Source organism: Eublepharis macularius, chromosome 8 (genome assembly GCF_028583425.1).
Source record: "Eublepharis macularius isolate TG4126 chromosome 8, MPM_Emac_v1.0, whole genome shotgun sequence".
Taxonomy (NCBI): Eukaryota; Metazoa; Chordata; class Lepidosauria; order Squamata; family Eublepharidae; genus Eublepharis; species Eublepharis macularius.
The window spans coordinates 121,834,162-121,978,340 of record NC_072797.1 but is presented as its reverse complement, the minus strand read 5'-3'; the positions used below and the strand labels follow the sequence as shown (position 1 = coordinate 121,978,340).

The following is a 144,179-nucleotide window of genomic DNA, read 5'->3' as shown; positions in this document are numbered from 1 at the left end:
TTGCAGCCTAAACCATCCACCACCCCTTTTGCCCGCTGCGCTGCAGCCTTCCCGCAGCCAAGCCGTCCTCGCGACGGATCGCTGTAACGCTCCGACAGCGGAGTATGGACAGAGGCGCGGATAGCGCCGGGGGAAAGGAAGCCACTCACCGCCGCCTGCTGGAAGGCGCCCTTGGTGTAGGTGCCGCCCCCTCGGTAGCCGATGGCCGGGATCTCGCGGCTGAGCAGGGCGCACTTGTGCTGCTGCGGCCGCCCGGGGGGCGAGATGTAGTCCACGCGCGGCCCCACGTTGCTCTTGGAGGAGAAGGTGACGATGGCCACGCGCGTGGCCGCGGGCACCACCGGGAAGTCGGAGAGCAGCTTCTTGACGAAGCGCAGCTCGCTGAGGAAGTTGGCCTGGCCCACGCTCGACGACTCGTCCACCAGGAAGACCAGCTCCAGCCGGCCGCTCCGCTCCCGCAGCCGCCTCACCTGCGCCTTGAACGCGCGGCCCAGCCGCTCCACTCGGCTCTCCGGCGCAACGGCGGCGGCCGGCGGCGGAGGCTGCAGCAGCGCCGCCCCGGCGGGCAGGGACGAAGACGCCGCCAGCGCCGCCAAGGAGCTGAAGTTGAGCGGCCGGTGGAGCGCGGCGGGCTGGAAGGGCGCCCAGCCGCACACGCCGCCCCACCACAGCACGCCCAGCAGGGGCCACATGCCGCCCTAGCCGCCCCGCGCCGGGCTTTTTGGCGCGCACGTGGAGAGGGCTGCGGCGGGGCGCTTCACGCGCTCTCGGGGCGGCCGCCTCAGACGCCGAGGCAAAAAGGCGCCTCCGCCCCTGGAGTGCTTGAAGGCGGGCTGAGGGGGACTCGGGCGAGCTGCGGAGGCCTCTCCGCCCCCCTGTCTCTCGCGCTTTCCCTGGCTCTGCCGAAGTTGTTGCTGTCACCAGAGCCCCTCCGGTGTCTGCCGGCCTGTCAACATTCCCGAGGCAAACACATCGGCACCGAGGCTTCAGCTCTGATTGATCCCATATGTCTGGCAGGGAGCACCGGACGGAGGGAGGGAGGGAGGGGACCGGAGGGGAAGGGGCGGGGAGGGCTCGGAGGGGAAAAAACGGAGATAGATTTTAGAAAAGAAAGCGAGAGGCGATGGATGGATGGATGGGTCTAGATACCAGGAGTGCCACAGTAATTGGAAACATGCAACAATAGAGGGGGGCGGGATTTCCACCTTCCACTTTCTATAAATCCTCTATTCCCATAGTTCTCAGTGTCCCAGAAAGCTTGTTTTGTTTCCCCAGAAAAATCACAACTCTGCAATATACCAGATTTCCCACTGGTTTATAACCAAGGCTGCAATCGCAACTCTACAATATACCAAATTTCCCACTTTTTAAAGAATCTGATTTATAACCAAGGCTACAATCCTAAAAACGCTTTCCTGGTCATAAGCCCCACGGAATAAAATGGGATTTACTTCAGAGCAGGACAACTTGCTGTTCAGGTGAGTGTTGGTCTACAGCAAAAGAGTAGGATTGGGATCAAGTAGCACTTTACTGGACCTGGTTCTTGCTCTTAGTATGAACCTCTGGGTCCAGAATTCCTGTATCTAAGCTAACGATTAGTGGCTTCTTTCTTTGCTTGGTACCTGGGTGCAATGCCAGCACTTAGTCCTGGCAAAGGAACAGATCGTCTCTAAGGGCTTGCAAAGTGCGTTCCTCACACAACCAACTTGCTCATATTTGGGGACTGGAGGGCAGAGTTTCCAGTTCAGGTTTTACTTCTCGAACCCTAAAATGTCTCTCTTAAGAAAACCTTAACTTCAGTTTCATTAGAAATCTGGGCTTAGTTTATACTTTTTATAGCAACTGTTTGTAGTGTCAAGTTGAGAGGGGGGGGTTAGTTAGATATTAGTGTGATGTTTTAGCCCTATGGATCAGTATCATATAATAATATAATAATAATAACAACAACATTCGATTTCTATACCACCCTTCAGGATGGCTTAACACTAGGGGTGTGCAAAGGCACCCTGATTCGTATTTTCTGAATCTGCTAAACCCGAATCGAGAGGCTGATTTGGGTTTAGCAGAAACCCGAATCGCCCAGCCGATTCGGGTTTACCGATTCGGATTGATTCGGGTTGATTCGGGGTTTTTTTCAATGGGAAAAAGCCTCCCCCAGGCTTCTCTGAAGCCTGGGGGAGGCATTTTCCCACCGAATCACCCCAAATTTGGTGGGGGCCTTCCGCTAACTCCCCTCTAACGACCCCCCAAGTTTCAGAACGATTGGACTTGAGGGGGGCATGTTATGGCCCCCCAAACCAGGTCCCCCTATCCTCGCCTAAAAAAAAGCCATAGCTTTAGGTTGCTGCTGCTCATCTTCATTCATTTTTTCCTATGGGGAAAAAATGAAGAGGAAGGCTTCCTTTGCCAGGGGTGGCATTTTGCATGCAAAATGCCCCCCTACCCTCAGGGGCCCTTCTCCCACCTTTCCTCCCACTCCCCACCAAGGCTCAGCCTGCTCCCCAAGTAGGTGCTCTTTTCTCTACCACTTACAGCTGGGGAGGCTTGTCTTGCCAGGGGTGGCATTTTGCATGCAAAATGCCCCCCTACCCTCAGGGGCCCTTCTCCCAACTTTCCTCCCACCCCCCACCAAGGCTCAGCCTGCTCCCACTTGGGGGGGCATTTCATGGCCTCCCCAAGTAGGTGCTCTCAGCCCCCAAAGTCCACCCCTTACAGCCCCACACAAACCCAGTTCCCCCCCAGCTGCCACACACAGACCCAAATCCCCACATTAGCCCCTCACAGACCCAAATCCACCCCCAGCAGCCCCACACCCATAACCCCAGGAACAGGCTGGCAAAGGCCAGCCCTCTCCCTTTGTTCCCTATGCTGGGAACTTCTAAACTCTCTTTCCCTGGGCAATTCTGCACAGCCCAGGGGTGCCACAATGGTGGGCACACTTCTGAGTGCCAGCTGGTCCCTGTGAAAGAGCACCTGAACCACAGACACCCTCCCTCAAATTCCCCCACCACCTACAGAGATGGCTGGCCAGCCAGCCCCATTGTTCCCTATGATGGGAACCAACTGCACAACAAAGAATAAAACACGAACAACACAAAATAAAGTTTTTAAAAAATTATTTTCTCCCTTTCAAAGTTCAAGTAGGCAAAGCATTATGACACATTACACCAGCAGTCCCCCACACAGAAAAATAACACAACTCACTTAACATCAGAGAATCACAAAAGCACAATTCCTGTCAAAAACACTTTATTTCTTGAACAGCTTTAGGTTACACAGCAGGGGGGCACACCAAAGGGCATTCCAGCATTCCACCTCACAAAAATAACACAACTTACTTCACATCAGAGAATCACCCAAACACAATTGCTGTCAAAAACGGTAAAGTGGGTTGTATTATTTTGTGTAGTACACTGCTATCATGCCCTGTTGTGCCCTCCTACGGTGTAAACTAAAGGGAGAAAATAATTTTTTAAAAACTTTATTTTGTGTTGTTCGGGTTTTATTCTTTGTTGTGCATTTGGTTCCCATCATAGGGAACAATGGGGCTGGCTGGCACACTGAGTCAAGGAGCTGGGAGGAGGGAAAGGATGAGCTCTGCTCAGTCTCTTAGGAGGTTGGTGCGGTCTCAGCTGGAACTTCAAGGCCATGTTCACAGGCTGGCCAGGAAATGGTAACCAAAACACCTGCAAAATAAGCAGCTAGCAACCAGTCAGCAAAACAGGTTCCCTCTGCATGTTCTCAGAGGTACACTACTCACGGCAGAAAGAAATTCATCACACATGGCAGATATGCTGGAGACGTATCTGACAACTGTTCAACCATGTTCAGCTGAATTAGCAGTGAACCTTATGAACCTACCACTGTCCCAGTGTGGTTTTCCATTGTTTGCAAGCCTCCCACTCTCAAAACCAAAGTGGAAGTCATTTATGGAGATACCTTTGTGAACGAAATCTCTGACATGTTCACACTGGAAAGGTAGATGTTAAAGAATTCTTTGTCTGGAGCCTGGGACATGGAAGTGTGTCAATAAACCGAGGGAATGTTTTAATCCCTACTCAGTTCAAAACATGACTCTTATTAAAAATTAGTTGCCAGCTAAGTTCCTAAGGGTCTGGACAAGGATCAACTTGTTGGGTTTATCAGGAGTACAATGAAAGCACACACATCAGAGTTTTCAGCCCAGTCTTATGTTGATTAAGAAGGAAGTGATATGTATTGCAATGGGCTTGACTTGAAAGTTTTCTTAGGGTTGTAATCTTACATTGATTTGAACCTGAGCCATATGAATTTATTCGGGACACAATTTACCATGAACTGCTGTGCAAACCTTGGCTGCTTCCATATACGTGGGATAATCCACTTTGAATACTCTTTAGTGAACATTTGGAACTGCTTTTCCATGTGCAGAACAAAAAATCCACTTCCAAAGGATTGCTAAAGTGCATTGAAAGTGCATTATTCAATGTGTGTGGAAATGGCCCTTATTTAAAAGAATTCTGTAAGAGACTATCCAGAAGTCACAAGTAGGGGTGTGCAAAGGCACAGTGGTTCGGCTTTCCTGATTCGGGTATACCCGAATCGAGAAGCCGATTCGGGAACAGCTGTACCCGAATCGGCAAGCCAATTCGGGTATAGCGATTCAGGTATTGATTCGGCTTGATTCGGGGGTTCGGGAAAGCTTTTCAATGGGAAAAAGCCTCCCCCAGGCTTCTCTGAAGCCTGGGGGAGGCATTTTCCCACTGAATCAAGCCAAAATTTGTGGGGGCCTTCCTCTAACTCCCCTCTAACAACCCCCAAGTTTCAGACCGATTGGACTTTGGGGGGCCATGTTATGGCCCCCCAAACCAGGTCCCCCTATCCTCGCCTATAAAAGGGCATAGCTTTAGATTGCTGCTGCTAATCTCCTATTTTGTGCTTGCTGCTGCTGATCTCCATTATTTCCTATAGGGAAAAAATGAAGAGGCAGGCTTCCTTTGCCAGGGGTGGCATTTTGCATGCAAAATGCCCCCCCAACCCTCAGGAGCCCCTTTCCCACCTTTCCTCCCACCCCCCACCAAGGCTCCACCTGCTCCCACTTGGGGAGGGCATTTCATTGCCTCCCCAAGTAGGTGACCTTTTCTCTACAACCTACAGCTGGGGGAGGCTTGTCTTGCCAGAGGTGGCATTTTGCATGCAAAATGCGCCCCAACCCTCGGGGGCCCTTCTCCCACCTTTCCTCCCATCCCATCCCCCCCAATGATCCTATTTCCTTGGCTCAATCATCAACCAACAGGGAGACTGCAATGAAGAAATCAGAAGAAGATTAAGACTTGGAAGAGCAGGTTTGAGGGAGCTAGATAAGATCCTTAAAGATAAAGATGTCTCTCTGGGAACCAAGATCAAGATAATCCAAACTATGGTATTCCCCACTGCCATGTATGGATGTGAAAGTTGGACGGTAAAGAAAGCTGACAGGAAAAAAATTGATTCATTTGAAATGTGGTGCTGAAGGAGAGTTTTGCAGATACCATGGACAGCCAAAAAGACAAATAAGTGGGTACTAGATCAAATCAAGCCGGAATTCTCCTTAGAAGCTAAAATGGCAAGACTAAAGCTATTGTACTTTGGTCACATCATGAGAAGACAAGATTCTCTGGAAAAGTCAATAATGCTAGGAAAAGTGGAAAGCAGCAGGAAAAGAGGAAGACCTAAAACGAGGTGGCTTGACTCAATAAAAGAAACCACGTCCTCCAGTTTGCAGGATCTGAGTAGGTCTGTTAGAGAGAGAACGTTTTGGAGGTCTTTCATTCATATGGTCGCCATAGGTCGGAAACGACTTGACAGCACATAACACACATATACTACCTGTACTTTACGTTGTTTAATGTAAGTCCTAGAATTATGTTCTGTTTCAGCAATTCTTCAACTCCATACTGGATCCTTGCTAATACTGTCTTTGTAAACTTATATTCATTTACCCCATGACATTGTTTATGGAACTTTTCTTGACACTGTATGGAAATGCCTGTGCATGTCCTTGCCACTGATTGTACTAATCTTACACTATATAATCCGCCTTGAGTCTCAGTGAGAAAGGCAGAATATAAATGACATAAATAAAATAAAATATTAAAGCCTTGCGTGATTTGAATGTCAGCTCCTAACTGACCCGTTCCTCAGATCTATTAGATCCACTATAGCTGAATTTTAGTCATTTTCAGCTGTGACACCAGCCTCTCTGAAATGGCTTCCTGAGAAACAGATAAGGGCCCCCACATTGACTTGTTTTGGGAGACTGTGTAAGGCTGCCCTGTTTAAAAGGGCTTTCGAAACTGTAAATTCAGTGATGAACTGTACATTGTTTTGTTTTGTTGTGGTGTGTGTTTTAATTGTTACAGAGCTGATGCATGCTGGGTTTTTATTATTATTGAATATCTGTTTACAGTGGGACTATGTTTTTGTTATTTATAGAGCAGTTTTCTCACTGAGACTCAAGGCTGATTACACAATTTAAGTCAATGCAGTCGAGATTTTTAGCCACCCATTTAGACATATGCACCTATCTTCTTATACCAAAAATATATACCAAACACTTTCAGCGGTTCCATTCTCATGTATCAATTGTTTTAGTCATGACTCCGGCAGTTTTTCAGCCTGATAAATTATGAATCCCAACAAAACTACTTTTATAATGGTGGAATACACATACTCCCCAACAACAGCTCAACAATACAGCTTTTTGGTCTTTGAAATGCTATCATTTGTACATAGCTTTATTATAATTATGCACAAATATCATTCATTTCTATGGAGCTTGCACAGGAGAAATTCCCAATTGATTAGGCTGTTTATTAGACAGATGAAACACATGTCTTACGACATTACTAAAACAGTTTAGCTGATTATAACGCCACATTTTGCAATTCCCTGTTGTCAGAACATGACGAGTTAATGCTGAAAATCACTAACTGTGAAAATGCAGCAGTTTTATTTTAATCTCAGCAACCTCCTGTCTGAAGCTGAAAATCTAGGAGACAATTATACATTAATCCCCATCACACAGAGATTAATAAAAATTCATATTTTGCTGGGTGACAGAATTCCTATCCCGCTGATCATTATACATTCAGTTGTTCCCTATTCGACCCAACCGAACTGTGTGTCAAAAGGCTGATAGCTCAGTAGGTCATGAGACAAAATTATAATTTATATGTATAGAATGATTAGTTAGGCTACAGGAAATTTTATTCTTTAAAAAAGATTAAATTTTGAAGCAGCACACATGATTTAGAAGGATTAGGAAATGAGAAACTTCTCAAAGATTGATAAATTCAGTGTCCTGAAGGCATTCTCAAACAATGAAAATGCCAAGATAGTTAAAAGAGATGACATGAATATTTTTTCCGTTCTAATTGCCATGTATGTTAGGACTAGCCCTTTTTTTTGATCCCTGCTATTTTGGAGAAACTACTTTTTGTGATTTGGTCAAGTTCAAACTGCAAACGATAACTGCTGATCCGTGCATTGAAACCCGGATCAGCTCTCCGATCACATAAGAAATGAAGGGGAGGGGAGTTTAAAGAGCAAATGATATGCATGGGTGGAAAGTGCTAAACCTGCTTTCCTCCCCACCTCTCAAGTCTTACCTCCCCGCAGTTTGTCCCCCGCAAAGCTAGGCTCTAATACCATGGGTCGAAGAAAGGATCTCGAGGAGACGGGCTGTAGAGAAGTTAACAGACAAAAGAAAAGAGTTCTGTTCTTAGCTCTGGACTCTCCCGTCGCAGCCATCGCCCGGTGTGTAATTAGGTCAGATGCAGGTTTAAACATAGGGGTTTATTTATTTTGTTTGCTGATTAAAATATTTTTAAATTGTCTTTCCTCCAAAACATGCACTCATGTTTGGCTCGCAAACCATGAAATCAGATGATAAAAACAAAACACATATAAATCTATATACTAATTTAATAACAATTTGGCTGCCCAGAGAAATCCCTCATAATGGTGGTCGAAAACCCGCAGCACAGAAAGGTTGATGCAGAAGCTTTACCAAAGAAGCTTCTCTCAAGGGCCTTATGAAAAAGGTCTAATAAGCCTTTTGAAAAACAAACAGGGACGAGACGGTTCTCACTTCCATTTGTTGTCTATTTCAGAGCCCTGGGGAACCACCAAGAATACCCTGGGATGCGTTGCCATTGTCCAGACACGGGAGTTAGCCGTGAGCGGAACTACAAGTGACAAAAGGCACAGGTTGGACACTTGTCAGCTTCCCTCAAGTTTTGATGGGAAATGTAGGCATCCTGGTCTTGCAGCTTGGCTCTCTGACTGCTGTCCAATGGACTTTTCAACTGTCACTTGTCCAACATTCCGCCAAGCTGCCTGCATTTCCCATCAAAACTTGAGGGAAGCTGACAAGTGTCCAACCTGTGCCTTTTGTCACTTGTAGTTCCGCTCCGTGTTAGTCTGTAGTAGCAAAATAGAAAAGAGTCCAGTAGCACCTTTAAGACTAACCAACTTTACTGTAGCATAAGCTTTCGAGAATCGCAGTTCCCTTCATCAGATGCAAAGTAAAGTTGGTTAGTCTTAAAGGTGCTACTGGACTCTTTTCTATTGTCCAGACAGTTCCTACAGGGCTCTAATGCCATCACGTGCAGTTTGAATTTCTAGTGTGGTAAGGAGAAGGCACTTCCAACTTTTTCTCATGCCACTTTCCAGATCTGACATGCTCCCAAAGAGCCATTGTTTACCCCAATGGGGAAACTTACAGTGCATATCAGGCTTCCCTAATAAGCAAATAACATCTCTCCAAGGCTGCCAAAGCCCCACTGGGAGCCCCAGCCCCTGTCCCCTGCCTCTGCTCACCTGGCCAGTGCGGGGAGGGGGTGTACAGGCACTGCTTATTTTCCAGTGTGATGCAGAAGCTTCAGTTTTCACTAAATGGGAGGATTTGCTAAAATTCACCCTCAACTTAACAAATCTGCCCCCCCCAGCATGGCTTATCGCTTCTGCATCACACCAGAAACTGTCATTTTCCTGTGCAATATGGAATCGTAAGAGTGCATGCTTCATGTGCAGGAAGTACATACCTGCTGTCCCCCACTTCCCCCAGCTTGGCCCCAGGGGACCGGGCAACCTTACATCTTGCCAGGCCAGCCATTTCTTGTTGGGAAAATGAAAGGAGGGGAGGCTGGAGCCACACATCTCCATGCAACATGGTCCTAATCCAAATGGGGGATTCCCAGAATACTTCTACAGAAAGACCTTGTGTGGGGACTGGTGGGTGTGCAGTGTGTGAGTGGCTTGTAAATAACAGATCTTGAACTCTTGGCAACTCTTTCAGAAAGCTTAATGTTGGAGAAGCAGGTAGCAACTGTGGCTAGGGGTGCTCTTCATGGGGCTGCCCACTTTAGAAGTGTTCAGAAACTTCAGTCCTTGCTCATTTACACTTGTATTCATTTTAAGCGCTGGTTTTGCATTGTTTTAATTATGTATTTGTGTATTGGTTTTAATGGTTTTTAAGATGAGATTTTAATTTGTTAGCCACCTTCGTGGCCCTGTGAGGGCAGAAAGGTGGAGTAAATAAAATAAAATAAAAATAAATACAAATAAATAATAATGATACTACTTACATTAAAAATTGACATTTGGAGGCTCTCAACATGCTCACCAATTACAGTGGCCGATTCCAGATGACTAACCTTAAGTCGCTTCATGCTGCCCTCTTCCGGATCGCGACGGGGAAAATGCGAAATATCGTGTTTCCTCGCGCGAGTTTTGCGCGACGACGACGCGCAAAACTCGCGCGAGGAAACGCGATATTTCGCATTTTCCCCGTCGCGATCCGGAAGAGGGCGGCATGAAGCGACTTAAGGTTAGTCATCTGGAATCGGCCAGTGTTTGTGGATGTTTACTACATTCCATATTCTCTTGAATGTATGGAAAGAATGATTAAAAAACATAAAAAGCTTGAGACCTAGTAACATCAGCTACACAGAGTCACAAAAACGTTGGCACATATACAAGAACCAAGTCACAAAATTGATTGCACATATACAGAGACCAAATGCATTTCTGCCCTCTGGGCCTTCCTCAGTGGTCTAATTTGTTATTACACACATATATAAATTATGGCTTATAAATATAAAATGTTGCTAGATTAAATATGGAACCTGTCCTGAGCCAGAGTTGTGTGTTCTGAGCCAAGTGTGTGTTCTTATGCTAGTCAGCAACTTTGGCTCGAGAAAGGTTCCATATTTAAACTACCTGGCCAACATTTTTGTGGCTCTGTATAACTGATGTTACTAGATCTGAAGGTTTTTTGCTCTATGGTTTTTAATTGTTTACGCACTGTGCAATAAATAATTGTATTTCTTTTATAACTTTTATTTTCTTAGCTGCTCAGCCTTGTTGGTTCCTTGTCGGTTGTTTTTCAGTTTGGGTCTTTTTCCCCCTCTTATTTTTGTCTTGTATGGGAAGAACTCCAGTATGCGTTCCTTCCCCGTGATTCAAGTCTGTAGAGAAACAAGACCACAGATTTATTGATTGCAGCCATTGGAGCACTGGCACAGCATGGAGCATGGATCCAAGCATCAGACAATCCACCTACTATCCAATGGCACCTTCCCCAGCCCACCTGCTGGGAGACAATTGTGGGATGGCAGGTGATGTGATCCTACCTGGGCGCAAGCCACACTCTTGTTTCCCTGTCACCTGGGAGTGAATCTGAATGATGGCCCCTGAGGTGGGCACATCCCCAAGTGGCTCTGTGGACCCCCAAAATGGAGTGAGTTGGCACTCAGGCACAGATGGATCCTGACCAATGCCCCCAACTATCCCCTGGAAAGTTGTGACAAAGCAAACCAGTCCACCATGTCCTCCAGTAGATATAGGGAGAGAGGGTAGGGAAGCCAGACTGGACTGGGTCCCAGACTTGTCTATTGGCCCATCTCAGCATCAGCCAGTTCTGCCCACTGCCTCTCCATGGCAGCCTGGGAATGGGCATTTGGCAAAAAAAACCAACTGGAAGCCCCTTGTACACTGCTGCTGTAGCACTGGACATAGGCAGAAAAGCCTGCCCCCAGGTTCTAGCATGTCACCAGGTGGCAAGAATGGCAGCAAAGATGGGGACAGGGAGTGATCCCCTTCCATTGTTCCATCAGTGCCCCACCCTGCAAACTGGATCCCAGGAAGTACTGGAGCTATGCTTGTGGTACCCTGGGAGCATAAAAAGGTAAGAAAGCTGTAAGTGTAATGGTTTTTAGGCAGGAATAATGTAAGAACCAGGCCTAAAATAATTCTAGTAGGGAGTGGATAACCCCACATAATGGATGGGAACTGGACTGGTGATTTCAATTCTTTGCAAATTTAAATCATTCTTTTTTAATGTTTAGAATTTTATTTGAAAGGAAAAATACAAATAACAATAGAAAGTGCATTGAACCTTATACAAAATACAAAATACTAAATTTAAACTTCAATAGACAAGAATATTTAGAATATGTATAACACAACTAACATGAAATGTTTCTCCTCTCCCTCTCCTTAATTACTTGTATCTAAAATTTCATATCAATAATCTTTAATTAGTCATCTATTTCATATTTTATACTCAACATTTTTAAGGTCTCTGTTTTGTAATTAATCTGTTTCCACATTAACTGTGCTTAATTTCCATTTTTTTCCATTTTCCATTTTTTTCTGGAATTCCAATATTTGCCTGTTATGCACGTAAGAAGTTAATTTAGCCATTGATGCATATTTGTACACTTCATCCATCCATTCATATCTGAGCAAATTTCTGTCTTCCATTTTGCTGCATATAGTACTCCTGTAACTGTCACCATACACTTGAAAAGTTCACCATGTTCTTTTGTAATACTGCTTGGTAGAATATTTAAATGCATATTTTTGAGATTTAACTCAAACTGTTATCTAGAAAATCGTCTGCATCTCTTCATATATTTTTATCCAATATCTTCATGCCTTACATGTCCACCACATATGATAAAATGTTGTGTCCATGCAATGGCATTTCCAACACTGTCCACTGTAAACCTTATTGATTCTTGCAGTGTCTTTGAGCTTGATATCCATCTGAAGAACATTTTATACCAATTCTCTCTTAACAGTTGGCAGTCTATACATTTGATTTCTTTACTAAGTGATTCTTTTTAACAGAGCAATAGCAGCTTTGGAACATGCTGGAAGATACTGCAGCATTGTCTGAGATCCAAACTTGTAAGAACCATTATTAGGATATCTCGCACCATGGTATGTGGGTAAGTGTGTTTAAATCATCCAGCAACTCCATGTGGCTGTTTTGAAGACTGGGGAGGTAATACCGTGGTATGCATAGTTTATCTTTTTCCTCCCATACTGTTTTACCAGTATGAATCACCATTTACCCCAAGGCTGCAGTTAGCTCTTCTGCTGTGGGTAAAGAGGCTATTTAGTTTGGCCTTGCTCGTTTTATTTACCCTTTGCTCTGTAATTGTTTTTTGTTCAACTGCATGCTTTTCCTTTTTGTGGCCATTTAATTAACAAGAGAAGTTCCACTTTTTCCTTTTAATTAATGTGTAGTTATGACAGTCCATTGGTACCCATATAAAATCATAGCTTGGCCTGCATATGCATATGCATAGGTATAAAGAGAAGGTGGGGGAATTCTCCATGGATTAACTACAACAGGCAAAATGCCAAGAGTTTCCTCTATATCCATGATAATTTGGAGTAGGTGGCCAGGAAAAAGCCTGGATTTCTTAAACTAAGCAAAAGTTTTTAACAGAGCTCATTAGAGATGGAAGTGACACATCTCTAAAATTTTCTGTGAATGTCAGCTGAGTAAAAGGGTAGTTCTATTTGTTATTGGGAGAATAAAGGTGGAGAGAGGAGCTTTTCATTAAGAGCTAGCAACTTGGAATCTAGCTGGCTGGTTACATTCCACATGCCCTGTAGAAAAACAAGGGCCTCAGCACGCCCATTCTGCCATACATCCATTTGAAATATTAGGATAATAATAATTCTGTTCCTTACAGTGTTGTTGTAAGGCTTACACTATGTGAAGAGTTTTGAATAGAGGTGGGCACAGTCCAAAAAAAATTACCGATCAAGCTGATCGGGGATCGGTGCCGGTGACAACCCCAAATCACCGATCCACACCGATCATCTCCCGTTTCCGATCCGGGGATCGGAGATTGGGGAGGCCAAAGCGGAGGGGCACCCCACTGTTCCCAGCTATGTGGGAAGGTGGTTGGTGGCAGCGACTGCCGGGCCTGGTGGGCACGGGGAGGCAACGCTCACACACACACACACTTAGAGCAGAGGGGAAAAAAGTTTTTAACCCGGTGACAAGCCACCTCCCCTCAGGGAGGGGACGTTCACACACACTTAGAGCAGAGGGGGGGAGTTTTTAACCCGGCGACAAGCCACCTTCCCTCAGGGAGGGGACATTCACACACACTTAGAGCAGAGGGGGGAAGTTTTTAACCCGGTGACGAGCCACCTCCCCTCAGGGAGGGGATGTTCACACACGCACATGCACACGTGCACACACACACACATAGAGCAGGCGGGGAGTTTTTAACCCAGTGACGAGCCGCCTCCTCTCAGGGAGGGGACGTTCACACACACACACACACACACACACACACACACACACACACACACTTAGAGCAGAGGGGGGGGAAAGTTTTTAACCCGTCCCTGCCTCTCCAAATAGAGAGAGAGAGACACCCCATCAACATGTTTCAGCCAGCTTTTAAAAAAAAGCAGGGACAGAATCCTCCATTCCTCCCCATCCAATTTTAAAAGCAAGGAGTCAGTCTTCCAAAAGCATATTTTAAACTCACACACAGAGCCGTGAATGACGTTTTCCCACAAAACACAGTGTTTTAAAAGCAGGTTAAAAACAGAGAGTGACAGACAGAAAAATAGCCATTCCTCCTACAAAGCCCCATTTTTTTAAAAGCAAAAAACGTTTGGAGTGCCCATGGCTACAGAACACCCCTTCCCCCTCCCTCCCCTGGCTGTCTTCTCCCAACTGGTGAGTGCGTTGCTGCTCTGTGGTTGGAAGGAAGCCCTGCCAATCAAGGAAAGCTGGGCTTCCATTTGGGTTTCTAGGGCAACAGAAGGAGGGCAAACACAGCTCAGGCATTCCCCTGGCTCCGTTGCCCCGGGAATAGATTACTGGCGCCTGATTGTCTGGATCCCCGATTAGATCCCGATGGCCCCGATCAAGCCCCCCCCCCCCAAACACTGGATTGGTCGCGTGGACGGCACCGATCCACCGGGTCCCAATCGCGCGAACGCCATTATCATGGGTATTTTTCTATCGTAATGCCGATCATGCCCATCTCTAGTTTTGAACACTGCAAAATTTTTAAAATTGTTGTTATAATGATGGTATATCTGTGTGTTGCTTCTAAGGCCCCTTTCACATTTCCATTTTAACCTGGTTGTTATCCGTAGTTGGCCTGATTTCCTGTAAAGTGAAGTGGGGGCTGCAGTTTCAAACAGTATTCATATCCATTTATGAATAGTTGTGGCCATTTTAAACAGTGCTGCTCTTTATGGTGTGAAGTGGCTACCCTTGCCCTCCCCTAGCCTATCAGAGTTTTGCAATTATAAAAAAATCTACCCCAAAATATCACTATAGTACTATAGCGTTGTAAAAATGGGTGTAGCTGGTTCTCTGAATTCCCAGTTGTTGTTTTTAACTAAGCCTTTAACCCCTTCACTTGCGGAGATATAAGGAAAAAGGCATATCTCTGCAATGGAAGGATCTAGAGACTTAATTTTTTTTTAACAAAAGCTGTAAATTCAGAAAACTTACTATACCTTTCATACAGCACAATAGTGCTATAGTGCCACTCTATATATGTTCAAAAAAGAACACCCTGGAATTGTGCAGAAAAATTAAAAGGTGGCACTGCTGGAAGTGCTATCACATTTCAAACAGTACTCCGCATCGAATGAGAAGTATGTTGAAAACCTGAGAACAGGAAAAACAGTTTTTTAAAAAAAGGCTCAACCCCACATTACAAATGGGACATAAGGCAGCTTTGTCTGAAAAAGTAAAAAAAATCAGTTAGTAACCTGCAGCAAAACTGGATGTGTCTGAAATGGCACAAAAAATTCACTAGCAGCCAGCAGACAATATATAAGTTGTCATGAAAAGGACCTATGTTTGGCACCTATAATCCATGGCTGAGTGGATAAAAGATACTTCAGGATTAGGATGCTTAAATTCTATATTCTCTGGGTATATGGGTTAGGGAGAAGTGGTGGGAGAGACCACATTAGGGCTACCATTTGAGAAATTTGTGCCATAAAAACTTTAAACCATTTAACTATTTAACTAAATTAGCCATTGAATATTCATTTAAATCAACTGTAAATGACAAAATTGCAAACTTTTCCTTGCTTGTGATGGTCAAGTTATTATTTCAGGCCCTCCATTTAAGTTTAAATTTATTTGAAGCTCAATTAATTGTAGAGGAAAATATGAAATGTTTTTGCATTCTACATTGCCAATGATACTGATTTTTGAAACTGTATGCCAGAGAAATTACATAGCATAATTCCTGAGATACAAATGAGCTTGTGACTCATTTCTCCTACCATAATTTGCAAGGGGTTGCTTTTCACATCCTCATACTTAGCGTCCGCTCATGGCAATTCCCATTAAAATTGCGCCATATGGCTTTTATTAACTGGGAAAAAAAGGAATTCGTAAGAATCTTGTTGAAACCACAAAAAGACTGTTGTGAAGAATTTAAATCTACTGTGAATTCAGACATTTCTGAAACTTTTCAGGGCTCTTAAAAAAATAAGGTTACTTCTGCCACATTGACCTCTTTGCTACCTTGGTTGTCAGAAGCAGAGTGACATAATCCAGCCACCCTCAAATCGGATAAGGAGGGACTGGAGAACTCAGGCAAATAGATTTCCATGATGATTCTTACTTTTTCTGATTGCCACTATGGAGGTCCACATGAAACTGAGTTTCTCAGTTTCTTAACAGTTTCAAATATTATTTTAAACTTTCTGAAGGCTTTGAGAAAAAAAGCACAACTGAATTTATATTTGAGATGAGGCCGTTATTTAATTTATTCCATTCAGTTCACTAACTACAGCTCCGAAGAGCTTGGAATGGTTGCGGTGCTGAGCTCCCTTTTTCTATGTGGAGAGGGCCCTCAAGTCATAGCTGACTTATGGCAACCCCTGGTGGGGTTTTCATGACAAGAGACTAACAGAGGTGATTTGCCATTGCCTGCCTCTTATGAGAAATAATGGAGGGGAAAATAAAGGAAAAGCGGGACAAAAATGTGTGCCCTCAGGAATAGATAAATACAAGCTTCTATTTCCTAGCCAATTTTTAAAACTATTTAGAACAGGGGTGGGCAATTGTTTTGGCTCGGGGGCCACTTTGTGGGAGCAGAGGTTAGCGGAGGGCTGCACCTTTTAAAATGATTGCATTCATTAGTTAACTTTGCATTTCAGAAAAGGTATAAATTGTATCATAAAAATCAATAAATATAAATTAAATAAAATAGTGGTAGTTTTATTCAATTTATTGTGCTAATTTCATATCATCTATAGCTCGGTTCAAGGCGGATTTTTCTGACTGTCTTGGCGGGCCACAAAAAACTCTGTAGCGGGCCGCATGTGGCCCGCGGGCCGCAATTTGCCCACCCCTGATTTAGAAGAACATCACAGGACATTAACTAGCCAATGGATTAGTGTATTTCGTTAGCCGAATGCAGTTACAGTACTGAGGGACTTCCATGGGTGTTGGGTTGATAATGCCCCAGAAGACTTTCTGCCACCCTATGGCTCAAAAAAAAAGAAAAGAAAAAGTGAGACATAGAGTGCAATCCTAAGCAGAGTTGCACCCTTCCAAGCCAACTGATGCTAATGAACTAGGTAGGGTGTAATTCTGCTCAGGATTTCACTAGTAATTCCTTGGCGGGGGGTGCTACTGATTTAGCTAACAGAAGTGAGAGACAGCTTTGAGGTTCAAGGCAGGGTTTTGAAAGCAGAATGTGGCAATAAAGAAATATATTTACTAGAGTGCCGCTTCGCCCTTGGTTATCTCTGCCTGATCCGCATCCTGGGCAGGGCCAGCCCTGCTCCCAAGCAGCAAATGTGCGATATGATGAATGGGGCCTGTTGTATTAATGTATCTTTAAGCATCAGTACCTTTCTTATGGATATGCACTCCATGCATCCGATGAAGTAAACTCACTGGATCATGAAAGCTTCTGCATGTAAGAAAAAATAATATTGTGTATTGGGTTTTAAGGGGGCACTGGACTTGTATTTAATTTTTATGCAGCAGAGTAACACAGCTACCACTCTGTATGTGACTAGTGGTCATGATATAAACGTGATGTTTTGGGGGTGCTGCCATGCATTACTGAAACTATGCAGATACTTCTATCCATAAACAAGAGACTGGAGGCGCCCTGTAGGCCCAAGAGTCCCCTTCCATCCCTCTTTCTTTCTCATGCATAAATTCCCCTCTCCCTTTCATAGATAACTATGGTTACTGTTACATCTGCACCAGTGGTTTTACTTAACATGGTTAGTTTCAAACCACATTTTGCATCCATGATCAGGAATGGGGTTGCAAATTCTAGCCTGAGCTCACCATGTCTAGCAAAAATGCCATGCAAATTTAATTGTGCTCTATATAGGGACCTCCTGAGCTCCCTCTTTGTTGTCCACAGGTCCGCCAAGGGAAAAATAGTTTAAAAAGTGGCATTGCATGGATGGCGCAACATTATCAGCATGATATCAATGTGATGCTCTAGGGTCCAAGCAAAACTCCGTGGTTTCTCCCTAGTTCTGTAGTTAGCTTTGCAAATGATTCCTAGCTCTATATTTCACTCTGCAAATGGAAGTGAGGAGGAACTTGAATGTGATAGGGAGGGGGAAGAGTGAATACAATTTATGGTTGTGCAATTTTTTTTGCCTACTGGCCTGTCCTGCAACCCAGTCCATCTTCTGGACCCAACCCAAAAAGCTAAAACATGTAACAAAATATCAGCTTGCCACCATCTGCTTCTTCAGGGCACCAGAACACATTTATGCAATCCTCCTACACAACAAGCATGCCCAAAATTAAGTGAGTTTTATCCTAAACCAAAGGCAAAACATGAGTAGAAAAACACCAGGTACAGAATTGTAAAAAATCTATACAAAAATTATCTATACCATTCCCTTATATGTCTGCAATGAAAAGGGCTAAAGACTTAATTTTGAAAATAAAAGCTGAGGATTCAGAGGAAGTAGTAAATTGAAGCAGTAGATCATTATATAACATTATGTTGCTATAGCGAAATAGCAATTTGTGATTTTTTTAAAAAGCCCTCTGCTGGTGTAGCAGGGAAGACAGCAGACGAAATGGGTCGACAGAAAGAAAATGGTGCTGATGTGAGTGGGACCTTCAGAAATGTACATATTCCTGTCCACGCAGCATGCAAGCACAAATATTTTCTTTCGCAAAAGACTGGAGCAAAGCCAGGGTAAATCTGTAAAACCGATGATTAGAAGATGTGTGGTTGCTCCAGTCTGGAAGCAAAGGCACAGTAATGTCTGTGTAAAAGCAACCCAGATCAGAATGTACATAGTTTTAAAAGATATGCAGAAAATCACAAAAATGTACAAGAAGTAAAACACAGGACTGCCTAATGCCAGGTCTAGACAGGACACAACGCTTACTTGAGTTACAGCATTTGTCCAGGACATTTCAAAATGAAGTTGGCCACACAGCCTCTCAGATCAAAGAGACCACCAAGAAACAGAAAGTTCAAGCCATATTTGGTTAAACTGAACTGAAGCACTCTCCTTAAGAGTAAAAAGCTTAGAAAGAAAAAGCTTCAGGTAACAAAATCAAACTTTATTTCAATTTTCCCATGTGATTAAAACTAGCTAGTGGGAACAGGCAGACTGCACATTTGTTTATTAACTAAGGAAGACATAAAATGAACCAAAGTCCATTATGCTGTTAAAAGGAAACAAATTGCTAATAACCAGGGGTCATTTTGTAGAAAAAGAGCTGGAGGAACTCATTAGCATAACTCATCAGCATATGCCACACCCCTTGCCATCACCAGAAATGTGTCATTAGCATAACTGAGTTGCATATCCCACACCCCCTGACATCACCTATCCTGGCTGTTTTGGACCAATCCTGGCCATTCAGGGCCAAAATTGGGCCCAAAATGGTAAAAGGGGCTGAAAATGGCTGAAAAGGGGCCCAACATGGTCAGGATCGGGCTGCTGCTGAGTGGGAGAGTGATCCACCACCCGTCAGAGGCCCAATCTGGGCCGTTTTGGCCCCAACCCAGGCTGAAACGGCCCAAAATGGCCAAGAGTCAGGTTGGCAGGGCCACCTGACATGCAACCCCTTTGGGGAACTGCTGAAACTGCATTCCTGCATGTTCCCCCTTGAAATGAGCCCTGCTAATAACCATTCTATCAACATTCCATCTTTAGCTGCATCCCAAATTAAATATCCACACATCAGTTGATATTGCATCACATTGAAATAATTCATCTCCCGTATTTTCCAGTTCACAAAGGGAGGGGCAACTTATGTTATGATCATGAGTCAGCTTCTTTTTTGTTCCTCAACATTGGCACTTGATCAGTGGTCCGTTTCTTTTCGGTTTGGGCTGATTAGCCATAACACTTATCACAGCATATCATCATTCCACTGTAGAATTTTCTTCTCGCCCCCCATGTCAAGGAGATTCAAAACCTCCTCATGTCACCAGGATACACCTCGCTCAGGGTTCCTTGCACACAGGAAGGTCAGCTCTAGAGATGGGCATGGCCTGGGGAAAAAAATGAACCATGTGGTTCGTGGTTTGTCAAATTTCACGAACCACGAACTTTTCTCGAACCTGCCCCTGGTTCATGAACTGGTTCATTTGATTCATGAAAACATCACATCCGGGTCAGAAAATCATCACTTCCAGGCCAGCAGACGGTCACTTCCAGGCCAGCAGACAGTCACTTCCGGGTCAGCAGAAGGTCTGCAGGAAGTCCATCCCCTATTGCCTAGGAAACTGATTGATTGGCACCAGGCTGTCTGCAGTCACGGACCAAAAAATGAACCAAACGAACCAGCCTAAAGTTTGTGGCGGTTTGTCAGAAATGGGATCTGACGAACCGTGGTTCGCAAACTACAAACTAGCCTGGTTCGTGCTTAATTTTGGTTCGTATTTTGGTTCGTGCCCATCTCTAGTCAGCTCATAGCTGAAATAGCAGCAATTCAGAAAAGTGGAATAGCAGTAATAGTAAAAATATTTTTTAAGACAGCTGCAGTACTAAGGATGACTATTTTCTGATTCACCAAAATACACATAACCCTGAGAACATGGGGAAACAGTAGTACAAAGACTATTCATACGCTGCAGAGATTGCACTCCTATTCCATGCCAAAGCAAATAAAATAAAATGCAGCAAAGCAGCTCCTAGAAAAAAATGGGACCATACTGGAGAAAGAACAGAAGAATGCCAGATTGTTGACCATGCCAATTGAAACCCCTGTTATAATTACATGTGCAAATGACAGTAATTGTACTACATCTGTTTATTGTGGAACCATCCTGGCGGTCTGTTGAATATGAGGGGTGGGGGAAGAGAAAAGAATCTAAAAATTTAATCCCAGTGAGGTAGAAAATCAAGGAGTTTCAGCACAACAGTGTGTGTATCTCAATGAAACAGATGAAAAAAAAAGAATCACAAACAACTGCAATAATGAATGAAATGAAAATGAATAACATTTTTGAAACCTGCCCCAAAATTGCACATCCATAGAGAATGGCCACTTAGTCTGTAAACTAGCCAGTTACAGAGATTATCAGAACAATCCTAAACAGAGTTACTCAACTCTAAGCCCATTTATTTCAGTGCGGAGACTTTTAGCATAACATACAAAATTTGGAGCTCCCCTCTGTAAGTCACAGACATAAAGGAAATGCCTTTTTCATATATCAGCAAACATGCAACTTGCACATGGTGGGGTGGGGGGATAAAAGGGTAAGGGTTGTTCCAAGGTGCACGGAGCTGGTCTAGTTTGCTGACCAAACTTTTAAATCCAACCGATGAAGGCAAATTTTTGTTACAGCAAATTACTAAGATCCCACTCATCTCTTAAACATGGTTATGAGATCTGGCAGTGTTATGTCTACTACTCCATACAATAGCTATGCTAGGCTTCAAAGGAATCGTGCCTTTGCTTCAGTGAGAAGCACAGCATAAATAGAAATAAGACAAGGAAGGGAGTGCAGGAGGAAGGCTTTATGTGCCCTGCCACAGGAGTTAGTGGAAGCCAATTGTAAGATCATGAAAATGTGGCTGGATCATGGTTGACATGGAAGCCATGTCAGATCAGCTTTATAGCTTGATCATGTAAAGGCAGTTTCCATTGTGGGCTGTTTGTTGTGGAATGAGCTCTGTGTGCCGGGGGACTTTTAAGTTTCTAGAAAGTGGCACACAAGAGCCAGTTTGGTGTTGTGGTCAAAAGTGGCAGGACTTTAATCTGGAGAGCCAGGTATGATTCCCCACTCCTCTGCTCGAAGCCAGCTGGATGACCTTGGGTCAGTCATAGCTCTTCCAGAGCTCTCTCAGCCTCACTCATCTCACAGGGTGATTGTCCTGAGGATAATAATAACATACTTTGTAAACTGCTCTGAGTGGATGTTAAGTTATCCCAAAGTGTTCCTTTTCTAAGGCTTAGTGGTTTTATCTACGTTTGAGTGGTTGTATAAAAAGAAAAGACAGAAAGGTGAGAGAAGAGGGCGTGACATGGTCCCCTGCATATGGTATGACCAGAGACATTACATTTACAGCGTGTCTCCCTCTCTAATCATCAAGTAGGGTTGCCAGTTCCAGGTTGGGAAATTCCTAGAGATTTTGGAGAGGAACGTGGGGAGGGCAGAGTTTTGGGAGGGGAAGGAGTATATCAGGCATGTGATGCACCCACAAAAACTTCCATTTCCTCCAGGGGAACAGATAATCTGTAGATCACTTGTAGTTCCAGGAAAAGACATAGAGCTTCAAGGCTCAATGCCTACTGTTTGCAAAATTCTAAAACTCAGATTCTAGGATTTTGCCAAGCACACATGGGTGAGTAAGTAATAAGGTGCTCGGCGTAGTGGAACCAAACAGCAAACAAGAACCTACTGTGGTGGAGGTCTAATAGACAAAACCTTGTCACCCATGTGTATAAAGCACGCATGGGTGACAAGTTATATAAATGCATAGTTTCCCTTGTGTATATGACATTTGTATGCATCTTAAGAAAAGCAACCTCAGAAGCAGCCTGCAGTCATGCTGTGGCCACAAATGGATTTTAACAGTACGGTCTTGTTACCAGATTCTTAAAATGGAACAAGAGCACTGCCTGCAAATTGTCTGACATAGGTTAGAAATCCTTCATGCAAAATGTGGGGCTTTGGTTTTTGTACTTTAAAGTCTCTCATATGTTTGCAGTTTGATTTCCCTGCTCCTGGTTTTATAATTTGTATCAAAATAATGTTTTTTTTTCAGTGTACGTGTCTCGTTTTTTAGGGAGCTTTTCTGAGGTGGGTGGGTAATGCATATATTAAGCTCCTCCATTTCCTCCTCATCAGTATAAAAAAAAAATGGATACCAATGTGGTATAGTGGTTAGAGTGACAAACTAGAAAGGAGCGTCTTGAGTTCAAATCCTTACACAGCCACTTATTTTATGACTTTGGGCAAGTTATGCTTTGTCAAGTCTACTTGTCATACAGACTTTGGGGGAAAGGGAAATAACGTGTGTGTACGTGGGGGGGGGGAGAATATGTTGCTCCCAGCTGGGTAGCCTTACAGCTCTCTCAGAGCTCTCTTAGAGCTCTCTCAGCCTCACAGGGTGATTGTTGTGGGAATAATAATAACATACTTTGTAAACCACTCTGAGTAGGCGTTGTTGTCCTGAAGGGCAGTATATAAGCACAAGGTTGTTGTTCTTGTTGTTATTATTATCCCCACACTTCACACAAAGGGAAGATGAGGATGAAGAGGTCCATTTGAACAAAGATATATCCCCCACGCCATTTGAGCAGCACACCCCAGAGGCATAGGGCTTGCAGCTCTTATGTTGTATACCTCTATGTGGCCTGACATTTTCATTTATAGCATCTTCTGCAATATTGAAAAGGATCTGTGGCACACTGTTCAGATCCTCTTAAAGACCAACTAGATTTCCAGAATATAACAACAACAACAACAACATTTGATTTATATACTGCCCTTCAGGACAACTTAACACCCACTCAGAGCAGTTTACAAAGTATGATATTATTATCCCCACAACAATCACCCTGTGAGGTGGGTGGGGCTGGGAGAGCTCTGGAAGAGTGACTCAAGGTCACCCAGCTGGCTTCAAGTGGAAAAGTGGGGAATCAAACTCAGTTCTCTAGATTAGAGTCCTGCCGCTCTTAACCACTCCCTTCATTAAATATGAGGAGTGGGAAAAGGTAGAGAGTCCTTATAATCCAGGCAGAGGGTAGGAGGGGTATTGTAAATTAAAATGTTAGGAAGCGAGCTATGATACATGTTGTAATTAGCTTGATAGAGCCTGGGTGCAAAGTGCAGAAAATTAGCATCTGTAATGCGAGAAAAATCCTACATTCCAATTTTGATTTACAATACCAGTCCCACCTTCTGCCTGGATTATAAGGACTCCTTCCTTTTTCTACTTCTCGTATCCGATAAAGGGAGCTCTGACTCTCAAAAGCTCATACCCTGGAAATCTAATTGGTCATTAAGGTGCTACTGAACTGAATCTTGCTTTTCTACTACAAGCCACAATGGCTACCCACCTGAAACTATGTTCAGATCATGCTCGGCTTCACTGGTACTCCATGAAATGTGGCTGCTCCACATGGGTTGCTTATAAGAGGAACCCTGCTAGTTTAGACGGTCTAATCAAGCATCCTGTTTCCAAGTCCACATATCACCAGGCGTCCTTAGTTGCATGGTCCTAGACATATATTTATGTGCTGCCTCTGAACATGGAGGTTCTATTTACCTATTATGTTTGTATATCTGAACCTATCTTAGCATACAGTGGATTTCATAAAGTAAGATCCTGGCAGGGGTGAGTTTTGAACTGAGGACTTCTGGGTCACAGTTCAAACTGCACTGAATATTATCTCCAGATGCAACCACACCCCTTTTTTGGGAGGGGGAGAAAAAAGGGTTTTTTTTAAGTCTTAGAAATTCTATAAATTTTGGGCCCAACCTATCAGTTCCAGCATACATATGGGGGATACTTCACTGTCAGGGACTGCGTTGTGCTTTCTTAATATCACTGCAAATGAAGAAAACAGCTGCCTTGACTCAAAAAGTAATGAATAATAACATTAAGTACCCGTATACAAATCTGACAGACAGCCAAACACAATATACAGAAGGGCGATTTCACATATTGTACTGTAATCTTATCCACTAAGATGAAAATCAATTTTTGTAGTAGCCAGTGAGAAAGTGAGTGTATCATGGTACATAGCACGGTAGACAAGGACTGGAAAGACTTGGGTTCAAATCTCCGCTTGACCCCAAAAGTTGCCCTGGTTATCACAATCTTTAAGCCTGTTCAAGCCTGTTTAAGCCATCAGTGTTATTATGACCACACACTCGACGCCAACTACAAATTTCAGTTTAGCCGGCGTCTCAGTTTTCTAAAATGTCAACTTTAGTGAGCAATATCTGTTCACATTTTTATTTAATGAATCTGCCAAATCCGTGATATCATTATATCACTTTCCTCTTGAACCAAGAGGAAGATTGGGGTACCAAATATTTTAATAATGAAAACAATAAAGAATCAAATAAAACAATAAATAAAAAATGGCCCTGACCATTGAGCATTTTGAGCATTTTTTGTTTTGGAATGGTGGTTTTAGCTGACCTGTGCTGTTAATTTTTAATTTGTATTGGATTTCTGTACTGAACATCAATTCCACGGAGCTGTATCATAGTGACTCGTTCAGGTTTTACTAGTATATTGATCATTAATGAATTGATCTTGGGTGCCTTTGGGAGGTAGAAGTTATGACCAGTATACAGGGTTCCCAGGTGCCTGCCAACGGCGGGCAAACTCCGAAGGATTTGCTCCCCCTGGCCACTGATGGCTAAGCGATCAATGGGAGGGGGCAAACTCCCGGAGCTTGCCTGCTACTGGCAGGCACCTCAGGAGTGCGCATATGGCGCGTGCTCCCACCCGGCAAGGTGATGTCACTTCTGTAAGTGATGTTGCACCATCTGCAGGAGTGTCCCCATGCTCCGTTTGGGGCTGATTTGGGCCCCAAACTGGCTGAATCAGAGCCATGTAGAGTGCAGGAGCACTCCCATGGCTGGTGCAATGTCGTCACTTACGGAAGTGACGCCGCTGCGTGCACAGCGTGGTGATGTCACTTCCAGAAGTGACATCATCACGCTGCCACCGGAGCATGCGTGCGCAAAGATTTAAACATGACCAGAGAAAGGTGCCAGGTCCCAACCCTCCCAGCGGGTGGGTTCATCAGATTATCAGTGACAACATCATGACATAGTCATTTTGTTATCACAGGGATCAGGCAGCTACAACTCCACTGATTTGCTTCTCATGGCTCAATGAAGAACTGTTCTTCCCTTTACTTTGAAAAAGTGGCTCTGTTGCTGAGCAGTGGGGGGAAAACCCAAGAAAATTATCTGTATTGTGTCTTTCTTTTTCATTTCTTAAAGCTGCTGGATGGTGCATTTTGTACTGGGAAGCCTCAGAGTCAAGAGTTAGCCCTCATTCCCCATCCTGACTGCACAGATCCATATTGGGCTTAGGGTTGCCAGCTCCAGTTTGGGAAATTCCTGGAGATCTTGGGGGTGGAGTCTGGAGAGGGTGGAGTTTGGAGAGGGGAGGGACCTCAGCAGGGTATAATGCCAAGGAGTCCACCCTCCATTTTCTCCAGGGGAACAGATCTCTATGGCCTGGAGATCAGTTGTAATTCCTGGAGATCTCCAGCCACCACCTGGAGGCTGGCAACTCTAATTTGGGTCCCTTGCAGCTTCTTCTTAGGGCCAAAATACATGCTAGGCATGTTCCAGGCATAGAACTCAGCCCTTAGGGTGGTCGTGAATATGAACCTGAAGAAACCATTGTATTTTCCCCTTGCGTGTTACGATCAGGCCACCAGAGCTAACTCTGTTTATAACATGGTACATTTTCTTGTCTCTCCAGATTTATTTTATGTTTCTTAAAAATATTACTTAGCAAAAGAACATATTTTCCTGCCTAGAGTGCAGCTGCTCTGGCTTCCTTTGTTGTTGCTATGTTGTCTGTTTGGTGTCTGGTTTCTCGTGCACATTGCCAGGACAAGGGTTTCTTTACTTCATTACTACTGCCGCTCAAGTCGCTGCATTACGAACCATGGTAATGATATTTAAGGAATGGATTTCAGATACAGTTTATCATTATTAGCCATTTCCATGCATGGTATAGTGGCCCTAAAGGGCTTCTTTCTTGGACAGGGCCCCCGTAAGATCCCACCTCTGGCTCACATGTTGTGTTAGGCTTCACTGAGGTAGTAAAGTGTGTCTTTTGGGCTGTACCACGCTGCAGGTGGGGGTCTCACATTACTGGCTGTTCCTCTATAAAAAAAAATGTTCTCCACACAATAAGCAAGTATTGCATAGATAAGAGTTCTAGCCAACACTTCTGTCTGATATGGATTTTTTTTAAAATGCAGAGGAACATTCAATTATGTGAGCCGAGCTCCTTTAATACGGTGTGACACTGGTTTACCACCTCAGTCCATCAGAGGCCTTTATTCAATATGCTAACCCTCGACCGTTCTCTCACAACAATTTAACAAGCTTTGTGCTTAAGATACTCATATATATAAGAAGATAAACTAACCTAGTGACCCAAAGGCATGTATTAACAACAGTGCAATAAATTTTAAAATACTTTAAAATTAATACTTTAATACGTATAAAACAAAAACAATATTAACCCTTTGCTGGAATTTCACCAAACCTTCCATATTTGCTTCCTATTTATTTGCTTTTGCAGTTAACCTTAACCCCTAACCCCCACCCAGCAAATATGTGTGTAATTTGCTGGTTGGTTTTTTTAACCTAATAGGAATTCCATCTCCTCTGCTAATAAACAAACCATTTCAGAGTTAGCTGAAGAGCAATCTACAGATTGGATCCCAAAATAGTTTTCAGCCAACAAAATACACTTCCAACAGCAAAATGGAAATGTCTCGCCTTTCTTGCAGTGTAACCTATTGAATCCCCCAATGATACTCTTGGGGTTTGTCCTCATGGCTACTGATGCAATTGGGAATGGCAATTGTAGTTTTGTAAGACAGAGCTGTCTGGACTCGCTTGGGTATGGAGGAGGAGAGAGATTGCTCTGCAGTTCCCACCTCAGCTGCTCAGCCAGCTCTGTCTCCTCCATGCTCTGGGTTGCGGTGCCAGCTCTGTCTCCTCCATGCTCTGGGTTGCGGTGCCAGCTCTGTCTCCTCCATGCTCTGGGTTGTGGTGCCAGCTCTGTCTCCTCCATGCGCTGGGTTGTGGTGCCTGGGAGGAAAGACCATCACCGCGCCACATCCAGGGGTGGGGAGCAAAGGCAGCAGGAAGGTGGTTGTGGTGGCATGGAGAAAAGTCTTGATCCAGACCCAGGAACCTCCAGCAGAAAAAGATCTATGGTGCCAGAGCTGAGAAGGATCTCGGAGAGGAGCTGCCAGTGGGACTTGAGTGCACCAAGATGGGCCAACCCATGAGAAAGTAGCCCAGACACCACAACCCAAGACCTTGTGGGAGGAGTCAGTTGAGTAGCCAGGCAGAGGGACAATCTCTCCCCTTCCCTATCCCCCAGCAACTCTGTCTTACAAAACTACAGTTCCCATCCACAGTTGCGTCAGCAGCCACAGGGATAAACCCATGGTCGCTGCCTCTTGTAGCTTGACCCTGAGAGTGTTCTACTTTATGGAACTTCTGAGAGGAAGCAAGAAAGAGGGCTGAAGACTAGCATTCTGGAGGCAAACAAGGAAGAAGGTTCAGAACAGACCGCCATTCTTCTTTCTGACTAGTCTTCCATTTGCAGCTCCATGCAAGGTTCTCTTCTCTTCTTTTGTATTCTAGACATTACTTACTCCAATGCCATAATTACATTAATGAAAATAATTACTTGATTAAATCAATTTACCTTTTACTATAACTTCACTGTAGGTGAGATTTTTTTTGAGATCCTGAAAGATGTATAACATGCTATTGCATATTACATTGTAAGCATTTACTAGACAAAAAACCATTTTTAGTCCTTTTTAAACATTTGCTGTTAGCACAGCAGAATTTAAGTACCTCCACAAATACACAAACAGGCCCCTTAGACCTCAGCTTCACTAATTAAATTTTGTCCACATCAGATTAATTAGCTCAAGCTTTCAGTAATCAAAGGCACAATTCTAAAGCCCCCACATGTTCCCGCAGAGCACTGAATAATGCTTCAGAATAACCTTATAAATCTCTCGCTACAAGGAATGCTCACCACACAAAAATGATGAGTATAAACATAACTTCTCAGTGACTTTGTCATGTCAAAACTTAGCATGAAAAGCAGGGTTCAGGCGGATTTAAATTTCTCTGGTTTATGTCCAAAGATGACAGACGAATATTTATTTTTCCTCCTGCCTTCTGGCTTCTTGTATAGCTTCAGTACAATTTGATCACTATGGAACTGAGTTGTCCAGTTTTACGCAATGTGTTTATGAATATCATCAGGGCGATAAATGTCATTAACATACAGTTTCAAAATCTTATTTTGTCTTAGAAATAAATTCTTGTTGTCTAACTGTCCTTTTGCCCTGATCTGGATAGCCCAGGTGAGCCTGATCTCATCAGATCTGAGAAGCTAAGCAGAGTCAGCCTTGGTTATTAATTGGATGGGAGACCTCCCATGAAGATCAGGGTTGCAGAGGCAGGCAACGGCAAGTCAGCTTTGTTAGTCTCTTGCCGTGAAAACCCCAGCAGGGGTCACCATAAGTCAGCTATGACTTCAGGGCACTCTCCACCACCAACTGCCCCTTTACCTGTCTGCTGACTATTGACCATGATTGTTTCCACATGGGGACAATTCTATGTTATGTTTCCACCGGGGCTGCAAACGCAGAGGATTCATAAGGGGGGGATCCATAAGAGGGGGATTCTCTATGATATGCTCCCACACCCACCATTCCCCTGTTTGTCACTTCCAGAGAGCTTTTTGGTTGCTTTAAAAAAATCAGTAGGTCTTTTGCTATAAAATAATGACATACAGTGATATATCAACTACCATTATTTTTGAAGCTGGCATTAAGACCACTGGTGGCTGGGGTGTGACAGGTGCAAAGGGGAGTGGTGCCAGATGTGAGCATGGGTGTACAGAAATCTGGGAAGATGACACGAAAGCAGATTTGAGAAAACAAGTGAAGTAGGGAAAATTTAGAAGGTGGACAAGTGTTGATATTGTGTGGAAGCTCCCCCCCCCCCCCAATAAAACCTGTTTGACGTTGGGCAGGAATATGGAGCAAAGCCTTGGAGTGGAAGCAAACAATACTTGGTCTCTATTTTGCTGGGGAAGCAACTCGTATTTGGGCTCTGTTTTAGCCCTTTGAGGAGACCTTGCTCCATATTTTGTTAGTGTGAGTTGCCAGCATTGTCATTCTTAAGGATTCAACTCCTTCCTCCAAGTTTCTAATTGGATGTCTGATTGGGAATGATGATAGTGTTGGGCAAATTTTGTCTGTAATGCTCTTGAACAGAAATGCATCCATAGGGACAATAAGACACCATGCAGTGGACAAACGTCAGTTTTACATACAACTGCTGAATATATTTTACTACGGTAGGACAATTATGTTCTCCTAATATATCTTTAACCTAGAGAATAAATCCCACTTTGGCTTTTACACTGGTGAAGGAGAGGTTATTGCACAGTAAATGAATATGTAACACAACAGACAAAGTGGAGCTTCAGTGAAATACATCTTAAAAGTGATGGAGGGGGGAAGGGCAGGACACTTAGACACTAATCCTTGGATGGATATTTAAAATTGTATTATGCTGCAATTTTTATCGGTGAGACGCTACGAGTATGTCATGTGTCATCCAATCTAAATCTTCTGTTTTGCCCAAAGCAAACTTTGAAACTAGGAGAAGAAGCCAGAATCAGGACCAAAAATGTACACGTTTTCAGTGCTGACTCCATACTCTCAATGGGTCTCTGTAACCAGGAAGAGGCAGGCAACTCAAAATAGAAAATTTTCTCTCAATGCCTCTGATTTTCTTAAGAGTGTCTTAAAAACTGTGAATGGCAAAGTATTTGAGGTGATTAATCCTTTTTTTTTGGTCTTAGGGCAAGTGCCATCACTCTGTATTGTAACTGCATTCACAATAAATTACTAGCAAATAGTTGTAAAACGAATCATATATAAAACAACCTTCTCTACTTCTCTAAGTTCTTACAGGAATTTCACCAAAACCATGTAAGATTTTTTCATTTTCTAACTTCAGCAGTCTTGTGCTATGTAGTTATAATTATAGAATAGTTATAATTTAGAATCCAATTAAAATAACAATACCAGCAGGCAGTTGCAGTGGGAGATACTCTCTCAGAACAGGTTCTATAATTAGAGCTTTACAAAAATGTTTGTGGTGGGACATTTACTTCTTTGATGCCTATGAAGCAGGATCAAAGGGCGGACCACTCTCTTGGCTTCACACTATCTTTGCTGCCAGAGTTTGTTTCTAGATAAGTAACCTTCTTCAGAATTATGATTTTGCCTCGTAAGGGTGTTCAGGGTCCCTATTTTAAGGTTCTTTGGAGTTTCCTTGAGAGATGAACTCTGGCCCTGTCAACATTTCATGTCTGCTTCAAAGCAACTGGCTTTTGTTTGTAATGAATACTGAGCAAGTGAGCAGACATTTATCATAGATTTATTTGATTTATTTTGACTACTATGTCTCAAGAAAGTGGTTCAAAATGCTTGGCCTTTAAAAGAAAAAAAACCTCACTACCTATAATGCCTGTCAAGCAATTAATTGATGGGTGCCAATTTTAACAGACGAGAATACATTTTAATTGGTAGGTTAGCAAGTTAAGGGCCTTTGGTATAACCGCAACAGGGAAAATTGATAGATTGGATCTAAACTATAATTTCCATCAGAGGAATAAAATTTTCCCACCTTCCCAATTCACCCCATTGGTCTCCACAAACTGTTGCTTCTTTGGGACCCTGAAGAATGAGATGAGGAGGGTCTGAAGCAGGAAAAGTAGATTAGTGGAAATTGCCAGTTTATCACACACAACCCCTCATGTCATTGCCTCAATCAAATTTAGGCTCTGTGTGCCTGTTTAATTTTTTTTAATGGCTTGGCCTTACAGTTACCTGCTGGCCTGGAGAAAACTGTCTTGTCCCTTTAATAAAAGCTTAATGTGTGAAATTGGGCAACTGAAGCTTTTAATGTCGTGGAGGTAAATAACATCAGCCATTTTCACATGACTTACCGGCTGCGGAACATCGCGCAAAGCTCACGGAACAACAGCGTCTTCCTGGCACAATTTCCTGTCATGGTTCTCACGTGAAATCGTGCCAGGAAGATGCTGTCATTCTGGGAGTTTTGCGCGATGTTCCACGGTCGGTAAGAAGTGTGAAAATGGCCACTGTCTGGTAAATAACATTCCATTAAGTTTCCTTGAAGGTACGTATATCCAATTGTAGTGATCCTTATTTTATCAAAAAAAGGGTTCCCAGACGATGTCAAAATATTTTGACATCATCTGGGAACCCTTTTTTTTTTGATAAAATAAGGGTGTATCAGAGATTCATTGATGATCTGTATATCTTATTTGATGAGAGATCAAGTTGGGCGGAGGGACCCCTTCGGGGGACCCATTACATCTTCGTGGTTCCACCAACCTGTAAGAGAAATAAAACAATAAGGACTTTAATATGGATCACTACAATTGGATATACGTACCTTCATTTGCTGGTCTTACGAGGTCAGTTGAGGACTGTTCCTGACGTATTGTTTTCCTCTTTGGATACAGAGAATCATTTTCGGAAGAGGACGTTTGTCAATTTCTCCAGTGAAATTCATTCAGAACTTAGAGACTCTGTTCTTGAGGATGCCGTAGAATGAACTGTATGTCTTTCAGTAAGGTGTATTGAAAACTGAGATATTGTAAATTGAGATGTTTATATGCTCACATTTGTTTGATTATTATTCACATTAGATAAATATTTTTGCATTAATTTATGTGTTGACACATTTTACGGTTGTTTTGTCTTTTGTGAAGAAGGGCAAGGCTAAATTTCCTATTTGAGTTTCAAGAGTAATCCATAGCAAGTGGTCTCTTCTCAAAAGTTACTACTGAATTGAAAACAGCTAGTCGTAAAATGCACCTTTGCTCTAAGTTAGAGCACTTAAATCCCCCTCCATGCCCAAGCCTGCCAAATTGTTAATTTATCTGTCACATATTTGCCAGTCTTTATGCTTGACAAAGTTAATAGTCACTTTTTACAATAAATAATATTATGTGTGCTTTGATGCACTGAAGAATGCGTTTGAATTATAATCTATATGAATGTTGTCAGGTTGGTTGTGTGAAACTGACAGGAGTATTATCAGTGACAAGCCTTATTCCTTTCCAGCTAGAGCAGAAAATCAACATTTACCTCAGATAAGGAATTTCTGAAGTAATTTCAGTGGACAGTTCCGCTAGCTTGACATGAATGAAACAGTTAAGGCACCAGATGCTCTAGTGAGGCATTAAGCCATAAATTCACCTGGTATTAGAAGTTTAGAATCAGGACTTTAAAAAAAATCTAATGAAGTGTAGGACAGTAATCAACATATTATATTACATATCCTCCTTCAGAATAAATATGTTGCTATATTAAATGTGGTCCAAGATTCATGTTCAATATGTAAATGTATTGTTACTAGATCAGAAAATCCATCCATTTTAAAAACTGAATGGTAGTAGTTAGCTTTTCCATTTCGGCAACTGTCTGCAGCTTAGCCAACCATGCTTTCTGCAGTTGGTACTATATCTGATTTTCAATATTTCTCCTCTATGATGTTTGCTACTATTTAATGCTAAAAATGTATAATCTTTTCTGACAGTTTATTGTAAATATTCCAGAAATGCAACCTGGGGATCAGCCCTTAAGCTGTACTCTTGTTATCTCATGAATAGTTCCTTAAAACCACTGTCCAGTTCCTACTAACATAGGGACAGATTGATAACACGTATATATTATTTGGTTGCAAGACTGGACTTCCTAGGGTGGAATTTCATGTTAGTGAGTGGCTGATTTGATTGTATTTTTATTTCACTTTTCAGCGAATCCTAAAATATCTTCAAGCAATTTAAAATACAGATATAAAATATAGTGAACTGTGCTTGGGAAAGGGGTTCTTAGTTAGGTCTTGATCGAAACATAGCATAGTATTTCCTTGCCATTTTCCTCTTTCCCCTCTGGCCTTAACTTCAGTTTGAATATAAAACTGTCATTGAGTGAGTTTGTGTGTGTGTTCTTACCAGCCTCTTGCCCATTTAAAATCCTTCACCACTCAGCTATCCCTGGGAGAAAAAGGATAAAGATCTTTATTTCTTTTATCTCTTGGGGAGAAAAACAAGTTGGGGGGAGGGGAGTGAAGTGTGAAGGAATAGATTCACAAGCCCTCAAAAGTCAGGTTCCTACTGGTTGATCTCAAGGAGGTCAGAAAACCCCTCAGTGGTCCCAAGTCTCTGCGTGGCACCACCATCCCTACCCTTCAACTCCTCGGGATGCCAAAAACAAACTAGATGACCAACTGCTGCCATAAATAACTTAGCAAATATCTCCTGCCAGCTCCACCTACTTTATTTTATTTTTTATTTAAAACACTTCTATGATACCTTTTGACCCAGTTCAGGGTCCACAAGGCAGCGAACACCAAAATATTAAAACATTTCAAATTAGGGCTGCTAGGCTTCCTGCTACGGCAGAAGGCCTCCTACTGGGAGCCCTCATTGCCCACTTCCACTCTGAGTTTAATTGGCAGGAAAAAAAACCCTGGAAGTGACGTTGGATAGCCCTGGAAATCACCAGAAACTCTACGATAACCATAGAGTTTCCAGCAATTCCTAAAGCTACTCAACATCACTTCTGATTTTCCCATGGAAGTGATGTTACAGTACACACAACATCATGCCTTCCTGTCCCTGCCCCCAAAGGTCCCACCAGTAGAGGATGAAAAATATGGGGGACAAAATGGAACCTTGCAGGAACATACAGACCAGAGGTCACGGGACAGAGCAGCAGCCTCCCAGCACCTCCCACCATACCTCCCGCTACTCTCTTACCAGCAGGGGTGATTTATCACAATGTTGCAATTTAGAGCTATCATGGTCCAGGGGATGGTGAACTTCTCCACTGGCCCTCCCTATTACCTCACTTCCGATAGCAAGACTGGTGTCTTAATAGAAATAAGATTTAGTGCATTTAAAATATTAGAAAGTGTAATAAATGAATAACGATTGCATATATTCTATTAAAGCATTTCAGGCTGAGCAAGCAAAGAAAAGGTAACAAATACACGGTCATCTTTCTCTGCACTACATACTTCCTAAATACTGTTTATGTAGGGCAGTCTAGCATTAACTGAAGTTGCAGTAGTAGTTCATCATTATCTCAGATCTCCTGGTTGGGAATGTTTTCCATTGTCTTACTAAAGTTCAGGGTTCAGTGGTAGAGCATAGAGTCAATATGCAGAAAGTCCCAGATTCATTGTTAAGTAAAGCAGGCATCAGAATCTACCCACCACAGAGGGGGGGGGGAAATCACCAATCGCATCTTCCAGAATTATACTTATAGTAGGAAAGAAACGCCTGATTCAGATTACAAACTAAATTAACAAAATCACATTTTCTGATAAATTCTGATTCAATAACTTCATGCCGTTTGAAATTTGGAAGCCAGTGTTGTATAGTGGTTAGAGTGGTAGAGTAGGATCTGGGAGACTCAGGTTTGAATCCCCACTCTGCTAGTGCCAGGTTTTCTGGCACCTGAGGCCAGATACCTGCACCTGGGGGCAGCTTCAGGGGTGTTGTTTCATGCACGCGCACCCGGACTGTGTGATAACATCACTGCGTGTGACGTCATCATGCAGGGTGTGCCGCTGCGAGCTGGCTACCCCATAAGTGAGGCAGGCAGCTGGGATGGCGTGTGGGTGGCCTCCCACCCTCCCGCTCAGTTGCCCCGCACCACCCCAGCCACCTTCCATGCCTGGCTGGCCCGCAGCTGTGTGCTGGTGGCAGCAGCAGCACGGGGCATCTGAGTGGGAGGGCTGGGAGGCTGCCTGCTCAGTTGCCCTACGCTGCTGCTGCCAGCATGTGCTCCTGGCCAGGCACCTGTGGGCCAGGCATGGCAGGCGGCCGGGGCGGCACACAGAAATGGCTTCCTAGCCCTCCCGTTTAGCCACCAGTGCTGCTGGCATGTGCGCCCCCGCCCCCAGTCAGCACTCGAGGCGGCTGCTGGCACCGCCTCAATGGACGTGCTGGCCCTGTGTGCCAGTCACACACACTCTCAATCTAACCTACTTCACAGGGTTGTTGTTTTGAGGGAGATATATTTAAATATTCCAGACAGTCCTCATGATGGGGCAATATCCCTTTACTCACCTGGTGCAGGATATAACCACCATATAGCAGAGTCAACAGAAGAATCCAGTGAGAAGTAAAATCATCTGAGAAGATAATGTTTAACTTCATTTAATAACTACAGTAAAATAAACAACAAACTGTGAGAGAAACATATTCATGGCTTATACACAGGAGAGGCAGTTACAGCAACTGACATCTTAACTGACACAGAAGGAATGTTCACTCACTGCAGGGAGGGGCCAGTTCCACAGCAACAGATAAACAGACAATATACAATATATCAAGCCCCTTTTCCACCTGCAAGCACTCTTTATTCTTTCAATTCAAATTAGGCCACAGTGTCTTATCCCAACAGTTGTGAGGATAAGATAAGGAAGAGGAGAATGATGTAACCCGGTTTGGGTCCATACTGAAGAGAAAAGTGATAGTATGGCTATACTGAATGAAAAGGGTTCCAACTCATGAACCTGATTACAACAGTAACAGTGCCATCCTAAGCAGCATTACAGCTGTTAAATTCCACTGAGTTTAATGGACATAGAACGATATAACTCTGCTTAGGATGGCACTGTGGGAAGGAAGGTAGCATGGAAGGTAGCCCAATCCCATCAGATCTTGGAAGCTGAGCAGGGTCACTAGTTGGATGAGAGACCACCAAGGAAGGGAGAAGCAATGTTAGCCGGGAAGCATAGTTTAAAAGACAGAGCTGGCAGAGACCGCTCCTCAGAGGGTTTGTTAATTTCATCTTTGCCTCCCTGAAGGCTCTGTCAGTTTCATCTCTTCAGTCTAAAACGGTGTGGGATCACAACCAGAGGCCAGTGAGGAATGGCAATGGGCTGGAGCTGCCTTCCAGAGCTGGGCTTGGACCTGGAGAGTTTATAATGGCCTGAAGTTTCCCTTCCGGCATTTCATAGCCCCTTCACACAGCTCCAGTGTATAGCAAAGCCTTTGCCCTGCCACCAACTCTGTCTTTTTAAACTACCCTTACCAGCTACCACTGCATCTCCCAACACCAAGGAAGGAAAGCAATGGCAAACCACCTCTGCTCACTTGCCTTGAAAGTCCCTTGCGTCAGTTGTGACTTCATGGCACTTTATACACACACACACAGGATGGCACTGTAAATCTCTTATGCTGCATTTACACATTTTGGATATTTTAAAACTATCACAAAATTTGCAACTGGATATTCCTGTGTGGACAAGACAGTCTAGGGGGTGAATGATTGCTACAGTGCATAGATAGTGTTACACGCAAACACGTGTCCTGAACTGCTTCCAGGCCAGACTCAGAAAAGAAGCAGATGGCAGAGTCCAGTGACAAGGGTAAAACTTACTGGTTTATTCGAATAGATGGAAGAGAGTGGGTAGAGAGTGTAAGGCCCCTCAGAACCCAAGTGCTGTTCGGGGTTTCAAAGCCATTACACAAACTTTTATCACCTTTGGTTCATTAGCAGAAATTATGCATTCAATAAGTTACTTGTCAAGTTAGTTACATGTACATATGACCTAACGTCATTCCATTGCTTTGGCATAATTAGGGGTTGTCCCCTTACTCAATTAACACTTGCAAAAGTTGTTTATCATTTCAAAGAACAAACAGTCCTTTTCTGGCACCTGTAGTGCCAATAAAGTAACTATCTGGTAGCTGTGTGTCATCCCCAAGGCCTTCAGCTTGCCTGTCCCCATCCCTTAACACTACAAGAATCCATTGTCAGTTTTCAATCTGTTACCATCAGCATAAACAAGTACCCCAATATGTAGCATACGCTTGGCTATTCATCTTTCCCAAGAAGACAATGAAGACAGTTTAGCTAGAGCTAGTCCTCTGTTAACAAGGTTTGAACATATCTCTTGTGACTTGGCAGAGACCAGTCAGGATGGGCAAGTTGTTTTGTATCTCTAGAATGTGCTTTCGGCTTTACAGCCAACCCAGGCCGAAATGCAAGGCTAGAGAGATGAAGATAAAGGGCCTCTTTCTTGTGTCTGTTACAGAGAGTCAGGCCAATACACAGGTATATTAAAGCTAAATTCTTCTACAGTTATGTTCCTTCTATTCTATGGCTATGCTATAGCTAGTGTTTCATATATGTCACTCAGGTGTTCTGAGAGCTTCTGCTTACTACTCTTTAGGGCAGATTTAAGTGTATGTGCTGTAACCTTTATTTATCTAGATATTTATATCCCACCACTCTCCAATGGGAACTCAAAATAGTTTACATCATTTCCCCTTCCTCCATTTTATCTTCACAACAGCCCTTAAGGTCGATTAGGACAAGAGAGAGTAAAGGCCCAAGGTCACCCAGTGAGCTTCCATGGCAGAGGAAGGGTCAAACCTGAGTTTCCCAAATCTTAGTTTAACACACTAACCACTATACCAAGCTGGTTTTCCTTAGTTTTTATAGCCTAAGGATCTTGGACAGCCAAAGAATATGCAATCTTACAAATGCTGTGGACTGCTGAAAAGCAGAGAGTGTCAAAATCTCTGGAGATGTTGCCAAAAAAATTTCATCTCAGATTAAAGTGGAATTGGGGGCCTTTTAAAAAAAATTGAATAATTGACAAAAGAAGTAGGATAACAAATCATAAAAAATAAAAACTGATTTTTTTTGTGTGGCAGCAGAATCTGATCTGCAATAAACATTTTGCAGTGAAAGCTAACTTCGAGACTGAAGTGTCCTTGCAGAACAAAATCCATTTAGACAGAGCTATGGAATGGCGTACATTTAGATATAATCAGTTTGCAAGACCGGAGCAAGTCTGTTTTCTGGGGATCGCCCTGGACTTCAAGTTGTGCCCGGTGGCCGCCCTGGGGCCAATGACAATGTGGCTAACACCACAATTCCGCCCAGTCCCTGAGAAAGGCCCCACACACCCTCAAGGCATCCCGGGGATTAGGGAGAGCTCTCCAAGCTGGCATGAGGAGTCCAGGGCCAGCACTTGCTTCAGCAGGATTGTGGGCAGGACCCTCAAGTGGCCAGCCTTCCCACATTTGGCCAGGATGCAGCAGGGACATGCCACCTAGAGTTCCATGTGGCAGCAGCCATGCCAAGCCCAGCAACAGGGCTGGAACCACAGTGCAGCCCCAGTATCACCAGAGCAGGCCTAGAACCTGCAGAGTGGGGCTGAGTGGAACAGGAGACAGCCGAGGATACTGGGGGCGAGGCAGGACTTTGTGTCTGAAACAGCCCAATTGCAGGGCGGCAAAGGCCTGAGTTGATGGGGGTGGAGCTGTCCAATAGGTGGGGCTATGCCACTGGCACTAGTAATAGCCCACGCCCAAGGGTGGGACCAGGAAGGTGGGTCTGGGGGCTAATGATGGGGAGAGGGGGATGCATAAAATGAGGACTCCATACCAAGTCAGGGAGGAGGAAAGAGTTGCCAGGCCAGGGCACTGAGGGGCCTGGGCTCTTGGGAGGCACTCGCACAGGGACCAGGTGACACAAACCCATCAGAGGTCCTCCTGTCTGAGGTCTGGGGAACCCTCCCAATGGCCAAGCACAAAAGAGGAGGAGCAAGAGACAAATCCCGCTGAGGCTGCACATCACAGATCTTCAATAATAGCTACATGGAGTAAATATAGAAAGTAATGCACACCAAGTTTGTGCCCAAGCTACATATGCTGAAGAGGAAGAAATTGAAAACTTTTATGCTTTTAGGAAGAATGATCATACAGCTAAAGAAGATGTCCTGATAATCATAAGTGAATGGAATGTACGAGTAGGAAACAGAGCAGAATCAAATATTGTCAGAAAATTTGGACTAGGATCATGAAGCTCCAGAGCGATTCATAGAATTGTGCACAACAATGTTAAATGGGACATGAACGGGAAGAACTGTGGGCTGAAACCAGAGACATCAGTATGGAAGAGTGTGCAAAGATTATTTCTGTAGCCAAAAGAAAGGAAAAGCCTTGCTGGATGACTGTGGAAACTCATAACATTGCTAAAGATAGATGAGAAATAAAAGATGACAGAAATATAATCAGAATTCTGAGTGCAGAGACAAAGAGAACTATTATAATAATAACCAGTGCAAAGAAATAGAAGAGAACAAAGAAGAATGGATAAAAAGCCTCTTCCTCAAGATCCAGGAAATCAAAGCTTGGATAGGGATGCTGAAAGATTATCACAGAAATACATTATCTGAATATCTAAAGTGTAATAATATTATCCCAAATAGGAAGGATTATGATGTGTTTTTGAATTAATTTAACTTTAAAAATTGTTATTCCCCCTGTTATTTTATTTTATTTTTTTATTTTTTTATTTTTTTTTTAAGTGATTATGGGTACTGGAGTATTGTACATTTTGTGTGTTTTGTTTTGGTTAACCAATAAAATTTTAAAAAAAGAAATACATTAACTGATCAGGATTATTTATTTTAATAAAGATAAGATGGAAACAATACACTGAAGAACGATACAGAAGAGATGGATGACAGATTCCCTCAAAGATGAATCTTTTGATGGAGAATCTGCAGTTTTAGAAAGTAAAGTGGAAGCTTCACTTAACATATTTGTTTGTTTGTTTGTTTATAGTCCGCCTTTCTCGCTGAGACTCAGGGCAGATTACACAGTGTGAGATCAGTACAGTCGATATCATGAGTATTTCCATAAACAATACCACAGGGTAAATAGATACAGGTTCACAAAGGAAATCAGCAGGAGAAGACTGAATATGAATAGAGCTATTTCAAGTTGCAGAAACTGAGTCCATCAAAATCCTAACAAGATTGTGCCAACAAATATGGAAAACAAAACAATGTCCCACGGACTGGAAACGTTAAATCTACATTCCAATTGCCAAAAAAGGAGATGTCAAAGATAGCATTCAGCCACTGCATTAATTTCCCATGCATGCAAAGTGATGCTCAAAATTTTACAACAAAGACTCTTACCAAATGCCCAATGGTCAAGTTGGATGCAGAAAAGGAAGAGGCACTAAAGATCATTTTGCAAGTTTACAATGGTTACTAAACCAGAGATTTTCAGAAGAAAATTGGTTTGTTTTTTATACATTATAGCAAAGCCTTCATCTGTGTGGATCATGAAAAGCTATGGCCTATTTTAAAGAATGGGTGTGCTGCAACATCTGATTGTTTTGATGTGCAATTATCTCCTCATCTGCCCATCCAATATGCAAAACATACCATAAGGAAAGCTGGATTACATTTATTTATTTATTTATTTATTTAACACAATTTACATCCTGCCTTTTTGCCCTCACAAGCACCACCAAGGTAGCTAGCAAACTGAAACATACATACTAAAATCACATTATAAAAACATTAAAATTGACCAAAACATATCATTAAAACAATTAAAACCAGAGCTTTGAAAACATTCAAAGATATAAAAACAACAATTAAAACATTTTTAAAAAATTGGGTACCGAGGGAATTACTGAAGGTACACCAAACAAAACCAAACAAAAACCCTGCTGGGTGAAGATCGCAACAGAAGGGGACAGACAAATCTTTCTGAGGAGAGTGTTCTAGACTTTTGGTGCCTCATTCAAGAAGGCTCTCTCCCAAGTTGCTGTCCATTTAATCTCAGAAAGCAGAGGCAGCTAGGGTTGCCAGGTTCCTGGTAGGAGGGGGGTGACCTACTGCTTACCTTCCTGGTGCTCCTGGGCCTATCCTCTCACACACAGCCCTACGCTGGTGAGATGGTGACATCATTGCACAAGGCTGAGGAGTATGCACAAGCTTCACAGTAGCCCCAAATCACCCCGCTGTGAAGCATGGGAGTGCTCTCAGGGTAGTGCAATGAACGACATTAGTGATGTCATTGCACCAGCCATGGGAGCATGTCCAGGAGGTCCCTTCCAGCCTTTCCCTTTGCTGGCCAGGTAAGCAATGGGAGGGGGTGAAAGCTGGGATCAGGGAATCCCTCACCCCCACTGGGGGAATGGGATACCTGGAGGCACCCGAAGCAGAGCCTCCAAATATGACCACAGTAAGGGGGAAAACAGTGCAAAAACAGTGCGGGGAAGGAGAGTTTTTCCCTTTCTGCTGCCACATGTACACACAATACCTCCACGTGGAGCAGCAGAAATAGGGAAGTGTCTCCCCTCTGCACTGTTCTTGCGTGGGAAAAAAAGCTTTGGAGAAAAGCAGGAGATTTCCCTCCCACAGTGGCAGCTTTCTGAGCTCATTTGCATGTTCTTTTTGAATAGATGCCAGTCCACAATGTGATGTGTGTCTGCGCAGAGCACGGGTTGGCTTTGTGGAGAACCTGCAAAAGAAGTAACGTGTAGAGCAACTGTTGGATTGGTGACCAGTTTAGATATTAGCAATAAGCTATCTTGTTCCTGGATCTTTTGGGCCTTCAGTTACAAAGGCTGATAGTTTGGATTTCTGTTTGGATTTTTGTGGTTTGATCTGACAAAGTAACATCTGGGTTAGGAAATCAAATCCTGTTAAATAATTTAGGTTAGCCATTTAGATTTTATTATTTTCTTTCTTATCTTGCACAATTTCTATATTTGTAACCTTTGCACAATTCTTAATAAATATCCTGTGCCCTGGTCTCTTTGGCTCACCTACCAGTAAACTGCTTTTTGAGGAACTCAGCCTGCAGGCATTCTGTTTAGCAGGACTGACTTCTTGATTAACACTCAGAAAGGCTGGAGACTTTATCTCCTCGGTCTCTAAAGTTAAGGTTAGTTAAGGGGAATAGAGATGGGTAAAAACTGAAATACAAACCAAAGTTCATCACGAAGCAGGCCAGTGTGCGGTTCGTGAACCAGCAATTCGTTAGAGCCCATTTCTGACGAACCACCACATTAGGGCCGTTCGTTTGGTTCATTTTTCAGTTCGTCACTGCAGACAGCACCAATCAATCAGTTTCCTAGGCAACAGGGGATCGGCTTTCTGCAGACCTTCTGCTGACCTGGAAGTGATCTTCTGCTGACCCGGAAGTGGTGATTTGCTGGCCTGGAAGTGCTGTTTTCATGAACCAAATGAACCGGTTCGTGAACCGGGACAGGTTTGTGAAAATTCATGGTTCGTGGTTCATGAAACACGATGACCCACAAACCACAATGTTAGTTTTTTTTTCTGGTCTGTGCCCATCTCTAAAGGGGAACTGGTGGTAGCTTGTTATCCTGGAGGGTGGGGGCTCTTGCTCTCCAGGAGCGTGTTTTGCTATTTGACCCCCTCTCAGGCTCCTCAAGGATTTGGCAAAATTATGTCACTTATAGATGTAGGACATAAGGACCTTATTTGTGCAAAGAAGTTTATAAACTGCTGGAATGTAGTAAAACCAGAGAAAAAGGTTAAAATGGTAATAGTATCATATAAATATAGGTTGTATACCTTTCTACTGCTTTTAAAAGTTAGTGCTGAGATCTCTCCCCCTTTCTCATTCTAGTGTTAAATTTAACATAAGTGACACATCAAACAAAAGACTAAGATTGTGTTAAGAATATAAACATGTTTGATTTAAGATTTATTTCAAGTGTTTGGGGTTTTTTCTTGCATTGTTAGTTCTGATTAGGGTAGGCTTTACATTTGAATAGCGAAGAGGAGGAAAAAACACATATTTTTGAAATTTTGAAATCAAACCTATGAGCATGGTCGCTTGATATTGTAAGGGTTCCGTGAGTTGACTTGTTTATTTATATTCAGCTTGTCTCACTGAACTGTGAGTTAAGAATTTTCTTCTTCTCTATTTATACTCTATTTATCTCACTGAATCTATATTTAATGAGAGAGAGAGAGAGAGAGAGAGGTTCATGGCGGGAGACAAAAAAAAGAAAAATAAAATACAAAGTCTACTTCTACATATTACCATTCTTCACTTTCTTGAATTTCGTCAGAAAATGACTTCAATAGGAAAGTTATACACATGAGTTACATACATTATAAGAACTAGCATACATAATGGTTAGTGTGTCAGACTAGGAACATCAACAACTGGGTTCAAATTAGAGATGGGTACGAACTGAAATATGAACCAAAATTAAGCACGAACCAGGCCAGTTCGTGGTTCATGAACCACGGTTCGTCAGATCCCATTTATGATGAAACACCACGAACTTTAGGCTGGTTCGTTTGGTTTGTTTTTTGGTTCGTTGCTGCAGACAGCCTGGTGCCAATCAATCAGTTTCCTAGGCAACAGGGGATGGACTTCCTGCAGACCTTCTGCTAATCCAGAAGTGACCTTCTGGTGACCCGGAAGTAATGATTTTCTGACCTGGAAGTGACATTTTCACAAACCAAACGAACTGGTTCGTGAACCAAGGGCAGGTTCATGAAAGTTCATGGTTCGTGAAATTTGATGAACTACGAACCACATGGTTCAGTTTTTTTCCGCTTTGTACCCATCTCTAGTTCAAATACCTGCTCTACCATGAGAACTCACCAGGTGACTTTGGGCCCATCACAAACTCTCAGCCTAATCTACCTCACAAGATTCTTCTTGTCAGGATAGGGTGGAGGAAGGGAGGATGATGCGATAAGGTGCTTTGGACCCCAATCAGAGAGGAAAGTGAGACACAAATAATGACAATAATGTAATAAAATAATGTTACTTAAAAGTGCTTAGCTTTGCTTGGATCATGCAGTTTGATAGGTTTACAGTGCAAGCCTGAGCAGAGTCTAAATCCATTGAAATCAATGGGCTTAGGGGTAACTCTGTTTAGGATTGCAGTGTTAGTTTAGTTAAGGAATTAAAAAGTCATATGAAAAATTACATATGGAGAGTTGAGGCAAATATTTTCAGTATTATAAAAATACCTATTTGCAAGAATTAATTTGTGTTTATTCAGAGAAATACAATCTTGAAATCGTAACCAGTTTTAAAATGATTTATTGTCTCAATAGTTAAAGATCTAAAAAGCATTTAAATGATAACTGCACACTAGGCCAGGCTGCCTTTTTACTATGCTTCAAAAGGCATCTTTAATTAGCAATGAGGATCAAGCAGTGAATTTGTACTGCCCTCCCATGGCAGTTTAGTGCCACTATCAGATATCATAATAAATGACATACCCAAAGAAACCCAATTCTTAGAACTAAACTAGAAGGAATGGCAGCCACAGGTCCAGTCCATGCCATCAATGCCATTTTAGAGGAAAATGTGTAATAATTAAGCTCGTTGTGTGTAGTAATTTTAGCTGTGAGGGCCCCTGTAGCATGGTGGCGCCATGCAATCTTGTTTCCCTCCCTGCGCATTTCAAATGCCGGAACTGTTGTGGGGACTGTTTCAGTACTTGAAAAGGCATGGGGGGAGGAACAAGATCACATGGTGCTGCCTCACTGTGGGCTTAAACTCAGCAATTTTTAAATTCATTTATAAAATACCATCAGCAGCCATGGGTTGCACTCATGGCCCAAGGAAGTGTAGAATAATTCCATGTCATATCTTACACGATGAACAGTCCCATAGTAAACAGAATTATACCCTTCTAAGCCTATGGACTTAGAAGGGTATAATTTAGCCTATGGACTGAGGGCCTCGCTACACGAGACGAATGGCATGCGAAATGAGCAAGTAGACACGAGAACGGACTTACAGACTATACACGCGACAGCGCTGCCACACTGCAGTTGATCCAGTGCGTGGTTTTGCACTTGTTTTTTTTTTTTTAGGTCTTCCAAGATGCAGAAGCAGCCTCTCCGTACAGCGCATGCCTCGTACGTGCCTTGATAATGTGTGGAAGAGACAGTTCTTTCAATTGGTCACTAGGTGGGGCTCTTGGGGAAAAAACATTTCAGTGACTGCAATAGTTGTTTGGAATATGCTATCCTGTCCCGGCCGAAAGACTAGTAATAAAATTTTTTACTTCATGTCCACCGCGTGCTGTAGGCGGGAAAAAATGCATATGCTTCTTTCACTTCACTCTTGTTGTTGCCCCCTCCCTTGCTCACAGATCAGCTGGCCCGCAGGTGAGCGGGGGCTGCCATGGAGCACAGTTCCCCCCCCCCGCCCTGCAGGAGGGTAGAGAGAAGGCCAGAACTGAGCCGCAAAGGGCATGCTGCCCGCCGCCCTCCCAAGCCCTGCTCGAGCTGGGAGCAAAGGCTGGGCCATGTGCCGCCTCCCAAAGCTCCAGACGAGTGGGGAAGGAGAAGGAGGGCGATCAGCCCTCCACCCCCCACAGCCCTGCTCGAACTGGGCGTGGAGAGCAAAGGCTGAGCTGCCCTCCGCTCTCCGCAGCCCCAGCCGAGTTGGGAAGGAGAAGGAAGGCGAGCCACCTGCCGTCCTCCCAAGCCCTGCTTGAGCTGGGCGCAGAGAGCAAAGGCTGAGCCGCCCGCCGCTCACCACAGCCCCAGCCGAGTTGGGAAGGAGAAGGAAGGCGAGCCACCTGCCGTCCTCCCAAGCCCTGCCGAATACACGTGCTCCTTTCTTATTGTTATACACATGAAAATATGATTCCTGCCACTTGCTCCTTCCCATGCCGTTCGTCTCGTGTAGCGAGGCCCTCAGAAGGGTAAATCCACTCAGGATGGCAGTGAAAACCACAAATACATTTCTATCAATATATCAACTTCTGAATTGCACCATAGTGCATATGACTGATAAAGCCCCCAAATGGAACTAGGGACAGACTGAATGATGTCCCAGGCTTGTAGAAAAATCTGAAATCTTTCACACACACAAAAAGAGGGATTAAATCTCCACCGAAAGATAGAAACAACACCTGTCGCTTTAAGAAAAGAATGCCCACTGAAATCTCAGTGGCTGTTCAGAGTTGCTAGAAATTCACAAAAATATCACCAAGCCTTTCAAGTCTTTGTTTCTATAAAGCAAAGCCATGGAGGGAGAGCAGGGGTAGACTGGGAGGCTGAAACGGCTGTGGAAAAGGTCTCCCCACTCCCCTGTCATGTGCCTTGATCGAGGAGAACTTGCTGGGAATAGGCTCAAGTAGCAACTGCCCGAAACCCACTCCTATCTTGGGTTGGCCTGGTAGTGGCAGCCACTGCACCACTGGGCCCAGCTCAGTAGTAGCAACAGCAGGCACTACACCACTTAGGGTTGCCAGGTCCTCTTACCTCCCAGTCAGGGGGCACTCAACTTTTTAGACATCTTTGTGCACACACTTTGTGTGTGTGTGCTCCCTGGGAGATGCAATAATGTCACTTCTGGGAAGTGACATCATGGCACAGGGGCTCGGAGCAGGCTGATTTGGGCCCCAAACAGGGTGAATCAGGCCTGTTTGGGGCCCAAATTTGCCCACTGCAAAGCGCAAGAGAGCTCCCGGGGCATTGTGATGATGTCACTCCCGGGAGGGATGTCATTGCATGACCCCTGGGAGTGCACCTTTGAGACCTATTCCTTCGCCTTTCCCCCCACTGGCCAAGTGAGTGGTGGTGGGGGATGGAGGGTGGGAGTGGGGAATCCCCTGCCCCCACCAGGGGACCTGGGATCCCTAGTGCCACTGGGCCTGGGTCTAGCAGCTACTGCACAACTGGGTTTGGCTGAGCTCTATAGGCTCCCATGCAACTAGGACTAGCTCAGTGCTGAGGGGCCACTGAGCAACTTGACCATGTTTTTCACTGGGAAAGGATGCCAGGGGTAGGGAAGGAGGGAAAATTGAAGAACAGGGGGATAAATAAAGGTAGGTTAGCTGGTGGTGGGCAAACTCCCAGGGATTTGCCCTTTTGCCTGCCAATCCGCCAGTGATCAATGGGAGATGGCAAGCCCCCTAGAGGTTGGGTGCCACCACAAGTACCCCAGGAACATGCACTGCATGTGCACTCCCAGGGAATGCAGTGATGTCATTTCTGGAAATGATGTCATTGTGCCAGCCATGGGATTGTTCCCATGCTTCATTTGGGGACGATTTGGGCCCCAAATGGGACAAATCGCCCCCACGCAGAGTGTGGGAGAGCTCCTGCAGCCTACATGATGATGTCACTTCCAGAAGTGATGTCATTGCATAAGCACCAGGATGCATGTGCAAAAAAAGATCACACAAGCAACACATGCCAGGTCCCCCCCTCCTGCTGAGAGGTTATAGGGATCTGGCAACCCTAGTGGGTGGGAAGGGGAACAGAGAGAAAAGAGAGAGAGATTATGGGGGGCTGCCAGGTAAGGAAAAAATAGTAGATGAGGGGGATACAGGAGGAAATAAGATGCCCCCTACAAGCCGTTGAGGGCCCCACACTTGTTTTCATTATATTAATAGTTTACATTATATTAACAGACTAGATTATTACTTTCAAAAACCTTTTCAACAAAGTCTTTTTTTACATAATGGGTAGAACACCTGTGTCTCTTAATATTGGGACATGTAACTTGGACATTAATCAAAACATGACCAGAAAATTCCAAACTGAAGCATAGCAAGACTCAATAGTATTCAGAGAGACAGGGGCAAATGCCCTTCCTCTGCCAAAGCAGTGGATGATGTTGTTTTTGGTGGGGTGGGCAGACTAGAGGCAAACAATTTTGCCTGAACCCCTGCAACTGTTAGTTCTGCAGACTGTGAAAGGGGAAGGAAACACAGGAAAATGTTTCACCTGCTACCCCTGGCAAGAAGCATCACACAGCATGGGATGCCAGAGATGTGTGATGGTGATTTGAAATCTCTTGGCGTCTTCAATTTTTAGTAAAAGTAATCTGAATTGGGACTATGACACTGGGGCAGAGGGCATTAACTTTTCCTTTCTGTTGTCATGTCTGCATACCATTCATCCATTCATATATTTTCTGCTCTCTGTATTGATCTGATTACACTGTGTAACTGTATATTTTCATGTCATGCTCATATAATGTACTCATTATAATCCTGCCATCCTTGGCCACCTAAAAACGAAAGTATTAAGGCTAAGAGAAAGTAGTCAGCTTGTTATCTCTAAAAGTATGCTTGACTTTGCAGCTGTACTTTAACTTTTCACAAGAGACAGAGGGAGTTTGGTTCCTTGTAATCTTCTACCTTTCTCTGCCCAGACAAAGTTATTGTGTTCTCATGAGACTTTGGGATTTTCGCGCCTAGTTGCTAACTGCTGAAGGGGAAGGGGGGGAATCACGCTCCTTATATCAAAGTGCATCTGCTTGTAACCCCATTCCTGCCAATTTACCCATCTATGGATGTACCCATGAACTTACTGGATCTCTAAAATAAAACCTTTTCATTCAATGCACTGGAGTGCTTGGTGTGAGGGGTTTGAGGGTCTAATCTGCCATGGACTGCCGTCCCTAGAACTGACACCTGTGCTATTTCCTGTGAGGACCCCTCCTCCTCCTAAAGTTGCTATCAGCAACAATTGTGGAAAAGGCCATACTAATGCCAGGAGTGATCTGTGTATATTATTAAAGTGCCTTCATATTCACAGATAAAGACAACAGAAGGCCTATTAAACAACAATGGAGCATGTTTGTAGTACACAGGAACTAAACTGTACTATCTCTTACCGTACTGCCTTTTTTTCCAAGTTTAGCTTCGTTACTAGAAGTGACCTTGACTGGGGAAAAATGCTGAAAGCAATGCAGTGTGGTAAGGAACAGGAGGGATGCCCTTTGCTCCTGTACTCTGCTATGGTTTAAAATAGAACAAAATTCATGTCCAGCCGCACCTTAAAGACCAAGGAAATTTTCCGGGATGTAAGCTTTTGTGAGTCAATGCTCATTTTGTCAGATACTTCATCATATCTCAGTAGGGTTTCCAGAGACCTGGAGTCCCTCTGCGGAAGATGCCCAGGTCCCTGGACTCTCCCAGCAGGGGACTGTGAGCTGGCACTTACCCTGGCTTCCTTCTTTGTGTGCATGCGTGCAGTGTGCACATGCTCCCAGCTCATGTGATGACATCACTTCTGGGAGTGACATCATCATGTGGGGGTCCAAGGGCACCCCAGGTCAAAGGGGGCCCTTGTCCTCGCTCACATGGGTTGCTTTCACTGCGGCCACAGCCTGCTTTCACCACCACCACCGTGGCCCACTCTCATTTGGCAAAAAGGGGCAGTGGCGAGAGCAGCCTGCTCTTGCCACCACCGCTGCAGCCCACTCGTACTGCAGCCATGGCCTGCTCTCGCCACCACTGCTGCTGCAGCCTGCTCACATGGCTTGGGAGTGTGCCCCTTGCCCAGGGGTGTGCCACACCACCCATGGAAGGGGCACCCAAGGGATCGTGCCCCCCTGCCGGTAAGTAAGTGGGCATGGAGGGAAAGGGTGGGATTGGGGGATCCCCGCCCCAGGCGAGGGAATGGGAACCCTATATCTCAGAGCAGATCACAACATAGATAAGTTTACAATAAAATCAACATTAAAAGCGTAAAAAGCAGTTAAAAGTTGGCAGCTATCCATATTGCTCAATCCTGGCCCAAAAACACCCCCTGAGATGGGAGCGTTCTTCAAGTCCCTTCAATAATTAGGATTTTCAAGTGAGGGAGCTGGCATGATCGGTGATCTCACAGCACTTTCCTATGGTTAATTTTTGATAAATACTTATATCAATACAGCGATATAAGGGCTGATTTTCTTTTAAAAGACAGAAAATGAACACACTGCCAGTCTTTGCACCGGAAAGCCTAAAAGGGGAGCAGCTGCATCTCCCATACTTAAGTCCTCCACTCCACAGTCCAAACTGGTAAACGCTTCCCAGGCTGACCCAGAGCCAGGACACAGAGGCTGGCACTGGCAGGGCAAACTGATCTCTGTTGGGAAGGTGCCCAGGACAGCAGCAGCTATGTGCTTTTCCAACCACACTGCTTTTCCTAGCACCAGAAGTGGCCATTCTCCCTTCCCCAGGCCACCAGGGCTTTTGCATTTAAAAAACAAACAATTTCCTATTGGTCCTTCAACCTACTGTGGTAATAATAGATGCATCAAGTTCCCTGAATTCTCAGCTCTCCCCACTCCCCTGGAAAAAGCATATCTCCGCAATGGAGGGGTCTAGAGACTTACTTTTTTTTAAAAAAAATGAAAGCTAGGGGGATTCATCAAACTTGCTGCTGCACTTATTGTTACAATGCTAGGTTGTTATATCAATATGAATTCAATGATTTTTAAAAAAATTGAAAATAGAATCAGGGGGAGGAAGATGGTGGGAGGAGAGGAATGGTTCAACAATGATGAATGTCCAATAATTGAAAAGTGGGTTGGAGGTGGGTGGAAGTGGGTGGGACAAATAAAACTGGGATGCTCAACACAGAGGCACCCTCCCCCAGAGAGCACGCACTATTAGTATTCAACAAAAGCTCTCTCGAACGTAATATTCAACAGTATATTTTCAATGTATTGTCGAAGGCTTTCACGGCCGGAGAACGATGGTTGTTGGGGGTTTTCCGGGCTGTATTGCCGTGGTCTTGGCATTGTAGTTCCTGACGTTTCGCCAGCAGCTGTGTGCTGGCGAAACGTCAGGAACTACAATGCCAAGACCACGGCAAGTATATTTTCAAGTGCTTTAATAATCTTTATATTACTCATGACAATGAATTGGTTGTTTTAATCATCAAATGAACTGCTACAGTAACTGACAGTGATTAAAACAACCGGTTCATTGTCGTGAGTAACACAAAGATTATTAAAGCACTTGTGGGAATTTGAATTGTATATTTATGTAACTGAATGCACTTTCATGGTGTTTGTAGCTCACTGCCCTTGAGAAAGCTGATGGTGATGCGAAACAAACCAAGCTAGCAGTTTGTCGGGCAAGCTGGAACCATGAGTTCCCTGCTGAAACGTGTGGGCTGAACTACACAAAGATTATGCCATTGGGCTCATTTATGAATGAATTCGACCTCCTTGTGAATTGGGAGAACGACGGAACAGTGCAATAAGCAATCTCTGTTGCTATTGATACGGACTGCACCTTTATTTATTGCTGGATGAACTACAGTTGCAATGAATGTATCATTATTCCTGAATGAACTGATACTCTAATCATTGTGTGTTACATTCTGGTACATTGTATTGAGGATACTAGCATGAGTGGTTTACTTTGTTGGGGCTAACATTGTATTGACTGTATAAGCAGTGGTGATAAATTTTGTACAGTATCTATTGAAGCACTGAGCACTTTAGACACTTGAAAATACACTGTTGAGTATTACGTTCGAGAGAGCTTTTGTTGAAATACAAATAAAATGGGAGCAAATATTACACATAAGAAAAAAAAATGGCACAAAATTGGCTGCCAGAAAAAGATCAGGGTAAAAGTAGTGTCAAAAGAACCAGAAAAAAACAAGGAAAAAACAAGAAAGAAGCAAAAACCGAAGTAAAAAAAAATGCATGTGGAAATCAGGGGATAACTTGAAGCAGTATGGGGCCAGAACTGGCAAAACCCCCCAAAGAACCATGGGGAAAACCACAGTATCTTGCTTTTCTGGGAGGAAGTCCTCTTTGGTACAAAATTCAATGGATCTGGAAGGTGATGAATGAGGCTCTGTGTACAGATCCACAAGCGTAACTCTAGGGAAGAACTTTTTGTTTCTTTTGAAATCTGTAATTATGAATAGTTTTAACCACCACTATTTTAATTGCTGGCATTCTTTTAGTCCATTTGCATGTACACACAATTTACGCACATGAAGTACATTTTTTTTGTTACATCCGCCAATTAAAAAAAATATGCTCTAAACATGTGGTCATTTTGCTAAACCTGCACAATGGAGATTTACCCAGGTTTGCAGAAACTTTTGTGGTAACCCTATGGAGCCTCTTTGTATAGATTTATCGATCTGCACAGAGGAGTCATAAACAGATGTTAAATAAACAGGTACTGCATCAACAACGTTTGAAAAATATGTTAGTGCAGTGTTAGTGCTGCTCTGGATTCAGCAGTTGTACTGGATAAATTCGAACAGTGACTCTGCCTGGCTAAGCTCCTTATTGCACTTTAGCTTGCTGATGTTTAATGTCATGTGATGCTCTGTTATAACTGGGTGTGCCCCTTCAAATGAGTTGAGTGATGGTGCACCTAAACATGACCTGGGCCCATGGTAGACCACACACTATCCATTAGCAAATGGAGTTTGGGTCAAAGAAAAACAGCTGGCCACACACTACTCGATGCTTAAGTTCTTGATTAAAGACAGATGTGCAAACGCTCAACCCAAGACCTTAATTTGGGGTTTCATTTCTGAAAACCCTAATCTGTTTTGCAACTTTTCTTTCCCTGTGGTTATGGTGACTTCCTAGAAGGGTCACAAAGACTGGCTATATATTCCAATCATATATTCCAATCTATATATTCCAATCTAGCCTTTTATTAACTGTCCGTTTCTTGTATTTGCAGTGCTGAGCATTTGATAAAAAACAAAACTTTGTAGATAACAAAGTCAACCAGCAGATGGTAGTGTTAGCACATCAATCTATACCTGGCATTCCCACAAGGAGAAAGACCCTAAAAAGAACACGTTTATCAAGGGGTTAAATGTTAGGTGATTGACAAAGGATGAGGGCTTGGAAAATAAAGATATGTTAGTAGAAAAAGAGAAAAGATGTCGCACGGTCTGGGGAATGCATAGGGGGAACAATTTAAACTGAAGTGTCAAATAGTATGGCTGCTTCAGAGTTGGCCGTAGCTGGCGCACATGCTTTGTATAACAAAGGTCCCAGATTGCATTCCAGACGTTTGTCATTGAAAGGAACTTGGCTAGGAAAGATCATGGCCTTAAGGCTTGGAGATGTGCTACAAGCCAGAGTACACAACACTGAGTTATCTGGATCAACTGTTTATCTCAGTATAATGCAACTTGTTCATATACATATATCAGTGTTGTGTTTCTTTCAACATTTAGCCTCAGTTTAGGCAAGTTCAGGGCTACCTTTGAAAAGTCATAACACTTGTGTCACCTCTATCACAATAATTTGGCAGAGTGACTTGAAGCTGGTTTGTTTCCTTTTGTTAGCAGCTGATCTCATTGCACTGGCTACAGGACAGGTGTCCACATAAGATAAATGAGCCTCACATTTGGCATTCTTCTTTAACTTTGTGGTGAAATAGCATGCTCGAAGTGTTGTTGGTGAAAGTGGTGTAGAGTTTTCAGTTGTTTATGCATCTAGGTAGTGTGAGTGCAGAGATACATCTTAAGACATTTGGGTAAAGAAACTGAAGTGTGGCTGCCATTTTGTATTTGGTTCTTGTCAAGGCTTTTTTTTTCTGGGAAAAGAGGTGGTGGAACTCAGAGGATTGCCCTCGGAGAAAATGGTCACATGGCTGGTGGCCATTTTCAAGATGTTCCGGAACTCTGTTCCACCGCGTTCCCACTGAAAAAAAGCCTAGGTTCTTGTTATGTTTTAAATAGTTTGGGAAAAGATTATTTTGATCAGTTTCAGGAGGAGAATATGGAAGGTCAGCTTGGGAAAGGCGAACCGAACAGAAAAATTGGAAATTCTGGGGAATACTGGAAAAAAATCCCATGAAATATTTTCTCGTTTAGAATGAGTGAAATACTTTTAAAGACGAAGTGGGCATGCTATAGATGCGTAAAGCTCTTGAATCCATGGTGACTTTTTGCATCTAGAAAGTGTGAAAGAGTAGAGAAACTTGCTTCAGTTCATTCCAGCCTCAAGTTTTATAAAGGAAGAACAGCAAACAGGCTCTATATCCAGTGATCGCCGCAAATACCAATATCTAAGTAGGGAATAAGTTTTGTAGATATCTGGGTGGGTTTCTCACTGTTGTTTCACGTTGTTTTATAAAGAGCTGCACGAGGATAAAAATGAAGGTTCAGGATCAGAAATTTCAGAAACACGAAGACCTGATCCTTTTATTTTTAAATGTGATTTAGTTTTGTACATAATTAAAATGCTATGATAGGTATGCTGATAATACACTACTGAATAGTTCAATGCTTTAATTTTATAAAGTTTAACTACATATCAATATATGCTGTTAGTAATATTGTGATCATTTTCCTGACCGAATAGTATTATATCATGTTATTTACCACAAAGCTTGTGTTTCTGCTTGACATCTATTTTTCTACTTTCCAGATACCAAAAATTAAGTTACAGGTGCTAAGGTAATATAGGGTGCACCAGCTTCTTCTTTCTAAAGTATTGAGCATATTTGCAGTTTTGTTTGTAAAAAACTAACAGTGCAATCCTCATCAGAGTTACTCCCGTTTAAGCCCACTGATTTCATTGACCTTAGACAGGAGTAACTCTTCTTAAGATTGCATTGTATGGCATTTATAACTTTTAAATTCCATCAATATGTCAATATTGCAGTTTTATATGTTAAGTAATAAAGGATACATTACATTCTATGTTGTTAAAGCAGTAAAATTAGTTTAGTTTAAATTTAGTTAGATTAGTTTAGGTTAATTTAGGTTTGATAGGATAGTAAGCATTGCATATATTTCATTTTTCCCCCTCTCCCCCCCCAATTCCCCCCCCCATGGTTTCAAAATTTCCAGAAATTTTACAACTTTTTCAGTGCAATCCTAAACAGAGTTACTTGAGAGATGCTGGCTCTTTTTAAACTACCCTTCCTGGATAACATTGCATCTCCCGACACGTGTTCTTCATGTGTCAAATGTCTCATCTAGAGAGATTCCTAGTTAGGCCCTCAGATGAACCATTTAAAGGTAAAGGTAGTCCCCTGTGCAAGTACCGAGTCATTACTGACCCATGGGGGTACGTCGCATCACGACGTTTTCTTGGCAGACTTTTTACGGGGTGGTTTGCCATTGCCTTCCCCAGTCATCTACACTTTACCCCCAGGAAACTGGGTACTCATTTTCCCAACCTCGGAAGGATGGAAGGCTGAGTCAACCTGGAGCCGGCTATGTGAACCCGGCTTCCACCAGGATTGAACTCAGGTCATGAGCAGAGCTTGGGCTGCAGTACTGCAGTTTAGCACTCTGCGCCACGGGGCTCCTATAAGATGAACTGTTTACAAATGCTTTTATTTCAATGTCATTGTTTTTTTAGGGCGTTTTTTTTAACAGATGGGAAGAGGAGATAGGAGTATGACAATAGCTTATGTGGATGCTGTGATTTTAGAGCAATTCGACTTTGGATCATTCATAGAACTATATGATGGCAAAGAGTTTTGCTGTTGTTGCTTAAAATCTTTTATGTTAGATGCAGAACTGGACATGACCTTTTCCTTACTGGGATTTGCTTCTGCTTGTATTAAAACAGCTGTCACATTCCACCTTGGATATAATTGCATATCTATGATTCCTGCGTTTCAGTCATTGCATCCAGTCCTCAATGCCTTCATGGTCTGCTTTACTGCAAATCAACAAAGTAAATACTAAAAGCAGTATAGAATTACTAACTAGAGATATGTACCTTTTTTCTTTTTAGAAAGAGACCCCCTCTTGAGGATCCTATGAAATGAGGAAAAATCCACTCATACACAGTTCGTGTACCATATATCTGCTGTGCATGTGCTGTAATGTCATTTTAAGTGAAGCTGTTTCTCCAGCACAGCTGAACGGTATTTAGGGTTTTAGTGTTTTCCTGTGTCTCAGTTGTTGACGGTTCTTGGAGTTTGCCAGTGGTAGTTTGTTTGGAACCTTTTGTGTGATGCCAATAAACTGACTTTTATTGTAGACTTATCTACTACATGGAACATATGAGTGAATTCATGAGTGTCTTGTGTGATATGAGCTGATACAATGACATTACAAGGTGTCAGAAGTGATGGACATGGATTTTTTTCGACCTCCACCTCCACTTGTGTTGCAAAGTAATCTGGCTGAAAAGTGGAAGCATTGGGACTAGAGATGGGCATGAACCAGAAAAAAATGAACTGTGAGGTTTGTGGTTCGTTGCATTTCACGAACCACGAACTTTCACAAACCTGCTCCAGTTCACGAACCAGTTCATTTGGTTCATGAAAACGTCACATCCAGGACAGCAAATAATCACTTCCGGGTCAGCAGAAGGTCACTTCCGAGCCAGCAGAAGGTCTGCAGGAAGTCCATCCCGTTTGCCTAGGAAACCAATTGATTGGCACCAGGCTGTCAGCAGTGACAAACCAAAAAACGAACCAAACGAACCAGCCTAAAGTTTGTGGCAGTTCGTCAGAAATGGGCTCTGATGAACCACTGGTTTGCGAACCGTGAACCCACCTGGTTTGTCCCAAACTTTGGTTCGTATTTCAGTTCGTGCCCATCTCTAGTTGGGACCAAGCTTTTTGTCTGCATTTTACAGCAGCTGGTGTTGATAATGGATTGAAAAGCAGCAAGTAGCTATTTTGCTGAATTGCGTGGGAGAAGAGGCCCTATCAGTATATAATACGTTTGTTTTTCCTGATGGGGAGCCAAAAGATCTTGAAGAATTCTTGAACAATTCAAGAAATATTGCACTTCTCAGAATAATGTGATATTTGAATGTTATTCTTTTTGGAATCATTTAGGGTGACATGGGGATACCATTGAACAGTTTGTGACTGAGCTCAAACTCAAAACTAATAGCTGTGAATTTGGGTCTATAACTAATGTCATGGTCAGAGATAAAATTGTGTTTCATGCAATGGATAAGTTAAAGGAAAGACTTTTAAAGGAACCTGACCTTACTCTTGTGAAAGCAGTTGAGATACGTCAGCTAGCTGAAGTAACAACAACTCAGCTGTAAACTATGGCAACTTTTTCTAAACAGCTGTGTGAAGTGCCTGCGAAAGATAGGGATTGTGGGGAGTTTCCAGTCCAGGTGCTTGGACATGGGAGGTCACATTCTGAAGGCAGACAGGACTTTGCTAGAGATAAAGAATGTTTTCGCTGTGGTATTGTACATAAGCCTCAAAAATGTCCAGCATTTGGAAAGATTTGTTATAGATGTGGAAAGAAAAATCACTATGCCAAACTGCCAAGTTGTAGCAAGAGCCAACAAAGACACCAAGTTCATGATTTGGATTTACATCGTTTGTTTATAGGAGTGTTGTCTCACAATGAGGCTGGTTCTTCTGTAACTCAAGCCCCTGGGTGGTATGCTGATATAACTTTAAGAGGTTCTCTCAGCGAAGTTCAAATTGGATACCGGGGCTGAAGCAAATGTTTTGCCACTTGGAATATTTAATGCTTTGCCAGGCCAGAAAGCATTAACTAAAAGTGATACCACACTTGTAGCTTATGGTAGAACATGGATAAAGCCTTTGTGGGACTATTGTTCTTGATGTGTGTACTTAAAAGAGAAAAGCCAGACTTATGTTTTTTGTAATAGATATGTCAACTCTTCAGGTTGATGTTATATGTCCAGTTGAATTACTGTCAAGGGAAAAATTGTTTGCAATGCATTCTGATGTTTTTGCAGGTCTTGGGGAATTGGAAGGTTCTTATCTTATACATGTCCATTCATCAGTTCCCCTGGTTATTCATGGTTGTAGGAAGGTACCTCTTGCAGAAATGGATAGATTAAAAGAGACCTTATGACAGATGAAAAGTGCAGGAGTAATATCTAAAGTTGTGGGACCTACAGACTAGGTGAATGATTTTATCACAGAAAAAAAGAATGGGAAGTTACGTATGTGTCTTGATCCCTGTGATTTGAATAAAGCAGGGCATAAGCAGCGTTATACCATTCCTACAGAAAATGATGAAGAAATGCAATGAAAAAATCAGATTGAGACTCGGAAGAGCAGCTGTGAGGGAGCTGAAGAAGATCCTTAAAGATAAAGGTGTCTCTCTGGGAACCAAGATCAGATAATCCAAACTATGGCATTCCTCATTGCCATGTACGGATGTGAAAGTTGGACAGTAAAGAAAGCTGATAGGAAGAAAATTTGAAATGTGGTGCTGGAGGAGAGTTTTGCGGATGCCATGGACAGCCAAAAAGACAAGTAAGTGGGTTCTAGATCAAATCAAGCCTGAATTCTCCTTAGAAGCTAAAATGACAAGACTAAGGCTATCGTACTTTGGTCATGTTATGAGAAGACAAGATTCTCTGGAAAAGTCAATAATGCTAGGAAAAGTGGAAGGCAGTAGGAAAAGAGGAAGACCTAAGACGAGATGGTTTGACTCAATAAAAGAAGCCACGTCCTCCAGTTTGCAGGATCTGAGCAAGTCTGTTAGGACGTTTTGGTGGTCTTTCATTCATAGGGTTGCCATAGGTCAGAGACGACTTGACGACACATAACACACACATAGGCAGCATTATACTGTTCCTACAGAAAATGACGTGTTAAGTAAATTAGATGGAATTAATTTTTTTACTATTATGGATGAGAAAGATGGGTATTAGCAAGTGAAGTTAGATGAAGCTTCATCGCATTTGTGTACATTTAATACACCTTGGGGAAGGTATTGTTTTCATTGGCTACCATTTGGACTTAAATCTTCCAGTGAAGTATTTCAACAGAAAAATAAGGAAGCCTTTGGGCACATAAAAGGAGTGTATGTGACAGGTGATGATACGATTATAGCAGCAAAAACTTCTGAGGAGCATGATCAGATTTTGCATCAGGTTATGGAAACGGCAAGGGCTAAGAATATCAAATTTAATCAAGATAAGATTTATATTGTCGAAGGCTTTCACAGTCGGAGAACGATGGTTGTTGTGGATTTTCCGGGCTGTATAGCTGTGGTCTTGGCATTGTAGTTCCTGACATTTCGCCGGCAGCTGTGACTGGCATCTTCAGAGGTGTAGCACCAAAAGACAGAGATCTCTCAGTGTCACAGTGTGGAGAAGATATTGGCAGGTAATTTATATCTCCTCAGGAAGATGGGTTTGGGCTGAGTTATCCTGTAAGAGTTTCCCAGGGTGTGGAATGCTAATGGAGGGAGGCTTCACTGTATCCTGAGGAGGTTCTTTTGCATATGGATTGGTGCTTGATATGCTAATCTTCTCTGCAGGGCTATTGTAGGATGTAGAGTATTTTGTTAGCCTGGTGTTTTTCAGGACTGGAAACCATGCTCTATTCATTCTTAAAGTCTCTTCTTTCCTGTTGAAATTGTGCTTATGCTTATGAATTTCAATGGCTTCCCTGTGCAATCTGACAAAGTAGTTGGAAGTGTTGTCCAGTATTTTAGTGTCCTGGAATAGGATACTGTGTCCTGTTTGAGTTAGGCTATGTTCAGCCACTGCTGATTTTTTCCAGATGGCCAAGTCTGCAGTGTCTTTCATGTTCTTTTATTCTTGTCTGGATGCTACGCTGTGTGGTCCCAATGTAAACTTGTCCACAGCTGCAGGGTATATGGTATTCTCCTGCAGAGGTGAGGGGGTCTCTACTGTCTTTTGCTGAATGTAGCATCTGTTGTATTTTTCTGGTGGGTCTGAATACTGTTTGTAGGTTGTGCTTTTTCATAAGTTTTTCCATCTGATCAGTGATTCCTTTGATATATGGCAAAAACACATTTTCTGTGGGAGACTGTTTTTCCTTAGTTGTTTGATTTATCCTTGGTTTGATCGCTCTTCTGATTTCATTTCTGGAGTAGCTATTTGCTTGAAGTGCATGGTTTAGATGATTAATTTCCTCGTTGAGAAAGTGCTGTTCACATATCCATCTTGCACGGTCTGCTAAAGTTTTTATTATGCCTCTTTTCTGTCAAGGGTGGTGACTGGAGTTTTTGTGATAAGATTTAATTTAAGGCTGATATCTGTAAAGTATATGGGACATATAGTGACTGCCCAAGGTGTGAAACCAGATGATGATAAAGTGAAGGCTATTTGAGAAATGCCGCCTCCTCAGGATAGACAAGGTGTTCTTAGATTCTTCGGATCAGTGCAATATCTTTCAAAATATATTCCATGGGAGGCAGAATTTACTGTATCATTAAGAAATTTATTGAGGAAGAATGTGTTATTTCAGTAGATGCTTTTGAAATGGTTAAACAGTTGTTGTGTTAGGCACCTGTACTTCAATAGTTTGATATGACAGAGGCAGTAGTTGTGCAGGCAGATGCATCAAAAGATGGCCTAGGAGCATGCTTGCTTCAGGATAATAAGCCACTGTCTTACGCTTTGAGGTCACTTACTTCATCAGAACAAAATTATGCTCAAATAGAAAAGGAACAATTGGCTATATTGTATGCAGAGTGGATAAAATCAATGATTTTTTTTAAAAAAATTAAACAATCAGATTTTTTGGGTTTAAATTGGATTTTTTAAATAAAATGCTTTTTGAGGAAAAATCTAGCTATAGTTTTCTATTTAAGATACATTATAGTCCAAAGGTTATCATCATGAAATAAGGATTAATTTTTAATTATGTAGCATGAGGCTGTATATTCATGCAATGTTTAAATTTTTTGGTAAACGAATTCCATCAATTCATGCACAATGTCATGATCTTCCAGAGGTTTCTGTAAGATTATTGGGCAATTTTTCTATCTAGAAGATATTAGCACAGATGCTTAGTTTTACAGTTCTCAAAACTAGACATGGGCACAAACCAAAAAAATTTAATGAACCAGTGGTTCGCAGTTCGGTGCCGACAATGATCCCGAAGTCACCAACCACAACAAACATTTTCCGTTGCCAAACTGGTTCGTGGTTCGCGGTTTGTGGGGTGCAGAACGGCCCCCGTGGTACTTAGAGAGCCCATATTCCCGGGGAGTGTTTTGCAGGCTCCTCTACAGCCATCACCCAAGTTTGGACAAGATTGCAAAAGGGATCTTGGAGTTATACCCTCTCCAATCCAAGGCCCCCAGGAAACTCCCACAAAAGTCCAAGCTCAATTATACTTTTGGTCTCTCTCCCCAAAGGCTAGCAAGTGGCAAGCAAGAGCTCTGTCCCACTCCACTGCTCGCTGAAAGTGAAACCCAGCCTGGGAGCCCACGGCTATTTATAAGCACAGGTCCCATTGAGCAACACAGGAGATCTGTGTTTGGCCGTCAGAGCAGCCTATCAGGGTTTGCAGGGATGAGATTGGAGTGCCCATGGCTACAGAACACCCCTTCCCCCTCCCTCCCCTGGGTGTCTTCTCCCAACTTGTAACCGCTTTGCAGCTCCGTGGTTGGAAGGAAGATCTGCCGATCAAGGTAAGCTGGGCTTCCATTCAGGTTTCCAGGGCGACAGAAGGGGGGCAAACAGAGCTCAGGCATTCCCGCGGCTCCGTTGCCAAGGGAATTGATTGCTAGCGCCTGAGTGTCTGGCTTCCCAAACCGCAGCCGAACGCACCGAACCACACTTTATCAACCACTGGTTCGTTGGCCATGGGCAATCATGAACCGCCGGATTACGATTGCGCGATCACCAATTTTGTGGGTTTTTGAAGTTCATAATGCGGTTTGTGCCCATCTCTACTCAAAACTGTGAAATTGTATCTGCAGAGATCACATGTCTTCTTCACAGCAAAAAGGTTATAAAATAAACATACACAGTTGAGATAAATACCTTAATACCATTGTTCCTTTGCAAATCTTTGTACACAGAACCAACCCCTTACCTCTTAAGTGCTAAGTTTCAAAAAATCCAATGAAAAGAAGATTGTTGGGAGTAGAATAGATCTGCACAAGAAGCTAAGTGTGAAGGGTCTTTATGTAGAAAAGAATGTGTTTTTATGTAGAAAACCATGATTTAAATCTAGTCTTACTGACTAGTGATTTAAATCGTGATTTAAATTGATTCAGTTTAAAGCAAATCCACCCTGATTGTATGCAATGAGAAAATTCCATCAGTATGTGTTTAGTAAGGTTGCTTTAGTTCAAACTGATCATAAACCATTGAAAGTAATTTTTGAAAAACCAATTGGTGGCGCTCCTGCTCGCTTGCAATGTATGCCTTTACAGCTTCAGATATATCAACTTGATGTTGTGTATACTCCAGGGAAGTATATGTATCTTGCTGATACATTATCACAAGCTACTGTGGATACTCCTGTAAGTGATGAAGAATCAGTAGAAGGAGAGAGAGTAGTGCATGAACTGATACCATAGTTATGCATTCAGAGGGAATAACCACTATACAGGAGACCACAAGTCAAGATTGTCAACTTCAAGTGGTAGTAGCCCTTATAAGGCAAGGATGGCCACAATATTTGAGAGATGTTCCACCTAAGGCAAAGCCATTCGGGTCAGTGAAGGATTCATTACATTGTGAAAATAGTATTCTTTATGTGGGTGAAAGGATAGTTATTCCTTTGTTGCAAAGATGAAATATATTGTTCCTGCTTCATGAGTCGCATCAAGGTATGTAGAGAACTCAAGCTAGGGCAAGAGCATTAATGTATTGGTGTGGTATGGGTAATGACATTGAAACAATGGTTGGAAATTGCTCTATGTGTGCATGTTTAGCACCAAAAAATCAAAAGGAGCCACTTATATCACATGAAATTCCTGAATTACCATGGGAAAAAGTGGGTATAGATATTTTTGAATATTGTTTTCCCCCATTCCTTCTTGTGATAGATTATTTTTCGAAATATCCAGAAGTGTTGAGCTTGCTTGATAAAACTGTGAGAACTGTGATTGTTAAACTTAAAGCTGTGTTTGCTCAAATAGAAAAGGAATTATTGGCTATATTGAATGCAGAGTGGATAAAAATCAATGATTTTTAAAAAAAATTAAAAATCGGTTTTTGATTGGGTTTGCCTGATAAAACTGCGAGAACTGTGAGTGTGGAACTGTGAAACTTAAAGCTGTGTTATGCTCAAATAGAAAAGGAATTTTTCTATTTGAATGCCATGACATTCCTAAGATGGTTGTGAGTGATAATATGCCTTTTGCAAATAGATAATTTCAGCAATTTGCTCAGGATTGAGAATTTGAACAATGCTTTAGTAGTCCAGGGTACCCACCATCTAATGGAATGGTGGAAAGAGCAATTCATTCCATAAAACAGCTTATTAAAAAGGTAGAAGACTCCCACAGGGACCCTTATTTGACGTTGTTAGAATTGCTATTCCTCCAATGAGCTTGCGGGGGGGGGGGGCATGTATAGTTCTCCCTTCCCATTTTATCCTTACAACAGCATTGTGAGATAGTTGAGGCTAAGCACATGTGACTGGCCCAAGCATATCCAGCAAGCTTTGAGACAGGGTGGTGATATAAAATATTTAATACATGAAGAAATATGATTGTATGAAAACTGGCTTGTTTTGCTTTACTTGTAAACAGAAAATACATTGTAAAGTTTTCATTTATATTCTTTCTAATGACCAGAGCATTTTTGTAGCCACTTGGCATAACATGACCTTCTTTCCAGCTGGCATCTGCAAAAAGGCCAGCAGAGAAGGTGGCAGGTGGGACTGCAGAGAAGGCTGTTTGGCAGCTGATATACTCTGTCATGTACATAAAAGAGTATATCATCTGCCTGTTGCCTCCTCTACTGGCTTCTTTGCAAAAAGACTGGGAGAGAATGCAGCAGAGCAGACAATATACTCAAGTCATGCCCAATGATGATGTCATCAGCAGGCGCAACAGAGGGTATCAGCTGCCCTATTGCCTTTTCCGTTGGCTTGTTCACAAAGAGGCCAGCAGAAAAGGCAGTAGGGCGGCCAATATACTCAGAATCAGAATATTTACTTATTGCATGTGACCAAAGGCCATCACAATCAAGCGAACAAAACTAAGTAAAACACACAAGCAAAACATAAACACCAACCAATAAAACCATGATGTTAAAACATATAAAATTACTTAAAACACTTAAGCACCTTCGTTATACATTGGTGAAGGAATCTCAATCATTAAGTACTATTCGAGCCCTGATTTTCTTAGCTGCCAGGGCAAATTGTGCTGCTCTGTAAGAGATGTGTAGATTAGAGATGGGCACAAACCGAAATATGAACCCAAATTAAGCATGAACCAGGCCAGTTTGTGGTTTGCGAACCACGGTTCATCAGAGCCCATTTCTGATGAACCGCCATGAACTTTTAGGCTGGTTCATTTGGTTCGTTTTTTGGTTTGTCACTGCAGACAGCCTGGTGCCAATCAATCAGTTTCCTAGGCAACAGGGGATGGACTTCCTGCAGACCTTCTGCTGACCCGAAAGTGAACTTCTGCTGATCTGGAAGTGATGGTTTTCTGACCTGGATGTGACGTTTTCATGAACCAAATGAACCGGTTCATGAACCAGGGGCAGGTTCATGAAAGTTCGTGGTTTGTGAAATTTGACGAACCACGAACCATATGGTTCAGTTTTTTTCTGGTTCGTACCCATCTCTAGGGTAGATCCAGGTCAGAAAAGAGGATTAATTTTACCATCACGGGAAGAATCAATGTTTTTAAAGATTTCCTCAAGAAATTTATTTCTGGGCTCTGTATACAAAGAGCAGAACAAAAGATAACGAGGAAGGTCTTTGGGTACTAAAGCTCAACAAATACAGAAAAGGGCATCAATTGATATTTGTATGTAATGACTGTCTAGTATGGCTGAAGGCATGGTTTGAAACCTCAGACAAGTTAAAGCGATTCCAAAACTAGGAAAGGAGATTTGGGTCAAATAAGTGGCTCTGCCATGGTCTCTCTTGAACAACTTGAACCAGGGAGAAAATTTGGAACAGAGAGTTGTACTTCTGTCCAATGCAGCATCCATCTTAAAGATCCAGTCTTGAGTGGGCAAGGATAAAATTCATCCTCCAGGGAATAATGACAGAGGATATTGTTAAAGCCGCAGAGCAAATGACGTCTGAGCGCAACAGTGTGCTGCTTTGGCTTAAAAGCAGACTCACAGAGGGATTCCTTTGCTTTCTCCAGAATCTAATTAAGGCCAAGTGCAAACAGGCTCTGACAGAAGATAATCCAAGTTCAGCTCACACTAAAGCCACTGGAGTGCAACAAGACAAAGCTAGAATCCTCTTTAAAAAGAGGTTTTGAATCAGTTCCAGGGTCATTCATTCCAAACCCAGATCTCTGCACTATAAAGAAGCTGTGAGATGGCCTTACACTGGAACAGTTGGTAGGCTGGCTAAAATAAAAATCCTTCTTTCAAGATGTAATGTTTAAAGATGGCCCCAGTGGTTTTCAAAATTGAGGCTTTTTTATGGCTAAGTAGACTTTCCATGAGAGGGTTTCAGGCAGGGCTTTTTTTCTGGGGAAAAAGTTGGGGGAACTCTCACTTGGGGCAACTCCTGGGAGGAGGTGGTGTCCCTGATACTACATGTAACAGGGGCGCCATCCCAGGACTGCACGATGATGTCACCTCCGAGAAGTGATATCATCATGCAGGCCGTGGCAGCCCCAGGAGCGCTCTCGAGCTCCATGGAAGGTCCAATTTGGCCAGGATCAGGCTGAATTAGGCCTGGATCGTGTCTGAATTGACCCAGAATGGGCTGCTCTGGGGCAAGGGACCACTCTGTTTGGCAGCGGCCTGATTCTGGCTATTTTGGGCCCAAATTGGGTTGAAATGGGTCCAAAACTGCCAGGATTGGGCCCAAATCAGCCTGGAATGGGCTGCTGCGGCACAGGAGAGGACACCCCCACCTGGCAGAGGCTCGATGCTGGCCATTTCGGGCCCAATTCTGGTTGTTTTGGGCCCAATTCTGGTCGTTTAGGGCCCAAATTGGGTGGGAAACAGCCAGGATCAGGCCCAAAATAGCCTGGAATGGGCTGCTGCTGCATGGAAGAGCACTTTCTCAGCTGGCAACAGCTTGATCCCAGCTGTTTCGGGCCCAATCCTGGCCATTTTGGGCCCAAACTGGGCCAAACTGGGCCAGAAATAGCCAGGATCAGGCCCAATTTGGCCTGGATCAGGCTGCTGCTGGGCAGAGGAGTGCCCTCCCACTTGGCAGCGGCCCATTCCAGGCCATTCCCCCACCCTCCCGCCACGTGTGCTTTTCCCCCACTCTCAGGAGCAGGTTTACCTTAAGCTATCTGCTCCAGGGGAACTGATCTCTGTCTGGAGAGCAGGGGGTAGGGCCATCACACACAAGAGGTGCCAGAATGCCGTTCCAGAGAGTTCCAGCAGAAAAAAAGCCCTGGTTTCAGTAAATACCACCCCAAGATACTTAAAGGTTCGGCATTGTTCAAAGGGATTGCCGTGTATTGACCATTTAAATTGTCGAGGTCTCTTCCCAAAGACCCTTGCTTTGGCCTTAGCAAACTTGATGTTTAAGGCCTCACCTTTACAGAAATTGCCCAGGTTGTTCAGCATCCTGTTTAAACCGATACAAGTTAGGGACACTAACTTTTGTGATCATTTTGTGGTAATGCAATAAATTGCTGTATTCACAGAAGTCTATTTTATTCAAAACCAACCTGCAATCAATTTCCTTGGCAACTTAGGCAGGGATTGTCTGAACTCTGTCTGAACTCCTGCGGTTGCCCTGGAAACCCCAATCTAACCCCAACTTAGCTTGATAGGCAGGTCTTCCTTTCAAGTGTGGAGCTCCAAATTTGTTACAAGGGAGCAAAAAGCAGGGGGGAGGGGGGCTTCCAGCTCTGGCTTAGTTTGCAGACAGTGGAGAGGGAGAGAGTTGCTGTTGGCATTCTGATAGAGAGAGTGCATTGGAGCTTGAATTTTCTTTGTGTGTGGTGGGATAGGGATCTACCCCTTAAGGTTCCAGGAACGCTGCCAGGCTCTGGGCCAAGCTATTATTTATTATTGGTACCTTTCCTGCTGCCTGCTCAGGTAAGGTTTCTGAGAGTGGTGCAGTAGGGATCTACCCCTTCAAGTTCCAGGGCTGCTGCCAGGCTCTGGGGCCAAGCTATTATTTATTACTGGTACCTTTCCTGGTGCCTGCTCAGGTCAGGTTTCTGGGAGTGGTGCAGTAGGGATCTTGACCAAACTTGGATGATGGCTGGAGGAGAGCCTGCTGGCCCCCACGAACATCCAACCATGAACATGTTCATGAACAGGTCATGCTCGTAAGTTTTCATGAGTCCCTGTCCATGGATGGCAACGAACAACGAACATCATGTTTGTTTGTTTTTCTGTTCGTGCCCATCTCTAGTCACAGCTCTCTGGAGCTTTTTCAGCCCCACCCACCTCATAGGGTGTTTGTTGTGGGGATAATAATGGCATACTTTGTAAACCACTCTGAGTGGACATTAAGTTATCCTGATGGGCGGTATATAAATCCAACATTGTTGTTATTAACATATCCAAAACATTTCAAAATGAGCAGTGTTCTGTAAGTTTTTAAAGCTCTGCTATATAGTCTAATATAGATTCTCCTTCTTTTCTTATTCAGTTATGGAATTTTAAACGTTCCACAATGAGTAGGGTTGCCAGCCTCCAGGTAGTGGCTGGAGATCTCCCGGAATTACAACTGGTCTCCAGGCCACAGAGATCAGTTCACCTGGAAAAAATGGCTACTTTGGGGGGTGGACTATGGAATTATGCCATGCCAAGGTCCTTTCCCTCCCCAAACCCCACTTTCTCCAGGTTTCTCCAAGTTTCACCCCCCCAGATCTTCCAGAATTTCCCAACTTGGAGCTGGCAACCCTAACAATAACATTGGGTTTAGGAGTATAATGTTCAGTCAAAACCTTTTGCATATTTGTTAAACTTTTGTGTTCCAGGCTTCTCAGGATGCAAAAGGCCTTCCAATAGTGCACAGGTTTTGCTACCACAATCACTAAGAAATACTGCTTTCTGCTTAGCTGCCTCTGTGATCTCATTTGTCTGAAAATAGTGGCCCAGTCTTTCAATATATTGCTGCCAATCCTCCTCTTCTAGATTAAACTCCCTAATTTTTCCAAACGAGGCCATGCTTAGAATCTTTGTGATCTCTCTGTGGTAATGCAATAAATCATTGTACTCACAGGAGCTACTGAATGTAACACTCTGCTTTATTCTCAACCAACAACAACAAGGAATTCTGGCTAAAGATAACAAAAATTATTTCTAATGCGACAAAATGTTCAGTACCTTTAAAACCAGAAGTTGACTTATTAAATCTTTGGCAAGATACGGCTATTTTATCCTCTCATAAATCTTTAATAATCATCCTTCTGTCAGCTGTGTAAACAACTATCACAACCTGCTGGAGAGAGAAAAAGATCCTACAGGTCTCAACTTCGTTTTAAAAAAATTGAGACTACTTCACTATGGAGAAGATTTCTGATCCAATTATGTTGGTAGAATGTACCAGGGCTTTTTTTTCTGGGAAAAGAGGTAGTGGAACTCAGTGGGTTGCCCTCGGAGAAAATGGTCACATGGCTAGTGGCCCCGCCCCCTGATCTCCAGACAGAGGGGAGTTGAGATTGCCAATCTCAACTCCCCTCTGTCTGGAGATCAGGAGGCAGGGCCACCAGCCATGTGACCATTTTCAAGAGGTTCTGGAACGCCGTTCCCCTGCATTCCCCCTGAAAAAAAGCTCTGGAATGTCCCAATTACAAATCTTTGTTCTTGGAGACTTGGCTTCCAGTACTAGAATATTTAGAGAAAAATGATCTTATATGTAAGGCTACTCCAAATCAAGAATACTACAAAGTGTTGGGGTATATGTAAAAAATTGCAATCTTCTTTACACTTGTCTATCTGTGCCCAATTTTCACATACACTTGTACTTGTTTAGATTGTTGTATTATCACGTATGATTGCCTATATCTGTTGTTATTTAATGTTTGATGTCAGGCTCTGTTACTCTTTCATTCCAGTTTGTATCCATATTGCAACCAAAATAAATTAATTTTTTAAAAAAACAAACAAGGAACTAACACAGAAAAAGAAAGTAAGTAAGAGAACAGTCTAGGGGATGGAGTTTTCTTCCAGCCCATAATCAGGTTCCAGTTAACTCCTTCATTTTACTACACCGACACCATATCATCTGCCTATAGGAGAATCAGTACTTTCTGTTGCCTCCTCTGCTGGCTTGTTTGCAAAGCGGCTGGGAGAGAATGCAGCAGGGCAGATGACATACTCAGTCATCTCCAATGATAACGTCATCTGCTGGTATGACAGAGTGCATCAGCTGCCCTATCACCTTTTCTACTGGCTTCTTCACAAAGATGCTAGCAGAAGAGGCAATAGGGCAGATGATATACTCAGCCATGCACAATGATGATGTCATCAGGGTGTGTGGCAGAACACAGGGCTTTTTTTCAGCTGGAACGCAGTGGAACAGACTTCCGGAACGTCTTGAAAATGGACACATGGCTGGTGGCCCTGCCCCCTGATCTCCAGACAGAGGGGAGTTTAGATTGCCCTCCGCACTGCTGGAGTGGCACGGAGGGTGATCTAAACTCCCCTCTGTCTGAAGATCAGGGGGCGGGGCCACCAGCCATGTGACCATTTTTGCCGAGGGTGATTTAAACTTTTAAAAACTTCCCCTTGTTCCAGCTGACCCAAAGTGACATCATTGGTCCTGGGAGCATACATGCACTTTGCGCGTGTACAAGTGGTATCAGGGGCACGACCTCCTGCCAAGAGTTGCCCCCCAAGCTAGCAACCCACTGAGTTCCACCACCTCTTTTCCCAGAAAAAAAGCCCTGGCAGAACATAGCAGCTGTCCTGTTGCCTTCTCTTCTTCAAAGACAGCAGTGCAGAAATATACTCTATCGAGCCCAATGTTGACGTCATCAGTGAATTCAACAGAGTATATTGGTTGCCTTGTTACCTCCTCTTCAGGACCCCACTGTGAGCACCAACACTTTTTTAAAGGGAAAAAAGCACTGTTACTGACTATTATCAGATGATAGTTATCTCAATTTACTGGATTGTTGCAAGTATTGTAATAAAAGTTCCATATGGGGAACAATTTCTGGATTTCCCCCCGGGGCAAATATCATTCTTCTGCTTTCCGTAAGCTCATATAGTTGAGAATCAATTTCCAAGACATGACTCTGTTTTTGTACTTTGTTGCTCCAAATCTTGAAGGTAGAGTTTATATCTGTCTTCTAGGGAAGTAACATCTGCATTTAGTTCTCTCACTGAAACTGATCATGGTCCATTAAAACATTATAAAGAATCATGGATGAGTAAACAGATGTGTTCCACTTTGTCTTTTTTCTCTTCACATAATGTAATTAACTTAGGAACCACAAAACATGGCGATGGTTTAAAGGCTGTAAAGTATTCTAGATTTGCTTCATGAAGATAACAGCTACAAATTATGGAAGACTTAAATTTTTATGAAGTATTTGAATGAATAGTTAAGAGAAACTTCCAGTTTCAGAGGCAGTATATCACTGTATACAGAGGCAGATAATAGACACAAGGGAGGGTCACAGCTAGAGATGGGCACGGTCCAAAAAAAATAAATGATCCATCTGATCGTGGATCAGTGCTGGCGACGATCCCGAATTTACGATCCACACCAATCATCTCCCATTCCTGAGCCGTGGATCGTGGATTGTGGATGCCAAAGCGGGGCACGCTGGTATTCCCAGCTATGTGGGAAGGTGGGTTGTGGCGGCGCATGACTCTCTCTGTCTCTCTCTGTCTCTGCAAAGGCTAGCAAGTAGCAAGCAAGAGCTCTGTCCCACTCCACTGCTCACAGAAAGTGAAACCCAGCCTGGGAGCCCATGGCATGGGTCCCATTCAGCAACACAGGAGGTCTGTGTTTGGCCGTCAGAGCTGCCTATCAGGGTTTGCAGGGATGAGATTAGCGTGCCCATGGCTACAGAACACCCCCTTCCCCCTCCCTCCCCTGGGTGTCTTCTCCCAATTGGTGACTGCTTTGCTGCTCCGTGGTTGGAAGGAAGCCCTGCTGATCAAGGAAAGCTGGGCTTCCATTCGGGTTTCCAGGGCGACAGAAGGGGGGCAAACAGAGCTCAGGCATTCCCCTGGCTCCGTTGCCAGGGGAATAGATTGCTGGTGCCTGAGTGTCTGGATCCCCGATCCGAGCCCGATCGCCCCGATCCAGGCCTCTCCCGACCGCTGGATCGTTGGCCGTGGACGATCACGATCAGCTGGTTCACGATCGCGCAATCGCCATTATCATGTTTTTTTTTTCGATCGTAATGCGGATTGTGCCCATCTCTAGTCACGGCTCAATAGAAGAGCACAGGCTTTGTATGCTATGGGTTGGATCCTATCAGCTTTTCTGCTGGCAAATGAGGGACAGGGCCCTTTCGACTGCTGAAAAAAGCTATCCTGGGGACTGTGGAACCCACATAGACAAAAACCCTGCAGGATGGAGGTCACAATGAGGACCGAGAATGGATGAAATTGAATGAAAAAGCTGACAGGGTCCAACCATAATGATCCAAGTCCAATTCTAAACACGTACAGCTAAAAGCATCTCAGTCAGGAAGAATGATCTTATGATGTGGGAGAACTTTTGCCAGTCCCCTTCCTGGATTCGACAGACGAGTGTTCTACCACAAAAAGAGACAGCTCTTATTGTGGTATTAATAGGTAGACTGTTGCCTTCTTGTACACTTCCCAAATCGCAGAATGCTGCATTGAACAAGCCTTTGGTCTAATCCGGTGAGATTTTTTTTTAAAAAAAAGGATCAATGCTGAGCAACAAGTGTATGCAACTTGGGCTGAGGCGAAGGCCTAACACCTCTCGCTGTACTGAGTCAGGCTATTATTTTAGAAAGGCATGGAACCATTGTGTGTTCCTCACTGTTTGCTTAAAAGGAATGCTCGAGGGATTTGCATTCTCTTGTTTCATGAGCCCCGTGTTTTGATACTGACCGAAGTGGAAGCACACCAGCTGGTTGTGTCCATCACTGCAACCAAGTCGAAGAATTCCTGATTATACTTAGAACCTACAGAGTCAGTGACTGAGAAGAAACTTTGCAATGGTCCATGCTTTAAAATGAAACAGCAAAGGAATATGCCTGTCTTGGATTAAAGAAGACGTATCCCTTCCCTGCCCTCTGGAGTAATCATGAAAGATTCGCTAAACATTCCTCTTGTACATATCTTTACCCTGGCAGCCTTCGGCTTGGCTGAGAAAATCCCCAAAGGTAAAATATTTGCATCTTTGCTTTGCTTTGCCATCTGCTGAGGACTTTGTATTTCTTTTTCATACAGGACAGCCCATAGAGACACATATGAATGAACTGTTTTCTCCTGTAATTGTGTCTGAGAAATAGCCACGGATAAATCTTGTTCCTTTTGTATTCATTGTAAACTGTGCTCTGATGAGTAAGGAATTTTTCTGAGGGCTCTCTGAGTGAGGAAGTATGTTTATCTTAAGTATCATACCAAGGGCTAACAATAAGACGGGAACAGCTGTACTATACTGTTAGCAGAATGTGTTTTAGGCTGCAATCCCATTCACTGGGAAATGATTCAATTGAACTCGGAGGGAATAACTTCCCTGTAGACATACACAGGATTGAACTGCATGGTCGAATACCCTAAGATTATCTAACTTATCTATCCTCATTTATCTGTGTATATTTTATAGATAACCGTACAAATATTCGTTATAGTCCTGGGTACAATTAAAGCAATATTTCCGATTTATATCAATGAGATTTGTAAATGCATTATATATTACACGCCTGTTTATGTATTGGAAATATTTACCGCTTTATGTTATATTACACACACATATATACACATAGGCATGATCCCAGAACTGTGAGAGTAGAATTTTCTGTAATTATTCCTCTGGACTTTATCGTTCTCTGGGTATGTATACATAATTTTGAATGAACAAATAGCAGCAAGGGAACACTATCACTTTTCTGTTCTTGACTGAAGTGTTTAGGATTGCTTTTCAGTTTAAAAGAAGTTGGGGAAAAAAGAAACACAACTGAGTGAAATGTCTAGCTTGGTTGTAGACTATTGATTCTGCATATAGTTTTTACAGTTCAGGATGGATACTTATCAGTTATTTTTCAATGTGGAAAAGCTGAGGTGGGAGAGAGAGAATTCCTCCTTACAAAACTATTCAGATGGAGTATTTGATTGAAATGAATTACAGTGCTGACCTTAGGAAGGTGTCGAGAATACTGCTGTCAATAGCTTAGCTAATTTTAAAAAGGCTACATTGCAAACACAATGCATTAGCTCCTAGCCACATATTTATTAATAATTAAGACATCCCGCCCCCATCTTTCAGATTACAAATTTTCAAGGCATCTAACAAAAATGTAAGATTTATTAATACTATGATGTCAGGAAAAATAATTTCTTATAATGGAATCACAGTAAAAAAAATTGCAGGGGAAAAATAAATCACTCATAAAAAGATCAGAACATTATTATGAGGTGATGCCAAAAGGACAATAAAATAGATGCAAGGTGAGTGGGCTAAGGGCCACCAAAGAAAAGGCCATATATTGGGTAACAATCTGCCTTCTGAAGTTTGGGGGAAAGCATGCTATTCAACCTCTGTGTAAAGCCCTTAGGTAAACTCATTCGTAGCTACGGAATTGGATGCTATCAACATGCAGATGATACCCGGCTCTGTATCTCACTATCTAAACCACCGTAGGATGCAGGAAAGATTTAGGTCACTATTTGATGGCTGCGGTCAAAGGGCTGAAAGCAAACAAACTGAAACAGAACCAAGACAAGATATAAGTGATGCTCATTGGGAAGGCAGAGATCTCGAAGGACATCATGCTTTCCACTTTCAATAGAGTTCATCTAACCTTCGCAGACTCAGTTAAGAGCCTAGGGGTTATACTAGATAACCCCTGCTGCTAGAAAGTCAATAAAGACAGCTGCAAAAAATGATTTCCACAAACTCAGTCTAGCCTGGAAGATGGCCCTCTCCCTTCACATAGCTGATCTGGCCACATGGATCCATGCCATGGTATCATCGAGACTTACTTTAATGCACAGTACATTAACTCAGAGATTCCAATTGGTGCAGAACATTGCAGCTTGTCTATTACCATGAGCTAAGAGGACATTGAATATTGCCCATTCTACAGACTGTAGAATATCCCATTCTACACTCACTCCATTGGCTACTTATCAGTTGCCAAGCCCAGTTCAAGGTATTGGCTATCACCTATGAATCTCTTCATGGCCTTGGTCCATTATATCTATGGGACTGCCTCTCTCCCTATATTCCACCATGACAGCTTCACTCATCTGAACAGGGCCGTCTGCAGGTGCCACCTTGCACATGGGCGAAATCAACACCTGCCTGTACACGTGCATTCTCTATGGTGGCCCCCACTTTATGGAATGGTCTACCTGAGGAGGTTAGGAAACCCCCACTCTCCTGACTTTCCACAAACTATGCAAAATATCCTTGATGCCGTATTGAAATGTACTTGACACTGATTGTTCTAATCTCATACTATTCCGCCTTGAATCTCAGTGAGAAAGACGAACTATAAATGACATAAATAAAATAAAAATGAATTATTCAAGAGGGCTTTTTACTCAGATAGGGGGGCTATATTGTAAGGAAGTGGTCTCAAAAGACCCATAAGTAAAGGGATAACCACTGCTTTTATTACTATTGCTATAAATATGATCCTACTGGGTAGTACCTATGTTGATTAATATTTCTGTCATAGAATCATAGAATCACAGAGTTGGAAGGGGCCATACAGACCATCTAGTCCAACCCCCTGCCCAGTGCAGGATCAGCCTAAAGCATCTCTGACAAATATTCATCCAGCCTCTTCTTAAAAACTACCAGTGAAGGGAATCTCACCACCTCCCTAGGCAGCTGATTCCACTTTTGAACTACTCTGACTGTGAAAAAGTTCTTCCTACTATCCAGCCGGTACCTTTCTGCTTTTTACTCAGATAGGAGGGCTATATTGTAAGGAAGTGGTCTCAAAAGACCCATAAGTAAAGGGATAACCACTGCTTTTATTACTATTGCTATAAATATGATCCTACTGGGTATTTTAAGCCCATTGTTTCGGGTCCTACCCTCTGCTGCCAACTGGAACAGCTCCCTGCCCTCCTCCAAATGACAGCCTTTCAAATACTTAAAGAGAGCAATCATGTCCCCCTTCAATCTCCTCTTCTCCAAACTAAACATTCCCAAGGCCCTCAGCCTTTCCTCGTAGGGCTCAGTCTCCAGATCCCTGATCATCCTCATCGCTCTCCTCTGCACCCTCTCGATTTTGTCCACATCCTTTTTGAAGTGAGGCCTCCAGAACTGCACACAATACTCCAGCTGCAGCCTGCCTGCAAATTTGCATGTATGTATCCATTACATGTTTATGGAAATGTCTTTGATATGGACTGTACTGATTCACACCGTGTCTCAGTGAGAAAGTTAGACTATAACTCACTCACTCACTCACTCACTCACTCACTCACTCACTCACTCACTCACTCAATCAATCAATCAATCAATCAATCAATCAATCAATCAATCAATCAATCAATCAATCAATCAATCAATCAATCAATCAATGTCTTATGATTTCAAGAATGGTGCCTAGAGGGAAAAGAAATCCTAGGAGGTAGCATTTCAGTCTCCATTAATGATTGTTTTATGGTAAGATACAAAAGTATTCACAATTCATCAATGTAATGTTGGGGCATTGAACAAATTAGAGTCAAATTGGTACTATATATACAGGTTTACAGAGAAAGGAGAAATCAGAAAGTGTGTGAAAGGATTTTTGGTTTAATTGTTTAATTGTTTTTATGCTGGTTTTAGATTGTTTTATAAGGCCTTTGATTTATTTGCTAATTGGTACTTCATGTTTCTATGATAAGCAATGCTCAAGATGGCGTATGTTATCAAAGTTATTCCATTAATTTATTCCTTCAATATATGACAATTTTATCACAGTGAAAGTGCTCAAGTGCAATATAATTAAAGTACAGTCACATATCATATATCGTACATGCCTACCGACTTCCTCCACAACGTCTTCTTCCTGCAAATGAAAAGATAAGATTTAAACAAATTGAACTTTACTACCTACCTGATACATGGACTTACCTTGCACTGGATTTTGATTGACTATTACCCTGATTATATATGTGATTAATATTGTACGTTTTGTATGATATGTGACTGTACTTTAATGATATTGCACTTGAGCACTTTTACTGTGATAAAATTGTCATATAATTAGACCAATAGCAATATTTTCTTTAGTCTCCTCAGGGGTTTTCTCCTTCTATTAGCCTTTTGGATACATGGAGACGTTCCCTCTGTTTTTTGTTTTTCATGTTTAAAATCTGCCTTGAATCTCAGTGAGAAACTATAAATAACGTAAATAAATAATAAATTCTGGAGGGCCCAGTATGCAAATTTGTAAAACAAATAAGAATGTGGCAAGCTGCAGGCATTTTCTTGGGCAAGGGATATTAATAGGTTTTTTTTTTTTGTATTTTGTATGTTTTTAATTGAGGAATTGTAAGCTGCCTTAAGCCACAAGAGAAAGGAAGAACATAAATGTTTTAATCAATAATCTTCAGTTGGTGCAAAATATGGCTGCTTGTAGCACGCCAATCTAAATATACTCCTCCAGTTTTGAAACATCTTCACTGTTTGTCCGTTTGTTTCCAGTCTACAATTCAAGATACTGGTTTTTACCTTTAAAGCCTCTCATGATCTGGGATCAGGGCTTTTTTTCAGTGGGAACACAGTGGAATGGAGTTCCAGAACCTCTTGAAAATGATCACATGGTTGGTGGCCCCGCCCCCTGATCTCCAGACAGAGGGGGAGTTGAGATTGCCCTCTGCGCCACCGAGCAGCACGGAGGGCAATCTCAACTCCCCTCTGTCTGGAAATCAGGGGGTGGGGCCACTAGCCATGTGACCATTTTCTCCAAGGGCAACCCACTGAGTTCCACCACCTCTTTTCCCAGAAAAAAGCCCTGTCTGGGATCCTTACACCTTAGGGACCATCTTTCCCTGTATGACCCTGTAAGACAAATTTGAATCTCATAGAATCTGCTCAATGTCCTTCATTCAAGAAAGTCTGAATGGTTTCAGGCAGTTTGCAGGCTTTTTTCAAAAGTAGCCTCCACCCTGTGGAACAGTCTCCTACTGGAGGTTAAAAAGTCCTATCTGCCTTGCCAATAGTTCAAACCTAGGCAACAGAATTTGAAGTTGAAACAACAGAGGTGACAGAGTCTTTTACTCTCTCTTACTCTGTCTCCCTGAGGCCTTCTTTAAGTCTCTGACCTTTTCACACAGGCCATTTCCTGCTTCCCCACCACATTATGGTTCTTGCATCTCTGAGGTTCTCTGATCTTTCCCAAACTTTCTTTGCTGCAAAGTTTTGAGCAGGTAAAGTGGCATCACTTGTGATTCGAGGTGGGCATGAACAGCAATATGAACAAAAAAAAGCCACGAACAGCCCAATCTGCTGTTCACGAACAAGCTATTCGTGAGGCCCCATTCTAAACAAACAGGTGGTCGTTGCAAGCCTTGTTCGTTGCTGTTTGTCAAGCCAGACAGTCTGGCACCTGCAATCAATTCCCTTGGCAACTTAGGCAGGGATTGTCTGAACTCTGTCTGAACTCCTGCTGTTGCCCTGGAAACCCCAATCTAAACCCAATTTAGCTTGATAGGCAGATCAGCAAAGAACAGGGGGAGGGGAACTCCCAGATCTGGCTTAGTTTGCAGACGGAGAGGGGGAGACAGTTGCTGTTGGCATTTTAATAGAGAGAGTGCATTGGAGCTTGAATTTCCTCTGTGTGTAGTGGGCTAAGGATCCATCCCTTCAAGTTCCAGGGCTGCTGCCAGGCTCTGGGCCAAGCTATTATTTATTACTGGTACCTTTCCTGCTGCCTGCTCTGGTCAGGTTTCTGGGAGTGGTGCAGTTTGGATCTTGACCAAACTTGGACGATGGCTGGAGGAGAGCCTGCTGGCCCCCACGAACATCCAACCATGAACATGTTCATGAACAGGGCCATGTTCGTGGTTGTTTGTGAGTCCCTGTTCGTAGATGGCGATGAACAACGAACATTTTGTTAGGTTTTTTTTCTGTTCATGCCCATCTCTACTTGTGATCACTGTGGATGCAGTACTAGACATTTCCCTATTGCTATGGTCTCTACCATAAAGACTGGGGAAATTTCAAGGGCACCACTGATGTAATAATGCTACTTCTCAGTGATTACCCAGAAGTGACTTCACTGTGGCAGTAACACTCCCTCTCCTTCCCCCCAAGATGCTAGCATTACACTGTCACCTCTAGTTGCTTCTGAATCATAATTGTTTCATGCTAGTTATAATTGATTTTTACTTTTAAGTTAGCAGCAATGGTGGGGCAGGAGCTTAAAGAACATTGATTTAGTTGGGCTTATGTTTCTTTCATTACTGTTTGTCATTTGCTCGAGCCATTTTTATTTTCTGTTTCTTTAGCACCCACTATCACTACTGTTCTTGAAACAGTAGATGCTCTGGTCGAAGAGGTAGCCACTTTTGTGTGTGTGGTAGAGGCTTATCCCCAGGCAGAAATTATCTGGACCCGTAATAACATTCCTATCAGGTAAGATTTACAAGCAGGGAAAGTAGTACAAACAAGTTATCAATATTTGAATGTCGTAAACCGATCTGAGTGGGCGTTGTGGTCCTGAAGGTCGGTATGTACATCAAATGTTGTTGTTGTTGTTGTTATTGAATGTAAAGTCTAGAATACATAAAACAATGTCCAACAAGAATTTGGCCATCAATTGTTACATCTCACTGTAGCTCTTATATTGTGAACATAGAATGTCATAAGGCCACTACACACATTTTTAAAGATGCACATCCAAGATATTTTACATGCACACCTAAAACTGAATATGATACGCATTTGCCACCCTATGTGTCCTACAGGTACATTCATCAGGCACTTGTACACCTGACGGCAAACCTGGGTTTTCACTGTAGAAAGTTTGGAATGATCCTGAAGTAGGGTTCCAGACTCTGGGTTGGGAAATTCCTAGAGATTTTGCAGTGCAGCCTGAGGAGGGCTGGGTTTTTAAACACTTTTAAGCATGTGTCTTAACTCTTTTTCATTGAAATCAGTGAGACTTCAATATGCATAACTTTGGCTTCCCTTTGGCTAAACTGTGTCTGTTGGTTTTTGAGAGTGATAAGGCCAAACTGGTCATGACCTGGGAGAATCCATGATTACTATTCTATGCCGTTTCTGTGCAGCCATGGGTTGTGGTGCCAATTTAGCAGAGGGGAATTGGTTCTCTCAACTTTTCTCCTCTGCCGCAATTTGCACTGAAGGGGGGAACATATTGGTGCTCTGTAAATTGCCTCCCTCCACCTCATGAAGTTAAAGGAGATCCTTAGTATGGATCCTGGGTAACATCTATTTTGGCCCTCCAGGTCAGGTCAGAGCGATTCTAAAGTTAAGCGGAATGAAAAACTATGTCTCCAAACTCAATAATTATTGGTTAGACATTAGTTTGCCTCCATAATTAAACCAACTGGGATTGCCAGCATCTAGACCCAGCTAGTTTTTCATTATTTAAGTAGACTATGGCTGATTCCGCACACGTTGGATAATGCACTTTCAATGCACATTATCAATCGTTTGAGGTGGATTTTTTGTTCCGCACACACAAAAATCCATTCCAAATGATCTATAAAGAGGATTGGAAGTGCATTATCCAACGTGTGCGGAATCACTCTATGGTTAGGTTTTTCCTCGTAAAGAATCTTAATACATTTTCAGGCCCTTCGACACGCGGTATAACATACGCGAAAATGGGCAGCTACTAACCATTCTGAGTGTGGAGGACAACGATGATGGAGTGTACTGCTGCACTGCAAACAACGGAGTAGGTGTACCAGCCGAAAGCTGTGGGGCATTGCAGGTGAAAATGAGTAAGTATAAACATATTGCACTGATCAGGGCTTAACCAGACATGACCTGGATAGCCTTAGCTAGCCCGATCTTGTCAGATCTCAGAAGCTAAGCAGGGTCAGCTCTGCTTAGTACTTGGATGGGAGACTACCAAGAAAGTCCAGGGTTGCTACGCAGAGGCAGGCAATGGCAAACCACCTCCGAACATCTATTGGCTTGAAAACCCCACAGGGTGGCCATAAGTTGGCTAGATAAAAATAAACCCTGATTACAAGTAGTTGTAACTTTCATGTTCATTTGCAGCCGGATCCAGATTAAACACAATTTCCACCATTCCCCCTTACTGCCATAGACCCCTCTGATGTTGTTCTGATGATACCCTCTTCTCCAGGAGCACCATTTTGTAGATATTGGTGGACTGCACTGGGAGAGGGAAGGCAGGAATGTTCAGTTCACTGATGGAAAATTAAGTTTGGATCCAACCCATCGCGTCCTTCCCCAAGATTCTTCCCTTGCTGGATCTTTTTTTCTTGCAATGTAAACCTTCCCAAGCTGCCCAAGCACATGGCTGGAGCAGGGATGGATGTGTTGGATTGTTGATTGTAGGCCTTCCACATATCACAGTCAGTTCATATATAGAGTCCAAGAGTGAAGCCTTCCCATGGCCCGTTTGGTTCAAGAAAATAGTGCAGGAGGGGAGGCTTCCACGCTGCACTCATGAACAGAAACCAGCCCCTTGATGTTACACGTAACGCGAGTTGGGTCAGGGAAACCTGAACCCAATTGGGAATCACACTTGACATTTAGTTGAGTCCTGAGAATTACTGCTCCAGTATGTAGTTCCTTTCTGAGTCATCATAAGATGTTGAAAAAATGTGAAAAGGAACATACATTTATTTGTAATATATCCGTTGTGTTGATTTTGGATGTGTGGTTGTCATCTCCATTTCATTTTGGCCTTAGAACCCAGAATAACTCGTCCGCCTTCCAACGTAAAGATAATCGAAGGTTTAAAGGCAGTTTTCCCATGTACTACTATGGGGAATCCCAAGCCTTCCGTGTCATGGATCAAAGGAGAAAATGTTATAAAGGTGAGTGGATGTTAGAATTTCCCTGTTGGCTTCCCTTTGGCTTCCCTTTCTCCTTGTTGAGAGGGAGAGGCTGTGGGTCAGTGGGAGAAAGGACCCCAGGTTCAATCCATGACCTCTCCAATTAAAAGGACCAGGTAGTAAGTGATGAGAAAGGCCTCTACGTGAGACCATGGAGAGCAGTTGCCAGTCTGAGTACACAGTACTAATCTGATTGTGCATTAAGGAACTTTGTGTATATTAGAAATAGTTATATTTCATTTGGTAGCAAAGTGGTAGCAGAGTTACTCAGTTGGAAGCTTTCCCCCCAGCGTGTAGCAATTAATCCTCAGGCAATCAAACTGTAGAAAACATAGAGCTTACAGTTTATTGAGACTGATTCTGTTCATGGCATTAACTTGGAGTAGAAATAAAGTGTCCCTTTCCCTGTTTATGAATGGCCACCTTGTACGGCATCGAGCCTAGGTGTGGGTGTATGGATGAGGCCTTCATGGCAGGAGCTCTGAGGTACATCTTTACCCTTGGAAGGCTGTGAAGCAAGAAGAAAAGAGAATCTCCCAAGAGACACAGGGACAGAAGAGGAGTCAGGAGGCATCCCCACCTTAGACAAAAAGCAGCCCCCTCCCCAATAGCCAAGGCGTTTTGAATCACATTTTCCATCAGTGTGTTCATGTGGGGTCGGTTTGGTGGTGACGCTGGATGCAAAAGGCCAAGATTGGCTCGTATGCTGAAGGTGCCTCACAAATATTCTACCCTTTCTCCCTCTGGGCCCTCTCATTTGTGGCAGGAAACTACCCGGATTGCCATTCTTGAATCGGGCAGTTTAAGGATTCATAATGTCCAAAGAGAAGATGCTGGCCACTATCGATGTGTAGCAAAGAACAGCCTTGGGACAGCCTATTCGAAACCTGTAATGCTGGAAGTAGAAGGTGAGTGAGCCACATGCATAAAATAGCCGTACCAGGGCTTAACTTTAGGCCCAGTATTTGTAACTGGAAGCATATGTGAGGGGAAATGAATTGAATGCAAATAATATTTTATGAACTGTGATGTTTTGATTCATGGTACCTCTTGAAGGCTTTTAACGTGCGTACTCCACACACTCCAAATCTGGGTTTTTAAAAAAATGTGTGGTGTTCTTGCATTTGTTTGCAGCAAGTTTTGCAGCTTTTCAATAATATGTAACTAGAAATGTCTAGAAATATGAGTGATTCCGCACATGTTGGATAATGCACCTCCAATCTTCTTTATAGATCATTTGGAATGGATTTTTTCATGTGCGGAACAAAAAATCCACCTCAAACGATTGATAAAGTGCACTGAAAGTGCATTATCCAACATGTGCGGAATCAGCCTATGTTTAAGATATGTATATGTGCGAGGGAATACCTTATTTATTTATTTAAAAATAACATTTGTTAGCCACCTTTTACCATGCAGGAACTCAAGGAGGCTTACAATATAAATAAAAACACAGATAACAAACAATCGCAGATAAAAACAACATTTAAAAACCACACAGTTTCAGACTGCCAGTAACATAAAAACAAAGTTAGTTAAAACCAGTCCTAAACAAAAACTTCTTCAGCTGTTTCCTGAAGATCAATAGAAAGGGGGCCAGGAACACTTCCCTGGGGATGCTGTTCCATAACCATGGGACCACCACCGTAAAGGCTCTTTCTCATGTTCCCACCGACTGAGCTCTTTCAGCTGATGGGACAGTCAGGAGGGCCTCTCCCTGTGATCTTAATTCCTGGACAGGAACATAAGAGAGAAGATAATCTTTCAGATACACTGGTCCCAAGCTATGTAGGGCTTTAAAGGACAAAATCGGCAACTTGAATAGCACTCATGAGTGGAACGGTAGCCAGTGTAATTGCTGTAATATTGATGGGGGGGTCACATGATCCCAATAGCTGGCCCCAACTAGCAGCCTAGCTGGAGCATTCTGCACTAGCTGCAGCTTCCGAACACTCTTCAACGGTAGTCCCAAGTATAGTGCATTGCAACAGTCCAGTCTAGACGTAACTAAGGCATGGGTCACCATGAATAGATCTCACTGAACCAGGATCAGACACAGCTGATGCAGCAGCCAAAGCTGGGCAAAAGCACTCCAAACCTCTGAGGCCAACTGGTTTTCTAAGGTGACTGCTGTAGCACTCCCAAGCTGTGAATCTGGCTTTTCAAGGGGAGAATAACCCCATCTAAGACAGGAGAGATCTCCAGTTCCTGGTCTGCCTTTCTACTAACCCAGAGGACGTTTGCCACATCGGGATTCAGTTTCAGCTTGTTCACCCTCATCTAGCCCATTACTGACTCTGAGCACCAGTTCAGAACATCAACGGTATTAGATGGAAAAGAAAGACAGAGCTTGGCATCATCAGCATATTGATGACACCACCGCCCAAACCTCCTGATGACCTCTCCTAGTGGCTTCATGTAGTTATTTAATAGCATGGAGGATAAGACCGAACCTTGCAGAATCCTACAGTCCACTGACCAAGGGGCAGAGCAGGAATTCCCTAGCACAGTCTTCAGATACTGACCTCCCAGACAGGACTTACCACCATATCATGGTCCCCCTTAGTCTCAGAGCCAGGAGGTGACTCAAAAGGATACCATGGTTGATAGTATTGAAGGTCACATGCCCCCTGTCTAGTTCTCAGTTCATGTTAGCAACCAAGGTGACCATATGTTTCTGTTCCAAATCCTGACCCGAAGCCAGATTGAAATGGGCCCAGACAATCAGTCTCTTCTAAGAACCATGGAACTGAGGAACAACGACTCACTATAACACTTTGCTTAAGAATGGAAGATTGGAGACTTGCCAGAAGTTCTCCAACGTTGTAGGGCTCAAGGAGGAGTCTTTCATTAGAGGTCTAATAAACTTCTCTTTGAATGCAGGTGGTACAATCCCTGTTCTCAAGGAACCATTTACTACTCCCCTTACCAGGGCTCATTTCAAGGGGGAACACACAGGAATGCAGTTCTGGCAGTTCCCCAAAGAGGTCACATGGCAGGTGGCCCCGCCTAACTGACTCTCGGCCATTTTGGGCCCATTTCAGCCTGGATTGGGGCTGAAACAGCCTGGATCAGGCCTCTGACGAGTGGTGGATCACTCTCCTGCTCATCAGCAGCCTGATCCTGACCATTTGGGGCACCCTTTCAGCCTCTTTTTGCCATTTTGGGCCCAATTTCGGCCCTGAATGGTCAGGATTGGGTCCAAAACTACCAGAATAGGTGATGTCAGGGGGTGTGGCATATGCAAATCAGTTACACTAATGACACACTTCCGGTGATAGCAAGAGGCGTGCCATATGCTAATGAGTTATGCTAATGAGTTCCTCCAGCTCTTTTTCTGTGAAATGACCCCTGCCCCTTACCTACTTGGCCATTCTCCCTCTTATCAGCCAGGGAGGGCAAGGGGTGAGAGCACAGGTGGTAGACCTCACCTCTGCAAGAATTTTGTTTACATCCTTGAGCTCCATAAGCTGAAAGGTATCCATATAATTTGGTTGGTGGGAACTGCTGCAAGGCCATTTTATTTACTAAGGCTTTTAATGGGGTATAGGCTGTAGACATCTGGGGAGAGGGAGCATTTATATTTTGCATGTTTAAAATTTGTGTTTGCAAGCTCCTCGAGCCATATGGAAAGGCAGAGTATAAAATTCAAAAAATCAATCAAATGTGAAGCCCTATATAGTTACGGATGTATCTAATATGCAGAGCAGCCTATTTCAGTGGGAGGAGAGTGAACTGTGCCTGTTGATGACATGATCGCTAAAGAATTTTATATAACTGTATCTGAGAGTTTCATTGACCCAGTCGTACATTGATCCAGTGGGTGAATTAAGAAAGACAATCAGCTATATGCAGGAAGGATTCAGTCACCTGTAGGGACATGGAGTTTCCTGTAGAGCTACTGACAGCACAGGCATCTCTGTTGAGAAGACAAAATGAGCTTCCCAATGTCAGTGGGAAAATGTGGAGGAAGGAATATCACTAAACATTCATCTTTTGTTCTGGATAATCATGCTTTATAATCTAGAATAACAGGCAAGGCAGAAAACAAATCTTATCCTTCCAAAAGAGCAGAATGTCTGCGAGCAATTTCATTACTGTCTCTCGGCAGGCTTTATATTTTTTTATCATATCCTGTTCAATTGCCCACTAACAGTATTGAATTAAGAGATTTGGGACCTGTATGCTAAATGAAGGATATGATGTTGAGTTTACAGAAAATGAGAGTAGGAGAGGAGAAAAGAGAGCAAGAAGGAGCAAAGATATGGAAGAAAGCAGGTGGAGCCGGTCTGGTGCTGTGGTTAGAATGTTCAACTAGTATCTGGCCGAGCCGGGTTCAGAATATCCCCGCTTTGCATGAAACTTGCTGGATGACTTTCAGCCAATCACTATCTCAGCCTACCCCACTTCACAGAGTTGCTGTGAGAATAAAATAGGGAACGGGGAACGACATATGCTGCTCTGAACTTCTTGCGAAAGGATGGGATAAAAGTGTACTGGACAGATATTAAGTGTCTGCAAGAGAATAAAGGTATTTGAAGGTCAATAGAAAATATTTAGATAGGACACTAGAAAAAAGACGTCTGCTGGATGGAGCAAGTGGGCAGACCATTTAACTGGCTTCGTTGTGTTGTTCGTGAGCTGTCACGTGTAACTGATCTTTGGAATATGATAAAATAAAGGCATCAGAACTATTTAGGCTCCTTTCCATCGTTTCTCCCCATTCCCTACATTTTGTCTCTGCACCAAAGCAAACATTTTGTTGTATTTCTCCTGTGAAAGTTCTAGCAAAGTAGATTCTTTGTGGAATGAAAAATTGCAAAGTTTGAGTCAACAGCTGCAAATCATTATAGCAGCCATGTTTATGCGTATGGAACTCCTGTTTAACGCTGCATCTTACCAAAGTTAAGCATTGCCCTTAGAGTTAATCACAGTAGCAAATAATTTGTATTTTTTTAAAAATGTGGCATATGCCTGGTATTTGTCAGTGGTTGGAATATTCATATGTTTTCTCCATTTCTTTGTTGTGCACCTCTTAATGAGGCAAATGCAACATATGGAGGTATTTTTGTGTGCTGTGTTTTAGTGACTGGCGTTAATGATTATTGCGGTGAAAATATTCTAAGTGTACTTGGTTGACAGTACTAATGAAGGTCACTGGGATAGAGGGAGAAATGGGAAACTTGCAAGAAAGCTGACAGCAGGGGTACTGCAACTGTATACTCAGCTGAACCCTATTATTAGTCTACTAGGTTACAAATTCATTCTGTATACTCACTGCGTAGTGTGGTGTCAATATAACCATATGGAATTGCATTCCCCTTTATTCAAGTGTCTCATTATCTGAATAATTTGGAAGTGGCCCACCCAGATTAATGGGTTTACAAGTAATGGGTACAAATAAATACCAACTCTTTGGCATTTGTGAAAACTGTTCATTTATGAATTTATTTTGCATATTTATTTATTTGCATTTTTTTTCCTCCTGCTTAGCAGGACTATACACACACTCTCACATGCACATACACATTTGTTATCGTGATCTAATTATATCTGAACCTGAATAATGTTTACTGTTGATAGTTAGGGAAGCTATGATCATTAGAATAAGAGCCTAACTGTACAATTGGTTTAGATTTTTAGAAATACAACTTTTAACTACATGATTAAGTGTATGTGCTAAGCAGAGACGATGTGCACAGAGCGGATATTCGCAACAGCTGCACTTTTAGAACCTCATTGAAATCAGTGGGATTCTCTGGTTCCAGTGAAGTTAATAACCACAATCACATAGGCAGTAAGTAACAGGGCTGTTTTCTTCTTGAAATTAAATGCATTCCAGATGCAGGCCAAGCAACGTCAACTGGATTATCTCAAGGGTGAGACCATTTAAGATCAATATACAAAGCTGGCCCAAAAGCAAAATACATACACACACGTTTAACATTTTGATCCAGGTATGTTTGAACCTGAATAATGTTTATTATTGATGGTTAGGGAAGCTATGATCATTAGAATTAGAGCATACTTATATTTTTAAAAATACAACTTCAGTTTTCTGCAGAGAATCCAGGAAATTGTAGTATGGTGAGGGTACTGAGAATTCTCTGTTAGAGAGCCCAATAGCGCAGTCCTATGCATAACTATACCCTTCTATGGCCATTGAATTCAGTGGCCTTGAAAGGGTTTAATTCTGCTTACAACTGCACGGTTATGCTCCCTCTCAAAAGCACGGCTATAGTTCTGGGAGGGAGATTAGTGTTCTGTAACAGAGAACAAACAATTTTGGGTTTTGTCTGTAATGCAGATACATTTACTCGAAGTGGGAAACAGATGCACATTTTTTTAATTTCAGTAGAAGGGATTGGTTTGGGTATGTGTAGACAACCTCAGCAAGATTTAAGGAACCTTTGGTCTATGTGAGATTAAATTGCTTGAAGTTTATTTTAAGACGGTTACTTTTTTAATATAACAAACAAGGCCATCTATTCTGGATAGTTACCCACCCTCTTTCTTTTCTTTTCTTTTTTTAATCAAAGGACGGTGTGCTTTTCATGTGCATGCCTAGAAAATTGTTTATAAAACTAGCTATTTCCAATGAGCTAGCCAGAAATACAGCAAATCCTGATGGATTCCATAGAGTCTTAAACGTGAAGAGGAAGGAGGGAGGATTGCCCTTTCCCACCTTCCCTAAATGGCGTTCCTAATTAAAGATATATGGCATGGATATCTACGTCTGTCTTATATACCTGTCTAGACTGGCCATTCCCACAGCCTCTGGGAAGGCCAGGATATATTTAAAAGCACAGAATGCAACTGCACTGTCAAGCAGTACAAATTGCACAGATATCTTGTGTATTTGATCCTCTGTAAAGTGCAGGCCGTGCAAGCAACCCTACAGATTTGTGCCTCTAACAGGGAAGACCCAAGCAAAGGCCTTTCTTCCCCTGTTTTGTCCTATACTTTGCAGAGAATGGCCCTAAAACACATATTAAAAAAAGAGGTTCCATGCCTTCTATATGTTCCCAGTTTGAAGAAAAGATAGGGATATTTTTCTTTGGAGGATTCTGAAATACCAAATAACCTTTGAGGCAAGTGCTGAGGGGCACTTCATGGCTAGTACTTTTATTGCCAACCCTGGTAGGTTCCAGGTTCCAATAACTTTGCTGACATAGCAACAAGATAAACAGGGAAGCTTCATCTAAGAAAAGGTGGGAAATACTAACTGGGTTCCAAGAGCAAGTTTAATGAGGTCTTTTGCACTAAAATGCCAGCTAAGAAGAAGGAATGTACTGGTTCCAATCCAGATCCTTCTTCTCAGACCTCTCCTGATAGTCAATATTAAACAAACTCTTCAGTTTGACAGCAATAAGCCCAAAAATTCTTTGCTCCTGTTTACAATCCTTGTTGATGCCTTCCAGCTCTCACAGGCCTGTTCACCCTGGCTTCAGTTTCTGTTAGAACTTTTTTCTCTTTACCTCCCTTTCTCTCTGGCCTCTCCCTCTTCCTCTCAGGAAAAAGGCAACTGTGGTTGTATGCTATTATCGTGTGGTCTATGACCGTAATAAAGATTGACTGAAAAGGCAACTGTTTCTTAGGTCACTGTCTTACCTCCCTTGGGAGATGTATTCCCTCAGAAATTCCATTACATTTACCTAGTTCTTGTTCAGCATTCAAAGGAGCATGCATGGAAAAGATCCTAACTTGGCAGCTGAGCCATGAACACATGGCCCACTCTTAATCTTCTACATGTGAGCAAAGGCGCCTTACACCCATAGAACAAAGTCCAGCACTGGAATGAAGAGAACTTCCTTACTCATTTCCTTAGGAACGTAATTCGAACACATCTTATCCTTGCATGCACTTGCCTTGGGGGATTTGCTGTGTATATAGAAATGAGTAATTGTATTACACTGGTTCTGTATAGACATACTGGGTAGAAATCATTTTCATTTTACGAAAAATGCCTTGGAGTTCTTCTAAACTGACTCAGAATCATCTCTATCTGTTCTGGGAGCTTGTTCTTTGAGGCAAGCCAGACTATCCCTGGTGGACTGAAACAAGAAACGGCCACTCTGTTCCTTTATTTTTAATGTGTATGGGTTCTGGGAGTCTCCGACCACAGAAGCCCAGAAGAAATCACCTCATAACCTTTTATACTTTTTACAAAAAAGAGCGGGAAGAAGGGACCAATAGAAACATTACAACACAACCATCTCCTTACATGGGAGAATTGACAGTTGTCTCATTGTTGCCAATACACCCTTGGGCCTGGCAGACCGCTTCAAGTTTATGGTTTCACTCCTGACCTCCGTCAGGATCTTAATCAGATTTCCCAAGACAATCAAAGCCAAGAGGATACCTACTTTTTGTAGGTGCTCTGGCCCTTTAACATTTTCCTGATTAAGTGTGATTTAAGAAATGCCTTGAGTTATGCTGCGCACACGCCATTGAGCGAGCGGCCTTTGTGCATAGAAACTTTTGTGTGACTTAACTTGATTGGCTTTTGTAAGTATACCTTGAGATATAATGGTTTTGTTACTTTCTTTACTGTATTGTTAATAAAATGCATATTAGTTCCACAGTTGTAACTGCCAGAAAGATGGGGATACCAGAAATGGGATTCCTCGCTAGCAAACCCGTTGCGGTTACTACTCATTGGAATATGGGATAACTAAATCCTTGCAAGCTTGTAACTGCTATGAATATATTTTTGGTCTGTCACTCATTAAGTTTAATGTTTGATGTCCAAATTATTGCAAGCTTGTAGCTGCCTTTGATACATTTTTTGGTTTATTACCTACTGAGTTTGTACTCTCCATATTGTACTCTGTGGTATATGGGGGTACAGCTGTTTATTGCAAGCATTTGCACTTCAAATTGAATACCGTGTAGCACTTTTGCACTTTGTAAATTTGTATATTATATGAAGTTGCTAGCTCGCTCCTGCACTGTACTTCCTATGAACTGTTTGCATCCAGCTTTATAACCACTTAGAGTCTTTGTTGAATTGTAATTAACTTCATGATAAAAAAGAATCTTTGAATACATTAGATATACTGTATCTTTAAATTCCTTTAGTTAGTTGGTCACGGTTTAAAATCTGTTTGTTGGAAAAATAAGCAGTGGACAGGAATGAATCCCTTGCTCACATATCATAAAATATGTTTCTATTGTAAGCTGAAATGGAATAATCTGGACTTTATGGGATATGCTACAAATAGTTAAGGATTTTATTGGCCGTAGAATTCAGCGCCTTGATAATGTCAGCTGTTTTTTTCTTTTTTTAAAAAAGCAATCTTCTAGCCCTCATTAAGAATTGAATGTACATGGGTAATATGTTATAATACCAAACTGCAGAAGACACCTAATTTCTGGTAGCATGGGCTGATCCAGAGCTTTGCTACTAGGTAAATCAATACCTTCTCCACCCTGGTGTCATTATTATTATTATAACAATAGCCCATTCACAGTGCACTTTTATGCAGCATTCACCTTTCTATGAGTGCAGCTCTGCTCAGGATGATGCTGTAAATGATCACAACATAACGGGGATCCTGTTTTTCTCAATGTTATCTTTAATTTCTGTCAAAAGTTCTGGAGTTTGTGTTAATGGCAAAACTTACTGCATTAATTAGAGAAAGGACAATGGTTAACTTCTTGACAGAATGAAAACCGTTAACAGGCTTTTTGCATGAAATGGATAACAAGGATTTGATGACATCTGGATTTATGGATTAAGAAACAGAAACAATAGAAAAAAGAGGGGTTTTGTGACTTAGAATAAGTGGGACTCTAGAAATGATATATTCTTGTTGAGGAGAAAATCGGAACTCATCTTGTAGTGAAATTTAGGGTTTTTCCCCCTCCCCCTGCCCCGTTCTCCTCTTAATTTTATAGATATATGTATTGTTAGTGTGTTATGTTTAGAACTGTGTGTTTTTTCTTGTTCTCTGTGTTTGTTGTATATTGTGTTGTGGTGTTGTAGTTTATAGTTTAAATAAAGAAATTTAATATGAAGTTACGGCCAAGGGGAAAAAAACACATCTTTGTCACATCTTTGCTACCTTCTCTTTATGACTATGCTTATGTCCTGGTCAGCCAACAGAGATCAGAATATTGATTAATATCCCATAGCCTCTTTTAAATGGACAGAACCCCCATCAGGGGTTACTAACCATGGTGACTAAAGGGAACCTTCATGTTCCATGTCAGAAAACCTCTGAAGGTCAGTGCTAAGAGGAAACATTGAGGGAACGCCTTATCCTCTATGCCCCTTTTGTTGACCCTCTAAGGCCAACAGGGTTAGATGCTGTGAGAAACAGGATGCTGAACTAGATGGCCCTCTGGTCTGATCCAACAAGGCTCTCCTCATGTTCTTATAAAGGACTGTAACTCTGATGGGAAATACAATTGTTTTGTTTAAAAAAAGAACAAACCAAAAACATGGCATTTGGGAAATCCATATTTGAGGAGTTTTTTGTATTCACTAATGACTTGGAGTCACATGAGACATCTTACAAAGGGGGACACTCAAGTGTAGGGAGATGCAATATTAGCCGGGAATCATAGTTTTAAAAGACAGAGCCAGCAGAAATCATTCCTCAGAGGGTTTGTTAATTTCATTTTCTCCTCTCCAAAGGCTCTGTCAATTTCACCTCTGTAGGCTAGGGTAGTTTAAAAAGAGTGGCAGAGATTGCTCCTCAGAGGATTTGTTAATTTCATTGACAGGGCCTTCAGGGAGGTGAAGATGAAATTAAGAGCCTTCATGGAGACAAAGATGAAATTAACAAACCCTCTGAGGAGTGATCTCCACTGGCTCTGTCTTTTTAAACTATGTTTCCTGGCTAATGTTGCATTAAGCGTCCCCATGTAAGACGTCGTCCAGCTTTTCAATGAATTTTCTAGAGGAAACGGTCATATTTGACCAATGGCTATTCTTTAGTGTTTTTATTTTTTCTTTGTCACTGCAATAAAAACAGTATAAATGTACACAACAATGCTACATAAAATTGAATAACATTTTTGTCTTCTACACAGTTTTTGCCCGAATCCTGAAAGCTCCTGAATCTTATAATGTCAGCTTTGGCTCTGTGGTAACACTGCGGTGTGTGGCAACAGGCATTCCTACTCCTACTGTGACATGGCTTGAAAATGGAAAAGCTGTAAGTATCTTTGTAATCTTTGAGTCTGGCGATAATAACATGATTCTCACAGGGAGATCTGGGAATGTATCTTTCTTTTTTTATTGCATATAAAATGGAGATTCCTTCCCCACTCCTCAGCCATCTAAAAACTAGCATACAGGATCCAGTGGGTAGCAGGTACAATCCCTGAGAATGTCGCTCAAATTGTATGGCCAAAAAAAAAAAGTTAGAGCTAGAACTTTGTTTCTCATGGGCTGATTCCGCACACGTTGGATAATGCACTTTCAATGCACTTTATCAATCGTCTGAGGTGGATTTTTTGTTCCACACATGAAAAAATCCGTTCCAAATGATCTATAAAGAGGATTGGAAGTGCATTATCCAGAATCAGCCATGGAAGTGAATAAAGAAAGCAAACGTGTCAATAGAGAACATTTAAAAATGAATAGAAAAATCAAGGACAACATTAATTTAAAAAATTTTGCCGGACACATCAGACGAAAACTAGAATCAATCAAATGTTTAGCCGAACTGTGCGTCTGTTGCTGTTATTGCATAGCTCTTGTTCATTACTTGAATTCCGTAGGTCTTGCACAGGAGAACTTTCCAGCGGAATCGAGCCCATGTTAATAAATGGAAGTGGCATGCCAGTTAGAGTTTCAGTCTCAAGTATCAAAATGTCTGTGAATAATGGTACAGCAGACATTAGTCTCTGGGAACTAGAAAAATGAAAGGGCTCTACAGGTAGAACTGGCTACGAGACTGAATCCTGCTCCAGCAATTTGTCACTCTGCATCTGTAATGTGGAAATGCAAACTTGGAAACTAAACATAAAATGTCAATGGAGCTGACTCTTTTTTGAAACCTCAAGTGCCTTTGGCATTAGAGAAGCATGTTAAATTTTGCCTGCTCCTATTTGTAGAGCTTCTATAGTAACAGTTTATTCCTCTACCTTGTCCGTATTTGGCTTTGCGCTGTCAGCTCTTTGTTATCCATGCCTGCCAGGCAAAAATCAGCTGTAACTCTCAAGAACAAATCATTTTAAATATGGTAAATAAAGCAGAACTTTATCTCATGACTGCATGCTTTAATTCTTAGCCAGGGCCAGATGGAATCAAGGGTATATAGACAGAGACAGCCTTATGATAGCAGCTTAGATTTTTTTTTAAAAAGGATTTTTTTTAAAGGAGTCAGAGAGGGCTATTAGCCATGATGGTTGTATGGAATACCCATGTTCAGAAGAATTTTTTTAAAATTTTTTTTATTGGTGAGTACATAAATTTACATACATTCCCCATATTACCTACATTCTAACGACCCCGCCCTTTCCCCCCTCCTTATTGACTTCCAACAGCTTTCCAACCCTTAACCCATCTTATCATTTAAATTATTTTTAACTATGTTCTACTAAGTCTTATATATATTGTATCCCTTATTCTAAGCATGTTCAAATTCTTCTATATCTCAGATTCTCTAATATACCCATTCTATTCCTAGCTGTTTAACCTATCTATTTTTAATACAGTCTTCTTAATAATAATATTCGCGTAGATTAATTAATAACTAAATTTCCCCATTAATGGTAAAGTTACTTCTCTCTCCCCTTTATAAAACCACAAATTAATAATTCTCAAACTGCCACAGTCCTCCTTTCACATCCCATTTTTTTTCTAAATATTGTTTCAGTTTCCCCCAGTCTGCAAAATATTCTCCTGGATCCAGATCTTTCAGTTTTCTTGTCATTTTATCCATTTCTGCCATGTACAACAATTTGTAAATCCAATCTTCTGTAGTTGGTATTTCTTGCACTTTCCATTTCTGCGCATACAAAAGTCTTGCTGCTGTAGTCATGTAAAATAGCAATGTTCTATACTGTATTGGAACATCTTCCATTCCCAAGTTCAGTAGCAGCAATTCTGGGTTCTTATTTATTTGGGTTTGCAAAACCTCGTTAATTATTTCTATTATATCTCCCCAGTATTGCTTAGCTACCTCACAAGTCCACCACATATGATACAACGATCCTTCATGCTTTTTGCATTTCCAGCATTTGTCTGACATATTTGCATTTCCAAGCGCAATCTTCTTAGGCATTAAATACCCCATGTTCAGAAGAATTCTGATTACTAAAAACGGGGAATAAATAATAGTGAATGGTCATGATGACCAACATTCCCTGCCTGCAAGTATTGGGCCAGGAGTTTTGTTTTTTTAAAAAATAGAATGTTGTATTAGATGGACCTTTGGTGAGAACCTCTCTTGTATTCTTAAAGTGGGGTCCATGAAAATAATGGGCCACTGATTCTGGGGTTTTGTGTGTGTGTGGAAAACTCAGGCTTAATTCTATCTATCTGCATAAAGCAATTGTGTGTCCATGTACCTTAGACATATGTCTGTGTGAACATTCAGGCCAAAATTACATTATTACACTATTCAGCCCAAAATTACACTACAGTAACTTGAGAATAAATAAGAAAACACCTCTAAGTTTTCCCAGTGGAGAAAACTTTGCTCCTCGAGGGCTGTTTCAGATGGTGCAGAGAGAATGCTTTTAATAAACTTCCCTTTGTGCTGCCGACCTGACCCAAATTAGGTTCCCATGTGCCTGGTAAGAGACTGACAAGGGATTTCCAGCATATCTTCTAGTTAAGCTTGTAGACTCTAATCTCTTTTGAATAGTAATAAACAGTGATTGTAAACACAGTGGGTATATCTGCACTGCAGACTTCAATCTTGTTCAGTTCTTTCTGTTTTTTGTTGGGTGTGGGAATCTCTAACAGAAAATTCTTAGCATCTCACTAAAATACAGTTCCCAACATTCTTTGGGGGAAGCCACGACGCTGATATACATTTTTCATATAGCTATCCCCATAGTCTCTTATGGATTCCATTTTTATTTTTAAAATTTATTTTATAAAGAGGCCTTCTTGAACGTGAGATGTAGGATTTCTGTATAATAGAAATGATAACTTAACAGAGTCTCCTGTTTCAAGCTGGAAAGCTAATTGTCAACTTAGAAAGGCTAAAAAGCAATTACTTGTAACGTTCCTGAGGTTTCCGGGGGGATATGTTCTCTTAGTTTATGTAATGCAAATAGCAGAATGCAGCCCTTAATTGTTTTTCAAGCTGTTTAGAAGTTACCCGTGCCAAAGCAGAAAGGGATTGCCATACCCAAGGAGGATTTGGTGAGACACATTCCATTTTCCGATGTTCTTTTCAAACTTTCCTAAATTGTTTTCCTTGCCTTGAGAGTTCTATCAACAAAACGTGGCAAGGAGACAGACCATTCTTCACTGTGTGGTCCAAGCTGAGAAACAGTCTCAGATTTCCTTTCCAAATCGTTCAACCAGAACGGAGTGCCACATAAAAACTTCCTACTTGTTAGGATCTAACCGTTAAGGTTAGATACTACCTGTGTACAAGAAGCGCAGAGGATAAAGAATTTTGGGGAGGCACATGAACTTTTTCTAATCAAGGATTCTGAACATCTGTACAGCTGTGATTGCTGAGCAATGGACTGTTTTGTGATTTTTTTGTATATGCAGGATCTGGAAAAAAAACTCTCTGTTTTTCTTTTTAATATTTTAAAAGTAAGGCTGTAGACATCATTAGGGTTGCTAGGTGTCCAGTTTTCATCCGGACTCTCCAGTATTTTGTTGGACTGCCTGGGAAAACTTCAAAGAAAATACAGGACACATAAATATCCGGTATTTTTGCACAGGAGAGGAGGAGTAGCTGAAGCAAGCAAGTTGAACTTGCCTTCCTGCCTCTTACCCCTTCCCCCCCTGTACTCAGCAACTGCGGCACGGGCCTTCCTTGTCGAGGAGGAGAGGAGAGTGGAGCTTGTGCTTGGACTCTGCCTTGCTTCCCCTCCCTGCACCTGCCTTCCCTCCAGGCTGGTAGGTGGGAAGGGAAGGAAGTCTTTTCTATGTTTTTTCCTGCTCTTACAAAGCCTGGGAAGGAAGGCAGGCAGTCAGGCAGGCAGAGCGATAACGTCACTTCTAGAAGTGACATCATTACGCTGGGGGAGAGTGCAAAGAACATTCTCCCGGTGAGTACTGGGGGCCTTCCTCTCCTCTGTGTCCAGTATTTTGCCAGAAACCATCTCTCAACCATAGACATGGGTATGTATGTGCAAGAGCTCAGAAAACACAATGCAGTAGAACAGACATTCTGATCGACAGGCTTTTGAACACTGCAGATTAGATACTGTCAGTTTTTCAGTTGTTCTCCCCACCACTGTAGAACCCTGTCCTTTTGTCCACATGGGTCCCATGACTATTGATACTCTGTTTTGACTGGTCAATTGGGGCTCTTCTGCCCACTTTTGGCAGTGGAGAAAACTAGTCCTGCATGTTATAGGTTTGTCAGCTCTGGGTTGAGAAATTTCTGGATATTATGGGAGTGTAGCCTGGAGAGGGCAGGGCTTGAGGAGGGAGGGGCTTCAGTGGTGTATAATGTCATAGAATCTACCCTTGAAAGTGGCCATTTTGTCCATTTTCTCTGTCACCTGGAGGTTAGTTGTAATTCCAGAAGATCTCCAGCCACCACCTTGGGGCTGGCGACCCTAGCATGTTATCTTTTAGTCCCGCAGACCCTTTTCTTGGTTCCTACAAAGTTCTTTCCCTTACAAATGTTATATCCCAATTCCATATGAATCTCTTCTGATCTTTCAAAGAGACCCTTCCTCCCATAAACTCCTTAGGAGTCTGTTTTTTGTACAGAATAAAGTGTTATGTGCTTTGATGATTGTTAACACTAAACTTCTGTAGGAATCAATGAGAAAACTTGAGCCAATTGATTTAATGTTTTATTTTGAATGCAGACTTTTATTCTCCTAGTTTAACAGCTTGGAATTTCTTAATGCACATCCCAGCTAAAGGGACAGAATAGATCACCTCTGTAACCAAAAAATCTATATATGCCATATGGAAAATAAGGACATGCTGTTTAAACATGAAGTTTTGTTAAATCTGGTACATTAGCTCAAGCATTACAACACCTGGGCAAACTCAAGGAAAATGAAGTTCATGCCCTCAGGAAATTGCTTCTTCACATCAGCAAGAACAATTTCTGCAGACTAAATCAAGGAAGTGATTTCTGAAGAAACAATTTGATTAAATATTTCATTCCAGACCAAGTGAAATGTTTAGACAAATAGGAAACCCTGGCACAGGCACTTCTTCATATAAATGACTCCTGTTTTAACATATGCACATTGATTAAACTGGGAATTATGCATTGCTTCTGAAAGTGGTAGATCAGGGACGCTAAGGGCTGGTGTGAATCAGAAAAGAATATTGAATATCAGTGATAAATCACTGGCTTTTTAACACCCCCTTGTTCATTTATGTATTTGTGGTGTTTAATTTTTACAGGGGGCAAGTGAGTGTGGTGGGGGTAAGTTTTCCATATTATCATACTTGTGTCATGATATATATACCTCAGGGGAGATAGCTAGCGAAGAAAGTGGGCTGGCTAACCCAGGCCTTCATGAATTTCCTTTGGCGCTGAGAGCTCATTCAAAAATTCAGCAGCCAGACTTATTTTTCACCCTTTGGAATTTTGTATTTTGATGACCATGTGTTCTGATTACTCCTACCACAAAATCTAATGCTAATCTCTTCACAGTTTCTTGTATTTTATTAAACCCGTATATATATATATATATATATATATATATATATATATATATATATATATATAACCAGGGGAGGACCCACACCATTTGTGAGGGAGAGGAATGCCATCTATCCTTGTCCCCTGATTTCTCTCTTCTCCCTCATTCACCCCTCCCAAGGTTATGGGCCGTTTTCACACGTTCTTAAAGGGACAGCCCACTCGCCAAACACTGGTGGCTTTCCCCCAGGAATCCACATGACTGCATTGGCAAAATGGCTGCTGGCCATTTGGCTTCTGTTTGGCTTCTATGTTTGCAGCACCTTTTCTGGAACCACACTTCCCGCGCTCCCAAAAAAGGCTCTGAAAACATGGAAGCCTAATGGAAGCCAAACGACCCACAGCCGTTCTGCAAACAGAGCCATGTGGATTCTTGGGGGAAAGCTGCCATGTTCAGAGAGTGTGCCATCCCTTTGAGAGCATGGGGAAACAACCACTCATTATATCTGAGTAGGGTTGCCAGCCTCCAGGTAGTGGCTGGAGTTCTCCTGGAATTACACCTGGTCTCCAGGCCACAGAGATCAGTTCACCTGGAGAAAATGGCTACTTTGGGGGGTGGACTCTATGGAATTATGGCATGCCAAGGTTCTTTCCCTCCCCAAATCCCACTTTCTCCAGGTTTCTCCAGGTTTCACCCCCCTAGATCTCCAGGAATTTCCCAACTTGGAGCTGATGACCCCTAGATCCGAGGCAGTCAAAACGATATATTTTTTCACTTAGCGAGTGATTGACTTGTGGAATTTACTGCCGTGAGATGTGGTGATAGCCACCAGATGACTTTAAAAGGAGATGAGAACATATATCGATAGACACAGTTGCTAATCTCCATATTCAGAGCCAGTAACCATCTGAATATAAATAGGGGGAGTTTTTGGCATCTATTCCCTGCTTGTAGGCTTGCCGAGGGCATGTTGTTAGCTGCTGTGTGAAACAAAATGCTGGATTAAATGGACCGCTATTCTGGTTCATTATGGATGCTAATATATTCTCATGTTTTGTTGTTTTTGTTGTTGTTGTGTGTTTTGTTTTGGGTACCCACAGTGTTTTATTTCTTTTCTTCCTTTGCTTTAGGTCTCAGCAGGATCCATAGTGGAAACAGTAAACGACAGAAGGATTGATTCTAGGCTGCAAGTTTATGTGGCCCGACCTGGCTTGTTCTCCTGCGTAGCCACCAACAAGCACAGTGAGACATACGGCACCGCAAAAGCTGCAGCCACGATTAATGTATCAGGTATATACTAAAGCAGAAAGGCCCAGCTCGTGTACATGATTAAATTACATTTAGCTGCAGCATGGGAGTTTCTCTCTCCCAGGCGTACACACGCAGCAAGACCTTGTAGAAAGCGAAGAGCTTGTCTGCCTTGTAATTTACAGCTGGGTAAATTTGATCTAGGAGTGCACCTCTTTGACTGGCTATTTCTTCCTATATTATTACACTTCAGAGGTTGGCACAGCTATCATTTCCTACATATTTTCTGCCATCCTGATTACAGTGTCCTAAGAATGCTCCGTAAACTCATCCAGGAGAAGGAAGTAACGGTGTTGGAGCACTATTAATATCACTGCCAAGAGATGTGAAAATACTTTGCTGAGCTATGAACATCTTGAAGATTACTTATGAGAAGTGAAACTGTCTTGATCCTAAAGGAAAACATACAGAATCTCGAACTGTTTAGAGAATATTTTGTATTCTACCAACTATGGCCATTGCACACAGCACTATGGACTGGTGCAGATATACTATGTAGCTTTGGTTTATTTTAGCTACTCTTGGTTTATGAATCTGAGGCTGCATCCGCACAGAGCTGACCCCACCCCTTTCTGCTCTTTGTGCCAGTGCGCAAGCAGCGGCTGGACAACAGTCTTGCCAGAGTTTTCATGCGAAGGCTGTGCCTGCAGCTTGACACACCATTTTCTCTTTAAGTCAGAGTGAGAGCGGTTTGCTCCAAGTTAAAAGAGAAAAACCCCAAAGGTTTGGGGGCCTCAGAAAGAGAGCAACATAGTCCGGAAGCTCCCAAGTAATAAACTGGAGTCACGATGCATTCCACTCAAGGAAAAAAAAATCTCTGTGTAGAAAAACCCAGGAATCAGTTTGTGGGCAATCTCTCAAATCCTGGTTTGCCTTGACAAATACTGGTTTAATCACTTTCACTATGTAGCTGAGAAGGGTGATACCAAGGAACAAACCAGGATTAAGCGATTAAGTTCATGTTCATGTGTTACTTGAAACCATAATTAATATGTAAAGAGTCCAGTGGCACGTTTAAGACTAACTAACTGTATTGTAGCATAAGCTTTCAAGAACCACAGCTCTTAGTTGTTGTAGATTTTCCGGGCTGTATGGCCATGGTCTTGGCATTGTAGTCATTGACACTGAGAGATCTCTGTCTTTGGTGCTACACCTCTGAAGATGCCAGTCACAGCTGCTGGCGAAACATCAGGAACTACAGTGCCAAGACCATGGCCATACAGCCTGGAAAATCTACAACAACTAACGTTCTCCAGCTGTGAAAGCCTTTGACAATATAACCACAGCTCTCTTCATCAGATGCATCCTCTGGATCTATAATTAATATGGTTAATAAACAACCATCCAACCAGGGCTCCAGATTTTGTTTAATGTATGCTAACCAACCATTTTTAGCGGAATGGTCCACAGTCAGATAATCACACTAACCATAGTAAGTTTAATTTGACCACGATTTCACATTATGTCTGAACTGAACCTGTAGCCTGGTTCGTGCCAAACCATAGTTTACTAAAACTAACTGTGGTGTCATTGTTTGCATGAGCCTGAAGGAAGACCTGTTGTTTTCTATAATGATCTTGTGAAAGTTCCCCCTGATGTGGTAACAGTACGTGGTGTTTTTATGTAATCATTTCACTATATATAAAAACTGAAGAGGAAAGTGATCTCTTCAGAACCATCTATGAAATATGTTGCACTTAAAAAAAAAAAAGTCAAGGTGCTGCTCCTGAGTGCCTGTGTGCAATTGCATCAAAAAGCTTTCTGAGCTGTCCTGGATTTTGCACAGAGAACCTGCTGGGTCAGAACAGAAGTGATTCCATGTACTGTGCTTGAGACACACAACGGTGCTGCTTCTGACCCTGCAGATGCCTTAAACAAAACGACAGGATGTCTTAATGGCCTCTACATTATTGCAGAGGCTTTGGGGCCTCCACCCAAGTGATCCCAGCAGCTGGTACTACCGTGGGAGAGGAAGCCCAACGTGCTGCCGGGGCTTGATTTGCTTCCGGCCAGCAACAGTGCAGGAGAAAATGCCAAGCATGGCTGATAGGCATTACCAGATGCTAGATCTGCACAGCTTCCTGCTGAGTACAAGGCAAGCTGCTGAAGTGCTGACATGTCACTTGACAGCATGTCAGAAGAGGCAACAAGCTTGGTGTATTCCTGTTGTCCCGTCCCAAACCTTTGCTACCATCAATGAAGGTCCAAACTAAGCGCAGTCCTTCTTAGCACTGCTGGGGCTTGGCTGGCTCTGTGGGAGGAAGCGATGGGGGGGGGGCTTTCCTTCTTTGGTTGAAAAAATACCTTAAACCAGAGTGTTGTCAAGCTGGGAAGGAAGTTCATGGCACCGTGGTTCCTGTCAACACTTTTCCTGGTGCCTGCTAAGTGTTTTGAGAAAGTAGGTAGGGCCAGATGGGGCTTTTGCTAGCAGGACTTCTGATTGGCCATTGAAAATCGGATGGGCTATGCAGATTTTTTAAAACGTTGCTTTGGCAACAGTTGCCACCACAGCATAAGGATCTTCACTATGTGACTAAAGTTAAGCTGTCGTTATAGAAGAAAATATTTTAAAACAGTACGGTCTTTTAAATAGGGCTTCTGCCTGAAACGCTGAAGATTTACTACTAGAGTTATATATAACCTCATGACACTTTTTTATTGGCTCCGCCTCCTGTAGCAACCATTTTGTGGCTGGCTCTCCCTCCTGCAGCAGCCGTTTTTGCGACTGGGCCCACCAACGTGTCAAAATTCTGAGGCAGCCAGCCGGCTCAAAAAGGTTGAAGACCCTGCTCTAGAAGCTTAATAAAGAAAGCCTTTGTAGCTAGGGTTGCCAGATCCCCTTACCCTCCCAGTGGGAGTGGGGGATCTGGCACTTACTGGTGGGCAACCTACTCACACATGCAAAGCACGCAAGTACTCTCAGCAGGCACGATGATGTCACTTAAGGAAGTGACATCATCGCAGCCGGCAGGAGTGTACCCACTGCGTGCTGGCCCAGGAGGTTTTTAGCCTCCCTGGCTCGTTCCTCAGGCCCCCTGCTGGCCTGGTGAGTGGCGGTGGAGGGCAGAGGTTGGGAGTGGGGGGATCCCCCGCTCCCACCAGGGGACCTGGCAGCCCTATTTGTAATGCCTACGTAGAGTTCTGTTTGTGATCTTAAAATTACAAATATGTTTTAAATATAACACAAATGGCACTGACCACCTCTCTCTCCTCTCTCTTTCTCCCCTTTTTCTGGATGCTGTTAACCTTAGAATGGAGGTAAGCATAATATCTGAACGAATATTATTGTGTGACGATGAAAGTGCACACAACCACTTGGTAAGCTGGTCTTTTGTATTATCCTGCTATGGCTGAAACTAGCTGCAGGTTAGTGACCTAAACAGGTACAACATTCCAAACCTATTTGAATATAGTGGACTTAGAAGGGTATACCTACTTAGATTTCCCTGTGAGACACCCAATGTTTACAACTTAACTTTTTAGCCTCTAAAACTTAGTAAAATTTAAAATAATTATTCAATATTGTAATTAGTAGCATGCCGTTTGAAGTTATCAGTTAAAAATGTTTATTCGTTTAGGAAATACAAGTAAAGTTTAAATGCATTTTTTTAGGCAGGAGCTACAGAGAAAACAAGACGCGAGAGCAACAAGCAAGCAAAATAATAGGCAAGAAAAATAGACATAGACATTATGATACTTCCAGGGCTTTTTTTCAGCTGGAATGCGGTGGAACGGAGTTCCGGAACCTCTTGAAAATGGTCACATGGCTGGTGGCCCCGCCCCCTGATCTCCAGACAGAGGGGAGTTTAGATTGCCCTCTGCGCCGCTGAGCAGCACGGAGGGCACTCTAAACTCCCTTCTGTCTGGAGATCAAGGGGCGGGGCCACCAGCCATGTGACCATTTTCTCTGAGGGCAACCCACTGAGTTCCACCACCTCTTTTCCCAGAAAAAAAGCTCTGGATACTTCCAATATGTTGATCCAAAGTTAAATGTTATCAAATAGATCCAAATGACAACCCAAAGTCTTTAAAACATTTAATCACACTTTGGCCCAAACCAGAAAAAATGGGCATAATTTTATGTAAGATGTTTGTTTTCACCAGCAAGAAAATATTTAATCATTTTATAAAATTTATCAATATTCATGGACTTGCAACAGCTGAATGAAGACATTTATGCTGAACATTCCGTCATGCAACAGTAAAACAAACATTGCAACGTGTCTTCAACATTTACAAATGCAAACCAATAAATTGTACATGATGTTCCAGAACTTCCAAACTCAACTCTTGCTTCTGCTGACGGCTCCGTTTTCCGCTTTACAGATCCGAGATGGTTTTTCCAGTTCCCAGAGCAATAAAACAGAATCCCTAAATAGCAGCAAGAATTGACTTATTAACAGCTAAATGACAATCATCTTGATAAAGTCCAACCAATGCTGTCTGCAGAAAGCCTAAGGGTAATAGGCCATGCCACTCCAACTGGGTGTGTGATAAGAGGGTCCGTAGCTCAATGCCAGAGCACATACTTTGTATGTAGACAATTACAGGTTCCAATTCTTGACACCTCCAGCTAGATTGTCTGGAGAGGCAGGTGCTAGGAAAGACCCCTGAGACCCTGGAAAGCCACTGCCAATCAGAGGAGCCAGGGCTTAGCAAAGTAGACCAATGGTCTGACTTAGTATAAGTCATCATATGTAGCACATGATCTGTGTGAAGTAAAATGGAGATCTTTATTTCCCATAATTTAGGAGGGGAAAAGTATTGCTACTCAGCTGAAATATATTATTGTTTATGAAAAAATTACCCTGACGTGGTTTGCCCAGGCAAGCCTGATCTCGTCAAATCTCAGAAATTAAGCAGGGTTGGCCTTGGTTAGTAATTGGATGGGAGACCTCCAAGAAAGACAAGGGCTGCAGAGTCAGGGAATGGCAAACCATCTCTGTTCGTCTCTTGCCTTGAAAAATCCAGGGTCACCATAAGTCAGCTATGACTGACAATCACTTCCCACCACAATGCAAAAATTACAACCTTGCTGTTTCTGGTGTTAGTTAATAGAACTGAGGGCAAATATATGTAGCAGAATAAAGAGCTCTACTTAATTGCATCAAGTGATGGTCCAGATGATCCCAGGCTGGTGTATGAAAACCTTTTCCAGAGCGGCCTTTTTCTTTTTTTTTGAGGAGGATATTAAAAGTAACGAGACAATTGTTCTTCCATTTTGTAACATATTTCTGTATAATATGAACAAGCACATTAAAATACATTGCCTGCAGCAGAATATCCAGGTCTGCCAATGGCTTGTTCCTCAGCAGAGATGTCTTTATCATCATCATCATCATCATCATCATCATCATCATCATCATCATCATTATCATCATCATCATCATCTATTTATTTATTGATTTATTTTTATTGTGGAGAAGTTAAAAGATAGAGCAAAGAAGGAAAGTTAAACATAACAAAAACACAACTACCAGGAGCCAACAGTGTTCTACATACAAAGTAAAAAAAGAAAAAAAACAATAAAAAGCATAAAAAGCATATTATTAATCCATTACAGTTTTTCACCTACAACTTTCCTCAGCAGAGTTCTCAATTAGTAGCTACCCAGCTTTAAAATTCATACAATAAATATTTATAATCAAGAAGCACATAACTTGCAAAATGATTTAAATTTATCATTGTTTTCTTGGGGGTTCAAGCAAATTTAACTCAGTCTATTCTGGATGAGCCTTGAGTCCATTTGCAACATTAAAGGAAAAATTGATTGATTCCCCGCCCATCTCCATAATATCACGAATTAGGAAACTGGCTCTTGACTTGCTAAGGGCTGATGGTGGAGAAAGCCATAGGTAATTTGTGTATTATTTGTGAGACACAAATGTTAAGTCTGTAACTTAACATGAAATGTTATCTTTGGCTCATCTCTCATACCCAAGGGGATGCGGCACTCTTTATCATGTTACCATCTTGATTAACCACTTCCTTTTCTTCACATATGAGCTGACCCTTCTAACTTGATTTGATACATCAAAAGAAATGGAATTAGGGATGGAAACTTGGGATAGAATGCTGATGCTATTACATGTGGAATTCACAGATGCTGATGAGTGTTGGGAACACCATGAGTAATTGTGTCTTGTCCCTTGTTAATAATAACTCACTTTTCTTCAGACTGATCTAATCGGTTGAGGACGAATGTTTGTTGAAAAAGGACATTTTTACAAAGATGCAGATTGTTTAGTTTGGGTTTTCAAATGGATAGAGCTCGAATAAGCTTTCTGTAAAATCAGCATGGAATGAACAGCACGGATTGCTCTGGCTAAGAGTTGTCCTATTACATTTTCTTTGTGTTGCGGTGACGGTAATGCAGGGGCCCTGTGGCTTGTGCTTGTAGATGGGTGTTAAGACAGAACTAGACGTTTGCCTGAGCTTTGTGCAAGTTATCAGAATCATCTGTGTGGGACTGAACGGGGACACTTGCAAACTGGAAAAGAAATTATTCTTATTCCAATTGGCTAATGGGTTGCAAACATCTCTCACTGGTATGCGTTGGCAGGTGGGCTAATAAGCATGTTTGTTGGCTTGTTTTGCATGGCGCTTCTATGAGCGGCAAGAGGTAGCAGAATTCCGATTTTTAAATTTATGTATGCTATTTATAGTTTGCTGTTCTCACTGAGACTTGAGGCAGATTACACAGTGAAAGTCAATGCAGTCAATAGAATGGGGCATCCAATAAACAATATAATAAAATTGGTAGTGGAGAGTGCCCTCAAGTCAGAGTTGACTTATAGTGACCCCTGGTGGAGTGTTCAAGGCAAGAGTTTAACAGAGGTGGTTTGCCATTTCCTGCCTCTGCAGCCCTGGTCTTCGTTGGAGATCTTTAAAATTACTAAACGATTACTAACCAAGATTAACCCTCCTTAGCTTCTGAGATCTGACGAGATCAGGCTCTCCTGGGCTATGGATACAGAAATTAAACAAAGCTGAAACATGAGTATTAACATGGCATGTTAAATGATGCAAAAATGACATAGTAGAATAATTCATACAGTTAGTATATACTATACACAGTAGTATTGTCCACAGTCTCTTTACCTTTATTAAAACATTCTCCCTGAATCATTCTGTTATAATAAAACTGTGTTACCTTTATAAAAATGCCTTTCTGAATAATAAAACTGCCTTATTCAGTTGCAAAATGTTAGGAAAGTGGGAGCCTTCCTGACCTCATCTGTCAGGCCATTCCATAAGGTGGGAGCCCCAACAGTGAATTCACTTGTAAGGGCAGTTGTTGATCTTGCCCATTGGTTGAGTGGCACTTGCAGAAGACCTAGTCAGATGAGCTAAGCGGCAGGGTATAGGGAGGGGGGAGTTCTGCAGGCATGATGGACCAAAGCCACGAAGGGCTTTGTATGCAATCCATAATATTTTGAATTGAACTCAGGCAGCCAGTGGAGTGGCTGGAGACTACGGCATGCATGCTAACTGAATTGCAGCATTCTGTACCAACTTGTGTCTGTATTCACAGTCATTCGGTCAGTCCTTGGCTTCCCAGTATGAATCACAATGCCTATGAATCAAGGTTATAAGAATCTGTCAGCCAAGGCAAACAGCAAGGACTCCTGTTTTAAAAACTAACTGATTTTTTTTGCAGCATACACGTTTGAGGATTTGAACCCCTTTTTTATCCTCAATGGGGGTTTTGTGTGTTTGTGTGTCTTTGTGTGTGGTTGGATCATATGTATAAAGAGAAAAACATTACAAATGCAACAAGTAACATTTCAGTTCAAAACTCAAATGTATGCAAGATAAGTATAGAGAACTTTGGGGCTTTTCATGGCATTCCGGTACAGCATTCCGACACCTCTCTAAAGAGATCACGTGTCTGGTGGCCCTGCCCACCTAATTTCCTCCAGCATGCAGGCCAAGGCATCAGGTTCTTTAGCCGTAGCAATGCTGAGCCTCCGTGTGAAACAGGAGCGGGGATTCTCTGCCAGTCAGCTGAAGCAACGCCCAGCAGGGAGAGCCCCCTTCTGGGCTGCTCGAGCAAGTGACACAGAAGGGGGCCCTTTAAACTTCAACTGACTGGCAGGGCTTCCCCGTCAGTCAGATGAAGCAGCACCCAGCAGGGAGAGCACCCTTCTGTGCTGCTCGAGTGAGTGACACGGAAGGGCCCCCTTTAAACCAGCTGACTGGCTGAAGTTTACTGCGGGCGGCTTGCTTCAGCTGGAAGGAAGTCCCTACCACCCAGCTGAAGCTGCAGGGGTTTAAAATTTAAAGACACCCTTTCTAGGGGCAGCTGCACCCTGTGTGATGATGTCATTTCCTGGAAGTGATGTCATCGTGCAGTTCCAGGTGCACTCGCATGCTTTGCGCTCGCTCATGGTGCCAGCACTGAGTTCCACAACCTCTTCTCACAGAAAAAAACACCCGGGTCATAGCAACAGAACTTGGTGATAAAGGGCTTTTCCTTGCTTTGCAATGTTGGGTTTAGCTGTACAATGTTAGCTTCATTGGATGCTGATTAGTATTCAACAAGGGACATCCTAAGAGTTCTGACTTAAAATATTCAAATTTCATGTTTAGCAAAGACATGAGTGTTCTACGGCTGTGCTCTAAATTGCCCGGATGGAGGGGGAACTGAGAGAGGACTTGCTATCACACAGCCTGTCTCAATGGTTCTAGTCCTGCCATAATACTGTGCATTTAATAACAATAGTCATCTAATTGGTTCTTGATCAAGAAGAAAGTGGCCCAGCATGTAGTCAAGGCACACATTTTTTTTCAGTGCAGTCCTATGCAGAACTACTCCAGTCTAAGCCTATTGATTTCAGTGGGCTTAGACTGCACAGGATTGCACTGTCAATCTCCTAGCTTCTGAAGCCACTGAATTTGTGCCCAGGGAGATGTGTCTCTAGAATGCTGGAGATCTGCATTTCTTTATAAATGTGATGCAAACTATACTATTATATGGTTTTTACAGTACAAAAGAATGGGAGAAACTAAAATGAATGAGAAATTAATGAAGAAGCTTGTTTGCTTTTCATTCATTCCCCCCCTCCCCACAATTGCTTTACATTGGCTATGCAAAGCAATGTTGTGGAGACATTTCACATAGAATACATTGGCTAGAACAGTATGTAGAGTTCACAGAAAGGTTACAGGGAGAGGGAGACCAAATGAGAGTAGCAGTAAATGCCGGGAAATCTCTATAGCAATGAAACACTTGAGCAATGGGAATATGATAGGATGTACACCTATTCAATTGCCTCTAAAACGGGCAGCCTTTGTTCTGCCTCTGTGAAATACGGCAGATCTGATGCCTTGACGGGCGTAATAAAATACCTGGACACTTCATAGCACTTGGCTGCAAAACACCAGAGTTACTAGTGGGAGAAAGGTTATTGTTGAATGTTATTAAAGGTGGCTCGGTCTTCATTGTGGGACATAAAAACAAATAGCAAAAGAACCCCAAATGAACTTATGAAAAAGGATGAGAAACACATGAAAAATGAAATTATTCGGATCTTTAAAGCAAAAACAAATGAAGAAAAATACAATGTGCTCTGTTGTGCACATGCATCTGGCATGTTTAAACTAGTCCTTAGAAATATATCCTCCAGCCTGATCAAGAGTTCTAGTGAACTCAAAAGCTTGCAAACTGTTTTAAGGTATTTTAGATGGTCCTCATAAAAGTTATTACATGGCTTTGCTTTGGACCTTACAAATAGTGAGTTGTGGATTTTTAACAAATGATTAAACAATTACTTGATAACGTCAGAATTTCTGCACAATTCTACAATGCGCAGAAGTCTCTCTCTGTGTGTTTCTCCCACTAGCAGACTCTACAAGGGAGATGCAGGCTACTGCAGCACCTACCGAGGAGATGTGTGTAGTGCTCTTCTGGCAAAGGATGCACTTGTTTTCTTCAACTCCTCCTATGGGGACCCAGAGGAGACCCAAGAACTGCTTGTCCGCACAGCATGGACGGAATTGAAAACAATGAGTCCTCTTTGCCGTCCTGCAGCTGAGTCCCTGTTGTGTCACTACATCTTCCAGGAGTGCAATCCTTCCAGGATTGGACCTGCTCCAAAACCTGTTTGCAGGTAATGCAAGTGAGCTTTCCTCTTTGATGAATGGCATGATGGGGATCTGTAGTGGGAGGGGGAATCAATGGAAATTGCCAATTTAATCTGGATCAAATTCACTGTATGCTGTGTTTGGGGAAAGCTGTAACTGAAATAAGCAAAGATATACCAAGTAATCATTGGACAGACTCTAGTTTGATTTGGAAAACTTGACTGGAATTCAACAAGAAGCCCAGAGTAACAAGATGATCAAAGGTCCATTGGATTGTATTTATTCCAATATTCCACCATAAAAATGATTTTTCATCACTATATTTTTTATGGCACAAGCTGTTTAGCAGTGGTTTCAAAAGCTGTTTGCCATTTGGCATGAGGGAGAGACCCCACTGTTTGCAAATGCATGAAACTAGTCGCAGTGTTCTTTTGGCTTCTGGCCACTGAATACTTGCATCTTTCTTATCATGCCTATAAGTATATTCACATGGGTCATTTTTAAAATGTTAATCCTTCCTAAATCCATTTTAAAGTAGGTTTGGTAGGTTTGCTTTGGAGGCAGCCACTAATGCTACCACCTGTTACTACAAATTAGAAATGTGGCATTGTGTTTTATTTATTGGGGTATTTATCTGGTAGTTCAAGGATGTGATCTCCAGGTGCAAAAAATAGATAGAGTATATAATACATTCTTTCCAGCTGACTCTTTTGTTCCTCACTAAGGCACAGGGGGAGAGAGAGAACAGTTGAACATTTTGTTAGGAAAGCGGTGTACCAGCAGTTATTGAACAAACACTGAATGTAACCTTTAGAAGCTAGCGCTGATCAATAACTACTACTTATCTACTGTGATTGCTCGTGCACATCAAAGCAGGAACACCTGTTTTGTGAAAATTCTGAGGCTTCATTGCCATGGGGTTTGCCTCTGATTGTTTCAACAGACTGAGTGACTCGTTTTCAGGGAAAGGATAGTTCCAGTATGCAAAATTGTTTAAATTCAAATCATAGTGTTTTCTGTTTTTGTGAAAGATTTAGGGACAGCCACTCTTAGGGCGTCTCAGTGGAAATGGCTTGATTTTTTTAACATCATACCGGAATTTCAGGAGAAGCCACTTCATGGCACAGGATAACAACAACCAGGGCTTTTTTTTCTGGGACAAGAGGTGGTGGAACTCAGTGGGTTGCCCTCAGAGAAAATGGTCACATGGCTGGTGGCCCTGCCCCCTGATCTCCAGACAGAGGGGAGTTTAGATTGGCAATCTAAACTCCCCTCTGTCTGGAGATCAGGAGGCAGGGCCACCAGCCGTGTGACCATTTTCAAGAGGTTCCGGAACTCCATTCCTTCCAGCTGAAAAAAAGCCCTGACAACAACAACATTTGATTTATATACCTTCAGGACAATTTAATGCCCACTCAGAGAGTTTTACAAAGTCTGTTATCATTATCCTCACAAAAACAATCACCCTGAGAGGTGGGTAGGGGCTGAGAGAGCTCCAGAGAGCTGTAACTAGCCCAAGGTCACCCAGTTGGCTTTAAGGGGAGGAATGGGGAATCAAATCTAGTTCTCCAGTTTAAAAAAAATAAATTTAAAAAAAAAATAAAAAAAAAATTAAAAAAAAAAAATCTAGTTCTCCAGATTAGAGTCCTGCGCTCTTAAACACTACACCAAACTGGCTCTCTGATCAATAGGATAGTCCTGTGGTGACATCACCTGTCCTATGGTGGAGTAAATGGAACCTAATCTGGTGTTGCCGTTTCTTCATTTGCTATGCAAAGGAGAGGGTGAGCAGCACTTGCTATAGACTTGTTGCTGTGAGAATTGTGTGGCATAAATCTCTGAAGAAAGTCCTGTGCAAAATGCAGAGTGGTGTGCTGGTTAGGAGGCTAGAGTACAACCAAGAAGACTGGTGAGAGCCAGGTTCAGCCCAAACTCTGCCATGAAGCTTCAGACAAACACATCATCCGAGCCTCATTGACTTTAGAAGGGGCTCAGCACCAAATATTTGCTCCAACACGGTTTTTTAACTGTACTGGTTTCCTCCCTCTCTTACTCACAGTATTGTTTGCCACTTGTTGCTCTCCCGTTTGTTTTCAAGCTATTCCCTTGTTTTTTTCAGTCCCTGTTGCAAAAAAAAATACTGTGTAAGAGAACGGGGAAAGTATGCAGTTAGGAAATCATGCTGGAGTAAAAACTCTGTGGAAAAGCCAGGGTTGTTGTGATGATAAAATGGAAGGAGGTGGCCGTGTAACCTGCCTTGAGCCTCTTGGAGGTTAGACTAGGGTAATAATCTGATAAACAAACAAGCCTAAATGAAATGGATTTTTTTTTGTTTAAACCAAAAGTACACAAAACTATGTGGGCATGGCTGCCACACCAGTTTAATTTCAACAAAGCAAGTAATGTTTTAAATATATATACAATGCAGGCATTTAGCACTTGTTGCATGGAAGTTATTCCCATTGAAATCCAAAGCAGAAGAACAGGATGGTGGAAGTGAATGGAATTGACATCACCTGATAGGCTCATGTGATGGGGACTAGCCCATGTCATGTGACTCATCATTTTTAGCCTGGCTTCATAATCCTGCTGGGTCATAGCCAGGGCTTTTTTTTCTGGGAAAAGAGGTGGTGGAACTCAGTGGGTTGCCCTCGGAGAAAATGGTCACATGGCTGGTGGCCCCGCCCCCTGATCTCCAGACAGAGGGGAGTTGAGATTGCCCTCCGTGCCGCCGAGCGGCGCAGAGGGCAATCTACACTCCCCTCTGTCTGGAGATCAGGGGGCAGGGCCACCAGCCATGTGACCATTTTCAAGAGGTTCCGGAACTCCGTTCCACCATGTTCCTGCTGAAAAAAAGCCCTGGTCATAGCAGTGGCAGTGAGAAGTTGCATCTGGCCCCTCCTTGTGAACCATTGCTCTTCTTCATGAAGAGGGCAGCCCAGGCACAAAAGAGCACCCATGAAGAGGCGGCGATCCCTGCTATGCTAACACCAAAACGGCACATCAGCCATTGCTTTTATCACAAGGGCAGTGGTCCAGACATGCATGTGGCTACCACTTCCTGCCCTTCTCTGCAGATCTGGACTGACTCCTCTTCAGTCCAAGCAGCAATGAAGAGGGTGGGCAAAGGCTTGCGTGTAGTCTCCTTCAATGTTGCTGCCAGCCAGTGGCAAGCTGAGTCCCAGCAGCCCTGGCAGGTGTTGACTGGATATATGCTGGTGGCCTCCAGCTTTCCGGAGTGGTGGTCCGTGGGAAGTTGCCTGGAAAATTAAATGGCCAATCCACCTCTGTAGATGCTTGTGCTGTAAAAGAGTAGTATAAGGATTGGTAATTCTGCTGATTTCATGCCCTTTGATGACCTCTTTGTTTGCAGTTAGTTGTTAATGTGTGTATTGCCGTCACTTCATTGACTACGCATTCCGCTGTTCTTTGTAAAACAATGTAGAGAGCATTGCCTTGCTGTAAAGGATCTCTACTGCTTTAAGGAATGGCTTTTGATGGAAGAAAATGCCCGCAAAGGGATCTACAAACCAGGACTGATGCTACTTACCCTGCCAGAGTGCAACAGACTTCCCAGCATACACCAAGACCCAGAGGCTTGCACCAAGATCCCACATTTTAGTAAGTGGTTCAATAAGTTCTCCATGATCTGACCCAGTAACAATGTGATATGATCTTTGAATGGGTTTATGCTAAAGCTGCAAGCCATAAACCCTGCAAGGTTGCCAAATGTCAACCTGAAAAGTGCTTGCCTAGAATTTTAAAAGCTAGGGAGACCGTTGTTTCCACTTTTACTTCTCACCATACAGACAAATTCTGCCCACAATGGAAAAATCTACTTCTTCAGTACATACATAGCTCACTTTATTGGACAGAGTAAACCATAGTATTTTTATTTTTTTATTTTTTGCATTTTTATTAAATATCAACTATTTAAAAATTGTCGAAGGCTTTCATGGCCGGAGAACCGTGACAAGCACCAATCCATATGCAAAAGCACCTCCTCAGGATGCAGTGAAGCCTCCCTCCATTAGCATTCCACACCCTGGGAAACTCTTACAGGATGACTCAGCCCAAACCCACCTTCCTGAGTAGATATAAATTACCTGCCAACATCTTCTCCACACTGTGACATTGAGAGATCTCTGTCTTTTGGTGCTACACCTCTGAAGATGCCAGTCACAGCTGCTGGCAAAACATCAGGAACTACAATGCCAAGACCATGGCTATACAGCCCGGAAAATCCACAACAACCATATTTAAAAATTACTCCTAGAAAAAGAAACTTACCATTACAATGCCACCCCTGTGTTAAATACACAGTCAATATCGGTACATATACTTCTAATTGGTTAAACAGTGATTTCCACAATAGTTCCAGAACTTTCAAACCTCTGCCTTTCTGAAGGGCAGTTAAATTTACCATAGAAAATAATTCCATAATCTTCTCGAACCATAAACATATCTTAAATGAATTATTTTGCTACCAAGGCCTGGCAAAAACTATGCATGCCGCTGTAATAAAATTTAATAAGATAACATGAGCATTTCATGGAATCATAGGAACATAATTCAACAACATTGTTTCTAGAGCTAAAGAGATACTGAAACCATAAGCTATTTTGAGCTTCTCAATTATCAGCGCTCAATAGCTTTTTACACAGGGGCACTGCTGCCACATATGGAGAAAATATGCATTTGGATGACCACTGTATTAATTGTTTCTTATAACAACAACAACAACAACAACAACAGTAACAGAAAACATTTGATTTATATACCGCCCTTCAGGACAACTTAATGTCACACTCAGAGTGGTTTACCAAGTGTATTATTATCCTCACAACAATCACCCTGTGAGGTAGGTGGAGCTGAGAGAGCTCTGAGAGAGCAGTGACTGACGCACGGTTACCCAGCTGGCTTCAAGCGGAGGAGTGGGGAATCAAACCCAGTTCTCCAGATTAGAGGTCTTAAGCACTACACCAAATTTAAAGCACAAATCTGCTTAAACTCAGATTCTCAAACAGGCTAAGAAAATCGTAGGAACTATAGGTGTGCTGAAATTTCAGGTTTTTAAATTCTGAGTAGTCAGTTCAATGGATTTTGTAGAGGTTTTCACATCCAAGGCTGTGTTCTGATTCAGGGCTGGCGCACCCATTGAGGCCAGGTAGGCGGTGGCCTCAGGCACGGGGTGCCGGAGGGAGCGCCGGAGAAGGCACAGGGGGCGGGACTGCGTGCCACAGAGCTGCAGCCTCCTATCCCTCCCGCCCCGCGCTGCCGCTGCCACCAGCACACGCCCCGGGCCGGGTGCAGCAGCCGTGGGCAGGCACTGAGAGATCTGTCTTTTGGTGCTACACCTCTGAAGATGCCAGCCACAGCTGCTGGCGAAACGTCAGGAACTACAATGCCAAGACCACGGCAATACAGCCCGGAAAACCCACAACAACCATCGTTCTCCGGCCGTGAAAGCCTTCGACAATACATCATTCTCAGACACTCTCTGTGCCCTGGGCTTAATACAGTGCATATATTAATACAACTTAGTTGGCTCCTCTAATCTACACAAAGCCATACAACTGTGTTACTCCCCTGTTTTGTGCCTCTCTCCGAGGTTGTTCTGTTCTAGGCCTCCAAAGTCCATTTGTGGCATGTCTAGATATGGGGCCGGACTAGCCCTGTTTCTGTGTGCAAAGTAAGGTTGTTATATGGAATTCTCTTAATTCCTCCTTGCCAAATTTCTCCTTAAATCCAGCAATCTGTTTCTATTCCTCTTTTTAGGAATTTGAGTCAGTTTTGATTTGAGGAAGATTAGATTTAGAAATCAGCAGACATGCTTTCCAGGGACAGAGATTAGCATTATCTCCAGTAAATTTCTCTCATCAGCTGTTGTTAAAGGCACATCTACAGCAGGTAGTTGAAACATCGATAAGCCTCTGATCACAACATATTTAAAGCTGCATATCTTCAGCTTTTCTGAATATATATATTCAGTATATATTCAGTATATCTGAATAACGTATTTCCTTTTTCTTCTTCAGATCTTAAAAAGGAAGATATAACCAGTAAGTAGTCACCTCTTGAATTTGTATCATATTTTCTAGGTTGAGATGTAGACTTGCTTCAGAGGTTGTAGATGAGATCTTTGGGGAGGATTTTTAAAAGGGTGATAAATAGTTATGTTGAAGTTTCTAATTAGTATTGCATAGGTTGGAAGATACATTTGTTTAGCTTGTGATGCTTGCATGCATTCTGAGTTTAATGTCATTTCTTTGAAAAGTTCTGAATGCATGTCCCTCTTGAGCTTCAACTAAATATGTACGACCGGATTTGAACTAAAGAGGTAATGGTCGGATTTCCTTGGTAATGCAAGTGCAACCCACTTCCCCCTGTGATATCCGCCCATTCACACTTCATTTGCAAAAGGATGCCAAAAAATCCTGGAGAAAGGAGGCTGATTTTTACAGATGGACCACTTTTTAGTAACAATTAAGTGTCGTCAAGTTGCAACCAACTCATGGTGACCCCTCATGGAGTTTTTAAGGCAAGTGATAAGCAGAGGTGGTTTGCCATTGCTTCCCCCTGGACTTCTTTGGTGGCCTCCAATCTATTTTTTAGGATTCATGAAATGCAGCCCCCCCAATATCAGACCAGTACTAGAAATCATGAGGTGAAACTCTGATGAGGTAAGGTACACCTTACTGCTGCTTAGCAGTGAAACAGCGTGTTATGGCTATTGCACAGATATAAATCCCCAAACATAATAGAGCAGCCAGCCATAAAGATTTATAGAAATTAAAATCCAAGGCTGGGTGATTCTGATTAGACATGGCCATGAATGGGGGAAAAAAACCCGAACACCCTGTTGGTCGTTCGGTGCCATCCACGAACAACGAACATGGACGAACATGAACTGTTTCGGACATGTTTGTTGTTTGTTGTTTCTGGAGGCCAGAACCCCACCCCACCCCAAAGCTCCCTCTTAGTCCCCCCTCCCCTCAAACCCACTTACATAGCCCTTTAAAGATCCCTTCAAACTATCAGCTGGCAGGTGGCAGGGGGGATTCCCCCCTGCCACCTGCCAGCTGATAGTTTAAAGGACCTTTTCCTGCCACATGCAAGGGGCAGGGCCCTTTAAACACCCCACAAACGGACCTTCCCAATGTCCAATACCCACCAAATTTGCAGGGGACATAGTCCTTACTGTCCTCTGAAGACCCCCCCCCCCAAGTTTCAGAGAGATTGTACCCCAGGAAAGGCATGATCCACGGGTCTCCCCATTGGCTGCCATTTTCTCTTCACAGTGGCAAAAACGGGACTCTCTGCTGGAAGTACTTGGCTACCTGAGGAGCCCTGTTTTCCTCGAAGTTAGCCCAATACATAACAGATAGGTTTCCTCTTCCTCTTCTGGACATCTGGACTACAGTAGGGACAGGGCAGGAGAGCCCTATTAAAGCTCCAAAGCAGTGCAGCCTAGGGTTTTTTCAAGGTGGAATGGTGCTGTGAGTGAAGCCTGACCTCCAACAGGGCTAAAAGAACTCTTGGAGCACCACCGTTTTCCCAGCAAGCAGTCCTGCAAAGGAGGTTATGCTAAGATTCTTCTGACCTTTTGAAAACTGTGAGCTTCCTGGCAGAAGGTCCTTCTCCCATATGGTTCTTGAGAGACTGATAATGTAAAATTTTAGCCTATCATTATTGTGTTTTCATCACAGAAGGGCAGACCAGCCAATGGAGCATGTTCTCTTGTTTTACCATTCTATATGCTTTTATTTTTCTTCAGCAACTTGCTACAAAGGCAATGGGCTAACCTACCAAGGCTCGGTCAATGTCACAGCTTCCGGCATTCCTTGTCAGAAGTGGAGCGAGCAGGTAAAGAGGCACTCCCCCCCCCCCCCCCCGGAGAAGTGGTTGGGTGTAAAATACGCTTGTAAATAGACACTTGCCTGAGAGACAGTTACTTCCAAGCAGGAAAGTACAAACGCTTTTGTAAATTGGAAGAGTTGCATTTTTTCATCCTTTCAAGTCATTAGTGTGCCATAAATGGCTGATGTTGGATAATGCACTTTCAATGCACTTTATCAATTGGTGGATTTTTTGTTCCGCACATGAAAAAATCCGTTCCAAATGATCTATAAAGAGGATTGGAAGTGCATTATCCAACATGTGCGGAATCAGCCAATGATTAACACAGATCACAGGTAGGCAAATTATTAAAATATTTATGAATGAGTAACATCATTAAAATTTTCCGTTTAAAGTGATAGTCATACAACATCTTGCTATAACACAATTTACAGAAAGTTAAGAGAACTAAAATAGTAAGTTATATTTCCTTATTGTTAAAGGAGAAAGCACATAAGGGAAGAATAAAGGACCGTGCCATAGCTCACTGGTAAAACATGTACTTTGCATACATTAGGTCCCAGTTTCAGTCCCTGGAATAATAACAATAATAATAACAACATTTGATGTATATACCACCCTTCAGGACAACTTAATGCCCACTCAGAGCAGTTTACAAAGTATGTCATTATTATCCCCACAACAAAACACCCTGTGAGGTGGGTGAGGCTGAGAGAGCTCCAGAGAGCTGTGACTAGCCCAAGGTCACCCAGCTGGCTTCAAGTGGAGGAGTGGGGAATCAAACCCGGTTCTCCAGATTAGAGTCCCGCGCTCTTAACTACTACATCAAACTGGCTCTCAAGTTAAAACCATCTCCAGTATCAGGGCTGGGAAATTACCTTTGCCTGAAAATTTAGAGAACTACCTTGGGTCACAGTGACCAATACTAAGCAAGATGGGCCAGTTGTCTATCTCAGTCAAAGGCTGACTATGTAATTAAATGAGTTCAACATGAAGTATGGTGGACCATTGTCTATTCTATCCTTGATTATTATTGTTATTTCCTTCCAAAACAGAACAGCTCTTTAGAACAAGAACACCCATGCATGCTTGACCCCACTTCCCACAAATATTATTCCATGTGAAATAATTCCTCTTAACCAGTGTCTTGATCGTTGATACATTATTTTGAAATATATTTACTGTGATTACTTGCTATAATATATATAATTGCATGCATAAAGATATATTTTCAGACATCTGTGATTAATCAAGAAAGATATGCGCAAATATATTTTTGTATAAGAAATAAAACATTCCAGAGCAATATTAGTAGGCATTAAAGCAAGTAAGTCAAAAGGGGTCTAATGAAGAGGCTTACTGGATATAGAAAGTGAAAATCCAAGGGTGGTAAATGGAAGATCCTAGATCTTACAAGGTATAAACATTAATAGCTTTTCCATCAGTGGAATGAATCTTGGCTGCATACCGCTCCCTCTGCAGCCCACTGATCTCCATGAAATGCTGCTCTTGGGGGAAAAGACAGTCCTGAAGAACAACATGAGGGGGATCTACAGCAAGAAGGAGAAATGAATGGAAATTACTAAATTATTAATAATTAATAACTGCGCTTATATACCACTCTTCTAGACAGATTAGTGCCCCACTCAGAGCAGTGAACGAGGTCAGTGTTACTATTATCCCCATGATACAGCTGAGGAGCTGGGGCTGAGAGGAGAGGCTTACCCAAGGCCACTTAGTGAATTCACGGCAGTAGTGGAATCCGAACCAGTAGAGTGCTAATTTACAACCTGACCACTAGGCTACAGCAGCTCTTGTTTTACTACTTTACCTATTCAGTCTGGATCCAGCTGACCTTTGGGGAGCTTCAATCCCAAATGACCTGAAAAATCAGTCACTTGATCCTAAATATGAGGAATAGAGATTGCAGTTTGGTTCGGAATTTGGATCAAAATACTGGATTTTAGCTGATTAGGTGAAATCTGGATATTCTGAATCAAAAACCAGGTATTCAAATTTTTATCGAAGTTTGGTAAAAAATCAGTAAAATCTGGCCATTGTTTTCTATGGGAAAATCACTCTGGGGCTAACAGAAGCAGCCCAACCAAACTAGTGTCATTCACAGCAGCCAGGCACTGGGTTCAGCCAGTAGGAAACCACCAAAGAACAGAACCAAGCAGTACCCAGCCCTAAGCACAAAGCATTCCCTTGCATCAGTTTGCTTTTGTTGGTCACAGAGCTAAGCTACAAGTGATGCCTGACTCAGGTTGGACACTTGTCAGCTTCCCTCAAGTTTTGATGGGAAATGTAGGCATCCTGGTCTTGCAGCTGTAATGGAGAGCCAAGCTGTAAAACCAGGATGCCTACATTTCCCATCAAAACTTGAGGGAAGTTGACAAGTGTCCAACCTGTGTAAGGCGTCACTTGTAGCTTGGCTCTCAGTTGCAAGAGTGTCCCTTGCTTCAGTCTGGTTTGGGTAGAATGGATGGGATTCTCTGGTGTGATGTTGTTTCCTTTGCTTCACTTTGGTTCTGGGGAGATTGCATCTCCTTGCTTCAGTTTGATTCTGTTGGGCTTTTTTCGGGTGGCGGGGCGGGGGGGGGGCTCAGCTTGCATTTGAGAATGTGCCCTGGCCATGGTGGCCTTGCCCCAGTGTGTTTCTGCAGTGGGAGTCAAGTTTGACTTTTTTCCCCATATGAAACAATGGAATGGCTGGGGGCACCTTGTGCAGGGGGGCATAGAATTGGACGTGGTAGTCCAATCTTCCTGAAACTTCAGGAAGTCTTTGGAGGACAGTCAGAAGTAGGTCTCCTGAAAATATTGTGGAGTTTGTTTGAAAAATGTCACTCCCAGCCTCCCAGATAGCCTCCAGATATTTTTCCCATAGGGAATAATGGAGAGTGGGGAGCACCTTCTTTGGGGGCCCATAAAATTGCCCCCCCACAGTCCAATCTTCATGAAAGTTCAGTGAGTCTTTGGAGGACAGTCAGAGTAGGTCTCCTGAAGATATTGTGGAGTTTGTTTGAAAAATGTCACCCCCAGCCTCCCGGATAGCCTCCAGATATTTTCCCCATAGGGAATAATGGAGAGTGAGTGGGGGCACCTTCTTTGGGGGCCTATAAAATTGACCCCTCCCCCCAGAGTCCAATCTTCATGAAACTTGGGGTGGGTGCTAAGAGGACAGTTAATAGTAGATTATCTCCACATGTGGTGAAGTTTGGTTGAAAAATGCCCCTCTCAGCCCACTGGATAGCCCCAATGTGATTTTCCCATAGAAAACAATTGCTAAATTTTACTGAACTTTTTTTAGCTGAACCAAATTAGAGAATAAATTCAGAATTCAGGAGATTCCATTTTTTCCCTCGTATTTGGCAAAAATATTCAGATTTACGAATTTTGGGGGGAGGTGCACACCCCTAATGAGGAACTCAGCAGATGGAGATTGGGCTGGCATATAATATTTTTCCCTGGCCATATTTCTTATATTGGCAAATTGGCAGGATTATTTACTTTCTGGATTTCCCTATAAAGCATATTAGAAGAAGAATTATTGTTGTGGTACAATGTCAATGGTGTGTGGTTCCAGTCCTTAAGGAGGAGATGATTGCTGTAGGTCAGAATTCCACCACACCTTCCTATAAAGAAACTCTTAATTCTCTCTTGAGATGCTGGTATAATGTATTCTTTAGAAAGGATGTTTGTTAAAACACAACTAATTTCCCCCAAACTTAGAAAGAGCTGCTGAACAATGTAACACTAAAAAGCATCCATCAAACTTTTTTTTTTTTGCCCTTAGGAACCCCATTCACATAGAAGAACCCCTCAAATTTTCCCAGAGCTCTCCAATGCAGAAAACTATTGCCGTAATCCAGGTGGTGAAGATGTACGGCCTTGGTGTTATACAATGGACTCCTCTGTAAAATGGGAATACTGCAATGTGCCCCTTTGTGGAGATGGTAAGGTACCATAACTTACACTTTGTAGCAAGAGATTAGTGGGGAGCAGGGCTCATTTCGAGGGGGAATGCACAGGAATGCAGTTCTGGCAGTTCCCCAAAGAGGTCACATGTCAGGTGGCCCCGCCCACCTGACTCTTAGTCATTTTGGGCCCGTTTCAGCCTGGATTGGGGCCGAAACGGCCCAGATCAGGCGTTTGACGGGTGGTGGATCACTCTCCCACTCAGCAGCAGCCTGATCCTGACAATTTTGGGCCCCTTTTCGGCCATTTTCAGCCTCTTTTTGTAATTTTGGGCCCAATTTCAGCCCTGAATGGCCTGGATTGGGTCCAAAACAGCCAGGATAGGTGGTCAGGGGGTGTGGCATATGTAAATCATTTATGCTAATTGCACACTTCCGGTGATGACAAGGGGCGTGGCATATGCTAATGAGTTATGCTAATGAGTTCCTCAAGCTCTTTTTCTACAAAATGACCCCCTGGGTGGGGGGAGGCTGTTAAACAATGGAACTGTTAGTCCAGAAGACTACCATTGTGGTGCACTAGCTGGTAACTACTCATGGTATTATGACATTGCACTGATTTTCATGATTATATTAATGTCATAAGCACCCTAGCAATGAACGCCCTACCATTACAGTAATTATTTTGCTGTTTCTTTTTTAGTATCTTTGTCACAAGGAACCACAAAACCAAGTGTAGAGACTCCACACTTCCCTCCTTCCTCCATTTTCTCCCCAACATACTCTATGACAGTCATTATCTCCATCATCTCCAGCTTTGCAATAGTTATCATTCTCATTATCATTGCTCTTCTTTGCTGCCGAAGACATAAGCAATGGAAAAACAAAACAAGGTAAGACCTAGGAGTTGTTAGGTATGGTGTCTTTTAGAGAGTCCTTTAGGTAAAACCAAGTTGATCTTATAATAATGAGCTTCAGCTTTGAAAAGGAGTTCAGATATAAAATCACACAAATTAATTTTTATACAAAAATTTAATTTTGCAATACTGTATAAAACTAGTATCTTCAACAGTTACACTGTTAAATTGTAGTATTTTGAGATTGGTGGAAAGTTTGGCTAACACCATGGCTCAAGGAGATTGGAAAGGGTTACAGTAAAACACCCTATGAAACAAACAAGAAATGTCAATTTCAATCTTCTATTTTACATGGACAATTCCAATTCACATATACAATCAATCACTCAGTCCCGTTCCCAATATGATACACATATTATTAAATGATCTATTATGTGATTCTCTCAGTTTGTGTCTCTTCAAATGTTCCAAGAAGCTACCGTAATGCTTCAAAAGGCTAGTAGCTGTCACGAGTGTAGGCAAGCTGCTCATCCTTGTCACCTTTGCGAATCATCATTATCAAACAGGTTATAATTATGGCAAATAGCACTGTTAGTAATTCCATCTTCCACTTTAGCTAACTTTTAACCATTATTTATTTATTTACCTTATTTATACCCTGCCTCTCTCTCCAGTGGGTGCTCAAAGCGGCTTACATTGTTCTTCTCCCCTCCATTTCATCCTCACCACAGTTCTGTAAGGCAGATTAAGCTGAGAATGTGTGAGTGGTCCAAGATCATCAGCAAGTTTCCAAGCCAAAGTGGAGATTTGAAACTGGGCCACACAGATCCTAGTCCGAGACTCTTGGCCCCTACACCACACTGGCTCTTTAACTGCCTTTATCAGATGAGACCGGCTCGTAATGATTCCTCAATACAGTAGTCATATCTTAGACTGGTATTAGAGACAGGGACGGACTAGGAAAATGGTGATTTGTTGTGTTTCGTGGTTCATTGCGTTTCACGAACCATGAACCAACATGAAATTGCCCGGTTTGTGGACTGGTTCGTTTGGTTTGTGAATACATCACTTCCAGGGCAGCAGAAGATCTGCAGAACCCCCCCCCCCCCCCGTTGCCTTGGATACTGATTGTTCTGCACCAGGCTATCTGCAGTGATGAACCAAAAAACGAACCAAACGTACTGGCCCAAAAATCGTCGCAGTTCATCGGGGTTCATCAGAAATGCCCCCCAACAAACCGCCGCTTTGTGAACCGAAAAACAGCCTGGTTTGTGACAAACATTGGTTCATATTTTGGTTCGTGCCCACCGCTGGTATACATGTTGACCACTGACCTTGCAACCATGTACAACATTTTCTACTTTCATACTTGAATATGTAGCATCTTGCTTTCTTTATGCCAACTGCTATGGGAACCACCTGCTGACTTTTCTTGAACCATTTCTCTTAAACATGATCAAATAAGATTTATTGAGGTAAGAATTAGCTCATAGTCATGTGCTAGGATGAATATTCTTGTTAGTGATTTCACTAGGAAAAGCTCAACAAGTTTTAAAGGCACACAGTTGGATACATTCATGAGTAAAATGTTTTCCTGACAAGAATGGGCCTGTCTGGTTTCCCTGTTACTGCTGTAGCTGCTGACACAGAGCAGTGGCAACAGGGCATCCATATAGCAGGTTTCCCCATATTTTCCTGCCCCAGTCCCTTGCCGCAACCATCCCCTTCCCATGCCACCAGGGGGCTATTTCAGGATTCATTGTTATAGCATTATAACATTATAACTATCTGTCTGTCAGGTTCTCTGAATTCTCAGCTTCCATTAAAAAAAATCTCTAGCCCCTGCCATTGTATAGATAAAAAAGGAAAGAATATCTCAACAATCAGAGAGGACAGAGAATTTCTTTTTTAATGAAAACTGGGAATTCAAAAGACCTGATATATTTTTCTGTCATCATAATGTTATAACGATATGTCAATTGCTGATTTTAAAACTGAGAAGATCTGGACTTTCCCGTCCACATAGATGCCATAGGCTTTGTTATGATCTTTCCAAAAACATTGCAGCAAAGCAGGTTTGGGAAAGATTGCAGGGGAAATGAGGGGGGGGGGATGGGGAAAAATCTCTGGGTGCCTTGAGACAGCGGGGGGGGGGAAGTTTCCCAATAACATCTAAGCTGGGGCAAACCAACCACACATAAGTGACCATTGCTGCAGCACAGCAGTGCATCTTAAAAGCACTTTTTCTGATTATCTTTCGTAGCTCATATTACCTATAAAGTTGCAGTTATCAAAGCTAGTTTCCACACGTCCTTATAGGGACGGCCCACTCATGGAACGCTGGTGGCTTTTCCCCAGGATTCCAGATGTCTCCATTTGCAAAACAGTTGCAGGCTGTTTGGTTTTCATTTCTTCGGCGCCTTTCCTGGGACTGTGGGAAAGTGCAGTCCCAGAAAAGTCACCTGCAATCATTTTGCAAACAGAGTCATCTCGAATCCTGGGGGAAATCCTTCAGTGTTCTGTGAGTGGGCCATCCCTATAAGGATATTCAGAAATGACCAAATGAATCACAAAGTTGGCCTCATTTTAAAAGTAAAGGAATTACACCCTTGGCATGCTTATGCCTGCGTAGGTCTATTTTCAATTTATTTACAACTATAGCCATTTGGTGTGGAAAACAAGATATATACGTGTTCCTAAGGAATAATCACATAGGGTCTGAAATACAGGTCAGGGAGGAGATGATACCTCCTTTATTCCTCAAGTGAGGCCAAGGTGAACTCCTACGATATAAGTAGCTTTATAGGAATATCATGTGATAACATTTCTTTGCTGACTTAGTGCTCTATGTCAGATTTCAGGAAGTTACCTAATGACATGGCACAATGCTTGCTTTAATCAAGCACCAACTTCCTGTCCCCTTCATTATTTCAGGGAGTCAGCTCCACCAGCCCTGACAACACTTCCTTCTGAGCTCTTACTGGACAGATTGCACCCAAACCCCATGTACCAGCGCATGCCTCTTCTCTTGAACCCAAAGTTGCTCAGCCTGGAGTATCCACGAAACAATATTGAATACGTAAGAGATATTGGAGAAGGAGCTTTTGGACGTGTCTTTCAAGCAAGGTAAATGGCTACCATTTGTTTAAACGAAACCCAGTGTTTGAAAAATGAGGGCTAAAACGTGGGCATATCTTTAAATGATTTAACTGAGCAAGAAATGGTTTTGCATTCTGTGGAAGAGGCGGGAACAGTGTAGTGCAAAGAGCAGTGCCTCCATCCTTTTTTCATGCCCTCAGAGTCAATTACAGACATTCCTAAACAAAGTTGCCCCCTTTTAAGTCTACTGAAGTCATTGGGCTCAGAAGGGTGTTAACTGTGTGTGTGCTGGAACTGCAAGTGACTTCCTTGTTCAGGAGATTGATATCTGAACCAACAAACTGTGGTTTCTGCTCGCTCTGAAAACCATAGTTTGAAGAATTGAAAAAGAAATCTAAATTGACCCAAAGATTATACGTGAAGAGGAGTTTGCATTTTGGAATACTGTTGCAAAAAAAAAAAAATTCCCTGCACACAGAAATATATGTTTGTCTCACAGTAAATCCCCATTAATAGAAGAAGGGCATTTTTGCTGATTATTCCCTACTACTTTAGACCCCCCCCCCCAGTTCTCATGTTACGTTGCCTGTTTATTGGCCCTCCAGGACAACTGGTCGGCCACAGTGTGAAATAGGATGCTGGACTACATGGGCCTCTGATCTGATCCAGTGGACTCTTCTTATATTCTTATGCTTTTCCACTTGTCCCCCAGGAACAACATTTCAGGGAGTATTTTGCACTACAGTGGGAGGTAAGGAAGTCCCATGCCACTAACAGAAATGTCTTGAATTTGTGGAGGGATGGAGAATAACCATACCCACCAATATTTGGTTTGGAGCTTTTCCAATAATTATTTGTAGCACCTTGATAATGAAAGATGTAAATGTTTAAAAAGAAACAGAAAAGATGTCACTTCTGTAAGGAGCCCGTTTCTGTGATTCCATTGGGACTTGGTGGTGGTGGGGAGCGCCCTCAAGTCAGAGCTGACTTACAGTAACCCTGGCAGGGTTTTCATGGCAAGAGACTAACAGAGGTGATTTGCCATTGCCTGCCTCTGTAACCTTGGTCTTTGTTGGAGGTCTCCCATCCAATTACTATCCAAGGCTGACCCTACTTAGCTTCTGAGATCTGACAAGATCAGGCTCACCTGAGCTATCCAGGTCAGGACCCATTCGGACTTAAGGAGGTTTTATTGTTTGCTGGATTTTGTCCCATTATTGAGGACAAGTTCTTTTCACATCATCATGTGACAATTGGCAGGTATGAAACAGTGGTCACTTGGTAAATGGTGCAGACAGAACTTTTTTATCACCTAATAGCATCTTACACCAATCCTTTCCAACAGAGACAATTCAAACGATATTTGAGAGCTAGGCTAGACTGTACTTTTTTGCAGGGGTTTGCATGGGTTTCCGCTTGTAAAAAAAGGGAAAGAGCCCAAACAGGGTTGGAGTGGTGCCACAGGTGGGGAAAGGGATTGTGCCTTTTCTGAAGCAGTTTTCTTGCATGAAAACTGCACTGGGGGGAGTTATTTCATAGATTTCACTGCTCTACGCAGAGGACTTAGCATGTGGAGCTGCAAAATCAGCTAAATAACTCCCCCTGCGTGGTTTTCATGTGAGAAAACTGCTAGGTGGGCAGATAGCCTATTTGGTTTGTCCTGACAGTTGGCAGGTGAAGTTTACAATGGGTTAACCATTTTTTACAGTGCGCTAAATATGTGACTTGAAAGAAGCACCGGTATGTAGTTATTTACACAAAGTGTTAAAATAAGGCTGTGAAGGGCAAACGGGAAAATCAAAGATGACTACCTTAAAGCAGAAAGAAGTGCTAACTAAAGAGCAGCCCGATATTTATCTCGGTCCCATAAGCGGTCATGAGAGCATCTGAAGCTGCAATGCTGTAGAAGCTAAGTTGGAATGGATGTGAATGGATTTCTGCATTTCATCTGCTAATACTAGGGTTGGGCATTGGATAGATTTGATCAATTGACCAGCCAAACACTGCCAAATATGGTCAAATAGTTAAGTATTTTTTCAAAGCATTCACTTGATTAGAACAAAGAAGATACTTTAATCATCACTAGATTTGATACTTCTGCTAATTACACACACACACACACACACACACACACACACACAAAATTAAACTGTGGCAATCTAGAGAAGCATGATGGGAAGGTATTTGTGGAACTGCAACATCTCTGCCTTCCTTCCCCTAGGAAGAAAGCAGAGAAAGCAGGGCAAAAGGAAGGAGGATAATCAACTTTTCTGGAGGGGGCCGCTGGGAGAAAGGAGAGATGGGGCACATCTGCTTCTGCATGCTCCTTCTGTTTGCACATCTGTAGGATCTAATGCAACTGAATTAACTTGGTTTGTTTTCTTATTGGTAATGAATTTCAGTTTAATGAATTGACAGGGTGGTCCAAGGCAATGCCTTTGACATTGCCATTGACATGGCTGCTTGTGTCCCGATTTGGATATGTATGGAGATGTTTGTGATTCATTTTCTTTCATCTGCATTCATACCATTTTCTTAATAATGGAGAAGTATAGGCCTTCACAGAGCTTTCAAAACAGGAACAGTTCCTTAACATATCTGTCTGGTAAAACTGTGTGGTTATGGAGGCACAGCAGAGAATGAAACATGGCCACGTAATGGGGAAGCTACTTATTACAGGAGATTTCTGAGAGTCGAACCATACAATACAAATTACACAAGACAGAGCGAGTGTCAGGAGTCCTGTCTTACCCCAAATGCCCATGTCCAGCATTCTATCAATGAGCACATGTCCTGGTCCAGGAACGCATTCAAAATTTTATGCTCCAGTGTAGCCGCGATGGTACGTGTATGCGGTCACGATCAGTAAATAGCCAATGCAGAGTGTCCTTATTTCCTATATCTTCTGCTTCCCATCTGTGCAAAGTGGAGATGCATGATGGGATATCTTGGAGGTATGTGGAGAAAACCCGTGCCACCGCGAACATGGGTTCGATGGAGGTCCTGCAGTCCTGGCACGTGTAGTTGAAAACAACATTGGAACACGTGTAAGTAAGTTTTCGTGTCATTTGAGTGTAATTCGTATCGTGTGGTTCGGCTCTGAGACTCTCTGGTCCTAATTAAAAGAAAATGAAGCATGTTTAAAGCTTTCCTGATGGATCTGAAATGGCTTAAAATATTTTGACACTTTCTGATAAAAATAAATGAGAGGCTGAGAAAAATCAGGATAGATTGGTCTTCTTTGCCCCCTTTTCAGGGTTCCTAGAACACAACTCCCAGTCTTGAAAACACTATTCCTGTTTCCATATTTCTGTGTGATTTATGTTATTCTATGTGGTTCTATTTTTGTTTCTCATAAAATATTTAAACCAAAATTCCTAAAATTTGTAAGATTTTGTTATATTTTAACTGTATATTTTAAACTTGTGATCTGCTTCAAGGTCCCTCAGTGTTTACAACATGGGTAATCATTTTAGAATTATATAATTAAAAAGGAGAAATGTATCCCATTTTGCCACTAAGTTAGCCAAACAAGTATGAATATTAAATATTCATATGTGCTCAGTTTAATAATTTATTTCAGTTGCAGAACAAGAACTTTTTGGCCACAGAATCTGAGTGTTCTTAAATGCCGAAATTTGGGTCTTTTGCTCATAGCCCAGAAAGCTATAAATGCCTTGGACTTCAATGAAAGTCCTGGGTTATTTCATTGAAGTCCTTTACAAGTAGTTTTAATGCAACTAGCATGTCCCAATCAATTCATTGTCCCTTTTTAAAATATGTAATGGGTGCATTCTAAGTGCTTTCTTCCCACCATCATCAGAGCTCAAACTTTCCAGAAAGGCAGAGGTCAAAAAGGCATTTAACTTTAGCTGAGACATTTGCAGAGAACTGTGTTGCTCTTGGTTGCAAAACCACACAGGCCATCCTTGCAGCTGTGTTGCCCTCTTGGAAGATTTGTTTTCAGATGGGCATTTGGCCATTCTGTGGCATTTGACAATGATGTGACATTTACTGTATCCAGCTGCACCTGTTACACAGCCGTGTGTCTGGAGCAGACAACAAGAAAACTGGAAGTTTGCTTTGGAGACTAGAACTTCCTATAGCCACTGTATAGTAAAACAACCCTGACATTTAAACAACAGCTGAGTAAGTTGGCTGTGTGTGGCCTCCTTGCTCTTAAATGTGTGTCATCTTCTATATACCCATGGGGCAATGTAGAGAGGACATTTTCACAGCCATGGCTATTTGTTATTCCTTAAGCAAAATCACATTCTGTACCCACAAGCAAATAAATTATTGCACATCCAATAAGTAACAATATGTACTTCTCATCCTATTTGTCCTCTAGAGCAGTGTTTGAGATCAAGGAAATAGCATGGGAGGGGAGAATTAAATCCCCCCCTTACCATTGGCCCAGGTCTGATCAGAGCCTTTCACAGCTGTTAATTACTAATAAAAATACTTAGGAGAACCAAACACAGGGTTGGATTAGAGTTGTCAACAGACTTGGGAAAAAATGTCCTGTCCTTTTAATAGAGGCTTGCTGTGTGAGTAGACACCAAGAAAACTGGAAGTTTGCTTTGAAGACTAAAACTTCCTACAGTTACTGCATAGTAAAACAGCCCTAGGTTGAATCCAGCCAGCAATCCTTCTGATGAAAGAGGAAGGAGACATGCTCTTTAATCCCTATAAAAGAGGGATTGTACCTGTGTGTACAAAAGCCATACAGAATAAGGGCTGTAATATTAGGGTTGCCAGTCTCCTGAAGAAGTGAGGTGTCACTCACAAAAACTCATATCCTATCACAAATTTTACTCATTCGTTCATTCGTTTTGATAGTTTTTCCACTGCACTGTTCTCTAAGACACCTCACAAATCATCGACTGATTAAAACACAAGCAAGGGTAACAACCAGCAAGAAACAGATGGTAGGAGCAGCATATCATATACAAAATGCCATTAAAGTCTTCAAAGAGGACTTCTGAAGTAGAAGTGTTCACAGACTTCCTAAAAAGCTGCAAAGCGCAGCAGAAAGTGATCCATGCTGTGAAAGGGAGGCTCATGTTTTGCACAGCTGTGCAACTTGCAAAACTTTTTAACACATGGATTTCCACTCTTCCTTTCTTTGTAGGGCTCCCGGACTACTTCCCTATGAACCATTCACAATGGTGGCTGTGAAGATGCTGAAAGAAGAAGCCTCCGCAGACATGCAGGCAGATTTTCAGAGGGAAGCGGCACTCATGGCTGAATTTGACAATCCAAACATTGTCAAACTTTTAGGTACTGATGAGCCTAACCTGGTATTTGATATTGGCGTGCGTGTGTGCATCTCTCTCTCTCTCTCTCTCTCTCTCTTTACAGTGCCACATCAATCAGACTGACAGACCAGTAAGTAGAGCTTCCAGGCCCCCAAGTCTTGTTGCCCACTGCTGCAGCAACAAAAAAATTAAATAGAAAAATAAGGCCTTATCTACTTACAGGAAGTTCTGGCTATAAAGTTCTAGCAATTCCTAAAGCTATCGAGAAGTAACAAATGGTAGCTCTAGGAAATACCCTAGTAATGTTACTGGAATTGATCTCCTTGTGAGTAGGGAGAATTAGCAGCAAGCAGAAGGCTATGTGAGAGGGGTAACAAGCGAGATCTCCCCAAGGAAACTGACGAGATGGGTGTTCTTCAAAAACAAAGAACAGTTTTTATTTAAAGGGGAAAACACACACATACAAGAAGTAAATCATAGGCACACAAGGTTCCTAGGAAAGCAGTGGTGAAAATGGAATAGATTTCAGGGTTTTTCGGGTGATAATTACCTATCAGAGGATCAGAGTAGTCCACGGAGGAAGAGGGCTTCAAATGGCCAGCATTCTTGACCAGGAGAGGCTCAAAGAGGAAGAGTCTGAGGGTACAGTGCTTGGATCCGAATAAGCATGCACAATTTGAGTAGGGCAGAGCCCACATTCTTAAAGGGCAAATCAGGCCCTGGGGCTGGAGAGTGACTTCAGCTGTTAAGACAAAGATCTTAATGGCTGACTCCAGGACAGACAAAAGTACGTTGATTGGTGCTGCCAGGGTGTGACAAAGGAATTAGATTGGTTGCTGTTGGTCTTACAAAGAAATGGCAGTTAATTAAATGTTCTTGGAGCTGGCTGATGAATTTAGAGTTTTGATTATATGTTCCCAGGAAGAGTTTTAAACTTATCAGAGCTAATTGATGGTCCTTGCTTGCAGGACAGGATTTAATCAATAGGAAGAGGGGAGATTGGAATGTTCAGGGTGGTAACTCACGAGCGCCTCTATTGTCAAAGATAGCACATCCACAGCATGGGGAGGCAGGAGCCAATCACGCCCAGTCGCTTGGCATGTACTTGCATTCCATTCATGTTTCATTCTCCCAGGCAATGCTTTGCTCAGCTAGGCAGCTTGCTAATGTGATTTGAAGCGCATTAGATTCAGTTGCTTATGATTTTATATCATAAGTAGCTATTAAAACTGGGGGCTGGGCTAACTCCTCACATAGTAAGAAGTTCCTACCATAGTTTCTGGGTATCTCTGGGAATCCACAGAACGCTATGATAAGAACTTCCTGTAAGACAAGGCCTTATTTTTCTTTTTAATCTTTCTTCTGGGATGCTTACCTCCCCACATAACCTTCCCACTTATTGCCATCTAGGGAGACATTATTCAGGGAGCAGCCACCATGCCGGAAGCAGAGCTCTGAGGATGGGCTTTTAACAACAAAAAATTACAATTACAATGCCATCCCTGTGTCAAATACACAGTCAATATCAGTACATATACTTCTAATTGGTTAAACAGTGAAGTAGCAATAAGGCTCGTTGTTTGGGAAAATACAACAGGCCTTAGCAGTGCTCCCCCCTGCACCTCTCCCCGAGGCATCAGTCAAGGGAGGGGATTGGGGAAGAGGGCAGGGGCTGCCTCCTCCTCTGACCCCTCAGCTGCCACTTGGCTTGTGTGTGGCCCTCCCAAGGCCCTGTGGAGGCAGCAGGGAGCCCTGCCCCTACTGCTGTGGGACCTTGGGAGGGCCTCACTGCCACACTGAGCCTTCCCACAGCTCAGGGCCTCTGGAGACCCCAAGGAGGCAGCGGGGAGGCAAACTGTTTTGCCCCCCACTTGCTTCTTATTCCTGTGTACTGTGCTTCTGTGAGGATAATGAGTGAATGGTGAGAAACATGGTTTGCTTTTATATAGTACAATATGGAATCGTGCAATCGCACTACACTACTGTTCGTATATTTATTAAACACTTTTGCATTTAAAACTTTAAGTGGGAAATCAACAGTAGAGAATGGAGTACTGCACATGCCCAGTTTCTACAGAAGTTTTTTTTAAAAAATTTTATTGGTGAGTATACTTTTCAAATTCAATACATACATTCCCTCAATATCTGATTAACCCTATCCCCCACCCTTTCCCCCCCCTCTCTATCGACTTCCAACAGCCTTCCAACCCTTAACCCCTCTTATTACTTAATAAATCCCTTACCCTAAGCACATTCTAATTTTTTTCCCCAGGTATTCTATCATATATATCAAATATCCTATCAATATAATATACTTCTATCAATTATGCTATCAAATATTCTATCAGTATAATATACATCTATCAGTTATACTATCAATATAGTATAGATCTTATACCCCTCAATATAGCAGACCAGTATAATATAGTATAATATATAACAGAAGTCTTAATTTAAACATATTCTATTTCTTTTAAACCTATATTCTATCAAATATACTATCGTCATTATAATATGTATTAAAACCCCTACTGTGTGCCCTGCCACCAATGTGGCACAGCATACAACACCGTACTACACATTCATTATATAATATACAATCTGATCCACTAACATTATAGTATATATACTATACCCCATCAGTATATTTATTTAACTATTTCCTTGTTCATATACTCTAAAAAAAGATATTACTTATCCTAACCTCCCTATCTTATTCTTTACAGAATCAGTTCTAAATTTCACCCCTTTTCTACTATATTATAATCCAAGCTTAGTTTAAAATAGATATAAATTCTTAATGGTAAAGTCACTTCTCTCTTCTGTTTAAAATGTCTTATTTTAAAAATTCTCAAACTGCCACGGTTCTCCTTTCACATCCCATTTTTTCCCCAAAAATTGTTTCAATTTCGCCCAGTCCGCCAAATACTGTCCCGCAGTTTCTACAGAAGTTGAAAGACAGGACAACTGTATAGTGCAATCCCGCATGTGCTCTAAATAAAGGAAAGAAAACTTGGGGGAGGGGAATGCACCAACCTCATTTGTGAGGAGGCGCAGATAAAGAACGTGTTTTCTGTATTGGGACCTTTTTTTCCCTGCGACAAAAACCCACAAAATACGCATGAGGATGATATAAGTGGAAGGTGAGTTCTCAAAGTGGGTCGGGAAGACAGCGCTTTGGGACAGGGAAAACTTGAAAAAATTGGAGTGCGTGGAAGTGGAAGTCTCTCCACTTGGAAGTGGAAGTCTCTCCACTCTCCAAAATTGGAGCGTGTGGAAGTCTCTCTCTCTTCTTTTCCTATAATGTCTAGTTCAAAACGATGTATGGGGTGATGTCGTCACTCTATGTCGTTCCTCTTCTCCTGCTTCATGTCATTGGCTGTTAGGTTTGGCAGTGGTAAATAAGCCTTCCTGTCTGTGTTTGCCTAGTCCCAGTAATTAATCAAAATCGACACTTATGTCAGCGTGGAGAATATTATCAAATGTATTTCTGATGGAGAAACATTTTTGAAGTTTGAAGTTATTTTCCTCTCTGAATAATCTAGCTGCATATATTTCAGCCACAGAATGAGGAAATGGGAAGTGGAGCCTCCGCCAGCGACATCTCTTTGTTTATTATCACCATGTTGGACAAATTAGGAAAGGCCATCAGTTTTGTGTTTGGGGGGGGGATGGGTGAGGATCACCTGACCTGTGAACCTTTTAAATGCACACTTTTCTTTGTGACAGGCCCAGATGTTTTTACAATGAGAAATGTTGCCTCTTTCTACTCCAAAAAACAACAGTGAGGCCACCTGCAACAAACCGGTTGATTGCAATATGTCAAGATACTGGTTGTGATGGACAATGTCCATTAAAATACCAAAGCTGTCAATGTAGCAATACTACTCACACCATTTTCATATGGTTTAAGATTAATTGTATGAGGATTGACTATTTCAGGAAAACTCAGAACGATCCATGTCAGAAGAAACATTTGCCACCAACATTTGATTGATTAGAATACCTGAGTATCCTAAATGAGTTTCCATTTTCTCTGAGTCTATTAGTTTTTGATGTCCCACTTTAACCCAGGGCCAGATCTAGGGTTGCTGGTGCCTGGTGCAACCCTTGTCTGGCCCTCTGCACACGCGCACAGTGTGCGCGCTCCTGGCACTGCATGATGATGTCACTTCCATGACATCATCATGCAGGGGCGGGAGGCATGCCGCCTGTGTGGCAAACTGGCTGCCTCAGCACCCGGTGCACCGCGGACCTGGTGGCAGTGGTGTGGGCTTGTGCTGGGGTGGCTGGCTTGCCACGCGGGCGGCTGAGCACAGGGCTAGGAGGCCCTCCGCATGGTTTGCCTGCCCCACTGCCCCATGCCACCCATGCAGCAAGCCAGCTGCCCCAGTGCCTGGTGTGCCACAGAGCTGGCAGCAGCTGCGCGGGCATGCGCTGGGGCAGCTGGCTTGCCCCGCAGGTGGCTGAGTGCAGGGCTGGGAAGTCCTGCATGTGTGGCAAGCCAGCCACCCCATCGGCGGGGCAAGCGAGGGCCTCCCAACCTTGTGATCAGCCTCCCGTGCGGCAAGCCGCGACAAGCTCCCGGCAGCTGGCAGCTGCGCCCGGTGCCCCCACTTTGGCAGCACCAGGGGCAGGCTAACCCCTGCCCCCCCTTGATCCAGCCCTGCTTTAACCTGAGCATATAATGTACTTTTACTCATTAAGGCCATATCCCTCATTTTATCATACAGTTCTCATAATTTAATACTTAAAGTATTAAGCATATACTAACCTTGCTGTAGCTATAAGGTAGAACCGTCATATTTTCTGTTTGCTTAGGACAGTTTCTTCTAAATAGGTTTACGGACAGATTTGGCGGATTCTGAGGATTCTGAAACTAGATTACAACCATAATAGATAGATTTGGACTGATAAATGTCTAGGTCTGGCTGTTGATATTTTTTCAGAATGGTTTAATGCAGGCATAACAGACTGTGATTTCCTTTAGCCACTCAATTAAAAAACATATAACCTGAAAAAAATCAAATGTTAGGGGTCCCTATATTCTTAGTCATCATATGCAAAAAAAAGTATGATTTGGAGATATCCAAACACATACAAGTCCAAACTCGGAAATTTCATTAAAACAAGGATCAGTTAAAACCACAGCTACTAGTGATTTATCTTGACATAATAGAAATTTATATGAATCCTACAGAGCAAGTATAGATATTAGAATTGTACTTAAGTGTTTCTATCTCATTGGCATATGTGCTCAATTTAAGCTCAACATTTTTAATTCTTATTCTCATATGTGAGCGCAACAGTAAGTGCTTAGAAACTTGTTCATCTGCTAGTAGTGAGATGCTGTTTATTTCATGAATGTGCTTGATTTCAGGGGTATGTGCTGTTGGAAAGCCAATGTGTCTGCTGTTTGAATACATGGCCTTTGGAGACCTCAATGAATACCTACGCAATCTATCACCCCGCAGCCTCTGTAGCCTGAACAACAATGACTTTGACATAAGGATCCGGCCGGCCAGCCCTGGCTTGCTTGCTCTTTCTTGCACTGACCAGCTGTGCATCGCCAAACAGGTGGCAGCTGGCATGGCATATCTCTCCGAACGCAAGTTCGTCCACCGGGATTTGGCCACCAGGAACTGTTTGGTGGGAGAGAACATGGTGGTTAAAATTGCTGACTTCGGTCTCTCCAGAAACATGTACTCAGCAGACTATTACAAAGCAAATGAAAACGATGCCATTCCCATACGATGGATGCCTCCTGAGTCCATCTTCTACAACCGTTACACAACTGAATCTGACGTTTGGGCCTATGGGGTGGTCCTGTGGGAGATCTTCTCCTTTGGCATGCAACCGTATTATGGCATGGCTCATGAGGAAGTCATCTATTATGTGAGAGATGGGAATGTTCTGTCTTGTCCAGATAACTGCCCTTTGGAGTTGTACAATCTCATGCGACTTTGTTGGAGCAAGCTGCCTTCTGACAGGCCCAGCTTTGCAAGTATCCACCGTATTCTGGAGCGCATGTACGAGAGAGCAGTGTCGGCTGATCAGGCCTGAGCCAGGCTCTTGGAACACAGCATTTCATGACCTCTTTCTTAGACAAACTTGGAAGAAAAACACAGCTGGGTTGTGATACATTCTCAGTGCGGGCAATTGGCCTAATACTGCATCTGCTCTTCAAGTGACTCTCCCAACAGAAAGCTGGAGCAAGTGCCACACTTTCACTTAATAATAATAAGAATAACATTCAATTTATATACAATAATAACATTTGATTTATATATATTATATACACTTTCACTTGCTCAAGGACTGTAACATCAGGCTTGGTAACAACAGCAAATGGCATATGAACCACCCACCCACCCACCGACTCACATCTGTATATATAGTTGCCTTGTTTTGAGTCAGACCCTTAATCCTGTACTATGCAGCTGTTTCCCAAGGTCTTTGTGCAGAGGTCTTTTCCAGGCCTGGTCTCAGATACTCTTTAACTGGGATTGAATTTGAGGTCCTCCAGTTACAAAATATGGTATTTACCACCAAGCTCCAATTCCTTCCTCAAAATAAGAGGAGCTCTATTCCAGTGCAAATGGTTTGATCGCTGTGGCCATATTTGTTAACTGGCAAAGGAAAAGGATGGATTACAGGTGGCAGGCATGGGGCTAGTATTAGGAAAAGTGAAAGAAGCCAGTTTTGTTGAGACTGGATTTTCTAAAAGGCTGTGCTAGCATATTGTCTGGAAAAAGCTGGCTGCATGAGTTGCAGATTTTCAGCTGTCTTCCTCAGTTCTATATCTCTTCTAAAAATATTTTTTCTACTATTTTTAAACATATGGAGCTATGCAGTTACCAGCGTGATAGGCCAGCAACCAAGTATCTTGTATCAACAAAGAACACGTTCCCACTCATTTATTCACCAGCTCTATACCACTTGATGTTTGTGTTTCTAAGCAGATATTGCACACAGCTGTCAAATCCTGCATGTGAGACTGCATTAAGAAAATGGAGTCAAGCAACATGGTAATGTAACAATTGGTCGCACTTTCCTCATCCAAGTATTTCCTCATGTACAGTATGGTATCTTGTGAACATACAAAGCTTCCTTATAACGACTCAGACTATTGGATCAGTCGCCTCAGTACTGACTCCTCTGAATCAGAGCTGTTCTCTGGGTCCTTCAATACCGGTTACCTGATACCTTTTCACCGGAAATGCCAGGGAACTTATGCAGGCAAAGCCATGGCACTTCCCCTGTTACCAGGGCTTTTTTTCTGGGAAAAGAGGTGGTGGAACTCAGGACCGCGCAATGATGTCACTTTGGGTCAGCTGGAACAAGGGGGGAGTTTTTTCAAGTTTAAATCACCCTCGGTGAAAATGGTCACATGGCCGGTGGCCCTGCCCCCTGATCTCCAGACAGAGAGGAGTTTAGATTGCCCTCCGCATTTTCAAGAGGTGCCGGAACTCCGTTCCACCACATTCCTGCTGAAAAAAAGCCCTGCCTGTTACTATCACTTGGGAATGTACTGGTCAACTGAGGAAAACTTGGCTTTTCGTGGTCCAGCATTTGAGTTATTAAAGAATGAAGTTCTCTTTCGTTTAGCAATTCTTTCCAAGTCAAAGGAGAATAGTGTAGTTCTTGTGGCACAGAAGAAAGAAGGCCTTGTTTGACACGGTTTCATAGCAAAATCTAACCCATAAAGATAGGCAAGCCAAGGCCTCTACTATATGATATAGATGCAATACAGGTCCTATGGAAATTATGCTGCTATGAACTATGTAAGCTGTTGTGGTGGGATTTGAGTGACGTAGTTCTTTGTGGCATTGTGGGTGGTGGAAGCTGTTGGGAGGGAAATGTCATGAGTAGTCCATGGAGCTCATTCCAGATCATAGCCCTCCTCTTGCATTTTTCAAAGGAGATATGTGCAAAACTCTTCTGCTGACAATTTCTTCCAGATGATCATTGCCAAGAGCAAAAATCACCAGCGCAAAGTTGACTCAAGGTTTCTCTGGTGAGTTTGTCTAGTCCAATGGTTTTTGGAACAACCTCCTAATCCAATCAGGTGGAAGGAAATCAGGACTGGTTCTTTACTTTGGAAATGCTTTGGGGAAGAAGAAAGTAGGTGCCAGGAAACACATTGGTTGGTGCAATCGTGCTCATGGCTACCATGTTGGAAATCACTTCCTTATAGGGATTTAGGACAGTAAAATATCCTGGAGTAGTCTGGTTGTAATCCAGTGTAGATAACCCTATTGCACCATATAGATATTTTGCCCTTATGCTTCCCTGTAATCATTCCATTTCATACTTTCTTACTAACATGTAACATTCACAAGCAGTGAGGCACATGTCTTGATAGACTTGATGTCTTTTTTCAAGGTAATCCACCGGAGCATTATCTATCTATTCAAGTCCCATTTATCAGCCCCACCCCTTGATGCACACTGCTGTTCCTCGATTCCTCCTTTTGCACATCATATTTGTGATGACTTATCACTAAACTGTGCATGCTGTTTATGGAAACACTTTGCCAGAGGGACAATGCAGTAAAGAGCCAGGCAAAGTACACAAAGCGATTGCTGTTTTCAGTCTGTAAATCCCACCAAGAACTGTGATGGGCAAATTAATTATTGCCCCCCCAAAGGATAAATTTTCCATAACCCAAAAGAAGACCCCCCCCCCACACACACACACACACCAAATTCCACTGCTTTGCTCCAGAGATAAAAAGTTTTCTAGTAATGGGCCAACATATTCCACAAAAATCTTATGTGCATTTATTTAAAAAGTAGGAAGCAAATTAGATGCTTCCCACAATATCTTTTGTGTTGCCCTTTCATTGGATGGCTATATTTTTGCCCTTTCTGATGCTTCCTAACTTCCATAAATGCCCAGATGTATAGGGGGGGGGAAAGTACAGTATGTAGAGCATATTGACCACAAGCTGAATGCTATTTCTTGATCATCTCTTGCAGGATATGTAGATTTGTAATCAGTGCTCAGAATTTAGCTTCTTCTGTGAATTGTTTTCCAAGAGATTTCTCCTATTGTCTCCTGGGAAGTGCAATAATATTCCATCTGTTCTGTACCCTCTCCATAGTGAAGAGATATGTAGAAATTTACCTGATCCTCGCTCCCTATCTGCAAATAAATATGAGGGAGCAAGGGAGGTTTTTTAGATGCATTAATCTACAGAGCAGCTGCTTTAGATACACGCCAAGCCCAAAAACAGGGACTCCTCCAAAGTAAACCAAAAACAAAAGGCAAACAGGCACTGCCTATCGGAGGGAAACAACAATCTATCATTTATATATTTTTGTTTTATAGTGATTCCACACACATTGGATAACGCACTTCCAATCCTCTTTATAGGTCATTTGGAATGGATTTTTTTGAGCGTGGAACAAAAAATCCACCTCAAACGACTGATAAAGTGCATTGAAAGTGCATTATCCAACGTGTGCGGAATCGGCCATAATTTATATAAAGTGCAAAAGGTGCTCAATAGTGCAAATTGTCACAGTTATGATTCAATTCAATAAATATTCTTAATTTCATAAATATTACAAGCCATAAATAGAGAGGTTACAGAATTAGAATCAATCATACACCATTGGTAAAAAGTAGGTAAGTATGCAGTCCTGAATAAATATCCACAAAAATATTATTCTTTTTCCTTTCAGTTGCTTAGAAAGTACTTCTATTGTCAGGTATTCACAAGAAGACCAACACATTCTTCCTTCTTGCCAAGATGTGCATGAAGTCAATAAAGCCTTAGTTCACAAAACTGGTTGCATTTTGAATTTTCCCAAAAAACTGGGAGGAGCCTAACAGGTGTGTGCCAGCATTATATTCCTGTTTCGTGATTAACACTTTTTCAAAGGCTTATTATAACCACGGCAATTGAACGAACATTATCACGGCAAATTTCCATCGAAAGCTACACCATTTGGAAACTCTTTGTGATAATGTTCGTTAAATTGTCGTATTTTTGTGAATATTTATTCAGGACTGCATACTTACCTACTTTCTACCAATGGTGTATGATTGATTCTAATTCTGTAACCTCTTCTATTTATTGCTTGTAATATTTATGAAATTAAGAATATTTATTGAATTGAATCGTAACTGTGACAATTTGAACTATTGTGCACCTTTTGCCCTTTATATAAATTAAAACAAAAGTATATAAATTATAGGTTGTTGTTTCCCTCCGATAGGCAGTGCCTTTTTGCCTTTTGTTTTTGGTTTAGATACATGTGGAAAATTTCATTTAACATCATAGAAAATCTTATTGCTGTGACTCTAATTTTAGAGCATCTCCTAACCAATGTCTCCACTGGGAAGCTGATTTGATTATGAGAAGCTGATTTGAACATGAAATCCAGTCTATTAGGACTTCGCAATCATTCTATTTAGATCAAATAGTATTTTGTAATCATCCCTATTTTGCGTGCCCCTCGTACTCTAAAAATCAGACCCCCCCATCACCATCTCATTGGAGCAGACCTGGATTTAAATGAATGAACCTATCACCATCTCATTTTTGTCTGGCCCTTACAGAAATTATGAATGGGAGGGCAACTCGAGTGTGTTCCATCAACAGATCCGCATGACTGACAGGCTTGCATGTGTGGCTAAAAACAGAGAGGTTGTTGATGTCCTCTCAATCTAACCCACATTATAACCTCAAAATTTGAGTTGGTCTGTAAGAGAACACCACACGTGATACAAATGATCGTGAATGGAGGTTTCAGTGTGTCTGTTATGGAGGACATTGGATTTTCATGTATTTTGTTGGGAGAGCAACTTCTTGCGTAAACAAATAACTCTGTCAAAGAGCAGGACTGTACTGAAGCCAGCTGGGATATGTGAATGAAAAGAGCGTCATTCACTCTCCCTGGCAGTGATATCACTGACTGCTAAATTTACAAGCTTTAATTTGGAGCTGAATTTAGTTCATGACAGGAGATGCCAAGGAATAAGGCAGGCAGGATTGGGTTACAGGGAAGAGGACTTGCAAGTCTTTGGTATCTTGCAGGATGATACAGCATGTCTCCAAGAAAAGAACAGGAGGGGAACGGGAAGTTCTTGACGTCCAGATAAATGGCAGTCTGATGAGAGGGTAACAACGGCAGAGCGCTTGACCCCCAGCTGAAAGCCTGCAGAGCTGCAAAAGGGCCCCAAATCCTCTTGACATCTACTTTTAACCCCCACAGTCTTTAAAGTAATGAACAAAGTACTTTGCAAGGCCTTGTGCAAATGAACATACACAAATGCAGGGCCTTTTTTCTGGGAAAAGAGGTGGTGGAACTCAGTGGGTTGCCCTCAGAGAAAATGGTCACATGGCTGGTGGCCCCGCCCCCTGATCTCCAGACAGAGGGGAGTTGAGATTGGAGATCAGGGGGCGGGGCCACCAGCCATGTGACCATTTTCAAGAGGTTCCGGAACTCCGTTCCACCGTGTTCCCGCTGAAAAAAAGCCCTGCACAAATGAGATTGTTTTCATGGACAGAGAAGTCAGGATCCTGCCTCAGAATGGGAACCTCCTGCTTCGGCCTCAGTCAGCCAGGCCTCTTTCACTTCCCCACATCCAACGGACATGATCTCTTCCGGCATGCACTTTCTTTTCCTATCCCTCCATTTCTGCAAGGAGTGTTCGCTGACATGTGGAAGGGAAACTCACTGTGTGATAGGCCTGACAGAGCTTTACTACATGATTCAACGAGTGTTGGGAAATTGGCTGCCAAAATGCTGAAGTTCCAACCCTGCGGTGAGCATAATGTTTAGGCTGGCTCGTTGTTGCATTGAAGCCATGGAGAATAAACTCATAGAGTCCCATTGGATCCGCTCATGGTGTTTTGGGGAGGGAAATGACTTTTTCCAAAGTCCACTGTTTAGATCTAGTCGTTGATTCCTCTTATTCTCTTTTAAAAGAGGGGTTTCTCTTTCATTTCTCTTTGAAGAGGAATCAATGCCCCTTTTTATAACTTCAGATCTTGCGGTTGTTTTATGTTCCATGGTGGTGCTCTAGCAGGAGAATAGGAAGGTTTGGAAAAAAATTGCCTGTCTCTGAGCATCTGCCAAGTAAAATGCTGATATTTTGCAGAACTTTCTACCTCTCCTCTCTTTACATTTCTCTTTAATCGAAACAGAATTGATGAGAAACTAATTCCAAATTCCTAAAAATAGAGAAAGAAACAGACTGTTGGATTTTAGGGACAGATTGGGTAAAGAGCAGGGCTTTTTTTTCTGGGAAAAGAGGTGGTGGAACTCAGTGGGTTGCCCTCGGAGAAAATGGTCACATGGCTGGTGGCCCCGCCCCCTGATCTCCAGACAGAGGGGAGTTTAGATTGCCCTCTGCGCCACCAAGCGGCACGGAGGGCAATCTAAACTCCTTCGCCTCTCCAACAGAGCTGACATCTCTATGTTTCCTCCTTTCAGCTGGCCCCAGGTGCTCAGGTTTCGCTTTTGCCCTGGGGGAGTCTTTGTCTCTTACAGCCTCTGTGGAGGTTTCTGGCTGTTCCTCGTCCCTGACAGTCTCTGCAGAAGCTCCAGGCTGTTCTTGCTGAATTCCCCCTGGAGCAGCAGCAGTGGTTTCTGACTGCTCTTCCTCTCCAATAGCTTCTGCAGGGGCTTCTGGCTCTAGAGGAGACCCTTCTGGCCCTTCCTGCTCATCTTCTGAGGAGGACTCTGAAGCAATAGGTAAGGTGGCCAGTCGAGGCTGGGGCTGACTCATGACAAGAGGTTCCGGAACTCCGTTCCACTGCGTTCCTGATGAAAAAAAGCCCTGGTAAAGAGGAATCGAGAGTGTTTCTCTTAGCAACCCTACAGAAGATCAAGGGTTTGTCCTTCCAGCTCCCTGTTTCCAATGGTGTTTGACTAGATACTCCTCACAAGAAGGGTATTCAGCCAATGGTTTTCCCCTGCTCCCTGCCCGGATTCTAGTCAGCTCCCAGCCCAGGGAAGGCCAGGCATAACTATAAGAGCAGAAGGGATACCACATCTTCTACATCCTTCCACGGAGAATGTTTCAGCTGCACACACTATTCTATGGGGAAACAATCTGGGCATAATCCAATGATAAAGCCATTATCTCTTCTGGTCAAAAACACAGAGTTGTAAATATTCTTGTAGAGTTTGCAAGAGGACAGGCTGCAATGTTTCACTCGTAATCCTGTTTTCTTTGCGACGTCCACAACAGAAACCATTGCGCCAAATGAAGGAGTGTGTTGTTTATTCCAAACCAGATGTTGACTCAGCACGACATTGCACAAATATTTTTCTTGGCTAGCTGACTGTACAATTAAGCCATTGGTACAAAACATTGTTCCCTTTTCTGTGCCAATTTGTGCTCAAGAAGCCCAATAGTTTATTTATTTGATAGTGAGGTTTCTTTTTAACGTTTCAAATCATATATTAAGTGTACTCAGTTCCACTGCGTTTAGAAGGGCAAGGATACTATTTGAAACAAAAGTTCAGGAGGATGGAACAGATGATAAACACTTAAGTGACAATGGAGGTAAGTTTACTGAGATGAATACAGGGTATCTCCCAGATGTAAATAATGAGAATGAAAATTGAAGGGCTGTACAGGGAGGGTATGTATAACAAGGGCCTCATCTGCCCTAACACTGGTGCAACAAATGAAAATGGAGGAATTGCTAGAGGATTCAGTGGAATTCTCTAGCTCGGACCATTTCCCCACCATCCATCCCTTGGCAGATTCACCAGACCACTGGGGAGATTGGAAGGTCTGTGCATATCTCTCTGTCTCCATCCAGCCTTCCTCCCGAGCAGGGCTCATTTCGAGGGGGAATGCACAGGAATGCAGTTCCAGCAGTTCCCCAGAGAGGTCACATGGCAGGTGCTTCCGCCCACCTGACT

General features: G+C 42.6%; 1 protein-coding gene across 1 annotated transcript; it reads left to right on the top strand.

Moving 5' to 3' along the window:
- Window positions 1-72,158: 72,158 nt before the first annotated feature.
- MUSK (muscle associated receptor tyrosine kinase) lies at window positions 72,159-137,885 on the top strand. The gene is made up of 17 exons (XM_054986862.1): window positions 72,159-72,284; window positions 78,580-78,706; window positions 79,892-80,043; window positions 80,987-81,114; window positions 81,899-82,040; window positions 92,173-92,297; window positions 99,030-99,189; window positions 102,459-102,465; window positions 109,053-109,319; window positions 112,739-112,914; window positions 115,332-115,355; window positions 117,071-117,159; window positions 120,950-121,109; window positions 121,774-121,963; window positions 124,862-125,053; window positions 130,161-130,309; window positions 135,668-137,885. Exons 1-17 carry the CDS (start codon window positions 72,206-72,208, stop codon window positions 136,348-136,350), a joined length of 2,850 nt encoding a protein of 949 aa, XP_054842837.1. The 5' UTR covers window positions 72,159-72,205; the 3' UTR covers window positions 136,351-137,885.
- Window positions 137,886-144,179: the final 6,294 nt, after the last annotated feature.

Bases quoted from the DNA above. Each gene is read 5' to 3' on its own strand.
- MUSK (XM_054986862.1), top strand. From the start codon at position 72,206: ATGAAAGATTCGCTAAACATTCCTCTTGTACATATCTTTACCCTGGCA. The intron at 72,285-78,579 runs GTAAAATATTTG...CTGTTTCTTTAG, and splicing joins GGCTGAGAAAATCCCCAAAG to CACCCACTATCACTACTGTT. The intron at 80,044-80,986 runs GTAAGTATAAAC...TTTTGGCCTTAG, and splicing joins GGCATTGCAGGTGAAAATGA to AACCCAGAATAACTCGTCCG.